The sequence below is a fragment of the Sitophilus oryzae genome, unplaced genomic scaffold (assembly GCF_002938485.1).
Source record: "Sitophilus oryzae breed Bouriz unplaced genomic scaffold, Soryzae_2.0 scaffold_738_pilon_pilon, whole genome shotgun sequence".
NCBI lineage: Eukaryota > Metazoa > Arthropoda > Insecta > Coleoptera > Curculionidae > Sitophilus > Sitophilus oryzae.
The window spans coordinates 834,459-945,485 of record NW_022147349.1 but is presented as its reverse complement, the minus strand read 5'-3'; the positions used below and the strand labels follow the sequence as shown (position 1 = coordinate 945,485).

At 32.3% G+C, this 111,027-nt stretch overlaps 5 protein-coding genes across 14 annotated transcripts; 3 read left to right on the top strand and 2 right to left on the bottom strand.

Annotated features, from left to right (window-relative positions):
* The first annotated feature begins 3,940 nt into the window (after positions 1-3,940).
* LOC115888410 (methionine aminopeptidase 1D, mitochondrial) lies at positions 3,941-33,368 on the top strand. The gene is made up of 5 exons (XM_030908147.1): positions 3,941-4,110; positions 4,171-4,390; positions 4,496-4,687; positions 15,529-15,790; positions 31,399-33,368. Exons 1-5 carry the CDS (start codon positions 4,055-4,057, stop codon positions 31,593-31,595), a joined length of 927 nt encoding a protein of 308 aa, XP_030764007.1. The 5' UTR covers positions 3,941-4,054; the 3' UTR covers positions 31,596-33,368.
* Positions 33,369-37,377: 4,009 nt separating this feature from the next.
* On the bottom strand, positions 37,378-60,877 carry LOC115888403 (paired amphipathic helix protein Sin3b). Of its 2 annotated transcripts, none has more exons than XM_030908128.1 (9): positions 60,645-60,877; positions 53,930-54,918; positions 50,853-51,341; positions 48,113-49,226; positions 45,010-45,185; positions 43,750-44,126; positions 42,296-42,533; positions 40,452-40,871; positions 37,378-38,492 (listed from the first exon to the last, which is right to left on the bottom strand). In XM_030908128.1, exons 2-9 carry the CDS (start codon positions 54,896-54,898, stop codon positions 38,256-38,258), a joined length of 4,020 nt encoding a protein of 1,339 aa, XP_030763988.1. In that variant the 5' UTR covers positions 54,899-54,918; positions 60,645-60,877; the 3' UTR covers positions 37,378-38,255. The 2 variants fall into 2 exon arrangements, with proteins under 2 accessions (XP_030763988.1, XP_030763989.1); XM_030908129.1 differs by lacking the exon at positions 60,645-60,877 and adding an exon at positions 58,820-59,007.
* LOC115888407 (protein seele) lies at positions 59,044-65,961 on the top strand. Of its 3 annotated transcripts, XM_030908138.1 has the most exons (4): positions 59,138-59,155; positions 62,130-62,286; positions 62,664-62,986; positions 65,767-65,945. In XM_030908138.1, the coding sequence occupies exons 2-4, from the start codon at positions 62,178-62,180 to the stop codon at positions 65,905-65,907; spliced, it is 573 nt and encodes a 190-aa protein (XP_030763998.1). In that variant the 5' UTR covers positions 59,138-59,155; positions 62,130-62,177; the 3' UTR covers positions 65,908-65,945. The 3 variants fall into 3 exon arrangements, with proteins under 3 accessions (XP_030764000.1, XP_030763998.1, XP_030763999.1); XM_030908140.1 differs by lacking the exon at positions 62,130-62,286 and having other exon boundaries at positions 59,044-59,155; XM_030908139.1 differs by lacking the exon at positions 59,138-59,155 and having other exon boundaries at positions 61,994-62,286; positions 65,767-65,961.
* LOC115888404 (peroxisomal multifunctional enzyme type 2) lies at positions 65,958-99,657 on the bottom strand. 5 transcript variants are annotated; one of them, XM_030908131.1, is made up of 14 exons: positions 99,546-99,657; positions 98,566-98,762; positions 98,360-98,512; positions 98,183-98,302; positions 97,932-98,128; positions 97,681-97,874; positions 94,758-94,912; positions 85,530-85,720; positions 85,377-85,470; positions 85,129-85,323; positions 80,666-80,820; positions 79,495-79,612; positions 70,675-70,857; positions 65,958-66,269 (listed from the first exon to the last, which is right to left on the bottom strand). In XM_030908131.1, the coding sequence occupies exons 2-14, from the start codon at positions 98,756-98,758 to the stop codon at positions 66,058-66,060; spliced, it is 2,160 nt and encodes a 719-aa protein (XP_030763991.1). In that variant the 5' UTR covers positions 98,759-98,762; positions 99,546-99,657; the 3' UTR covers positions 65,958-66,057. The 5 variants fall into 5 exon arrangements, with proteins under 5 accessions (XP_030763991.1, XP_030763990.1, XP_030763993.1 ...); XM_030908130.1 differs by having other exon boundaries at positions 99,391-99,649; XM_030908133.1 differs by having other exon boundaries at positions 98,566-98,768; positions 99,546-99,642.
* Positions 99,658-100,426: 769 nt separating this feature from the next.
* Positions 100,427-106,239, top strand: LOC115888405 (maternal protein exuperantia). Of its 3 annotated transcripts, none has more exons than XM_030908136.1 (4): positions 100,427-100,604; positions 100,952-101,749; positions 103,519-103,707; positions 105,612-106,239. In XM_030908136.1, exons 2-4 carry the CDS (start codon positions 100,973-100,975, stop codon positions 105,924-105,926), a joined length of 1,281 nt encoding a protein of 426 aa, XP_030763996.1. In that variant the 5' UTR covers positions 100,427-100,604; positions 100,952-100,972; the 3' UTR covers positions 105,927-106,239. The 3 variants fall into 3 exon arrangements, with proteins under 3 accessions (XP_030763996.1, XP_030763995.1, XP_030763997.1); XM_030908135.1 differs by lacking the exon at positions 100,427-100,604 and adding an exon at positions 100,648-100,753; XM_030908137.1 differs by lacking the exon at positions 100,427-100,604 and adding an exon at positions 100,793-100,811.
* The last annotated feature ends 4,788 nt before the right edge of the window (positions 106,240-111,027 follow it).

The following is a 111,027-nucleotide window of genomic DNA, read 5'->3' as shown; positions in this document are numbered from 1 at the left end:
GTGAACGCTTATTATGTATTTTCATAGTCAATAAAATTAAATAGAAATAAAACTCTATATTCCTATAATTAATCTAATTGCTCTATATTATTATGCTACGTTTAAAAAGGGCTTTATTAAAAATTCGGGAAATTAAAAGGGATGTGTCCAAGTTTTTTCTTTTTTTTTAATTTTTAAATGCTGTAGCTTCATGTCATGTTCATAATAGTTTTTTTAACATTCGATCAAAACTACGGAGGCCTTAAAAGGCCTTTTAGCCTCCGTAATTAAAATTGTGTAGAATCAGCTTCAGCAACATTAACAGTTACCTTGTTTAATCCTGCTTATACATATATTGCATTAATTTTTCTGCTACCTTAAGATTTCTCTATTCTTACACCTAATTTATGTGATTTTCTTAGCAAAATATGATTTATAAACCATATTTTTCCTAATGGAAGGATGGAATAGGATATGCAAAATTAAGATATTTAACATTTATTTTCCAGACAAAGCATAATATAGTATTAAGATTAAGATATAACAAATATTATAAGAAAGATCTTAATAAATCACAAACTAAGTCTTAATTTGGTCTTGTATAAACACAGGTATAAAACTAATAAGATAAAAACTCAACCTTCACCATATTGACAACATTTGGCATTATAGGAAACAAAAAATTACAGTAAATTAAGAAAAGAATATCAAACTACACGATATTAAATACTGTATTTCTACGACACAAACCATCTCCCTTATAAAGAGAAAAAGATAAAACATCAAGCTTATTTTAGTCTTATCACCACACTCTTCGATAAAATATATGTCTAAAATTGCTATTAATCCACTAACTTGATATTTTTAAGAAATTATGATACAAACATTATAATCAAAGTATATTATATTAGTAACATTATAGGTAAAATGTTACCTCTATCTCCCATTGTCGTGTATTGTTCTATAAGACTCGTCATGGGAGTACTTCAATACATCAATACATATAATCAGAACTATTGTTGCATGTAAATAACTAGAAATTAAATAACTTGAAAGAAATAAAATAATTCTAATAAGTTTAAAACCATTAAGAAAAAATTCGTAAATGATAATTTTTAATTCTAATGTAAATATATAAATAAATGTTATTAATATTACAATTTTATATATTCAATTTTATATATTATTCCTTAAGTTTTGGATATCAAGATAAATCTGAAATTATAAAATTAATTAGAGAATTTGTATTATTATTGATTAACACTCAAAAGAAAATTTTCAACTGCAAATAATTCGAAAATAAAGTGCATTTTGGCAATATCGACGATGTGCGCTTGCGTAGTATCGATGATCAAATGCAGCAAATATGGGCTTCAAGGTCAGCCACCGGATCCACACCTTTACCTAAAAATTTTAGATTATTCAAATGTCACTCCAATATTTTCCCAAATTGGAGTGAAATTAGGGTAACAATTTTTAACACGTAAGGAGCCATCTGGATTATGTGTTATCTGTCGTTAATACCCGTAAAAGCAGGGTTCGGAAAATTACATGTTACTTTTAAAAACTACATAAACTACATTACATGTAGTTAATGTAGTTTATGTAGAGGGTGTAGTTTATGTAATCTATGTATGTAACTTTCAAATGTCAAAGGTTTGAGGTGAGGTTATAATAAGATGAAGCTTTAAAAGCACATAATGTATTAAGAAATATGGCTTTAGATATAATATTTACATCATATTATCTCTATTACACCTCATACAAAGGAAAAATATTCATAATATCAATACATAGTTTATTAACGTAGTTTTCATGTAGTTAATGAACGGGAAAAGACGTTGTTTTTGAAGAAAAACTACACGTAGTTAATCAGGTAAATTACGTCTTAGTTAACTACTTCCGAACCCTGCAGTAAAGCCCTTTATTAAGTCCTCTAGGTAAAGGTGTGGGTAATTATCGAGTTGTGGATATGGTGTGGATCCATGTGTGGATCAGGTAGCTGATCATGAAACGATTATTTGCTGCATATAATCATATATGCTACGCATGCGTACATCGTCGATGTTGCCTGATTGCCGGTCGTTTTCGATTTATTTTCATCAGAAAACAATTAGTTTTTTCTAGTGCTGTCACAAACTAACCTTGGTACTATCATGGTACAAAGAATACAAGGTATGATATTGCTAATAATTTTAATAATTAATTTTTTTTTGATAATTAGTTTATTATATTTTTTTTATTATTACTGATTGAACATTCAAGAAAAATTGTTTTCTACTGCAAATAATTTGAAAATAACCGCAATTTGGCAACATCGACCATGTATAAGTGATCAAATCACATAGATCAAATGCAGTAAATACGAATTTCAAGGTCAGCTGCCGTATCCACACATTTAATAATACAAAGATAATATTTAAACAATGAAAATTGAATTAAAAGAAATTAAGAAAAGTAACAGTGACTTCTTGTGGCAAAATTAAATTATTAAACTTTCGCATTTTTACATTTGATATTTGATGACCAGTGGCGCCTCTAGTGTTTGTTCGCACGGTTTAATTTCTAACGAGGGTTCTTTATCCAAAAGTTTATCCACTCTTTATCTGTGGGTTAGTTCAAAGCATAGATCAATGTCTTCTATAAAAGATCAGCCTACGGGCGGACTTTTGTTTACTTCATCAGCTGTACATACTTAGATATTGGGTTAGATTCTGTATTCATATTTTGTTGGTTGATTTTTGGTATTATTTGTTATTGTAGTGCAAAAAACTAATTATTTTGGTGTTTAAGTGACATAAAGTACTACCAGATATATGGTCACTATGATGGTCACTCTGTTTCTCATTAAAAAACACGAAATATTACACGTTTTTTTAAGCGCTTTAACCTAAAAGTGCCCATAAATTTTTTATTTATCGTGATTTTTGTATGTGTTTTTTAAGACTGTTCAACAATTCATCAATAAAGCTTAAGTGGAGTGTGTTTTTGGTGCTATGCCTCATCTTTGTTGTGTTCCTGGTGGAAAGGATAGTTATGGGATAATTATACTAGGCAGCCTAAAGAATCCGGAAGAGCAAGAAAAGTGGGTACGAGTTATAAATCAAGACAATTCTATTGAAAATATCTTTAATAAATTTAAAAATAATATTCTCCCAGGATGGTATTAAAGAAAACTGGACAATTATGTTTATTTTATTCATATTGTGGAATCTCCACTCCAAGTGTTGTATATAGGTTCAGCTTCGATAGATTCAAACACGTAAGATAAACACGTAAGTAGGTATTATGATCTAGGGAAAAATAAAGAATATGTGTATTAAAGATCATGAAAAAGATTATTATTTTGAGTTCAAAATTAAAAAAGATTTTAGTAAAGACAAGAATGATAAAGTTTAAAAGAAGAATGTGTTTTTGTTAGATAATATAATGTATGTAAAGCATAACATATATTTGCTCAGTAATTTTTACTGAATAGTGTTGATTATTTCTAATACCAAATTAATATCAAATATTTAAGTGATGGCTGACTATTAGTAGATATTGAATATTGTTAAATTAGATCGATTTTCAAACCCCAAAATTTAAAATATATTTACATTTTACCCAATATCTTATGTACCTATACATTATTTGTATATTGTAAAACATTTGCTGCATTTGTATGGTTCATAGTTTATTTGCCAAAGTATTTATTACTATAAATAGGTATATATGTTGTAGTTATTAACTGTATATTATGTATACTATAAAGTATACTTCATGTAAACTATATCATTTTTAAAATACAAACCAAAAATCTGAGGAATAATTATGTTTTCCATGTATTTCTACAACATATTTATTAATCCGTAGTATCTAACTAGCGTGACGTCATAAATCTCGTTCAAGGCTGTTCTATTAGAGACGGCATTGGTTGGGTAATAACTTTTTATTTGTTTTTTGTTTGTCTATGGGTAATAACAATGACAAATGACACAGATAATAGGTTAGTTTTAGATTTTTAATTGTAAGCATATTGTAAGTAAATAACTGGTAAATAATTTGTTAATGAATATATTCTGTTAAAAATAGAATGGTCAAAATTAAGGGAAATGATATAGCAAGGTACCTTTTTACATTTAATAAAAGGTACGTAAATATTGGAACTGTACCATTACAAAACTTACTATAATTTTGCATTCACTTTAGAAATCCAGGTTTTGGAAAATATGCATTTGTTGAACCGGGCAAAGTTAGTGCACAAAAAACAGTTCCTGATAATATACCTAAGCCAAGTTATTATAAGTCGGGCGAACCTATAGAACGAATTAACAGTCCAGAAATAAAGAACTTGGACCAAATAGAAAAAATGAAAGACTCATGTAAATTGGCTGCTAAAATTTTGAGCAAAACGGAAAAGAGTATTAAAGTAGGGTATAATAATTAAACAAAACTAGTTTGGCTATATGATTATATCAAAATACATTAATTTGTATTGTATATTTTATAATTGTATACATTAACAGAACTTTAGGTGGGACAATCGACTGATGAAATTGATCATTTAGTTCATAATCTCAGCATAAAATATGGCGCATATCCGTCGCCTTTAAATTATAAGTTTTTTCCAAAATCAGTTTGTACGTCCGTTAATAATGTTGTGTGTCATGGTATCCCTGATGATAGAGCTTTAGAAGATGGAGATATCATTAATGTAGACATAACAGTAAGAGAACATTTCATATTATTATGGAAGTTGGCTTGGAAATGATGATCGATCACATTCCACATATAATTTTACATTTAAAATGACAGCGATCTTCATTCCATAGTCAACGCTGACACCGTTTTTATTCGATCATACGGTATTTCGATCATACAGTTATTTTAAATCGAAATTAATCACCTTGTTTATGAAACTAAAAATATTAATAAACAAAACAAAAAACTACACTGAGTATATTATACAGGGTGTCATTGAAATGGTGTAAAAAAAATCAGGGGGTGATAGTACTCCTAAAAATAGTAAAAAAAGTTCCTATAAGTATAGGGCGGAAAATACATATTAAGGGAGTTAGGGGCATTGAAAGGTGAAAGGGTGAATTTAAAAAACGGTTGTTTTTTAAATTCACCCTTAAATTGCAGGCTTAAAAAACGAGATAAAATTCCGAAAAAAAATCCTCTGCCATAAATTTTGACCCTAAATCAAATGGTGATACTGAAAAATTATTTGGAAAAGCGAAAAGTGTAGTTTTTGCAAGGGTAGGGGGTTATTTCCATATATGTATTACTTTTTACAAATATACTCAGCCTAATCTCCAAAAAGTGAAGCCCAAACAGTGAAAGAACAATATGGAATTCTGCATAAGTCTATTTCACCCGGATATTCATTTAACTGAGCATGCCTCACCTGAAGAAGTTTTCATTGGTCGATGTTTTTAAAGGGAAGTGGTTGACTGACATTTCCCTAACCTTCAATTTTATTTATATTTTTATTATTTATAACACATTATCATGGAGTTGAAAAATATCAAAAAATAGTTGGAAACAATAAACTAAACAAAATCACTCTTTTACGCGCACAAATAAAAAGTAATCCAAACAGAACTAAAACAACAATCAATCGGAGTTTGGCGCAATCGCAGTTCAATCCATATCCGGGTGAAATAGACTTATGCAGTTTTAATATGGAGCTGGGTTATCTTGTCTTTTTCTTACGGCACAGAAATTGCACACGGGGTTAAATAGGGAACCCTGAGTATATTTGTAAAAAGTAATACGTATATGGTTATTTCGTGAATAACTTTTTTGAGGTTATTTTTTTTGCGACGTGGGTTCATTTTTTGAAAACTACATACTTTTTCCTACAAAAAAGGTACTCTTGTTGTACTTCGCCTAGAGCGACGGTTTTCGAGAAAATTGAAGGCAAAGAGTTTGCTCTGATGGGTTGCTAACTGGTTAATCAACATAAACTTATGAAAGTTATGGCGGTTCAAAAGTAACCAAGTAGTTATTAAATAATCAATTGGAAAATCAAAATTTCATGATTTTTAAAACATCTTATTGCTTTAAAAACGAAATAAACCAATTACCAAAATTCCTTATTAAAATAATGCATTCCTTAATTCATTCATAGTAAATGTTTAAAGTGACCACCATTCATTTCAATGCAGACATCTGCTCCAAGATCTGCGTACCCTGTGGAATATCCTTGGTGTCCAAATTTGATCGAAACAGTCAATAATATAATGCGTTGCCGTAGTTGCTCTTCAGAATTAATCGGCACTGAGTAAACCAAAGCTTTCAAGTGGCCCCAGAAGTAGAAATCTAGTGGATTAAAGTAAATCTTTTAAAGCAATAAGATGTTTTAAAAATCATGAAATTTTGATTTTTCAATTAATTATTTGATAACTACTTGGTTACTTTTGAACCGCCATAACTTTCATAAGTTTATGTTGATTAACCAGTTAGCAACCCATCAGAGCAAACTCTTTGCCTTCAATTTTCTCGAAAACCATCGCTTTGGGCGATGTGCAACAAGAGTACCTTTTTTGTAGGAAAAAATATGTAGTTTTCAAAAAATGAACGTTGCAAAAAAAATAACCTCCAAAAAAGTTATTCACGAAACAACCCCCTACCCTTGCAAAAACTACCCTTCCCGCTTTTCCAAATAATTTTTCAGTATCACCATTTAATTTAGGGTCAAAATTTATGGCAGAGCATTTTTTTTCGAAATTTATTCTCGTTTTCTAAGCCTGCAATTTAAGGGTGAAATTAAAAAACAACCGTTTTTTAAATTCACCCTTTCAGTGCCCCTAACTCCCTTAATATGCATTTTCCGCCCTATACTTATAGGAACTTGTTTTATTATTTTTAGGAGTACTATCACCCTCTGATTTTTTTACACCATTTCAATGATCAACTATCTCAAATAGAATTTCTCACGGAGACAAAAATTTCCCGTTTTTTCTAAAAATTCCCACGAATTACTCAAAATCAATAATTACAGTGTCGTCAAGAGACAATATTCAGGGAGGGGGCTTTCCTTGCTGGTCATTTACGCTATTATCCGACGAACTAGACATATAACACTACCGTGTTAACAAAAAACCATTTATTTTTCCAAAAATAATGCAACATTATCAATTTTAACTAAGTAGTACATTAAAAGATTAATAAAATAAAAACACTACAAATACGTCCTTGTCTAACTCAATCTGCAAGTGCCCACTAACGGCGACTGATCCAACGAAACGAATGAATTGAATGAGCCAGGGAAGATTTCGACAGACGACATCCAAAAAATGACAGAAAATACAATTTACCTGTGAATTAAACTGACAGACACTACTGTCACTGTCGTGGATCTTCTCGTTGGACAGACTATACCCCCTAGGCGATCTAGGCGCTGCGTTGTGCGTCCTCTATGAGAACTGCGGTAGGCGATGCGCAAAATCTTATTTTTACTGAGTGAGAGATTAAATGTGTATTTACATTTAATTAAATGTATAAAGTTGCAATAAAGCTTTAAGATACCTTACTTTGAAACCCTCGTAAGTATATAAAACCTGTTTTTCCATGAAACTATGAAGTAGAAGTGGTGCAAAGATTGAACGAGAACGAGTCTATTTAAAAATGAATCGTGAGATTCGATTTACTGCTTAGAATGTAGAATGAATGAGAGGGGGGCCAATCACCGCGATCTCAAAGATCTATTGTTTCCCCTTTCCTTGAGTTATAACTCGTCATACGTGTTGTAGGGGGGATTTTAGGGGTATTTCCCATCCTCTTCTGACAACAGATGTTCTTCCTCATACACCCTTCCACGGTTGGAGTTTGGCCTTCCATGCCCTTCACATTCGAGGAGCTTGCGTTCGACTGACGTACCCATGAGGTGGAGACTGGAGGATCTGTCTCCATCTTTGAATAAGAAGGCTAAGGAAGGAGCATATCAAAAATCTTAGGTCCACCGCGATGGGCCTCAAATATGGCCGACTTAAATTCCGGTTTATCAGTGCCGTTCTAATTTTATTTAAAAAATGTAAAACTATGATGTAGGGTAGACGTGGGGTAGACTCAATAATATGTTGTTTTATTTGACGTTGTGAATAAATGTTGGTAGTTATTAAAATTGTTACAAAAATATATAATTCTAATAAAAATAGATAAGTTATAATAATTATTTATTAGAGAACGGTATACGGTCGAGTCGGCCTACAAACACGTAAACGTTTACGTACGCATGCGCATTTCTTATATTTTTTGTTTTTTATACACGTAAAAGATTCTTTACGTCTACGTGCCAGCAGCGGCCGACTCGACCGTATGCCGTTGTTCTCTATTAACACAAACATCCGATACGCTACTGAAGCAGGTAAATCTGGTAAATCAAATTGACGTATCTAAATTCTTTGACATCTAATCTTTGACAAGTAGTAAATAAAAGTAAAAATGCAAGAAAAATATATAATTAGTTAATTTAAGTGAATTTCATAAATGATCTGTTTACTACACGTATGTATATTATATAGTCACTTACTAGCGAAAAGTTGTTCCATTATTTCACTCGATTTTTGCCGAGATCTACCGCACGCTACACAACCAACTATTTTAGAGTCTTTTTCGATAAATCGCGATAGTGTAACTGTTAATTTAAGTTCTGCCACAATTTCCATCTAGATTTACTACCTTTATACAACTATCAGTAGTAGAATAAATAATAAATAACATAAAATAAGCTCCGTAAAGACTGACAAATCCATAAAATTTCAAATCAAATTCAAATGTGTCAAATGAATCGTCAAACAGAACTGTCAAGGATCCCCACCCTAGAGTGCTTTTTCCGCTCACCATGCATGCATACATGGATAGCATTATGCTCCTTCCTTAGTCTTCTTATTCAAAGGTCTCCATATAATATAACTTTTGCTAAAAATTGAACTTACGAGGTTTTCAAAGTAAAGTACCGTAATCATTATAATATGTGAAATTTACTCAGTTTACATGAATTTTAGAATTTCCCTTTTCCCCCTGGTACTCGAAATTTCCCACGAATCAGAAAATTTCCACGAGTTGGCATCACCGGTATCATGTGACATATTCTTCTTTAAATTTCTGCCAATAAACGGGGTATCCCAGGCTGAGCGTGCATTAGAGGTTTCTAGAGAACCGCAATATGTAGATCGGAGATTTTTGTACACAAAACAATTTATTTTAGGTCTAGAAACATGTACAGTCAAAAAGTAACGAATTGAAAAGCCTTTTCACTAGTGAAATAAAAAAGTGGGTTTCCATTTGATAAAAAATGATTTAATTCAATTCCATGACACTTACCGCCATTATTATGACATTTGAAAAATTTAATTTTTGAAATAGATAGCCACATGTCTTCTCTTTATGTCACAGTGGCTGTGGTAATCACTAAATTTGACTTATAAGCTATACAAATTTTTTTGACAGGTAGTTTTTTTGTCCAAAAATTTTAAATATTTTTTTTCTCAAAAACGGTTAATGTTAGGTATAGAGTGTTTAACATCCATATTCATAGAATTTACATTTTACAAGTATGTAATAAAAAATGGGGGCACCCATTTAAAATAAGAAAGTTGCTGTCAACTTCCGGTGTTTCCGAAAGTGCCACCATAGTGAAAATATTTTTAATCGACATATCTCGTTGTAAAACATTGATGTACAAAAAATCTCCGATCTAGATATTGTAGTTTTCTAGAAACTTCTAATGCACGCTCAGCTTGGGACACCCTGTATATCTGCCAACCTGTATCTATTTTTAACTTTAACTTAAAATTCTAATAACTAGTGATGTAAAATTACCCGTAATTCACAAGTTGGTAATGTTACCGGTAATATTACGGTAACATTGGTAATTTATAATTAAAAACAGCTCTTTAAATATAATTTTTTTAATTTCAAAACTGTAAAAACATTACAAAAAAGACAAGAACGTTTTTTAAACTTCTTAATGCTCGTTTCAAAGGAGTTGGTAGCACAGAGCACCTATAAATACACGGGAAACGGAGGTCGGGTGTTTTGGTGCACAAGAGCATCATGAACGTTCAACGTTAATGTTTTTGGGTTAACTTTCGTTTAGCTGAAATCAGTTATTCAAAAAAAAAAAAAAATTATCTTTAAAAAGCTACTGTGAACCACGGAAAACACAAATTTTCCTGCGGAAATGCGTAATTTCCAAATTTCGCACTTTAGAATAACTGAAATCTGCTATAAAAAAATACATTTTGCCTTTTATTTTTAATATTTTTCTGAACATATAAACACAAACATTTTTCTGCGGAAATAAACTGTTTTCATTTTCTAAGGAAATTTATTAGACTTTAGAATAGCTGAAATCAGTTATATAAAAAATAAATATATTTTTGTTTTAATAAAAATAAATATATTTTTTAGAAGCATTCACGAATTGAGGAAAATCAAAATTTTTCCTGCGGAAATAAACTGTATCCATTTTCTGAGGAAATTTAATAGACTTTAAAATATGCACTGATTAGAAAAAATGCTCTGACTTTAGAATAGCCGAAATCTGTTACATTTATATCAATGTTTGTATTAAATTTTAGACATTTTTCCGATTATAAAAACAAGAAAAAACTGTGCGGAAACTATTTATTTTCATTTTATATAAAAAATGTTCTGATTTTAGAATAGCCGAAATCAGTTACATTTACGCTAGTTGTTCTGTTGAATTTTAGACATATTTTCCACTATAAAAACACCAAAAGAAATGTGCGGAATAGCCGGGGAGGTTGGCACAGTTTCTAGTGCGTTAGTGCTGTAGACTGTTCACCTCCGCGATCTGAGTTCGACTCCCAGCGGAACTAATGTGGTCAAAAAGGTAATTCGGTCGAATTACTTGGTAATATAAAAAATGTTTTACTAGTATTCAGACCTTGTTATTATCACAAAAAAGTCTACGGAATTTTGCTTTTCATGTTTTAGAACGAATAGTGATCCTCTTTCCGACCTTTAATACAGATCAATGAATAATATCTATTCTTAATATCGCTATAACATGCACACCATTTTTTAAAAAGTAGACAGTTTATAAAACAATATATTCACCTTATTATACTCGTATTATCGGGTCTTGTAAAGTATAAGTACCCCCGAATTTATTTTTTTTTTGGCAGAAAGTCCTATTTTTATAGAACAGTTTAAAAGAAAAAAATCCTTGGATGAAGCACTTTTGAACCAAAAAAAAATCATTTAAAAGTGTCTATAAAGTGTAAAATATTTTTGCAAAATCACACTTAATTATTAAAATATAAAAACCACAGCTTAACACCCTCCACAAAGAAAATCTAGCCAAAGCAACCCAAATGCTAACCAATCTAATATTTTTGCAAAATCACAGTTTATTAATAAAATAAAATGAAAAAATGATTTTTTGTTTTGAATCAGCCCTATTTACGTAAAGCTTTAATAAAAAACAAGAATCAGTGCAACATTCCGAGGTACTTATAGGGTTTACAAGAACCTATATTATCTATTCTACAAGAATTGTTATTCCTCCGAAAGATGTTTTACCCCACCTAGCACCCCTATGCGCTCCCGGGTCCCGTAAGCTTCTAAACTGAAAAATGTATGAAAAACAAAGTGCACAAAATGACATTGACACATTTCCGCAGGAATTTTTGTGTATTTCTTTGCTCGTAAAGGCTCGTATAAAACAAATATAAGTTCATTTTTCATGTAACTGATTTCGGCTATTCTAAAGTCAAAGCATTTTTTTATGTAAAATAAAAATAAAAAAATTCCGCAGACACTTTTTTGTGTTTTTATGTTTAGAAAAATGTTTAAAACACACCCGAAGACTAGTTTTGATGTAACAGATTTCGGCTATACTAAAGTCCGAAAAATGAAAATGACGCATTTCCGCAGGAAAATTTTTGTATATTTATACTCCTAAAGTTACGATACGATGATGCGATATTAATTTTATTGTTGAATTTAAAGACTTCAGTCGGTTAGAAACGGTTAACCAATCGAAGCCTTTAAATACAACCAATGAAATTAATGGACGCGTTCAGGGATGGTCTGCGGCTGAGTGGCTGAGTAAGCGATTTCCCTAAACGGTCTATTCTGAGGAACAGCAACAGTCAGCCGCTGTGCAAAATTCTTAGCGGTAAAGATTTAGGAGACAAGTCAGCCTTGATCTATTTCCTTATCTGTTCAACTAATGTAAAATAACTAAAAACAACTTTAATTTTCTCAGTTTATTGTTTACTTTTTATGGTTTGTTGAAGTTTGTAGTCAATCGTAGTTAATCGAATCTTTAAAAATAGGAGATATTTGTTGCCAAAAAAGTTACAAAGCAGTAGGTTAATCTAAAACGTCCGAAAAAGACTTAGAAGTAAATAGAGATCGAAGAAGTTAAAGAAATAAAGAAAATTCAACTTGATTTTCATCTCATGTAGAATTTTCTAAATACATTGAAATTAAGAAAAAATGCTACTTTTTGAAAAAATCTAAATCAGCATAAATAACTTTTGATTGTAATTATAATACCGTCTAATCGAAAAAAATTGCGCCTAGTTGGCTTATAAATAACGATCGATAATATTCCCTATAATAAGTAACAGCAATCTTCACCTCCACATCACCCCTGACGTCGTTTTTTTATTGTAGGGTATTTACACCTTCAGTAATTTTATTTGTACCATACCATCGAAAAAAAAAATGCGTAAAACGTGACTTGGTCGAACTGCCATTTCCTGTTATTTTAAGTTTTGTTTTGTTTAGGTGTATTGGTAAAATTATTTTTATAAACTGTTATTTTTTAGAAATTTAATGTTTAATACTGTATTGTCAAATAATATATTTTTAATTATTAAATGATCAGTCAGTACTAATAAATCTTTTTTCAAAATAATTTTTATTCTAAAGACTAAAGATCGATTATAGACAGATTTGACGAAGACGATTTATTTATATTTCTCTCAAGTTTTTATAGTAGACAGAGAGCGCAAGAGACAGCTACTGTCTCTTGTTCTTTCAGCTGCTTTGTGCCGTTTAGGGAATATCGTAAGCTGCTGGTCAGCGAAATTCTACGCTGAATGTCAGCGGCTGTGTTCCCTGAACGCGCCCAATATCGTATCAACGTATCGTCGGACAACGGATGCATGAAAATCAAGCTTAACGCCTTCTAGAACGCATATATAAAGTAATTTTTTATATAACAGATTTCAGCTAAACGAAAGTTGAGCCATGTTTTTTCCCGCACGGAATATGCACTTTTGATAACTCGTTGAATAGAAATTGGAGAAAAACTTGAACTTGAAGCCATCTTAATTAGACGAATAGACGTTACTTGCTAGTTACTGAATACGAACTATTTCAGCTTTTATTCTATACAGGTATTACATATTTAAATACTAGTTTTTTATTTTAATGTCTATGAATACAGGTTACGGGGCAGGTAGTTCCGTCGCGCCTATGGCTATTTTATGGTCCACAACTCTCGATCTGTGCTATCAATTCCATTGGAACACAGTAGAGTCAGAGTCAGAGTGGCTTATATTATAATACGTAATAGAGTGGATAATGGTAAATCATCCTCAATATCGTCATCTGGTTCTTCTTTCTCTTTCGTTAATTGAGTCTAGTAAAGTTAGACAAATGAGAAAAGAGTAGAGCGGGAAAAAAAGCAATATTACCAATGTTACCGATCTTGCGTAATTATATTACGTAATATTGCCAAAATTACTGGTAATATTATATTTATTAATATATACAATAATATATATTACCGGGGTAATATTACCTCCCAAGTAGCATCTATCTGACTTCGAACTAAATTTGACCTGAAGCGACGTCAGACTTTGTGCAAATTTAGGTCGGGTGCTGGTGATACGACCTGTGACGTCGCTTTCCTATTAAAAGCGACGTCGTTGGATCCGAGTCGGTAAATCCAACGATCTGTCGACGTACAAAATAACAACGTACCATTTTTATTAATTTCCACGTTGGCTTGCACGACGTACATATACTTGAACTAGCCCGACGTCTATATACCCGTTGTCCGAATAGGATACGTCTCACTGATACTCCCTAAAGTAACGTCCAATTATATTTTGTTGTGTTTTATGTTCATATTTATAACCTAATTTACGTATCTTTATTTACGTCCGTAAATACAACCCATTAAGTAGCATTTGCGACCTAATGAACATCATGAACATAACCTAATAAAAAGTTTTTGTAAGCAAACTTAATTTTTTTATTATGCCTAAAAAGGCATTTAGACATTCATCTACATTTTACAGAAAGAGGTCGAGGCTTTTGCAAAATAATAATAGTAGTAGTGATGTCTTGCCTCCACCCGTAAATGCTTTTTATCCGGAAGAGATGCTGCATTACACAGGTGCATCTTAATTTAATTTTTTAGCTTAGGAAACCAGCAGACCCCATCCTCCTCCGACATGTGAGGTTAGGCTTAAAAAAGTGGCTGCCCATTTTTTTTAAGGAGAAAACAAAAACTAAAATATAGTTGCACAAATCCACAAATCACTGATACGCAAAGTGAGGTTACGTGGCGTATGCGTGGCGTAGGTTGGAATTATATACGTCATAATACGATTGCCGGTCGTCCGGCTTGATGACTTCGGTCGTGTGAGACGACTAATGTTGGAGACCCGGTCGGAATTGGTATATTGGTAGTTCATATTAAGTCGGACACAGAAATCCGCCATTCTTAACACGTATCAGTTTGTCAGCCATTTTAAAATCGTTTTTTGTTTTTAAAATTTATATTCACATTTCGATTTCTAGTAGAATAATATTGATAAGGTTGAGTTTGGGGGGAACCACAGTACAGTTTTATGATTAAACCAGCTAGAAAATTAAAAAAATATTTTGCGAGTTACTTTTTTATAGATATTTTTATTTCATAAATCTACCTAATTTTGAAGGCGCTCGTTGTTTTCCGGAGTATTTTAATCAGATAACGTCCAAGTGCTACTTGGGCCTTTTACATCACTACTAATAACATAACAACAAATATTTTCCACAATTAATTTTTTTAAGGAAACATTTAAAAAAAAATCTTTTATATTTTTAATTATGATGTCCATACTCATTTATATTTTTTAACAGCAAATTGATATTCGCCCTCACGAATGTTAGGAGCTGATATTCGCGTTCATATTCATGTTTACAAGTTAGAATAGCCAACACAGTAATAATACCGTATGATCGAGAAAAAACGGCGTCAGCGATGGCTATGGAATGAAGATCGCTGTCATTTTATATGTAAATTTATATGAGAAATGTCATCGATGTTCATTTCCCAGCTAACTGGACGCCGTTTTTTTTCGATCATACGGTATATTAACAATATAATATACCGTATGAAAAAAAAACGGCGTCAGCGATTTCTATGAAATAATGAAGATCGCTATCATTTTATATGTAAAATATGGGGACTGACATCGATGTTCATTTCCAAACCAACTGGACACCGTTCTTTTTTTCGATCATACAGTACGCCTAAATATGTTTGTATTGTTCTTACTTACTCTATGGTTCTTTCAACAGGTTTTTTATAATGGCTACCATGGGGATTGTTCAAAAACATTCTTAGTAGGTGACGTTGATGATGAAGGGAAAAAACTGGTAGAAGCCACTAGAGTTTGTTTATATGAAGGTATTGGGGTGTGTAAGCCTGAGGTTCATTTCCGCGATATTGGATATGCTATTGAAAAGAAGGCATCTGAATTAGGATACAATGTAATACCAGCATTTTTGGGTCATGGAATTGGGCATTACTTTCATGGACCGCCAGACATATATCATATTAGTAAGTATTTTTTAAGTGTAATCTCATTCAAAAATATATTAGATCCAAGATATTTATTTATAGGTATTCTTCTCAATTATACAAGCTGAGTTTCCTACGATGTTCTCTATGGGTATCTCGGAAACTACTGAAGATAGAGAGTTGGTTAAATGGGGAAAGAATTATTGCAGTTTTGTGTGGGTATAAATATGCGCCTTTCAGATTTTTTCAACTTACGATTACGATTACGACTTGGTTCAACTTTTCTTTGCCATACAATTTCGAGGATACGTTAACCGGTGAACGTTACTTACGTTGTTTAGAGAACGGTTTTCAAGACATGTTAAAAAAGTTAAATTTAGATACTCGCGCATTAATAGAGTGGTTCTAACATGACTTTCATTATAACACACCACCCCCACAATGTAAGAAATGTTAAAAATTATTTATATCATAATTATGTAGACTTAGGGATAGAAAGAGGTGGACCAATTGCAATAGCCTCCTCGATCACCTGATCTATCCATTTATATTTTTTATGCGGTATGGTTAACAACAAGGTTTACAAAACAACTTATGAATTAAGAGAGGCACTCGAAGAAACGGTACAGGAGAAGTATAATTAAGTCGACCGGTCGTTCTGTGAGAATAGCTAGAAATTCAGTTTTAAAAAGATGCATTTATGTACTCAAAACAACGACGGATTTTTTTAACATTTTCTAAAATAACTTAAAGTGTATGTAGTGATATTATTTTTTTTTAAGTTTTACCTTATGTAATGTAAATTGTAAGAGCCGAATTAGGGACAATTTTTAAAATAGCCAAAATTTGTTTTTTTCGAAATATCTAGTAAGCTATGAACGTTTTTAAAAATCTGAAAGGTGCATATTTATGACCACACAAAACTGCAATTCTTTTCCCATTTAACCGACTCTCTATCTCCAGTGTAGTTTCCTAGATACCCATAGAGAACATCGTAGGACACTCGCCCTGTATGTTATAGAATTCTTATTATTTAGAGAAATTCTTGTTGCCATTCTAATCGCGTCTATTTCTTTTGTTTCTAATTTTCTTTTATTTCTTTCTTATTTGTTTATTTCTTTAGTTATTTCTTTTTGTGAGTCACTGAGTTGCCATGTTGCACATCCATAGAGTAATATACTTTTAACTAGTTTCTCTTATATATCATATATCTTGTTTTTATCATAGAATTATGCATCTGATATTTCGTGCCTGTATTACTATTACTATTGTTGTTTATTTCCCTATCGTCCGCTCCATCTTTGTCTATGTTTCCATCTCCTGTGAATATCGAACCTAGGTAAATAATATCAGGGGTTAGGGGGGTATACTGCAACCCCGTCGGAGCTCTTTAGTGATTCCAATTTCCTGTGAGAGACCGCTGACCGTTTTTATTTGTGAGTTTCTTCAATGGTTAAGATTTTGTACAGATTTTACCAGCGCACAGAGGAGTATCTGCAGAGTATAACAAATCAACAAGTAGCGTCACTTCGGTTCCGAAATTTACAAGCGCATGCGCGAAATAGACAGGATCAACGTTAACATAGAATACCAATCAGCCGACCAAATTTAGTCAGGTAGAAAAGGCAATAAAACATGATATAAAAAGGTAATATCGCCTTTTTTGGTTTCATTTAAGTGCGAAACGTGTTAATTGTTGTTTGTTGTGTTTTTAATAATTATCTACATATATAAAATGCTAATGTTTATCTGTGTCGTCTCTACTGAAGTAATGACTTGCTCTAGAAAGTTGCTTTTTTTACTAAAATATAGCTAATTGGCTCTTCTAAAAACTGTCGTCGTTGGATTTTTTGTTTTTCATTTAATTAAACAAAAAATAAAAAGTTTTTTTTTCCTGATGTCGTGGGTCGTGGCGGATGAGCCAGGCCAGTCAGGAACGTGTTGTGCGTATCGCCCTTGTTTAACAAGACCAGTTGGTTGATCAGTAAGTACATTTAACCATGTGTTCTATGAGTCCACTTCAAGTTTCTTACATTGTATTCGACATAATTCACGTTTTCAGCAGTGTATTAGTCAGGATCACCTTCAAGGCCGCCGGCTAAAATTGGAACATCAAACATCAAAGGTTCCGACGCTTACTGTCGCTACTCGTTCGTTTGTTATACTTTGGTATCTGCGTGGAAAATCCGGTTAAAATTATTTTACGTATTTCTTTTAAAAAATAAATAATAATATAATATAATCAAATTTAATATGAACTTAAAATTATACTATTTTACATTAATACAACATAATTTAAAATTATATTATTTTACATATACAGGGTGTCCCTAATTCGAGGGTCAATCTGTGATCTTAGAGACCATAAGAAATACAAAGGAATTCAAATTATGTCAAAGTTGCGCAATTTTATGACTACTAAAATGTCGCTTAATTAAAAATTTTCGGCTTTTATATTGTATTGTATATTGTATTTAAGACTTTTGAGGATATTGACGAGAATTAATTGACAAAAAAAAATGTATTATAAAATCGTTTTTAATTTTTCATGGATTTATTTGAAGAGATATTTTAAAATAAATGCCACTTCATCATAGTCACTTTTTTTAAAATATGGTGGCATTAAATTTAAAATTTGACGTTTCGTTTCCGAGATATCAACTTTTATTTTCATCAACTTTTATTTTTTAAAACGGGACTTTTTAATTTCCCAAACTTTTTTGACAAAAAATGCAAAACTTTCCCATAATTTGACCTCATTCGTATTTATAAATTCTGAGATACCAATGGCTATCCTTTAATTTGGGACACCCTGTACACTACCAACAAAAATATTGCTATTGCATTCGGCAGAAATAGCATTTTTTAACTCGTCTAGATTTGGGTATTTTTTATCCTTGTATATCCTGTTTTTTAAATGGCCCCAGAGAAAGAAATCATTTGGCGAAATATCAGGAGACCTTGCTGGCCAATTTACTGTATGATTTAGGCCAATAACGTTTCCGTTAAAACTATTGTCTAAAATTCCCAGGGTACTTTATGTGCCGGGCAGCCGGTCCATTTGGTACCAACTTCCTGATTTTCCCTATGGCAGCCATCCATTGGTACCAAACTTCCTGTTTTCGCTAGCGGCATCATGTAAAGCAGGTAAAATATGATTTTCGAGTAGTTCCAAATAATATTCTGCATTTAAATTTCGCGTAAGAAATAATGGCCCGATAATATTGTGTCAGAATATCCCTGCCCAAACATTTACTTTCTGTGGATATTGCGTCCTTGTTTCGCCAAACCTGTGTTGGTTTTCTTTGTTTCAATATCGATAATTTTGAACATTGGGTTCATTATTTAAGGTAAACGTGCATTCGTCAGTGAAACATATGTTTTTAAAAAATCCCTATCCGTGTTTGCTTTCTTTTCCATCATATATTGTGTTGTGAGCCAGTTGTGGACTTGACCTAACCCTCACAATATATAAAGTGGTCCGGCCCCTTGGATGACCTTAACATCGCATAGACACCACAATGATTCATTCTGTTCGAGAAGAATCAAGACCCACTAGAATGGACTCGCTGAAGATACGAGAACATTCGAAACTTTTCTAGTGCGCCTAACGATCTTTGACTATTTAGATTTCTCTTTTACCTTGTCGGTATAGAAAGCCGAAGCGGCAGTGGCCTAGAGAGGGCAGTTATAAATATACAGTTGGACGCGCCAAATTCAAAATAGAATTCTTAGTTATAAAATCGTTTAGCCATGAAAATAGTCTCTATAAAGTCTTTTATCGTTATTATTTTGTTAATTTATCGTTATTATTTTGTTAATTAGTGTTAAATAAATAGTGTTTTAAATAAATTGTGACTTTTCTATCCACACGGAACCATTGAAAACAGTAACAATTGGTGTCAAAATTATGGCGTGTGTGATAGGATTAGAAGAATGTAAAGAGACTGACCATGGCTCTGAAAAATTGTTGAAAGAGACTTGAAAGTGTCCTCGAGCTTCAAGAAATGCATGTGAAAGAGAGAGAGTGCGAAACATATGGAAAGAGAAAGCATTTTGCAAAGCTAGGACTGAGAGACGTTTTGGTGGACAGGACCGGTGGAGGATCCTGACACTATTTTTGCTTTGAGTTGGAAGGTGACCTTGACTCGATAGCCTACACAAATTAGACGACAATCCTTGAACAATTTGAATAGTAAAAAAAAAATGACAGAGAATTCTAAAATTGGGCGACAACTTTTGAACAATTTGAATAGTAAAATAATTGACTTGGAAGTTAATTTAGAAGAGAAAATCAGTGATAAAATTAATAATGTTTTAGAAGATCGCAGAAAATTCTAAGAGCCCAGACAAGACCAGCTTTAATAATGGAAATGCTTAATTTAGAAGAAAAGATAACAGAAAATTCCAGGGAATTAGAAGAAAAAAGATTATAGAGAAATTCTACGGAGCTACTACAAGAGACAAAATAGTAAACACAAAATTGGGTGACGATGTAAAAATAAAAAATCAGGAAATTTTAAAACAAAAGAAATAGAAAAGCGCTGGTGTACCAAAATGTCAAAGAAATATCAGGTATGGCACCGAAACTAGTCGAAGAGAATAAGGTATATCTCCAAAGTCAGTTATTAAACCTCCACAGTTTGACTTGAAAAAACCACTTGGGCCAATTATTTTTACCAGTTTGAGGCCAGCATGCTAGAGCGAACGGATGGACACTGACCCTGAAAGAGGTGGCTACTGCCACTGTCGCACTGCGAGAGATGCGACTGATATCCACTCAGAACTATTGTCACCATCGGAACAGCAGGAATCATTAAACTTAGCAACTGGTACTGACATTTAGAAATGCGTGAGGTACAGCCAAAATCATTTTGAACTTATGTCTATCATTCCCAGCTAAAAACACGCATTCAAAAAGTCAAATGAGTTCTCTGCGGGAGTTTGAAGCCGACGACGTAGCCTTCCGCCCGTTCGCCTCGCGTACCCTGCTACGCCAGAGAATATTATGGAGCGGTTCGCAGTACAGGCATTCTCCTCAGACGGACTTACGTGACAACGTAGACAAGACAAAGCACTTCTCTAAGCCTCACCCCAACGCACTTGGTGGATGCTTTGGATGCTTTAGCTTACGATGCCCTCTAGAATTTGAAAGCCACTTGAAACAAAGTTCTTTATGGTCTCTAGTGAGAAGTACAGACGGTCAAACCAATGTTCCGACAGATCCGTGGAAGGCATTGTACGGAAAGTCATGGAGGAGGTACATGGGGCAAGAAAGGACCGACTTGTTGAATTTCGAAACAAGGCCAGAGCAGGGACACGTAGAGAAGTCACTGTAGAAAAAGACGTGGACATCCGGTTTCGCCAAATTAATCCCAGATCAAAGGACACATTATCGAGCAGTACCCAACAGGTTCCAACGAAACTGCTCAAGTCGCGAGAACGTAGCCACAACACAAGTTCAAATCAGTCATTTGTGGATACGGTTTTGGATGGAGAGTTACGGACCGCATGCTTTTGGATACAGAAGTTTTGACAGAAACGATCATCAGGCCGGATATCCCTTGAAACATCAAAAGGGATTAAAACAACACAATGGCGACTACGGCTAGCTACAGGAAGTCTGCTTTCATCCATGGAGAAGGATAGATCTTAGCATTTTGTTATCGGAAGCACCTTTGTTTTAATCATCGAGGTGTTAGTGGCAGACATCGAAGATGAACTTATTCTCGGAATGGACATCACTTGACCACTAGAGGTTTTTAGGCTAAACCCCTCAAACAAAGAGATTTTAAAATAAAATGAAGAAATCTTGGAAGTGGTTCTGCATCGAAAATGTGAGGAGACACTTCTCGTGGTGGTAGCAGAAGATGTTTCTTGATCCCCTGAGCGCTGTGAGATATTTTTGGATGGTTGCTCTAGAAGGTGGAAATGAATAATGTGGGAGTATTATTCTGTTGGATTAAGGAATACCATGACAGCGAAATGGGTAACGAGGAGATCATCGCTGTTGGAAGCCCCAAGCCTGAGCGAAGCAAGAAACTGTACCGGTGGGAGTAATGAACGAATTATTATTCACAGCATCCTTTGAAGAAGTGAACCCTCTTAGAGGGTACTGTTGTTCAGTCTCCTCAGTCATTCGAAGATGTGGAAGCTCCCAAGATTTAGACTTTGAAATTCAGGGAAGTGTGGGGTAATGTGAGTGAAGTGTATTCGCTGTTACACAAAGGGTTATCCCGAAAATATTAGAAAATTGAGAAACCTGATAGTCGTAACACCTGAGGAGAAACAGAAGGCCAAGCAGTTCCTGCTAAAGCAGTACCAAGATGTGTTTGATAAAGCGAAAACGTTAGGATTAGAGAGGTCGTACCAATTTAATTTACAACATATAAATTGATACAGGATACTGCGCACGACCAATCGCAAACAAAACGTCCGAGAAGACTTCCGCTCGCCAAACATTGAAGAAGCTGATAAAATCCTTTCGAGAAATGAAAGAAGAGGGGTGTCATCAACCATCTAGTCAAGCCCGTGGACATCTCCGGTAGTACTAGTTTTGAAGTGACGGTACGGGTACCACAGGTTCTGGTTGATTATCGGCAGCTCAATAATGTTACAAAGAAGGATAGCTATCCCCTGCCGAGGATAGACGATACTCTAGACACGCTGGCGGGGTCGACGATATTCTCTACTTTGGATCTGAAGATATTGGCAAGTCGACATGGCGCCAAGACAGAGAGGAAACAGCGTTCTCGGTGGGCTCCGGACTGTGGCAATTTACTGTCATGCCTTTTGGATTGTGCAACGCGCCAGCTACCTTTAAGAGACTAATGGAGTCTGTGTTAAAGGGACTATCCTGGACTACCTGTTTCGTGTACCTGGATGACATCATAGTGGTTGGGAAATCCTTTGACGATCATCTGAAGAATTTGGAAGAAGTTTTCAAGCGACTAGGGAGCTCTGGTTTGAAACTTAGCCCCAAGAAATGTCATCTGTGTCAAGAAAAGGTACACACTACTTGGGCCATGTAGTCTCCTCCCAGGGAGTTGCGGTAGATCCACAGAAGACCAAGACAGTGGAAGAGTGGCCGATACCCAAAGACAAACATGAACTACGAAGCTTTTTGGGACTATGCACATACTATCGCCGCTATGTACAAGGTTACGCCACCATCGCAAAACCATTGACCAGACTTACCGAAGACGAAAGGCGTTTCTCTTGGGACTCAGATTCTGACGAGGCATTCCGAAGATTGAAGGCCCTGACTAGTGCGCCCATACTTAGCTATCCTCTTGGCAACGGAAACTTTATATTGGATACCGACGCTAGCAATGTTGGGTTAGGCGCCGTTCTGTCTCAGATCCAGGATGGTCAAGAAAAAGTAATTGGTTATTTTAGTAAGACCTTGTCAAAACCGGAAAGGAACTACTGTTAACCAGACGAGAATTACTAGCAGTAGTTAAAGCAGTGGAACACTTCTACAAGTATCTCTATGGAAGAAAGTTCTTGTTAAGAACAGACCATGCTGCTTTGAAATGGCTGTTGCAGTTTAAGAATCCTGAAGGGCAGATAGCTAGATTGAACGATTACAAGAATTTGACTTCGACACAGAACATCGAGCTGGAGCAATCCATCGAAATGCCGACGCACTTTACAGAAGACCTTGCGCTAAGGACTGTAAGCATTGTTCCCGAGCAGAAGAGAAAGAAGTGAAACTCCTAAGAACAACTGTGGTTAATGATAGTTGGCAACCCGAAGATCTTGCAAATGACCAAACCAGTGACCCAGAATTAGGTTTAGTAATTAACTGGAAAACCCCAGGCCAAAGACCAACATGGGAAGAAGTTTGCAGATATTCGCCGAACGTAAAGACGTACTGGGCCCAGTGGAATTTCTTGGTAATAGATAACGGACTACTTCGCCGTGTGATCGAGAGACCGGAGGGACAAAAAGAGAGAAGGCAGATCGTCATTCCAAAGAAGAGGGTCCCAGAAGTCTTGGAGGAAGTTCACAATGGAACCAGCGGTGGACATCTTGGTGTTAGCAACACACTTGGCAAGCTGCGTGAACGGTTCTACTGGGTGAACTGCAAAGAAGATGTGAGGGCCTGGTGTAAGAAATGTGACATTTGCGCAGCCATTAATGGGCCACAAAAGCGTGGTAAAGCCCCTATGCGCCAGTACAATGTTGGTAGTCCCTTCGAACGAATAGCGATCGACGTGGCTGGTCCTTTCCCGGAGACGAACGATGGCAACAAATACATTGTGGTAGTAATGGATTACTTCAGCAAATGGGTCGAGGCCTACGCGTTGCCAAATCAAGAAGCGTCCACGATTGCTGATGCCCTTGTTAAAGAATGGATCTGCAGGTTTGGTGTTCCCATGGAGCTTCATTCAGATCAGGGAAGAAACTTTGAGTCCAATCTGTTCCAAGGCGTCTGTGAAGTCCTGAACATCCGCAAGACCAGGACGACTGCTCTACATCCACAATCCGATGGGATGGTTGAACGCATGAACAGAACTATCAACCGTTATCTGGCCAAAGTAGTCTCTGACCACCAAAGAGACTGGGACAAATTTCTTCACCTGTTCCTGTTGGCCTACCGTTCATCCGTCCAAGAATCTACAGGGCAAACTCCAGCCAGCATCGTTATGGGACGGGAAGTGCGCCTACCCTGTGATCTGAAATTTGGTTGCCGACCGGGAGAAGAAGTCGCCGGAGAAGATTATGTCCACACACTACGTCAAAGGATGGACGACATTCATCAGAGAGTCCGCCTAAATATTCAAAGTGCTAGTGACCGAATGAAGGAACACTACGACATTCAAGCTGAGCATGGAGGATACCAACCAGGGAAGTTGGTGTGGCTATATAACCCGCAGAGACGTCGTGGGTTATCTCCGAAGCTACAATCCTCGTGGGAAGGGCCATACGAAGTCATGGATAGAATTAATGACGTCGTATACCGTATCAGAAAATTGCCAAAAGGAAAACCGAGGGTAGTCCATTTCAACCGTTTGAGCCCCTACCAAGGCGAAATAGAAGATCGTGCTGGGACCGTGAGAACCTGCAGCTTTGATCCCCCTGATTCGGAGATGTCCTTTGACGATTTCATGGCCCGATACAACAGCAGTGAGAAGGCTCGCTATGGTGTAACCAAAGAAGATCAACGAGACCTCTTTTCCGTGCCTCCTGATTATTCGCTCGCTCATTGTGTGGCTCGAGATTTGCGGATGTCCAGAGGAATCGCTGCGACGTTCAATGAGAAGTTTGGGCGTGTCGGAGAACTACGCCGACAGGATCCAGAGGTTGGAAGCGTCTTGAGGCTAACCGACAATGCACATGGTCAAGCAAGGCACATCTTCTACCTGGTCACCAAGGAATGGTCCCCGAGTAAGCCGACTTATCTCAATCTATGGAAGACCCTGATTGAACTGAGAGAAGCCCTGCTAAACAACAACATTGCACGATTAGCCATTCCGAAGCTGGCGTGTGGACTCGATGGTTTGAGTTGGCGTACAATCCGGAACATGATTGAAGTCTTGTTCAGATTTACGGGAATCGAGATCCTCGTTTGCTGCTACAACCCAAAGCTGAGATCAGGAGAAAATAACCCAAAAGCTGAGATTTGGAGAGAAACCAGGCTGCTATTTCTACTCAGACTTCACGCAATGTACCAGGGGCCAGCTTGGTGGTAAATACCTTCTATTCACCACAGTAGTATGTACATCTCGGGACGAGTATGTAATTCTAAGAAGGGGGCGGTGGTACGTTGGTGGGACTCGACCTAACCTCGTACGCTTGCCTACGCCCTCGGATGCCGAATTATAGCATTAGCGGACGCACCGCAATGGATTCATTCGTTCTCGAGAATGAGATCTCAGTTACTCTCGAATGGACTAGTTTTAGCCACGAGAACATTCGAAAACCTTCTGGCGCGCACTGGCGATCTATGGACTATTCTAGATTTCTTTGTCGCTGTAGGTTATAAAGAAAGCCGGCGGCAATATGTCTAGAGAGGGCAGTTATAAAATATAACGGTGGATATTGACGCGCTAAAATTCAAAATAAATTCTTAGTTGTAAATCGTTTTGTGAAAATAGTTCTATAAGTCTTTTCATCGTTGTTAACATTAATTACTGCGTTAAATAAATTCGTGTTTAAAATAAATTGTGACTTTCTATCCACACGGAACCGACGAAAAAACGTAACAGTATCAGTAAAACAAACGCCTGCCGCGCCCCGTATTTCGTCCCCATCTCGTAGCTCTTGGTGCTTTTCATATTTGAAGGAATAGTATTTATGTCGTTTCAAAATTCGAAACGCTGTAGTGTGATCTATTCCTATTTCATCCTCAAGTTTCCTTGTGCTGATCTTTCCATCGTTCTCTTCCACGCACAATAAAACTTCCAAGTCGGTATCATTTCTTGCATCTTCTCTTTGTTCCTGCCTTGCTTCACATCTGCAGTTATTTATTAGGGTACCTTTGGTCTCAAATCTCTGGATATTCCTTGCGATTGTAGATTTTCCAGGTATCGGTCTATTCGGATACAGAGCAGCAAACATGTCCGACACCTTTTGATAACTATTTCCTTGATAATACCATTTAATCATCAATACTTTTTCTTCGGTAGTGTAATTCATGGCTAATATTTTCGATGTAGGTATGAGTTTTTAATAATAATAATAAAGCACTAAATAGATAAATTTCTGAAATGACAACTTCATTTGACAGTTATCTTTTACCTTGACTGGTGCTCATAAGTAAATACAGGGCCATAAGAAAGGAGAAATATTTAAAAAGAAATCGGCGATAACTCGTAAACGGACTAATAAAAAATATCTAAAGTTATTCTTTTGAATGTGGGTTTTAGTGCTCTTCAATAAACCTAAATAGAATTATTCTCTAAAATAATTAGGGAAGCCAATAATTGACCCCATTAAAATTTACATGGGATTTCCTGTCCCGCTCGACGATGCAACACCCGGTATGTATTCAGCATATGCATACCTTTAAAAACCCTATTTACGACTTAGCTGTAAAAATAATAGGGGAGCCAACATTTGGACAGTTCAAAATTTGTAATGGATTTCCTATGTTTCCAACGACGATACACCCAGTACAGTAGAACTGTTAAATTATTGTATAATATTTAAAACCGAAAAAGGTGATCGAAATTCGAAAAAGCAAATGTGTTTAAGATTTCCCAAAAAAAGATAAATGATAAGTTAAATCATGTCTGCAATGAATGGCGTTGCTATGGGTGTGTTTAGTTGCATTCATTTGTTTCAACGAAACGTCAAAGTTGCTACTTCTCACAGATAAGAGGAAAATGGCTAAATTTTATGTCTAAAAATTATAAATTGTTTTTTGTTCTTGTGCTCTTTTTACGCTTCTATATTATTGTTTTGATTGAAAAATGGCTCAGAAAGCTGAGGTATGTATTCTACAAAACGTATTATTAATTTTTGATTATTCTCCATACTAACGATTTTTTTTGCAACTAAAAGTTGGGCGTTCAGAAAAATTTGATTAAATTTGTGACATTTTATTATACTTAAAGATTTAGTTGCGCATTTCTCGAAAATTCTGTATATTGTGTCTATATACGTTTTTACTTGTTAAACATTGGGCTTTCATACAGTAAAAAATAAAATACTGCGACTTTTGCGACTTGCTGATAAAATGAGAAAACATTCTTGGTTTCCTCTTATTTTGCCGATTAGTGATATACTAATGCGAGGCATGGGTACAAAGAATACAAGGTATATGATATTTGCGCAGGTTGGTCGCTATTGCTCACGAGGTGATAACAGGCCGCTATTGGTCAGCGCTCCCGCGCGCGAGTTCAAATCGTTAAGATATTGTTATAAACCTGTTTTTGTTTTATATACCGTCACATTTGAATTGTCGCTAAAGCAGTTACTGTGGAGCAGTGCGTAGAGTCGGGCTAGAAGCTTGCGTGGATCGTCGTAGCATTGCATATTGCGATATTACTACTGGTATTAGTGGCATTGTCCGTGGAAACACTGGAACAGTGATTTTTCTTTCTTTTTTTAGAATCGACGAATTATCCTTTATTTTGTTCATATTATTTCCTCTTTAATTGAAATTAGCAATAATTTATATAAGGTCTACATAAAAAAAATTCGATCAACTATCTGTGTCAAATACCCCACTGTGCGACGGCGGGAAAGGATATATTGCCCGAAACGTTAAGCATATTTTTGTCCGTTAGGCAAATTTGTTCATTAGTAAATAGAATGTCACTGCTGTAAATCACTGCTGACAAGCTGATCTGTGTTGGATTAACGTAGCAGTGTTTACAAAAAACAATTTTATTTTGTAGATTTTTTTACGTTTCACTGACGATAGGATTTTTTTGAAGAGATTTCACAATTAATTACACCAACTCACAATTTTGACACAAATAAAGAATGCAAATGCCAAGAATAAACAAAATGTAGTTTAAACCATGTTTAAACAACCCCTAGGTTTCCATGGCCTCCGCGACAAATTTCGACAAGTTGGGCAACATAGGCCAATCCACAGAATATCTAGCTACGCAACAGAAGCCTCGTTACATGTATAAAATTGTAGCTGTCAAAAGGAGACAGGCTTTTAAAGCCTGTCTCCAAATCAGATATTTTGATGCGGTAGTTTGGCTATTACATAATAGAGGGCGATAAATTTAAAAGAAAATAGTTTTCTACAAACGAAATTTAAAAGAATTTTGTGCAGTGTTGCCATTGTGTAATTCATATTGTAATACTTCCTGATAAAGTCTACCTTCAAATTTGCTACATCATTTAAACATATTAAAATAGATTAGTGCTCTTTTTTGAAACGTTTAAGTCAAGTTTAAGTATTTAACTTGCCATGTTAGTTGGGGTTAAATCTTACGAGCTGAATTACAATCAGTTGCTGACGTTTGATTGTAATTGAATCCTGATTTTTTATTGTAATTCGGCGACAATAGTAAAATTTTTTGGATCAAAGCGCCCCTCAAATGATGCCATTAGGGAATTACGTTTAATAACCACAAGTTTAACCACAGCGCCTTCGCCTTTTCTGCTGTAAATATTTTTTATGTTTATGTTGATTTCAAAGGTTTAGTCTTCTTAAAAGTTACTTACTATTATTGGTATATCAAGGCCCAAAGTTTAATGGCGTTCATATTTTATACTGTATTTTCCAATACTATTTGAATAGCGATAATTATGAATACAAGAATCTTACAGTACATTATTACAATTATTTTATATTATTTAATAACATTATTAAGTACCATTTTACGGTTAACAAGCCGCCCTACCTATTTCGAACTATGATATTTAACCTATTTAGATAGATACCATTTTAAAAACATGCAATTTATGGGAGAAAAAGTCGTCACAGTGGTACAACCTAGAAACCTACATTATGATACGACTTCCTATGAGTTCGATTGGGCTCTTATATTTGATATATACTTCACTTATTTTTTGATGACATTGCCAATATTATTTTCTACCATGAAGCCACATAGAAGCATATCAAGTGGTACCAATACCATAATATAATTTTTATATAATAGAGGTCATGGTATCGATCTATAGGGTGTTAAACTTGGTATACTATATTATCTTCTGGTGACATTGTAATTTTGCTTTTTTTTTAAAGAAAATGCTTTTTTCTTGACTGGCCATCCTTTTTCAACAAAATTGATCTTTTGAGTTTTCTTGTTCATCAAAAGTGGTACCTTCTATAGTACTCGCACATACCAATTTATGTTCGATTGGCCTGTATTTGATATATATACTTGCTTATTTTTGATGACATTGCAATATTATGGTACCATGAAGCCATGAAGTTATTACTTAAGTGGTACCATACCATAATATAGCACCATATTAGATACATGGCGGTCGATATAGGGCTTAAACTTGGTATACTACGTATCTGGTGACATTGTAATTTTGTGGTACCATGGAGCATATAAAGTGGTACCTTATAGTACCATATTATGTTGCTTCACTCCTTGATGTTCGATTAAATCTATATTTGATATATACTTGCGTATTTTGATGATATTGGTAATATGGTACCATGGCTATCAAGTGGTACCATACTATAATATAGCACCATATTAGATACATGGCGGTTCATATAGGGCTTAAACTTGGTATACTACGTATCTCCGGTGACATTGTAATATAATGGTACTATGATGCATGTAAAGTGGTACCTTCTATATAGTACCATATTACGATACCACTTCTTGACGTTCGATTGAGCTCATATATTTGATATATAATTTCGTATTTTTGATGACATATTGCAATATTATGATACCATGAACCATATCAAGTGGTACCATAATATAGTACCATATTACGTACATGGCGTTCGATTGGGCTTAAACTTGGTGTACTACGTATCTTCGGTGACATTGTAATATGATAGAACTATGATGCATATAAAGTGGTACCTTCTATCGTACCATATTATGATACCAATTCCTGACGTTCGATTGAGCTCATATTTGACATATAATTTCGTATTTTTGATGACATTGCAATATTAGGATACCATGAACCATATCAAGTGGTACCATAATATAGTACCATATTACGTACATGGCGTTCGGTTAGGCTTAAACTTGGTATTCTACGTATCTTCGGTGACATTGTAATATTATGGTACCATGGAGCATATAAAGTGGTACCTTCTATAGTACTACATTATGATACCACTTCCTGAGGTTCGATTGGGCTCGTATTTGATATATACTTGCTTATTTTTGATGACATTGCAATATTATAGTACCATGAAGCCATGAAGCATATCAAGTGGTACCATACCATAATATAGTACCATATTAGATACATGGCGGTCGATATAGGGCTTAAACTTGGTATACTACGTATCTTCGGTGACATTGTAATTTTGTGGTACCATGGAGCATATAAAGTGGTACCTTCTATAGCATATCGAGTGGCGTACAATATTATGATATCATTTCCTGGATTTCGACTGGGGCCAAATTTGGTATACTTGCGTTTCTTTATAAAGATTTGTTGTGAGCTACTGCATTTTAATAAATTATTTCCATTATTATTAAACTTATATTTCATTACTAACGTTCCAGCATTAATAAATATCATTATCAATCGCCCTGTATATTTTTAAAGGTAATTAAATGTATTTTCTTAGTTAACAATATAAGGTAGTGTATATTAAAAATGTATATTTTGAGTATATGTTTTGTAATAATATACTTAAAACTATTTTAAAAGCCAAACGAATAATTAACATAAGTGTGTCTAACAAGAAAAGAAGAATAGAAAGAAACTATTATACACTAGAAAAAGAATGGGATGCCAATTAAAGGTCTTTTTGAATCTGGCAACTGTGCATATTTAGGCGAGTTCAAGGCCGTCGACGTGTCGTCGATCTAAAACCGAAAACCGTTCAAAATTTCCAATTATATTCTGATTATGATATTGTCGCGCCATCTAGTATTTTATTTGTGCAATTTTAGCTCAATCATTTCGAGTATTTTTCTGTTGCGTAGCTAGATATTCTGTGGCCAATCTGATTTGATTAGTTAATAAGCTTCAATAATATGGTTTAAGTATGTATATATTTGCTAAATTTGTTTTAGGAAATGCTTATCCTGGTAAAATGAAACCAGGCATGACATTTACCATTGAGCCAATTTTAACTCAAGGTGACGATTTAATTGATATTCTAGAAGATAATTGGACTGCGGTGACTGCAGATAACGCCCGTACTGCCCAATTTGAACACACTGTTTTAATTACAGAGTCAGGAGTAGAAATTTTAACACTAAACTCATAATAAAACTAATATATTTAATTTAATAGTATTTTATTTTTATATATAAATGGCATGTACTGTGTACAATATTTAAAATTTGTGTACATATTGCTCCCACTCTCTATACAATACTATTTATACAATTTTAAAAGTGGGCGGAGATGTGAAAATAACCAACCCGCTTCTCTTTGAATTCAGAGTGATGAATAATGAATTACACACAATGGAATGTCTTATATTACAAATAAATTATTATGAATATCGTTGATTATTTTCCCACTTTCCTCTTTGTAAGTATTATTTACAACTATAATGCAATTACTTGCTGACATATCTTTACAAATTCTAATAGAAAAATATATAAATATTACATCTAATTTTGAATTGCCAGTGGTGTTTTCATATATACATACTAGGGAAGCACATTCCATTTAAACCTACGGCATCCATACAATCAGTTAAAAATGTTTTAGAATTGTATACAGGGTGTGTTAAAAAGATCGCAACAAATGCGATTTTTCTTTGATTGTGATATAGGCTTGGAATTATTTCCGGATCAACCGACAATAATAAAATCATTTTAACATGTCATGTATTATGCGGCAACTGTCATGGCGGCCAATTACAAACATTTTCCATATACAAAAATTAGGGTTAAATAACACAATATCGAAATAAGTTAAAATCTACCAAATTTCCTAATTTTACAGGGGTTGTTATCTATAGACCACTGAAAAATTATTTTTATTAGATTCGGTTTGTTTCAATTCTCAGATTCCCATAGCCTGATGGCACATTGCGCGTTTTTGCGGTGCCGCTAAAACGCATTCGTTTTTATTGCCGCCGCACCAACATGGCACCAACCATATACACAAAAACGCATAGTGTGCCATGTCTCATATAAATGCATATGTTGTCACCATCTCTGCGTTTCTGCGGCAACCTCAAAAACGCACAGTGTGTCACAGGGCTTATGCAATTCATAAGAAAAAAATGTTTTCGAAAAATAATTGAAACTATCTTTTTATCCCCGCATTTTAAACTTGATACACAGACGTAAAATCGAATTAAACTCTTCTCTTTGACTTTTTTTTATAATTTATAGATAAGATTTATAGAGGATTATTGTAATTCGCCGCCATGACAGTTGTCCCATAACATGTCAAAATGTTTTTTCTGTCATTGGGTATGTTGAATAATTCCGTGATTCTTTGAATATAACTCAATAATAACAAAAATCCAATTTATGACTAACTTTTTGGCACACCTTGTATATCTAGAAAAAGCTAACTGATATTATATTCTACAACTCTAGTCTAGAAACGTTATACTTACAATAAAATAGGATTTAATAATTTATCAAAAGGATATGTCAACAGCAAGATAGTATAAAAAAATAAAAACTACAACCAAACAAAATAATTTAAGATGAGAAAGTTAAAGCAATACAAACAAATTGTATTTGTACTAATTAATAAGTTAAAAAAAACATACACATACTTAATAAGAAACAATGTATAAAAAGCTTTAATTACAATCCAAAAGTATCTGTTTTAGATTGTGATCAAAACAACACTTAATATTATATAGCAACTTAAATAAAATATATCTGTACAAAACAATGTCTTTGATCTTAAACAACTAACAAAAAAGTTATCACTCGAGAAGTTTATAATAAATATTTATAAAATAAAAACGTGTCCATCAAAATGCATGTGTGCGTTTGGCAATTATTTCTTTTCCACAGAGGTTCATTTATAATATATGATTCAATGCTAAACATTAAAACAGAAATTGCATTGCTTAGTTTTCTCACAGCTACTTATGATTCAATAATTATTGTTGGAGGCACCTATAGAACCCGCACGACTGCTGACAGCATCAATTAAAAAAAATACATAAATTATTCACAAAATAAATTTCATTCTGATAAAAATATAAACGCACAAAATTAATCTATTCAACAAGTAATATTTTCAGTAAATATATATAATTAACATTAAAAGAAAGCAATCTGACGCTACCGTATGATCGGGGAAAAAAACGGCGTTAGCGATGTAAATTTATATAGGAAATGTCATTGATCGTCATTTCCCAGCCAACTGGACGTCGTTTTTTTTCGATCATACGGTATACCGGGTGCGTCTCAAAAGTGTCTCACCCCTATAACTTTTTTATTTTTTCAGATAAAAAATCGAGATTTGATATACTAATATATGACATAAATTAGGATTGATTGACGTATTCAATTGTTTTCTGTCTCTTCCTGTTTCACCGGAAATGACTACAACTTTTGGTAGTTAAATGGTACCCTCGGTGTTTTGTTGCTTTATTTGATAGAAAATGACACTCTGAATAGAATGACATATCATATGTCAATTTTTGACATTTTTGATTATGGTTTGATCTGAAATTGCAACATGCGATTCATAACTACAATTTGACTGGAACTACCAAGTGTGTGATACCAAATTATTCGTAAAAAAATGCTTTTTCCAAATATGCTAATGATTCGCCCTTGTTCCATTTTAAAACATTGAGATATGATTAAAAATACGATTTGGGCATCTTTTAACCGGCCAGGAGAAGACACGAATAACATTAGATGGTGAAATCTATTTTTCCAAGGCTCCTTGATTAAAAATTAGTGTTTTTAACACAGCCATGGCATTCTAGATTGGAATTTAAAATTGAATTTTGTTTTAAGTAAAAATATCAAAAGTTGACATATGATATGTCATTTTATTCAGAATGTCATTTTCTATCCAATAAAGCAAAAAAATACCGAGGGTGCTATTTAAAAATCAAAAGTTGTAGTCATTTCCGGTGAAACAGGAAGTGGCCGAAAATAATTGAATATGCCAATCAATCCTAATTTATGTCATATACTAACATAACAAATCTCTTTTTTTTATCTGATAAAATAAAAAAGTTATAGGGGTGAGCCACTTTTGAGACGCACCCAGTATACCGTATGATCGAGTAAAAACGGCGTCAGCGATGGCTATGAAATGAAGAATCAATGACATTTCTCATATAATTTAATATATAAAATGACAGCGATATTCATTTCATAGCAATCGCTGACGCCGTTTTTATTCGATCATACGGTACTTCCAACAAGAAATAGGAAATACCGAATAATGAAAAAAACGGCGTCATAGAGGCATTTCAACAGCGAATTACTGTCGAAACAACTCATATATGACAGCTGATTTATTAGAAATTGACATAAAATTCTGATTAAAATTAATATTTAATTTACAAAAAAGCAAAAGTTTTTTTGACAATAATCAATTTTCACAAAACATTTATTACCCAATAGATTTTCAGATTTTTTTACTTTTGTTATTTATATATTACTTTTTGACAAATTCTTATGCCAATTTTTGGTGAACGATATAAAAGTTGGCCCAACAGAAATTTTCATTGATAGTAATTTTAAAACACTGACATTGAGGCGCTGTTTTTTCGATTGTTTAGTATTTTATGTGTAGTATTGCTGTCATATGAATTTAATTTTTTGTAGAGGTATTTAATGTACCAGTGACTCATCAATTTTTAACATCGCACTGCAGGTTGTAAACAATGTAACTGCACTACAACTACTTCAGAAATAATTATAAAAAAACGTACTAAATAAAAAAGGAAACAATACAAATAAAATTGATAACAATTTGCTTTCCTGTAAATAAAATATATTTACAAGAAATTAATACTCATCTTGCGAGAGAGAGAGAGTGAGATGCGAGAAAGGGAAACAATTAAAAAATTAAACCTCTTAAAGGAACGTTTTAGCACTGTTGAAATAAGATTACATATAGAAAAGGGGTAGGTCAAGTCATAGTGTTGCAATTAATTGATATACATATAAATAATTAATTAAAAAATGTTTAAATAATTGATAAGACATCTTAAACCCACTTGATCGTAAGGTTTTTTAATCAAAATATAGTATGATAAATATTATTTTAACTCTTCAAATAGTGTTCAACAAGAAATTAAATATAAACCTGCTTTGTGAAGATGGCTCAATAATTTTTGAAGTGAAACTTCTTTACGCGCGATGGGAGTAAAAATTAAAGACCGAGACATGCGAGAGGAAAAGTGATAACGATCGGAGGTTACGACGGAGCGTCGTAACTCGGGCCCTATGTGAGCTAGGGGGCTGAAACTGAGAATGTAGAGAAAAGCCTCGTCATTTCATGATATTTTGACGACGTTTCGTGCACTACGAAAAACCATCATCACTGAATCAAATCAAAATGTCGTCAGACTTCTATGCGAGCAACGGTGCACCCGGTCCCACCCTGCAAAGTTGGATACGACGTTTCGTTTAATCTTCATCAGGGTAGGTCTAACAATTTGATTTTGAAGAAAAATGTGGGTTCATTTCGGCATAATTGGGGACGGGCTACAGGATGACACCCTCGAGGTTTCGAGCCGATATCACTAAATGGACGAAATCATCAGGATTTTTCTCTTAATTGTGGATCGATTGGAGGAACTAGAGATGGGAATTCTAGTTCCTTAGTTCTAGTTCCTCCAGAGGAATAGTTCCGTGAACTATGTCTTTAGTTCATAATAGTTCCCGACTAACATTGACATCCCCCTTGCTTGCTAATGCGTTTTGTTGTCAGTCAGAACTATTCACAGTATGATCTGTATAATTTTTATAATGTACGGAGATATAACGAGACGTGTAATTGTGTATGTTAAAAACATATAGGTAAGTTTTATTGCAGATAAAAAAATTAAAAATGAAATTCAAATCATAGTTTAAAAAACTAATCACAAATCAATTGGAACAAATATTACAAAAATTTTACGAAAAATTGTATTTTTCCTCACCTCAAGCTTTTCGTTTTTGTCTAAAAATTCAGAATATCTACTTCGTTTTATAAGATATTTCTTAATTTTAGGAACCTAAAGTGAAACATTCCCATAAAATATTTAAATAACAAACTAAAGATCAAAAACAATATCCACGACTATTTTCTGTGGTAATTACACCGGCTGTGGCAATAGACAAGGCCGAATCCATCGTCGTCTTTTTGTATTATATCTCGGATCTGCCGACTGAATAGATTCCCGTGAACTAGTCTTTTAATTAGTTCCTCTATGTCCGGATCCGATAACATACGGCTAGCACTCACCACGCCTGCCTAGCATCAATCGCGCTGGCTGATCCATACGTAAACTAGTCTTCTATTTAGTTCCTCTAGTTCCTTTAGGTCAGGATCCGATAACATACAACTGGCACTCCCCACTCCTGCCTAGCATCGATCGCGCTGACCCGATCCGTACGTACGTAAACTAGTCTTTTGTAGTTCCTTTAGGTTCGGATCCAATAACCGATAACGTACGGCTGGCACTCCCCACTCCTGCCTACCATCGGACTACGCGCGCTGGCCGATCCGTCGCCGTCGCATATTATTATATATCGGTCACAGTCTCGATCCCGGAATAGGTCCTGAGAAAACCAGGAACTAGTTCCTTTCATTCCCGGGTCGGAATAGTTCATTGGAACTAGTTCGTTCACGAACTACACACCTCTTAATTGGAACCAAACTAGGCACGTGGATAAAGGTACTCTAATGGATAAACGGGCAGACAAACACACGGAAGTAAGAAGTTTCACTTCAAATAAGCGCATGTATAAGTGCCCAAACTATTTTTCTAAATTAATAATTCTTAATGACGTTTAGGATTTCAATAAACATTTAGTTTAAAATTCTTTTTTAATTAACAGTCCAATTTTAAAGATAATTAAAAATATTTTTAGATAAATAAAAAAAATTAACAAAAATAATCACATTTAATTAAAATCCAAATAAACAAATAGATGTTTTATTACAACACTTAAAACTTCACCACAGAATACCTTAGCTATACAGAAACGACAGTATACATTGTCTTCTTTGAAGCAATCGTCCCAAATTTTTTGACTTTCAAGTCACATGTATTTTGGCAATTATTATTATACACACTTTGTTACTGGAAGAATGTCTAGAATTTTATTAGCAGAAAATTCTTAATGCTCTGAGCAAAAAGATTTGTTTATACAGCTGTTATTAAACTGTGACGTTTTATTTCTGACTAAATTTGGTAAATACAAATAAAAAAAAACATTTAAAATAAAATTATAACTGTGATTACAAGGGATAAAAGGGGAAATATGTTTTTTTTACGTTTTGATGGAAAGTGCAGATAAAATATGTAAAAAAATAAAAGGAGGAAGAAATGGCATTTCATACCATTACTAAACCTATACTTTCAAATTTTTCAATTATATGTATAGACATAAATTTTGTGTTTAGGCAATATAAAAATGTAAAATATAAGGAAATAAACTAAATTTTTGCAATAGTCCTTAACAGAAAACAACATCCTTAAAGGAACTATACTTATTCAAAAAAGTAATTTTTTTGGTTTTGATAAAACATTTTCTACACATGATGTTCACAGGTTCATCCCTGATGTTAACCATCAACTAATCAAGTTTTGATAACAGGCGTGATTAAAGTTATAGCCTATAAATGTGACAAATTAACTCACTTAAAATTTGGTCCACGAAAAAATTGCACGTGTCGCTTCTGAGCGGTTAGGTAATTCTGTGCTTAAAACTTCGCCTGTCCCGCGTTGAATTACTCTAATTGACGGACGCACTTGTCATTTACTCTACGTTGAAGTATCATTTAGTCTGTCCACGCGATACCTATTGTACGGAACATACGGAGTCCTCTGGAGATCGTTGTCTGTTACAATTCGCGTCCGATTGGGAACTACACCATCGCACCGGCCCATCAACCAATCCGTACACAGTTTCGACTGAGCCTCGTTGACGTTGATGTTCGCCCATTTCTTCAACCAACCGCGGAACTTTGTGGCTTTATATTTTGTCACTTTCGGATGGGACTGAAATAGAAAATAAATAATTAAGTATATCGTTTGATATAATAAAGTATGAGTTCTTCCCCCATTCGATTTTCTGATCGAATTGCTGAGATTACTAATTTGTTATTTTTTTAAAGAATATCCTACTTTCAGATATATTAATATCATATTACGTAGGTAATCTATTTTAAATTATTATTTAAAAACCGCGTCCAGGCGACAGTTGGCATGACAATCGCTGATAAATTTTAGTATTTATTAAAAATTGACGTAAAAATTTAAGATTTGTGAAACGTTATTAATTAAGAAAAAAATTTCAAATACAATTTAATTTCAAAAAATATCTTTTACTAAATACATTTGCTTGTGAATGATTGCTGTGTTCGGAAATTTTTATTTTTATCCTTTTGACAAGATCTTTTATCAATTTTTAATAGTTTACATGTTGGGGTAGATCCAAATACGTTTAAATAAAATATACGACGGCCTCCCCATAAGAGCAATGAGAGGATTTACGTCCCAGTATTGAAGGACAGAAAATCGAGTCGAATGGTTTCAAGACATAGTTTCATCCTTAAACCTCCTACAACACAAGGATAGACTTAATTATGTAGGAAATGCATTGAAATTCTATAGCCATCCTTCAATATCGGGACAGGAATTTAAGCGGTAAACAGCGGGACAGGAAGTTATGAGTAAATTAAGTTTTGCCCAAACCAAACCAAACCAAATACTAACCTCGTGCAAGAAAAAAAAAATGCAATAGTTCATTGCCAATGCTACGCGGCAACTGAAATACGCATTAAAACTACCTAGTCCTTCAATAGCTTTTAGAGAATTGCCCCAAATTTACAAATGGTTTTTAAAAATTGCGCATTTAGTGGACTGATTTACCAATGGTATTCGCGATAAGTCTTTTCTCTAATGGAACATGAGCGCCTCCTAACGACGAATTTGGAACTTGATAAACCGCATCAAATTTGACACCAAAATCATAGTATTGCGATGGGACACTTAAAGCTCTCCATATTGGTGTCGTAGTTTTGCGACTGTGACGTTAACTATATAGAAAAATAAATAAAAGTTGGCGTGCACTTCATTAAAATATATAACGAATACACGTCGCAATATTGCCACGGCTACTTTTTTACTTTGACTTTTGAGTGTCAAATAAAATTCGTAATTTTCTCATCGGTTTTTAACTTCAATTTTAGACACAATTCATATACAAATATTTTTTATGTCTACAATATTACTTTGTCTATGATTATTACACAAACAAATTTTAATTATACTCTATTCATTTACTATTATAAACGAAGTTACTTTTTAACTTAGTTTTTGACATTGCTTTGTTTGCATATTGTGGATATTGTTGGCAATAAAGGATATTATTATTATTATAAGTTATTAGCAAGTTTTCTGAATGAAAGCCAAACAATGTATAGTTCTAATTGGTTAACATTTGTCTTCACTTTTGAGGGATATATATATATATATATATATATTTGTTATGGAGAATTAATTAAATTATGGAGAAATAAATTTTATAAATTATTAAAGATTAAAATATAAAAATTAAAGATTAAAAAATGTAAAAATGTAATGTATTTGTAAACAGTGTCCTACCAGAGGTTCCATAACAGTTATTGTCATTTTAATTTACAGATAATTTTCTGTCATTATTTCGATGACGCCGTTGAAATCTTTCCTGACGCTTTGGACATACTTTACAAACTGAAAGTACCATAAATCGAAAAAAAAAAACGACGTCCAGTTGGCTTGGAAATGACGCTCGATGACGTTTCCCATATAATTTTTATTTCCACATCGTCTTTAACGCCGTTTTTTTTTCGATCGTATGGTACTTCCTATTGAATAAACATACTAAAAACATGAGTAATAAAAATAAGATATATTATTTTGTAGTTTAAAGTGTGCCCAATTATAAAATCTAGAATTATTAGAAACTCAACTTACCTGTATCGCTTTGAAAAAGGCACTATTTTTGTACAGATAACAATCCTTCGCCAAGGTAAAGGTAATTTTAGGATCGTGGAAATTAAATTTACATTGCTGATCATCGTTCACTTCGTAGCCAGGGTGATCACTTTGATTTCTTTCAGGCGTTCTTTCGTTCAACTTCCGTTCCAGCTCTTCAAAGATATTCAGACTATTTTCATTCTCCAATCTCGAAGAGCTACTTTGGCTAGTGTCATTCTGATCCTGCATTTTCTTGTTTTGATTTTCTTCAACCGATGCACAGGCGTTTCTTGTTTTCTTATTAGCCAATCGGTTTTTGTACGCCCTCAAGTTCCTACTTAGGTAAATCGGCGATCTTGGTTTTGTGTCTTCTGAGTGAGTGATATCAGAAAAACATTCCTTATAACTATTCCATTTCTATAAATTAAATATAAGTAAAATACAAATTTGGTATACAGTGTCATTCTCTAACTTGAAATAAATTCAGTAAAAGTATGTTTTTCTTTTCAGAAATATGCTGAGACTAGTATTTTAACTTAAGCGATATTTTTTAGAGATGCGACGAATAATCGGCTACTATTCGGTATTCCGCCACTTTTTTTCATATTTGGTATTCGGCCGAATAGTGCACAGTATTCGGCCAAATACCGATTACTAAATTATGAAAAAAACTCTAGATCATAATAATAATATGTAGAATTTATTAGTGCTAAGTTGTAATATTGATTTGCGTTTTTACGACCGAAATTTCAAATTTTTATTCCTTGTCATATTTAAAAGATATTGAACCACACATTATCATTATCTAAATTCAAAAATAAATTAAAATATATAATCTCTCTTCGTGGCCGGCCGTAGCTCCAGCGTTAAGGTGTACGCGCACTGAATCGGTACCAGTCCGGCGAAGGCGGTGACTCGACTATCGTAGATAGATAGAGGTAGGAATCTGGTCTCTACAGGCCGAAATGTTTTAGTGGACGCCGTCTATATGTGCCGTCTATATGTACGATGGTCGCAGTCGCTTTTGCTGGTCGGTCCGATCCGATGCAGTGCGCGCCCTCCTTTAGTGTGTCGATCTGCGGAGCGGAAGGTACTGGGTTCGATCCCAGCCAGTACGGTCGCTTTATTTATTTAAATAAAAATATTTATTTAACTAAATAGAGCGACCAACGAGCCGCCACCTCAAGGAAGGCAATGGTAAACCACCTTGAGTATATTGCCTTGTACAGCGTCTCAAATAGTGCCGTTCGGATTCGGTAATAAACTGTAGGTCCCGTGTACTTGTGAAACACTGATGACACACATCACAAGTACATGCGAGTGGTAGCCGACGCTCTATATAGAGTATGGCACTGTAAGAAGAAGTCTCTCTTCAATAGATGCTTAATATGTTTTCCATTTACTACTGACAATGCTCTAAATGGAACTGAAACCTGTTTTGTACATTTCTAATTACTTTGGCGGAAATTAGCCTATACCTATGTTTCAGCTCCTTTCTATTTGTTTTAATTCCTAGGAATAAAAATCTGACATTCGGCAAGCTGATTATTAGCGTGATGTATCCTTAAGAATAGCCTTTTTAATAGAAAATAGGATTGTCATATCTAAAATTTTGGAACACGAGCTATAAAATTTTGCCACCAAAAAAAAAGGTCATAATTTAAAATACTGGTCGGCTCATATTTCGTATTAAACGTAATTTACATATCAGACGTATTACACATTTTATGTATGATTTATTTTAAAAAATGTAGGGTGTTGGAGTATTAGATATGGTTGTAGCATTGAATACGAGACAAAAAAATAAGCAAGAATGGAAACTATTAAATTAAAGCACTTACATTTGCATCTTCTACTTTTTTGGAGTCTTCAGGCTCTGTATCGAGTAGCTCAATACTCATTTTACAGTCGCACTTGTAAATATATATCTTAAAACAGTTTTCCTCTTGTACGACCTTTTCTGCTGTTCTTTGATAAGACATTTCTGTATGGACCCGTTTATGAGCAGTGGAACAGGGACCACCTGCAGCACCTTTCTTTGACTCTTTTAAGTACAATTCCGTACAACCCAATGCGGTTCTGTAAATAAAATTTTAAAAATGATTATTTCGATTTGGGAAAAATATTCATCAAATCGCGGTGAAGTTTATGGTTCCAAAATCTGCAGTGCTTGATTAAAAAGAAGAATAAAATAAGGAGTTTCATGTCAAAATAACTTCAAGGGCCAGGTAGGAATATCATTATGGATGACATTGTTAAGAAGAGCAGAATAGCTTGAACTTGAACCAGCATTCTACAATTGGTTTAAACAACGAAATAATCAAGTACCTATTCCTTCAGAAATTTCACGAACGAAAATGGAATTTTTAGCAAGTTATTGAACTGAAGTTAAGGCACGAAGTATTTTTTTATTTGTTTTAATCCAACAAACATAATCCAATAACAGGGTACACTAAAGACTTCATTATAACAATAATATAGGTAAATTAATTAAATTAACAAAATATTTTGTTGATTATATGTGGCCAGAAATATTAGTGCTCTCTATAGTGCTGTTACCCCCTGACTCCGTTTCAGGAAAAGTTTATATCTGTTGTTTCAGAGATGATATTAAGTAAAAAACAAGTATACAATGGAGATCAGTTCATGAAGATGAAAAATCAGCTCTAACTGAAAGATCGAAAAAATGAACGTTAATACCGTGCTGCAAAGAATCAAGTTTTTATGGGAAAAATGGTTTTTATCTGTAATTTTGATTAATAAACATCACATTTGACAAATTTTTGAGTTCTTTTTATCTAATTTTCTAAATATACTTTTAAGTGACTCCAGTAATCCAGGCCCTTCGATTAATCTCTGCCCGGACTTCTGAAGTTATACTGTACTGCAATTTATTTAAATTAAATTATTTTTTTGAAGTAAACATATACACTTTGCTAAGAATTGTATATTTACAATTAGTTCTGATTAAGATTATTAAACCTAATGTAAAAAAATATCTACCTAAATATAGCATCCAAAATATCTGGATTAAAAAAAATGCTGATGCTGGTAACTGTAATGTAATAAATATAACCCTAAAAATAAATAAACATGTTTCTATTTTTTTAACATGAATATAAAAAATCCAAATCCTTGAAAAAATAGATTATTTCCTAAAATTTTCAATTAAACTTATCTACTGCTGAATATTACAAAAGTCGGCGTTTTTTGACGTAGAAAATAAATTTTGGAGTTGGGAGAACTTTAGTAACTTTTGTATTAATAACATCATTTATTTTAAAATAATTCTTACCTCTCGGTTACACAATGTTGCAATTGCCTCACTGCATAAGAAACTACTTTGTCTAGCGTAAAAGCAATATAAGCATGGATACCAAACATTTCTCTTAGAGTATCCTCGTAAGTGTTAGCCTCCATATTACCATCTAGGAGATTCTTTACCATATCCAGGAAAGCCGGATAGTAGTCCTCTAATTCTATTTGAGGTTTCGGTTTCAGTCTGAGAGCAATTGCTGTACTCTCTTTTCTATTAGTACCGTTTGTTTTCTCTTCCTTCGCTATTCGAACAGCTCGTTCATAAATTCTTAGTAATCGTTCACACAAGATCGCGTGTAGCCTTAGGAAAATGTACCAATTGTTGTTTGCCATAAAAAGTGTATAAGCTTCATCCTAAAGAATAGTTAGTCATACAATAAGAATATTTAACTCATATTAAGAATACTAAAAGATGCAGCATGCTACTATAACAGAATACAATAAAAAGAAAGTATTTCTTGAAATATTTTTTATAGGTAAAAAACGAGTTCTTTACATTACGGCTTTTTATACATTCATTCTCGATATTAACCATCAACTAATAAAAATTTGCCAACCGATTCATTGAAATTATATCTAAAAAATAAACTGAGTTCAGGGGAGATTTCGACAGAAGACATCCAAAAAATAAAAGAAAATAAAATTTACCAGATAATTAAAATGACAGAGAACAAATAAGGGTCCAGGGGAAAAACTTGATAAGCGCCAATTTCTTAATTTTAGGATTTTACAATATTATAGTAGCTCTAACTGGTCTCTACAAAATGTATAAACTCTGTATGGAAATTGTTAAATCCTATGATATAAGTTTAGTAAAAATATAGAATACACGGAAAGAACCTGTTAACCACCACGCTCTCCTGTAAAATTAGATCATGTTTTCCCCTGGACCCTTCAAATGTCACTGTCACGCATCCTCTCGATGGACCAGCTATAGCTCGGTTATGAAACTACTACAATAGCTTTGATAGTTTTTTTGCCAGCGCAATAAATACAGCTTTCCCGACAATAAATCGTTGACAGCGTCGTCGATAAACATCGATTCGTCGCGCGTCGCTCAGATGAGAATCGATATTCGCGCAGAGCTGTGACCAACTGGATAGATTAATACTCCGAGAAACAATGTGTGAACGTATATGTATATCTTGAGAATGTTTTAAACCAGGTATGCTGTATCTTTTTCTATATTTATTCTAAGATAATTACACATAACAATTTTACGTTATAATTAACTTACAGGATTTGACGTTTGAGCATGAAGTGGCACTTTTATTTCCTCTTCCTTGACATCTGCTTCACTTTTTACTTCCCCATTGTCTCCATCTGGACTCGCCGATCCACTTTCTGATTTTGTTTTCGATTCTTTATCACTTTTTAGTGATTCCTCTGCGCCATCTTTATCCGCGGTCTCTTCTGAAAAATTATTTTAATTGATAAAAAATTTGTAGAACTTAAGCTTCGTTCAGAACCTCGCAATTAGTGGAATAAATTAGTGGTTTCGATTAGCGTAGAAGTTTGTTTGTTTAATTTCAATGTAACTGTAAACTAAAAAGTATAAAGTGTAATTGAAACCACTAATTTATGCCACTAATTGCGAGGTTCTGAATGAAGCTGTATATTATCATTATTGGCATTTTCCATAAAAACTCATGTGTTAGAGGGAGACACAATACGTTTTTACCAAATTATTACCTCACCTCGTTCGTCAATCTGACCAGAAAATCATTAATATGAATTTTTCGAGTAAAGCTTGATTTTTATGCGTCTGTTATCCGTTGATACGATGGTCCGACGGCGCTCTGATTGATCATAGGGTTTTCGCGCCACTTTTCATCCATGATTTTTTTACTCCAGCCCGTCAACGGACGTTTTGACACTTTTTTGACAAATTTAATCTAGCCATAATAAAAACATAATAGCATAAGAGCTAGTGACATCGGGAAAACGAGAATTTTAAGAAAGCTGGTTCTTTAATATATCTTTTGCTATGCTCTCTTGGCCAAAGTGCGAGTCGTCTGGCTGCCGGTAGAAAACTGCGGTTCAGTACTCTACTGCACATCTGTACAGGGTATCCCATTTTCGTGTGTTTTATGGGATTTCTCGCGATATAATGCGATTTTCACATTACTTTACTACTTTTTTATGAAACTAAATATGCTACACATACATATGTGTATATGCAAATTTATGATGCGCAGTAGTGAACACAACGTCTACCGGCAGCCAGACGGTCCTCACTCTATTCAAGAGAGCATAGCAAAATATATATGAAAGAACAAGCTTTCTTAAAATTCTGAAACGTTGCTAGCTCCCAAACTATAAGCGAGACTATGAGTAAAACAGCGAAATCGTTATGGAAATGAAAATACAAAATGACACCAATCACAAGCAAATCATATATCCGATGAACAGAGGCATGAAAATGCAATAAATTTAAAAACTGCGTAAATTTCTAACCAATTTTCTGCAATCTTTAAATTCAACCAATAAAATTAATATCGTATCATCGTATCGTCGGATAAATGATGCATAAAAATCAAGCTTAAGTGCGAAACATCACTGGTTTTGGGACCTTATAAGCTATTAAAATCCGTAATAAAAAATCCAGAGTCGTATTTAAAAAAGAAAGTTGATGATGGCAGCTTAAAGACGAAACGTCGCGTCGGTTAAAATCTGATATCATCGAATAGATCAAAAAAAGTAAGTATGAAAATGTGTAAATTATTTTGCTCGTCTATTCAAATCGTCATACAAAATAAAAATAAAATCGGGAATATTTGTTAGTATTTCAAAAATTTTCAGTAGTTATTCGCAAATTTTAAACTTATTTTTATCAGAATCAAATTGCGCGACTTTGCCTCCGTTTAACCGACCTCGTATTTCCACTAGTTTCCGAGCCCTAATGATGAGGCTCGAATTTTGGACACCATGTATATACATTAGTTTATATTTTCACACAATAAGAACATAATCGAATGCCACTCATAAACCGGAATTAAGGCTGTTATATTAAAACCCCTAATCAGCCTTGCTAATTTTGTTGACATACTCCTTCCTTAGTATTTTATCCAATAATAGACTGATTAAAATACTTTATTCATTTAGAAACCCTTTGTATTACAAACAGAAAATTGCCAAACTACACCAAAACATTTTTTATCACTGATCAGTATGCTTCGCTATCCATAAGCATTATCAGCAAATAATTAATACAGATTTAATAGGGGGCCCCTAGAACTGCCGGTAAATCATTAAAAAACAGTCTCAACTATCTATTTAATAATTTACTGATAACGTAATTACAGTATAAAGAGATACTTTGATTAATATATGTGCGAAAAATGTTTTTTCGTAAAAAGGATGTTAAATTTCGACAAAATAATTTATAAGTTTTGCACTTCCAATAGGTCCGACACAGCAGGTAGAAACATAAGTAAATACGCTTATCCCTTTTAATTCAACCTTACTGTTCAATAGTAGCAGTACAACCTGCTAAAGGCATAAAACTAAATAACGATTTGAAATCTACCTGAATAAACCTTAAAGATGACCAGCCGTATCAAAACTAAATATTTTATGAGGTATCATAACCTGCTGATTAGGCCTCCGTCCCTCCTAGAATGACGTAAAAGCAATTAGTATTTAGTTTGGTGTAATGTATTAAGAGTTTTTTCTAATTAATATAACGTTTAGAGACGTATTTTTATGTATTCGATATCCGACGATACGATATTAATTTTATTGGTTGAATTTAAAGACCTTGATAATTGATAGTTTAGAAAATTCCGTAGTTTTTAATTTTGTTGCATTTTCATGCCTCCGTTTTTCGGATAATACGAATATCTTGCGATTGGTCAAATATATTTGACAATGAAAATTCACAATATAATTCATATCAGATTCATCAGAATAATCATTTCCCGATAGCAAATGTCCCAAATTTGTCAATAAAAAAGTAAGGTTACATTACAGTTGTCAAAACATTTATTATCGTACGAAAAGTTAAATTTATTGTAGCTTTCTCCGCTGACGGACGGGGGTTAAACATTTTTGGAAGAAAAGTGGCGCGAAAACACTACGACCACTCAGAACCCCGTCGGAAGTTCGTATATACGGATAACGGGTGCATAAAATCTGCTTTTTATAATAACTATAACTACAAGAGCCCCTTGAATGCAACATTTTTTTTTCGAAAAATCGATGAAGGAACAGCTATCAAGGGACAAGCTTACTTTAGCAACTTTAAAATTTTACTTGTTAAGAAGTAAAAAAATGTTAGATGCGTTTTGAATTCTTAAAGTCTTTAAGCACATGGCTGTAATTCAATAATATAAACTTACCTTCATCTTCACGTTCATCATCAGTAACCGGTTGCCTAGCATGGAAGAATAAATCTGGTAAAAATTGCTGGAGAAGCTGTTTGATTTTCCGTTTCTCGCCCTTTTGAATGCCGGTCTGACGTTTAACATGATGAATTAACAAATTCGCAGCATCATCTAAAATACCTTTGTCTCTGTATGGTAAGACAATGTGAGGACCTACAACTGATTCTGAGCCCTCCTCATTTTGCTCGTGCCTTTCATCAAAAATCGTTTCAATCTCGTTGAATAAACTTTTAGTCCTTATAGCTTTTATATCAGTCTGTTTAAAATTAATGCCCTGATGATCGAGACTTTTCAAGTAATACTTTTCGTTTTGCTCCCTCCATATTTTGTTAAAACCTTTTTGGGCTTCTCGCCACTCGTCCTCCTTGGCTTTAAGGCGTTTGAGAACGATCGCGACTGCAACGGCCGGATTTTTCTTTAATCCTTCTATTATTTCCGGAGCTTTGTCGCCGTAAATTCGCTTTAAAGCTCGCTGATGCAAGGTGGGCGACTGACCACCTAAACAATCGTCTAATTTAAACTTGGCCGCTTCCTCCTGTCCCATTCTACTAAGTTTCTTGTTAACACCTTCTAATACACGGATTGTCGAAGCGTTCGTTTCAATTACGACGTCCAATTCAAACCTTTCGTCTTCGCATCGATACATATACTCTTCGTACTGTGTTTTTCGAGAGCTAACAAAGGTACTGTCTTCAGACCAGGTTGGAAACGAAACCCACTGATCGTTGAGCACTTCCTTGCAAAGTGGAGTTCTTCCAGAACATTTTTGTCCCTCTTGCGTTTTCGGAATGATGCAATAGCTGGCGCCCAATCGTTTCGCTGTGGCTAGGTCAATTTCCAGGGCGTGATCGCCCTGTGGTCGTTCAGCTCGCACTACGTTAAAGGGTATAGGTTCAGTCTCGTTTTGTCCCATAAACTCTCTAAACCACTTTAGAAGCTCGGGAAATTTTCCTAAAAATGGAGTAACGATTTGCAAGAGCTCACTCTTTGAGATGATTTCTTGGTTAAATAATATTAAGCAGCGCAGAAAGTTGTTGTAGACTTCTTGAGATTTTAAAGCCTTACGTACCTGAAAAGAAAGAAATCAAATATAAAAAAAATCGATATCTCTATCGGCCAAGCTTTATATGCGATCATACTAATAAAACTTCTCAAAAAATAGTATTTAAATAGTGCAAACTAAAAAGTCTCCCGACACTTTAATCATTCGCAGAAAAATAGTTATACAGGGTGGCCCAAACTGTATTCCGGAAACTTCGGCAGCATATTCTGCAGATAAAAAAAAAGTTCGTATAAATGAATGTGCCAAAAATGCTTAGTTTCGGAGATATAGGGTGTTAGAAGTTTCATTTTTATTTAAATTTTTTCCAAATAATGTCTGAAGAAACGTCAATATTTGGATGAAAATTGGTGTCTGGGAGTTTTTAAACAAGAGAAATTTGATTTTGATGTCAATATGACTCCTGTTTGTAGGGGGCACCACATACATGTGTATTAACTAAGAGTAATAACTTTTCGTCCGTACCCGTATAAAACTACTGAGTGAAAAAATATACATTTTCGTGAATTTCTACGTAAAAAATGTCTCTTGGTAAAAATCGCTACGAGTAACCGTTCTCAAGATATTTAGAACGGAAATAGTCAATACATGTCATTATTGACAAAAAATAAACGCGGTGGGTAGATAGTTATTTGACTAAAATAATAAATCTCGAAACTTTGTATTTTTTTAAATTAATCATAAACATTTCTTCGAAAAAAATGATTTATTACTGTTCAAACCAGTTAAAAAATATGTAGGTGGCGCCCTCGACAAGTAGGAGTCATAGTGACATCAAAATCCCCAAATTTCTCATGTCAAAAAACGCTCAGACACCAATTTTCATCCAAATATTGACGTTACTTCAGAAATTATTTGGAAAAAATCGAAATAAAAATGAAACTTTTACACCCTGTATCTCCGAAACAATGCACTTTAGGACATATATACTAACTTTTTTACCTGTTCTTATCTGCAGAACACGCTGCTGAAGTTTCCAGAATACAGTTCGGACCACCCTGTATATATTGAAAAAAAAAATGACCGAATATTACATTTGACAATTAATTGACAAAAACTTTGGTCGAAACTTCACGAATATGCCCCTCATATACTTTTTTTAGCGCAAACAGAGATTTATGACATACACTACATGCCAAACTAAGAAAAGTATGTCGCGAAAAATTGCTTAAATATTTTAACAATTAAGGAATTCTTCATATCCATGATATAGCCTAAATTTTTCTTTGAATTTACTGTATTGAAGTCTTTTTAAAAAAACAATTGCGGATATGTGCAGCTTAGTAGTTAAATAAAAATAGAAATATTTTTAAAATATAAAAACTAAAAAATTGCATATTTTTTACATACTTATCTTTTTCAAATCTACACAACAAACTATTATTCGATTACTATATTTAGTCCTATGCAACATCTTTTAACTCACAATTCTACATTTTTCAGCAACAGTTCAGACTACTAAGTTTGAATTTATTGAAGTGGAAACCTCAAGGTTAATTTAAAAAATAATAAACACCGTAAACGTTATTATAAAATAATGTTCACAATAACTAAATATTATTATTTATTATTGAAAAATAAACGGATTATTATAAAGATATATCAAATTTAAACAATACAAGAGATAATACTGACCTTATCAAAAAAGGCATAATCGTTGAGAGTACCATATTTGCCAGCTTCAGTTAAACTGACGTCCCTATATGAAGCGGACATTTTTGGCTTTTTGAGCGGAGGTATATCTCTATGATAGCTAGAGTAAGGTGGGGACCGTTTCACTGGTCCAGACTGGTGGCTTGATTTGTGATGCGAAATATGACGATCCGGCAGATGGTCTCTGTGATAGGGCTTGCTCAACGATTTTTTATTGACAGAGTTCGAATGTTCGGAAACTGGAGCTTGATTAATATGACTTGTTGCGTCCGGAAGGAATTGACCAAATTCGGCAAGTAGATCGCTTTGATTTTCGAATAGTTTGGCCACTTGACTGTATACTTCTTGTTCAGTTAAGTGTTTCACGTTTGATCCAACGTTTGATTCTTTCATTGTGCGTTGCTCCTTTTGATAAGTATGCAGTATTTCTAAAAACCTTTTGTACTTCTCGGGTTGTCCTTGAAATCGGTTCTAAAGAAAAAAGAACACATTAAATTATTATATTTCTGTAAAGGTTAAATTGTTTATAATTGAATAAATCTTTATTTACTCTAAAAATCAACATTAAACATAAAAAACAGTTATATTATATATATTATACAAAAATATTATCGTTTTCACGCTGATAATGAAATAATAGTGAACTGAATAGTCATCGATATACTTTGTATACCTCATAATTATAGTTTGAACAGATAAAACTCTAGTTCTACATAATACAAATTTAAAAATAATTTCTAACTGAATATACAATATTACAATGTGTAGTTTAACTGAATTTAGATTTAAAGAGAAAATATGTACGTATATACTACAACACTAAATCAGTCTAGAATTTTTTAATAAAATAAGAAACAATATGGTTAAATTTCCTCTTTCCTTTTGAGACTTACTTGTATGTTTTCTTTACGATATTCGAAATAAATATAGCTGACAATATTCTGACTTTAAGATATTGCTATGGAATTACAGCTACCTGTGTTTAACAATGGCATACGTTTTACATCACATTTTTTAATTATGTTTTACTTAAATTTAAATATTATTATCTTTAACTTTATATAACTTTTTTCGATAACCATTTTTAGATAGAAACTGAAATTAATTCACCATGATGAAGTGGACATTGGTCCCTTTATTGCGGAAACCTATTAGAAATATCAAAAAGCGGAAATTATAGAATATTGCTTATTTCAGTGATTTAGTTGGAATTAAAATAAAAATTTTCCAGGAAGAGGTGAACAATACATAGCCTGAGCGACGGGTCAAGAAAAATTTCGACAGAGGACATCCAAAAAATTACGGAAAATATGATTTAAGCCATGCTTCCGATTTCGGAAGAATTCTGCGATAAATTTACGTCATTTAATGTTTTCGTACGTAATAATAATTTTTACGAATTTCTTGGTTAATTTTATGAAGTTATCGCTCAAATTGTAACATTCAAAATTCGGATAATGGTTAAAAACATTTTTCATTTTTTACGAATTTCGTGTCGCCATATTGTTTTTTGAAGAAAACGCCCGAAATTCGTATGCATGAACACTAGGTATTGCCTGTGAATTAACATGGCTGACACAACCGTCACTCACGTATCCTCTGGTTGCACAGATTATAGTCGGTTTGCTACACCAACTCTTTTGATTTTTTGAGGAATGTGTAGCAAATCAACGTTATACAGGGTGGCCCATTAGTGCGAGGAAGTCCAATATCGTCGTTGTCAAAGATATGAAAAAAAAAATTATGCAGATGTTGGATGGATAGAGGGGCATATCCTAAAAATATTTTGTTGTATACAGGGTGTCCCAAAAAAGGTATGATAAAGTTTTAGATTATTTTTAAACGAATTCTGCATTTTTCTGTACAGATTCGGCATAAAATTCTGCATACAGTACGTTATTTTTATTTCCAGCTCTATACGGTGTTGCCATTATATTTCATATTTACTGAAACATTGGTTAAAACACTATATCCTAAAAGTGGTTAAAAACTAGAGTGAATTCAACTTTATTTATACTTAGCTACATTTTCTTAAACATCAAGTATAACAGAATAAACCAGCGAAGGAAAATTTACATTTATATCTTATTAATGGGTATCTGGTAATTTTTATGGCGTCGCCAATATCGCAATATATAAAATACTATATCTTTTTTTTGTATCAAACACCTTGTATATTATTTTCCTTTTAGATGGAGAATTAAAAAACGAACATTTTTTGTATATAAAGTATTTTAAAATTTTAGTGGTTTTGCAGATATTCGCGGTATTATATTTCGATTCTGTATCAAAGGTAGCAGACCTACAATACAATATTACATACGGCTCTTCCAACAGTACATTTTTATCAAAGCCACCTAATGATCATTGTCTAGTATTTTAACGTTGAAAATCCGATATCTATGTAATATAATACAGCAAATATCTTCAAAACCGTTAAAAATTTAAGAACACAAAAAATGTTCGTCTTTAAAATCTTGATCTAAAAGAAAAATAATATACAGGATGTAGCATTTAAAAAAAATTGAGATATAATATTTTAAATATTGCGATATTATCGACGGCGACGGCATAAAAGATACTCTGTGTAGAATAATGTAAATTTTCCTTCGTGGATTTATTCTGTTATACGTGGTGTTGGTGTAGTATAGCTAGATATTGATGAAGTTATATTTACTCCAGTTTTTAACCACTTCTCGAATATAAAGTTTTTAACTAAAGTTTTAGTAAATTAGAAATAGAATGGCAACGCCGCATACAGCTTCAAACAAAAATAGTGTACTATATGCAGAATTTTATGTTGAATCCAATAATGTACAGAAAAGTAGAGGTGCAATTTAAAAAAAAATTAAAACTTTATAACTTTTTTGGGGACACCCTGTATACAGTAAAATATTTTTAGTATATGCACAATAAGAAATCATTCAACATCTATATAATTTTTTTTCGTATCTTTGTCAACAACGACGACACTGGACTTCTTCGCACTAATGGGCCACTCTATATCTCATAACTTATGATCAATTTGAAAGTTTATAAACAATGAATGAATAACTTACCTTTATTTTATTTACATAATTGATGGCGTGATTAAACTCCACAGGCTGATTCTGCGGGGTATCTGTGTGCCCTTGTAGGGCATGATTGACAGCTGCCTGGGCGGCCGATAAGGACAGCCCATAGTTAGTAGACGTGGTCATCCCATAATTGGACGAAGAATGGTGAAGTACTGATGGAGGGGGAGCGGGTGCTTGAGGCGGAGCCGAAGGTATATGCTGAGTCAAAGGGAGGGGTTGAGGAGGGGGAGGTTGAGGAGCGGGCTGGCTCGGAAGACCTGACATGTTGATCCTTCCCGATCCGCTCAGAATCATGGCGGACTTTTGTTGATCGGAGATGGTGCCGGTCGGACTAGGCATGCTAACCGAAACGGAAAACGCGTAGCCACCCTGATCGCTTCGTTGAACTTCTATTTTATAACCTGGCGGGAGAAAGGTGTTAAAGCCCCCGATTAGATCCGGAAAGCCTTTGAACAAGCTCGAGACCCGCTGGATAACACCGGGAGTATCGATGCTTTGGCTCTTGAACTCTTTCATAATGTCCAAAAAATCATTATACACTTGAGGTTTCGAGCCGAACTTGTATTTTACAAGATCCAAATAGGATAATGCGTCTTCAACTTTGAGACGTTGAAAGTTGCTCGGGGATTGTTGCTGCTGAGGGGGCTCCTGAATTGAGGGGGCACTCGGGGGCGAAGAACCGCTGGTGCGTAGAGCGTTGTGGCTTGTGGCCGAAATTGGCATTGATTGTGGTTTTCCAGAATGGGGAGCTGCTGCAACAGGCATGGCACCGTAACTTACAGTGGGGGCAGGAGAATACAGTCCTGACTGCATGCCTTCGCTCAACACTTTTACCGCGCTGGGAAAGGCTAAAGCAGGTGTGGCATTCGTTACAGACTGACGATACAAAGTTCCCGACAATGGCGGCCCACTTCCATCTTTTGAGGGCTCATCCACTCGAAGACGTTTCATCTCAAATCACATTCAGTTGGCTGAAATAAACGAAGATTAATTAAAATAATTATAAATGTAAACATTTATTTTGAGTCAGTTTGAAACAGAATGAGGATATACCGGGTGCGTCTCAAAAGTGGCTGACCCCAATAACTTTTTTATTTTGTCAGATAAAAAACATTTGGTATGTTAATAGATGACATAAATTATGATTGATTGGCATATTCAATTCTTATTGGCAATTTCCAGTTTCACCGGAAATAACTACAACTTTTGATTTTTAAATGGCACCCTCTGTATTTTTTACTTTATTTGATAGAAAATGCCACTCTGAATGGAATGACATAATATCATATGTCAACTTTTGACATTTTCGCTTATGGTTCATAACGATAATTTGACTCGAAATACTAAGTGTGTGGTACCAAATTATTTATAAAAAAATGCCTTTTCCAAATTTGCTAATGAGCCACACTCGTTCCATTTGAAAAAATTGAGTTGTGATTAAAAATATGATTTGGGCATCTTTAAACCAGCCAGAACAAAACACGAAAAACATTAGACGAAGGCTCCTTGATTAAAAATTAGTGTTTTTGGCTGTGTTAAAAATAAAAACACTAATTTTTAATCATGGCACTCTAGATTGAAATTTAAATTGATGATTTTTCTTAAGCGAAAATGTCAAAAGTTGACATGTTGATATGTTGATATCAACAAAGTTGATATGTCATACTATTCAGAGTGTCATTTTCTATTGAATAAAGTCTCAAAAATATACCAAGACTACCATTTAAAATATAAAGTTGTAGTCATTTCCGATGAATCAAGAAGTGACCGAAAACAATTGAATACGTCAATCAGTCCTAATTTATGTCATATAATAACATACCAAATCTCTTTCTTTTTATCTGAAAAAAAAAACAAAATAGTTATAGGGGTGAGCCACTTTTGAGACGCACCCGGTATATATTCTGTGATATATCAAGATATATATCATGATATTTAACATATTTATAATTAATTTGTTTTAACTAAAAGAAATAGAACCTAAAGACCCAACAACCATATTTATAGGTTCATATAAATCCGATAATTTCTATATATTAAATTAAATATTTTCCCGAGGAACCAGCCACATCTGAAAGTGTTTACTGTCACTGATAGTAATAACATTACTGATATTAATAACTCATCAGATGACAATATTATGGCAGTATCAATGTTAATAAACTAACGTAATAATCTCTGTGTACCTATTTGCCTAAAAAAATTAACGCATTTACTAATGAATTTCATATTATTCAATAATATTTTAATGTTATAAAATTACCTACAATAGAGAAGACAATTTTCTGTAATAACTGAATATTAATATTATTAATATTTGAATTGTGATTTCATTGACAGTTGGCAGATTTGGATGCACTGGGTGCCGATCTTTTTATTATAACATATCAGAAAAAAAAGATTTTTCCGTCAATCAAAAATAATGTATTTTATGTTCAAGAGATACAGCATTGTAAATTGTAATCATATTATACCGTATGATAAAAAAACGGCGCCCAGTTGGCTGGGAAATGACGATCGATTAAAATTCCCATATAAATTTACATATAAAATGACAGCGATCTTCATCTCACAGCCATCGCTGACGCCGTTTTTTTTTCGATCATACGTATTGTACGACTTCTGTTATAACCTTGTGTATATCAATTCTCTCATTTAAGGTGATGAGTCAATCCTAGTTGCCTAATTGTCTAACAAAACACGTTGATTATTTGCAAATATACGCACAAAAATAAACAGAATGCTTTTTTTGAATTAATATTTTTTGTACTGCGGTGTATTGACCCATTATGACAGTATAGGCACACAGGTACGTGCCTTTTTAGTTCATTCATTTGGAAGTCACAGAATATGAGGTTCGTCAAAAATAGTTATCCTTTGTCCTAAGTGTATCATCACCATGATCAAGTTAGAAATGTGATTTGTTATTGGATGATGATCCAAGATTTCATAACATTATATTATACGTGAAAGGCATTTCGGTACCCCTAGAACAGTCACCATTAATTTGAGGTTGTTAGGTTATTTCTATTAGTCAAACTTGACAGCTATGCAAATTTAATAAGATCCTCCTTCAATATTATACATTTGAAAGTAAATAATTTTATAGTAATTTCCTACTGTAATTCTTACTACTGAAAGTACTGAGTTTTATTTTCATTTGCGCCCTTTTTTGAAACTGCTTCATGAAGCTACAGAAACTTCTTAGTGGCTATTTACATTGCATAACGTATATGCATAAATTTGCATATCCAAGAAAATCTATTTATCATTCCAAAGATCCCTCCAAAATCAGTTTAAAAATCCACTCAAAGTTGAATGTAACAAAAGATGAATAGAATAAACCAAAGATGATTTTTTTTCGGTAAGTAATTAAGAATTTCGTTTCAAAAATAATTAAACAAGAAACCAATCGGTACAAGTACCTATCGGTAGAGAGTAAATAATGTGAACAATACAGAATTTTAAAAATCGCCGTTTGTTGGTAATGCTAAAGATCAACATATTAATAGTCCACTTTCCAACATTCCAACTACTTAATTTTATTTATTATTTATATTAACATTACTTTCATTCGCCTAGAGTTAGTTTTCCTCAAGTTAATTTTCAACTGTATTGAGCTAACTTCTTTATCAGAAACCCATTGGTTTCAACGCCATATTTTAATTAAATTAATAAAATTATTATTTGCTGTTGATTAATTACAGGATGTTCCTTAATGACATGTCAATATTTAAAGGGGCGATTTGTGAACCCATTCTAAGAAAAAAAACTTCATATTAATGTCTGTCTAAACGCCTTAACTTTCGAGATACAGGGTGGTAAATTTTTCAAAAAAAAAAACTTTTTTTCATAATAACTCCGATGTTATTATAAACATCTTTATGAAACCTGCTACACGTTTTCTTTCTGTATATCAAAATGCCTATTTTGATGTACAAACAATTTTATTAATTTCAACCAGACACGTCCACACGGGTTTTGACTTCTCTTAGAATAAAAATTATTTTCAAAATTTTCATTCATTTTTAAACGATATTCATCTGATTTTTTCGTCGGACGCATAGTTTTTGCTTAAAAAATAAAAATAATTTTCGGGGTCAAATCGCTAAAAATCTGATGCGGTGACTGTTAGGTTAACTGTGGAAATCGTTTCTGCATCGGCTGGATGGAAATTAAGAGATACAACAAAAAAATTTTGTACGCCAAAGTTACCTATCATGCATAGAAGGCGTGTATGAAATTTCATAAAGATAATTATAATAACCTCAGAGTTATTAAGGAAAAAAAACAATTTTTAGAAAATTTTATTTGCCATCCTGTATCTCAAAAGTTTGAATGTTGAAGTTTTTTTTAAATAGGTCCAAGAATCACCTCCTTAAATATTAGCATGTCATTAAGGACCACACTGTATATTAATATACTATTCTAAGTTTTTAAAAAATTATCAGTATAATAGGTAAAATACCTATTTGTTTTATATACTTAAAATCGTGTTATGATGCTTATTAAGTATTAGAAATTTAATGAATACAAATCGGCATTCCAACTAAAAATATAAAGAAGAAATTACATTCTTTTTGTTGTAGTAGTAAGTTACGTGACTTATTTAACCCTTGTAGTCTCGTATAACATTACTAAAATCCTTATAAACAAGGCTAAAATGTAATTAGATATTTATATGTATTTTTATAGAAAATATCAATAAAAATACACCAACACTAAATACCTATAACCACAACCATATGACATTTTACAATCAAGTTAAGACATTATTAGTTGAGATTTCGCGTTGCATAATGTTTATGTTTAATAAAATGATGCAAAAGGGTAAACAAATCATTATGATCACTTTTTAAAAAGTACACTCACTTTGAGTTTCTTCATCATGAATCAAGTCGTCTGTTGCCGATTGGGCCTGTTTTGTCACCAATACTTCTTTTTGTGGTAATGCGTCATGACAGTCAGCTAATTGTACCTTTTAAAATTGTCGACAGAAAAGCAAAACGCTTTTGGAACGCCATGTTCGAGCTAGATATCTGAATTCAGCTGATCGGGAACGACACGCCCACTTATTTATTTTCTAGCATAAACAAAACCGGTAGCTGTAAAAACGAATGAAACATGGTCTGTGCTTATGTCGTTCGTTATGTTTTTATATAAAGCATAATGTTCGAACATCTATTTCATTGTTGGATGAAAGAACCGGTGAGTTTTATAAATTTCTATGCTATTTACGTTTTAAACGTTATACAACAGAAACTCGACATAAAAGTCGAAAACAAAATTTATTTATAAACTATCTAGCTGTATTGCGTGCGCACCTTGAACATTATTGGCAATAAGAGTAAAAATATTTTCGATTGCGCAACATAAAAATGCAGCAATTTCAAAGCCAAATAAATACAATGCTCTATGCTCATAATATGACAGTAGCATCGCTACAATAATTATCAAAAAATATATTACTTTGTACCTACTATAACAGAATGTCGATTCTCATGATTAACAAAAAAAAGTACATTTAGAAATTAAATATAATTAGCTACATCAACCACATAAGTATACATAAAAATCTATTTACCCTTTTAATAAAGAAGTTAAGATAACCAGATAAAAAAATCACGCTCTTATTATCTTTGGGAGTAGGTAGGTACAAACGTTTTTAAATGAAGCAATTTGCAAAATATAGGTATTTTACGATAAATATCATTTTCTTCACACAAAACCATCACAATATTCGAAACACATTTGCTATGTGCCCGTTAAGTGATATATACATCTCGAAGGTTTTCCAATAAGAAGAAAGTTTTTTAGAAATACGCAACACGAACGTGAATTCATTTCACTTGGTGACTAAAATTTAAGGTCGGCTAAATGGAGATTCGGGATTTAACTCTTTGAACAAGTATGTGTAGAACTGGCAACATGACTGTTCTCCAATTCATTCAACAACGTTGTCAGATATTTTAAAGTGAAACAGAACATATATTCACGGCCAGTTCGTTTTGTGAAAGAAGTGTGAAAGCGACAAATACGGCAACGCCGAAAAGAAAAATTCGCTCCCGCGAGCTAACAACGAGCTCACTATTGGTGGGTTCTGAGATCGATATAAAAGTGGAAGGGCAGGGAAGTGGACGTAACGTCCGATGTTGCCATATGCTTGCTTCTACATGGAGTCGTTACAGGCGATATTCGCTTGTCAGACAGCTTTGTCATCAGTAAACAAATACAAAATGTTACATTAAATTATTATAACCCCGAGACAAATTTTATCAAACTAAGAAAATTCTACATTTAAAAGATATTCGATGAAACAGAAAATCAAAATTGAATTAGAAATAAATTTATGAAAATGCTTTTGTTATCTTTAGGAACACGCTTTACGCGGTTGCCAGGTCAAGTGCCGCAACATCAGCAATAACAAAACAGGAATACAACAAATTTGGTTTTAATAATAAGTTTACTCTATATATATAATAATATTTTCATTTAAATGTGGCCCTCGCCTCCCACTTTGGGAAAAGTAGTGCTAATTTTGGATCAAGCAACACCACAAGGTGGAGGAAGCTCTTTAATCGAAATGAATTATTACGATAAATATTCGGTAGAAGCACTTTAACGTATGATATTACCAAATTAGAACTACGAAAAAAGTGATAAATGTGGGAAAGAATAAAAAAAATATGTCACTCACCTTAAAGAAGCCTCTTTTATGATCGAAATATTGGAAAACAGTTTGTGCACAAACACTTCTAAACGCTTTAAACAGAATTTTAAGTTATTTACTGGAAATAGTGATACTACACTCGATTTCATCAAAGAAAAATTCTGACACATTCTGTCGACAACCTCCTACGACGATGACCGATTGGCGACTGGCTGCTTGAAAATCTTGGAAGCTTGTTTGGACGAGTCCATTATACTGGAACGATCCGTCTAGGTAGAAATTGATTCAAATTTCACATATCCTATCCGCATAAATATTATGTTTCTAAATAACTGAGAATTAGAAAATAACACTTTATTCATATTTGAGTAATAGACCATTTGAAAGTTATTTTACTTTAAATAAAATTCTGACATTGAACGGAGACTACCCTCACAAATGAACTCGTCCGTAAATTACGACTGTTCTATACATTTCTCTTGTTGCCGCAGAAGGCGCTTGTGTCAATCAATATGAATTTTAATGGCGTCGAATATTTTCGAATTTGTTCTAGAACAAATCTGAAGTTGTCTCTGAAACTGAAATCTGTCAATTCTAAACTGTGAAGTTAGACAATAGTTAGACAAAAACAATGCTGTCCTTGTCTAGGCGGCCATACTTGTCGTGAGGAGAATGACAGGAATGACACTAATAACTGTTTCCAATTTTCCTATTTCACTGTCACCCCCCTGATCATGTCCTTATCATGTCAACCTGTCAATTGGAAAATTAGTTCTCCAGACGACAACGAAGGCTTTCGGTGGCGTATCGTGTTTCCACGATTTAACACAGAGTTGACACTTCTTTCTAGTTAATTATTTTATGAACTAAACTATAAATGGTTTATAGTTATGCCTTTTGGAAGTACTGTAATTGGTACCTATACGTATATCTAGGCATTTGCTTTTTTAATGGTTGAATCAACGAGAAATATTCACTAGCTAAATTCATCTGTATATTTAGACCTTTGTTTAGACAACGTATATTTTTTGTTGAATATAGAGACGACTTATTATTACTAAAATAATAGTAAATTATATGTGCATTTTTTAAATTCTTATCACATCCAATACACTTAATTGTAAATAAAAAATGAATTTTGATTTAGGTGTCTATTTTACAGAGGTTTAAAAAGCCAAGGAGTTGTTAGCTGTACAGCAGAGCTGTACAGTTATTAAAATGTCTCCTCTCTCATTAGATTAACACTAACAAAATGTTTTTTAATTTTTTAAAAATACCTAATTTAAATTGGGTATGTAAAGAATATACCCATACAAGATACAATTTAATCCTTATTCCAGCCTATCCTATCCTATCATCCTATCTTGATCCTAGCATGCGTCCTATCTGTCCTATCCTAACCTTATTGACAACTTAATTGAAAAATTGGCCAATGAAAACAATACTACGTGTCAATAAGAAAAATGACGTTTTATAGTAAAAACCAATTTTATTTAAAAACTTTTATTAAAGCGAATCTTCGACTTTGTCAATGTACTTGTGTTCCGTAAAAACTAGAAGATGATTGTAAAACTTGGACTTATTTCTGCTGCTTTAATATATGTTTATGTAAATTGTCAAACAGTCGTACAAGATGCAAACCTAGACAATAAGGAAGTTCGTTGTTTAGGTAAGTAGATTTTTTATTCTTTTCTATTCTTATTTTTGTTGGACAATTTTGAAAATTCATATATCAGTCCCACTGATAATAAAGAATTGGTAATTCGTTTTTTTTTTGTTTAATTATTACTCTTGTTACTCATATATTTTAGATAATAATTGTAGATGCTTGCTGCTTCTAAACAATACTTCCAGCTGTTTCTAAAAATACGTTTAGTATTTCATAGAAAATATGCTTAAATAAATATTTCATTGTGGAATTTATCTATAGGTGATTTTAGCTTTGTCCTATATTTTTTATTCATAAAACTAAAATATTGCAAAAACACGAAATAGAACTAGAAAATATACCTAACACCATATTAAAATGTTGTATGTATCTTTTAGTATGTAGTGCCAGCATAAAAGAACTTACTTTAGCTGTGAAATCGACTGATAAATCACAAACGGTAAAGATAGGGGGACATCGATTAGATCCTCAAGGAAATTACAACGCTCCTAAAACTATACCTCTGTCTCAATCTGAAATATATTTATCAGAATTAATAGATTCGATTTGCAATAAAATGGAAGACTATGCAAGGGGTATATGGAAGTCAAATGGAACATTGACAATATTGAAAATGGTGGTGGATGGAAAGATGAATCCGCATATGGATGATATAGATTTTGTTCAAGATGAAGATCTAAATAAAAGCTTGAAGTATTATGTAAGTGGCTTTATACAAGTTACAATTATTCATTGATTATTTTATAGGTGGTTATAGTTATACAGTATATATAGAGTAAGTCACCGATGTTCATTTCCAAACCAACTGGAAGCGATTCTATTTTATCATATGGTATTTGTTAGAAATGTATTTCATAATACCGTATGAGGGAAAAAAACCACGTCCAGTTGGCTTGGAAATGGATATCGATGACATTTCCTATATAATTTTATATATATAACGACAGCGATATTCATTTCATAGCCATTGCTAATGCTGCTTTTTTTTTTCAATCCTATTGTACAATATAAGTTTCATGCCTACACAATATCATAAAGACATGTAAATGTGGTATATGTAAATTTAAACTTGTAAATTTAAAAAAAAATACCGTGCCTCTTAAAATATACAGTATGTCCCCGGATTGGTTATACAAGAGAAATTTTTTTTTATTATTGACATTTTGAGAAAAATGCATTCTCCATAAAAAAATTTGCATGTTCTAAAATGTTCATAAATTACAGTTGGGGATTGGAACGTTGGAACCTTTGGTGTTGGAACCACACAGCAAAATAAAACACTAAATCACCACAATACACCAAAACACTTTTACTTTTACACTGTAGTTACTTTATTCTATTTACACTGTAGTTACTGTGTCAGTGTAAAAGTAAATGTGTTTTGGTGTATCCTGGTGATTTCGTGTTTTATTTTGCTGTTTATACTTTTCCAAGTGTCCATTCTTTTTCAGAGAAAATTAAAAAAAAACATAGAACTGAATTCCTAAAAATCAAAGAGCGTTTCTATGGTAATATAATTTCCATATCATTCTTTGATATATGATTATTATTAATTTTGATTACTTCCCATATGTTTCAAGAGAAAGGTATTCAATCAATGTGTACTCCCCATCAATGTTGGGGCTATCTCGAGAGACAAAGTACCGAATATCGAAGTACAGGAGACAGAACAAAAGTCATGGATGCCATAGAGAAAATAACTACTTTGAAATGGAATTGGGCAGGGCACGTTGCAAGGCTAAATGATGACTGATGGACGAAGGCATATCCACAGTAACTGGATGCAAATAGCTCAAGATAGGGAGTTTTGGAAGCAAACAAGGGAGGCCTACATCCAGCAGTGGACTTTAGTGGCTGGTTGATAATGATGATTAATTATTTTGATTAACGTCATATTTTTTGCTGTTGTAAAAGTATCACATTTTCTGATAACTATTATCACCCTTTCAGTAGTATTGAACTAAATAAATTTTGTGTTTCTTTGACATTTTAGAACAGCAAAAAATATGACGTTAATTAAAATTCTATCCATAACAATCTCTCAAAGAATGAAATCGAAATTATATTACCGTAGAAACGCGTTTTGATTTTTAGGAAAAAACAACTATTTTCATGCTTTTATTAATTTTTTCTAAAACGGTATGGAAATTATAAATGGGATTAACAATTTTATAACAAGCAAATTTTTTTATGAAGAATGCATTTTTCTCAAAATGTCAATAATAAAAAAGTTTTTTCTCTTGTAAAGACAATCCGAGGACATACTGTATATTTATAGAAAATAATGGTCTCAGTTTTCTTTCAAAGTATAAAAATTAAAATTAATTTTTAAATTTAGCTGTCAGAGGATGGGTAACAAAATTCAGATACCTATTTACTAAACCTTTATTTCTGAAAATTTGCACGCTCGAAAAAACGTTAGTAAAAAGTCGCAGATTTAATCATTGACTTGTAGTACATAATATATACCAGGTGCGTCTCAAAAATGGCCCACCCCCTATAACTTTTTTATTTTTTCAGATAATAAAACGAGATTTGGTATTTTAATATATGACATAAATTAGGATTGATTGACATATTCAATTGTTTTCGGTCACTTCCGGTTTCACTGGAAATGAATACATCTTTTGATTTTTTAAATGGCACCATTGCATTTTTTTACTTTATTCTATAGAAAATGACTCTTGATTGACGTATTCAATTGTTTTTGGTTACTTCCTGTTTCACCGGAAATGACTACAACTTGATTTTTAAATGAAACCCTCGGTATTTTTTTACTTTATTCGATAGAAAAGGACACTTTGAATAGCATGAGATGTCATATGTCAACTTTTGACATTTTCGTATATGGTTTATTTGAAATTGTAACATGCGGTTCATACCAACAATTTAACTCTAAATACCATGCTTTTTCCAAATATGCTAATGAGCCACCCTTCTTCCATTTGAAAAAATGAGATATGATTAAAAATACGATTTGGGCATCTTTTAACCGGCCAGGACAAGACACGAAAAACATTAGATAATCAAATCTATTTTTTCAAGTCTCCTTGATTAAAAATTAGTATTTTTAACGCAGCCATGACACTCTAGATTGAAATTTAAAATACAATTTGTTTTTAAGCGAAAATGTCAAAAGTTGACATATGACATGTTATTCTATTTAGAGTGTCATTTTCTATCGAATAAAGTAAAAATATACCGAGGGTATCCCTACCAAAAATCCAAAAGTTGTAGTTATTTCCAGTAAAACAGGAAGTGACCAAAAACAATTGAGTAGGTCAATCAATCTTAATTTATGCCATATTCCAACTTACCAAATCTCGTTTTGGTATCTAAAAAAATAAAAGTTATAGGGGTGAGCCACTTTTGAGATGCACCGGTATACAGAGTAAAATTAAATAGGTATCTATTTATTAATTCGGATGTGTGGTAATTTAAATTTGCTAAATATAAAATTTATCATATACTTATTTTCAGTGTGAATCTGTTATGGAAGAATATGAAGAAGATATTATAAAACATTATCAAAATGGAGAGAATTTAGATGAAAAATATTGTACTGAGAATTCAAATATATGCCTACCACATAAACCAGATATACTTAAAAATGAACTGTGATACTCTAATATTTATAACTATTTTTTAAGGCTTAAATTAAAACACTTAAGGATATTTTTGTTTTTTTTTATTTAAAATATATATCTATTAAATCCACCTTAAAATATAACAAAATAAAAACCAGTCACCGTGGCTATAGATTAACAATAATTAAAGTTTCGCAGTAGTCCTTAAAAGAGGAGCTAGTTTCTGGGCCAACATAATATTTCCAGTGATTTTCAATTTACCCTTCATAAATGCCTGTTGGGGTTGTAATTTGCCTTCGGCCAACAACAAGAAGTCTTCGTCTGAAACTGTCAATGTAGTGCTGGGTTTTCCTTCAGGTGCCCCTTCGTAAACTTTGGCGTTTTTAAGATCCATTGCTAAACAAATTTTATTATTAGATAATGTGTTTTTTTTAACTGGATTGGGATCGAAAGAAATCAACAGAAGTCCTTGTCCGTGTTTTAAATTTGTCGACGTTTCGATCTTCAGGACACTACAAAGTTAAGTATAAGTTAACAAACAACTTAAAACACATATCAGTGGAATTCCACACATATACAATTGTATTTTGCTCTCTTAACTTTGTAGTGTCCTGAAAATGCAAATAAATTTTGCGAAACGTCGACAAATTTAAAATAAAGGACTTCTGTTGATTTCTTTGGATCCTAATCCAATTAAAAAAAAAACACATTATATATTATTGGATCGACAACAATAAAAATTAGATTTATGTATATTATTAGAGTTACAATTATGTGACACATACAAGGTTTTTCAGACAACTCCTCCATTCAAAGGATTTTAGAATTTAATTTAGATAAAACTTCGAATACTTCAAGATAAGTTCCAGGTGTACTTTGTATTTATTTTTCACTTTTTGGCCCTTCTGATTTAACCGCAAGTGGCTACCAATTTGTTTATTTCAAATAGAACTCCTTAAGGTTGATTTTCATGCATCCGTTGTCCGACGATACGATATTAATTTTATAGGTTGAATTTAAAGACTTCGATTGGTTAACCGTTTCTAACCAATCGAAATCTTTAAATTCAACCAATAAAATTAATATCGTATGGTCGGACAACGGACGCATGAAAATCAAGCTTTATGCATTTTTGCACAACTCACACAACTGTCACTGTCAAGGATCCTCTAATTAGACAGACAGATTATATATACCTCCGTTTAGCCTTTTTTTTATATAATTTCAATTTTATGTAAAAAATTATTGCAAAGCCAAAAATAAAATATTTTTCAGCATTGATGCATATTTTCCATAAATTTATGCTGCTGTTCTTTTAGAAAAAATAGTTTACTCAATTAAATTTCTACAATAATTTTTTAAATGTAACACAGGGTGTCCATAAAAAAATCCGTTTAGAACACTAAAAAATCAACTTTTTGAATGGATACACCCATTTTTCTGAGTAGTTTATTTATTTACCGTAGAAAATAAATGGCACCTTGTATACCGGGTGCGTCTCAAAAGTGGCTCACCCTTATAACTTTTATTTTTTCAGATAAAAAAACGAGATTTGGTATGTTAGTAAATGATATAAATTATTATATTGTTTTCGGTCACTTCCTGTTTCACCGGAAATGACTACAAACTACAACTTTTGATTTTTAAATGGCACCTTCCGTATTTTTTTACTTTATTCAATAGAAAATGACTTTCTGAATCGAATGACTTATCATATGTCAACTTTTGACATATTCACTCAAAAACATAAAAAATTATAATTTTTAATCAAGGAGCCATGGAAAAGTAAATTTGATTGTCTAATGTTTTTAGTGTCTTGTCCTGGCCGGTTAAAAGATGCCCATATCGTATTTTTAATCATATCTCAATTTTTTCAAATGGAACGAGGGTGGCTCATTAGCATATTTGGAAAAAGCATTTTTTATGAATAATTTGATACCACACACTTGGTATTTCAAGTCAAATTGTCTTTATGAACCGCATGTTATAATTTCAAATAAACCATATGCAAAAATTTCAAAAGTTGACATATGATATGTCGTTATATTCAGAGTCATTTTCTATAGAATAAAGTAAAAAAATATCAATGGTGCCATTTAAAAAATCAAAAGATGTATTCATTTCCAGTGAAACCGGAAGTGACCGAAAACAATTGAATATGTCAATCAATCCAAATTTATGTCATATACTAACATACCAAATCTCGTTTTTTTATCTGAAAAAATAAAAAAGTTATAGGGGTGAGCCAATTTCGAGACGCACCCGGTAGTCCAAGAAAATAGGCCTTCAAATACGAAGTTTTGGTAAAAACTTGAATTTTTGATATAAGTTACTTTAAAAGATCTAAAAACGAATTGTGAAAGATTTTTTTAAAAATTCACCCCCGAGAAGGGATGAAATAAATAAATAAAGTTTTTTTTTGAAATTTCGGTCACACGGTAAGGATTAGAAAAAAAAGATCAAATAAATAATTGTAGAGCGTCAGATTTCACATAAAAAATGGTCTCTATACTTTTTTGCTCAAATCAAAATTGTCTGAGATAGGGTGACTAGAAGCTAGGGCACAGCTTTTATTGAAATATTTGTTCAAAGCCCTTACCGTTTCTCTGAAATTTGTAAAAATTCACTTTATTTATATTTTTCGCCCCCCTCTCGGGGTGAATTTAAAATAATGTGAGTTAGAATTTATAATTTACCGAGCAAATTGAAAACAAAATTTAAATATATGAATTTTTTAGCAACTTGTGATTTTTTTCTATGATCCCCTAGCTTCTAGCCATCCTATCTCGTTAATTTTGATTTGAGTAAAAAGTATAGAGATCATTTTTATGTATTTGACGCTCTACAACTTTTATTTGAACTATTTTTACTAATCTTTACCGTTTCTCCGAAATTTTGAAAAAATAACTTTATTTATTTCAACCCTTCTCGGGGGTGAATTTTAATAAATCTTTCACAGTTCGTTTTTCGATCTTTCAAAGTAACTTATATCAAAAATACAAGTTTTTACCGAAACTTCGTATTTGAAGTCCTATTTTCTTCGACTATATTATAGTTCTTTATGCCTAAATAAAATGTTTTTTTTTTAATTTTATTTCAATAAAAAAATATATTAGATTGGTCAAAGAAAAGTTAATTACAAAAATATAAAATGCTTTTCGACTTAACATTTTTCTATTATACTAAAATGCTAGTTTCCCTATGGCTTCCCTATTAAATTATAACTGCAGCCATGACAACTGGTGTTAAAAATGTTATAACTGGAGGTAGTTGCTTATTTTAATCAGGGGGGTGACAGTGAAATAGGAAAATTGGAAACAGTCATTCCTGTCATTCTCCTCACGACAAGTATGGCCGCCTAGACAAGGACAGCATTGTTTTTGTCTAACTATTGTCTAACTTCACAGTTTAGAATTGACAGATTTTAGTTTCAGAGACAACTTCAGATTTGTTCTAGAACAAATTCGAAAATATTCGACGCCATTTTAATTCATTCCGTTTAGTTTCGTTTTGGAAGTTCAATTTAATATTTCGGCTGAAATTTATAATTATAAAGGTAATAAAGTATATAAAATATATATTACATGAAGAATCCTGGAGAAAATGACGTTTCTGCAGTAGTAGGTATGTCCCATGTATATGAAAAATGGGTAGTAAATAAACACTGTTTTTACATTTTTTAGATGCAAGAAAATGGTGTTATAATCTCTTTGATCGGCGATTTTTTTGAAAATGGAAACAATTTACAGCAAGGTAAGATCATTTTTAACTATAGCCAACATTAGTTATCTCCAATATGTGCGATTTATTGTCAATAATGCAATAAATCGGACTGATAATCTGATTATATTATCCGACTAAAAGTCTCTTTTTGCTTCTTTTTGATTTATAAGCCGGTCTCTTTGGGAATAATGGACGTTTTTTTTAAACAGTATATTTATATTTTACACCTATATATTTATATTGATATTTTTACATTGTTAATTTTAGTATAAAAAAAATGTTTTTCTGTTTTCAGGTTTTTCTATAAGGCTCCCGTTTTCATGTCCCTGTGTCCGTTTTCTGTCCTTGAAGTCTGCGAATACGTGTGTTTATTTACAAATTACTGTAAGTCATGCTTATACCTTAACTAATTTACGTTAAAAGTACATATAATTAACTAATTGGTATTGAAACAATACAATCCTCTATATTTTTATATTTATTTAGTCACGTTGTTCCATATTTCAAATAAATATATGTGAATAAATTATTTTTTGGTTTTATTTATGAAAAGAAAAAATACAAAATACATTTGAATTGAAAGAGGGCCCGCCATTGAATAACCGGAAACGGAAGTGAAAATTAAGCCATCATGTCCTTATCATGTCAACCTGTCAATTGGGAAATTAGTTCTCCAGTCGACAACGAAGGCTTTCGGTGGCGTATCGTGTTTCCACGATTTAACACAGAGTTGACACTTCTTTCTAGTTAATTATTTTATGATTTTAATAGCTACTTCTCGTTTAATAAATCTAAATATTTTTAGCAGCATTTTATTACTAAGAAATTGTTAAATTTTTCGGTAACTACTGTATTTAGGCATTAACAACTTTATTCAAAGTTATCTAATTTTTGAAGGAAAATAAACTAAAAAGAAAACCGAGTGTTTCCAAAACAATATCAAAATACGAAATAATATAATAGTTAATTACCCCTAAAAATACATTAATTCTCAACTTTCTGTATTTCTTTTTTAAGCAGATCGTATTTTAGTGGAATAAAAATATACCTATTATCTCAAAAAACTTTAGATACTTACTCCACTGTTTTGCTTCTTTCCCATCTTTTGTAATTTTATACAAAAATACGCCACCTATGGATTTCGCTTTGTTGGGATCTTCTTTGACTTTTTCAATAATAAATTCGAATATAGCATCGCTTTTCAGTTCTGAAGAAGACATCTTAACCAGAGCCTTAACTGATTTTAAGTCTACGTAAGCGCCTAAAAAATATAAATAAAATAATATTTTGTCCTTCTAATTTTAATAATAATTAATATAAAACTTGTTTATCTGGCAGATGATTATATTAAAATTATATGAGTTATTTACGTAAAACATCTATCTATAAAAAATATTTTGATTGTATCGATGTTTCAAAGGTTAAGGGTTATTAAAATAAAGGTATATTACATACCTTTAATTTAGTATCTAAAATATCGATTACTTTTAATTTTTTTGAAATAATACAATTTTATTAGATTTAATATTAGCTATGAAACACATAAAAACATTATTGGACTTCCAACAAAATTAAGTGAATGATACTAATCTGTATAAACAATTCTCAAAAAAAAATATTTCTAAATAAAATTTCTGTGACCAGATTCTTTAAAGTGAGAATGAAAGGTGTTTCAATAATTCTAAAATTTCAAATTAAATTTAAAAAAAAATAGAAAACATCTATTTATTAGCTACCTTCGATATTTCTTTGATGAAACAAGCCAACGCCTAAATTTTGTGTAAAAAAACTATTCCACGCGGTTATAGCCTTTCAGCTAAATTAATACAATAATTGAGATGAAACAGAAACTACTTCTACTTTTTACAAGATTTTATTTCAAGTAATTAATACAAAGGTTATCTTCTACCGAAAAAAAAACGTAAGCAGCGAACAGAGGAACACTGAATTTATTACAATTCATTAAATTATTCAATGCGATGTTGACGAATTTCGTTTTCGATAACATTATACGACATGCTTTCTATTAAATATTTTATCTAATAACTTGGAGAAACCTTGAAATTATTATGGCATAGAAAGATTAACAAAAAAATCATAAATCAATCTAAACAACGTTAAAAACCGACCGACGAAAGTGCAACGTATGGCAACACCGCGAAGAACTTTCCAAGGCGTCGATAATTTCTAAAATACGGGTGACGTCTGAAAAGTTTTAAGAAATACAAATTACAATATGATCGAATAAAACGGCGCCAGCGATGGCTATGAAATGACGAACGCTGTTATTTTATACCGGGTGCGTCTCAAAAGTGGCTCACCCTTATAACTTTTTTATTTTTTTCTGATAAAAAAACGAGATATGGTATGTGAGTACATGATGTAAATTAGGATTCATTGACGTGTTCAATTATTGTTTTTGGTCACTTCCTGTTTCACCGAAAAGGACTATAACTTTTGATTTTTAAATGACATCCTCGGTATTTTTTTTACTTCATTCAATGGAAAATGACAGTCTGAATAGAATGACATATCATATGTCAACTTTTGGCATTTTCGCATATGGTTTATTTGAAATTGTAACATGCGCTTCATAACGACAATTTGACTCGTGTGTGGTATCAAATTATTCGTAAAACACTCGACCTATACAATAATTTGATACCACAAACTCGACCTACAAGCGTGTGGTATCAAATTATTCGTAAAAATTTTTTTTTCCAAATATGCTAATGAGCTACCCTCGTTCCATTTGAAAAAATTGAGATATGATTAAAAATACGATTTGGCATATTTTAACTGGCCAGGACAAGACACTAAAACATTAAATCGACGATTAAATCTATTTTTCCAAGGCTCCTTGATTAAAAATTAGTGTTTTTAACATATCCATGGCACTCTAGATTGAAATTTAAAATACGATTTTTTAAGCAAGAATGTCAAAATTTGACACATGATACGTCATTCTATTTAGAGCGTCATTTTTTATTGAAAAAAGTAAAAAAACACCGAGGGTGCCATTTAAAAATCAAAACTTATAGTCATTTCCGGTGAAACAGGAAGTGATTAAAAACAATTGAATACGTCAATCAATTCTAATTTATGACATATAACCTAACCTAACATACCAAATACTAGTTTTTTTTATCTGAAAAAAATAAAAAAGTTATAGGGGGTGAGCCACTTTTGAGACGCACCCTATGTAAAATTATATGGGGAATGGCATCGATCATCATTTCCAAGCCAACTGAACGCCGTATTTTCTCGATCATGCGGTATTTTCTACGCGTTTAGAAAACGGCTAGGAATATTATAATCATAGATTTAGTAAGAACAGATATCACATGAGACATTTTAACCCGATCAAACAATCGGAGGTTGACTACGTACTGTAAAAACCAACTGAGATAGAGAAGGCGACATTGCCACATCTCAAATTTGCGCCTATCTACTCAGTTTGATTTACAGAAAAGGTGACTTTAAAACCTTTACCGGATATCAATAAATCTCAATTTCTTAATTAAATTAATAGTTTATTTTTAAAGAGGCATGCGTAATAATATGTTATTAACCAGAGGATATATGCGTTACTATTAAAGGACATGTTTACTGTTTAATGTGCTGAAACGTCTAGAACTATTGGCAACGTCGCTGCTAGTCTTCCAGAATGAAATGAGCCGTCCGTCCCACCACCCCTCGCGACGGCCCTTGGTCCGTTATAGCGTACTACGTTTAGCTTGCGGTGTGTTTGAAGTCGGAATCAAGACGAAAGTGAACTTTTCAGTGTTTTTCGGTGGTTTTTGTTTTTGTTTAACGTACTGTTGAATCTGCGAATTCAGTATGGTACGACAGTGTCAAGTGTGTGGAAAAATAAGCTCAAATTACCCGAATTTGTCTTTTCACAGGTGGGTATTGTTTTCACATTTTTATATTTCCGTCGTCATTGTACATAGGCGTCCCACAAGGGAGCCTCTCACAATCAAAATAATTTCTAGTTATATTTGTAATTAATATATTAAAACAAGAACGTAGTAGCCGGTAATTGAATTATAATTCATCTCAATTAGTACCTAACTGTGGTAGATCATAACAAATATGAATATAAACGTTGCATTTGAAATTTAATTATAAGCCAGAAAGTGACATTTTTTTTCTTAAAATTGTGTCATTTTTGGTCATTATATACGATATTCTAAAGGAATTTTGCTCAACAAATAAACAAAGGTGTTACCCGACCTTTTTTACATTTTATCTGCCCCTTCGGTCTTGTTTAGACAATTTTTTACCACTGTACAAATACCTCTTCCTAGAGTTATTTGTACGGTGTGTTTACCTTTTTTTTAGAATGGGACGAACTGTAAATAATTCTTAGGCTACTAGTTTTATACATACCTATATACAGTGACCCAGGCTTCCAAAAAGCTATTTACCTATTACTACTAGCTTCTCTCGCCATCTAGCACTCGCCATAGTAGTACGTTTTGTACTCAAATGCTATTTTCTGCTTTTCGTTTGTCGGATTGAGGATTACAGCAAAGTCGGCCTGCCGATGGAGATAAATCTCCGAAACCAGCCGTCGAATGGCTGTTCCCTTCAGTCTGATGAACTTAATGCCGAGAATAAGCATATATGTAGGGGTTAGGCCTAAATATTTTTTTGCTTCTTGTATTTTGTTTATTTATACAAACCCTACCAAACTTTGAGCTCCATCTACGGTAACGTAGATGAAGCAAACGTAATATTCATTATTATGCGACAGAAATCCCATACTGTAGCACACAGATTTGATACTTTTAATGATAAATGCCTTCTACTGAGAGACTAAAAGGTAATTGCCTCGTATCAGAGCCATCATAATACAAGAAGAAGAGCGAAAGTCAAATCTTGTCTTATATTTTCAAAAAAACAATTTTCTCGTTAAATATTGATTTTAGGTATAAGAAAAGTTATTAATAATACAAGATTAAACAACTATTACACAGTACTTCACAGGAAGCTATCGATTGCGAACTAACTAAATCGTTACTAATTACTAATTTTGAAGTTCTTTTTAAGATCAAAAAAGGTAAAACTAAAACCTAAACTATCATTTCAGATTAAACGGGAAGTTCTAAATAATGTTGCCTATTCTAAACAAGAAAAATTTATTTATAAGTTTTATAATATCTCTAATTAAATTTGGACTAAAAGAATATTTCTGTTTGCTGTAGGTAATTTTCTCAGGAAAATACGAAAATAAAAATGACTTTTAAGTAAAAAAGTCAAAAGGACAAGTTATTCCAAAAGGACTGTCCTTTCAAAAAAGGACAGGTGGCAACCCTAGGTATTTCTGGAATGGAAATTTAATGGCAAATCTACAACTTTTGAACTAGTTTGAAAATATGTTCCGGCCACCTATGTTTACAAAAATGTCTAAAATGTGCTTTACCATTGCCTCCATATTCTGAAAAAAAAATGAAAGAAAAGTCACCAACCACAAACCTAATATAGAACTGTTCCGGAAGCCTGAGTCACCCTGTAAATATTCAAAAGTAACTGAAAGTTTATATAGAAGTAACTGAAAGTTTAAATTGAAAATCGACGTTGGATCGATTTTCGAAAACCACCTACTAACGTTTCAACATAGGTATATGTGGCATGTTAATTATATTATTATATTAGACCTTATAACAAAACTCATCTGACGAAAAAGTGTTAATGTAGTATATTAATATGGAGTATAAATTTTACTAATTAATTTACTTTTACTTTACTAGTTAAATTCGTTCCAAAAAACGATACGCCACTGGCCAATAGAACAGTCCAAATGCGCCTAGTTGCCGGGGACGGAAATTTTAGACTTCTCTGTCTCTTCTGTCCTTGTTTGACACATTGGAATGTTTGATACACTACCAACGAGTATTTATGAATGATATGTTCGGTCTATCTTTATAATGTCTTTGATTATAATACAGTTGGGTATAATTTAATTTCCCGGAGAAACATTATTAACGTAAAAAAGTAACTAGACAGATCTGTGCTTTAAGATTAGGTATACTATATGTATAAAGATAAAAATCTTATCCCAAATTCGTGGTACGAAAATTATTTTTTATGACGATGTGCAAACGAGTAAAATTTCCTGTGCGCAAAAATAAATTCGCATAAAATAACAATAAACAGCGTAATAGAGAGATATCGCTAAACCGAATAGCGTGCATGGACGTTAATAAGGCCAGATGTTATTTCCCTTACGTGAGGTGGTATTAACTCAACTCTCTTCATTTATAGTTATCGGATCGGAAAGAATTCTGTTCGCGTCGCGTCCGCTATTTAAACTTAACCTAACTTTGAATTTAAAACTTTGAAATTGTTTTGTTTACTAGGTATTTTAAAACTAAAGGGTTAAAGTGCTTATTTCCAGTGCTTTATTGTTTAACGTTTGCCAGTGGGTTTAGGGCAACAAGCAACAAATTCTCTTAGGAGGGCTAAGTCGTCATCTGCTGTAAACCTAGGCCTCTTTATAGGTTCTTTAATATTGGAAGAGGTGGAATCCATATTTTGAGCCATATTTATTTAATTAAAACTAATCCCAGCTACTTAAATATCAAATTACGTAATAAAACTAAAGTAATAATTCAAAACAATGGGCTCTTTCACAAAAAATAAAATACCCAATTTAAGGACAAAATCTGAAATAGAAGACTATTTTCAGTATATTTATCCAAAAAAAAATAGTTCCATGACATTGAATAATTTTTTTATAGGCCCTCAAAATTGCTTTAATTTGAAATAATTTTAAACTGCCAATTGATGACGTATGAAAAATACGCCCAATCACATTGCAGAACCGTGCTCGTGCGCCAGCCAACAACTGGCAACATTGCGATTTGATTTGACCACCACCACCTCAACTCAAGGCTAATCAACATGATATGGGCAAGGTAAATATGGCGGCGAAGGCAGCGCATTATTAAACTGTTTACCTTTAACCTGAAAAGCCGGTAGTGGTTTCTCGTTCCGATTGCATACCAGAAATAATTAATTATCTCTAGTTTGTTGTGCTTCTGCAACACGTTTGTTTAATTCTTAGTGTTCAGTGCATGGTGTGATCAGAAAATTGTGATAAAAAAACAGTGTAATAAAAATTCAAACCAGACATTCCACATAGGGAACTTCAAACTTTTGTGCTTGTCGTACTCCTCTATTATTAATTATTTTAAGGTAAGAACTGGAAGTATTTATCAAGATATTACACCTAAATGAGTAAAAAGCTTTCGCCGCCAGTCTGCATAGTACTTTATAAGGTCTGTTCTCAGAAGAATCCCTGACTAGTCAGCGCGTTTCTTATTGGTTGAAATGTGTAGAAACCAGACTAACAATCAGGTTTCTACGCATTTTAACCAATGAAAAACGTGCTGGCTAGTCAGGGATTCTTCTGAGAACAGACCTATAATGGTTGCTTACAATAATCAAAAGATAGGTATTAAAGGGTAGCTATTAATATTTTATTGTAGCATGCCTTTTACATGCTCTGTTCCAAATTGTCACGGGAATAGAGAGGGTCCCAAGGTTTCTGCTTTTATATTCCCCAAAAATGACGAGCTTTGTAAAAAATGGTTGACAGCTATTAAAAGAGATAAGTTCACTCCTACTAGTAGTTCTCGGGTAAGAAGTGCATTAAATATGCCTCAAAAATTACTCCTCACTGTTACCCTAGTGAGGATGTAGTTATGGCTACAGCTTACACTTACCTCACTATAAGTAAAATATTGGAAGAAAAATCAAGCTTTTTACATCAAAAAGATCACAGAAAGATATTGACAACATTGACATTTGAAAATATAAATGGCCTGGATGTAAGTCTTTTTTTAGGTCACAATTGCCCCTCACATACGTCAGAATTTATTATTAAATCCATCTTCAGAATATCGAATATTTTATTGAAGAACTATGCAAAAAAAAGGTATGACGTCTTTACCACAAAGACTATGCCCTATGTAAAGAGAAAGAGTAAAGAAAACTAAGCTAAGCGTAAGTTTTACTTACGAACCCCCAAAAAGGTATTTAGTTTTTTTTCTATATAAAATCTTGAAACACATATTATATTTTTTATTTATCCACATCTATTATAGTTTAAATTTATTCCAATTTGTGTAATGCTGCAAAACATAGAAAAAATATTCCATATTTTTTGACCCAAGCCAGTGTAGTTTAAGTGTTTGCAACAGTTGTTGGTAGGTAAGTGTTTGCAATTGAATATTTAGTTTATATTTCTATTTTCTGTCATATATTTCTGGTTATTCCTTTTTCCGATGATTTTGAACACCCCATATATGCTACCTCAAGTTTGAATATTTTAACACTACCTATTTTCTGAGAAAGCAGACCTTTTTATAAAAAGTAACTAACTGATGTTTTCATAAAAGTAATAATACAAAAAATTCCATACTTATGCGGAGAACTTTAGACTCCCTGTATATTAAAAAATTAGTGCAATATTACGTAATCTAACCCGACATTTGTGTGAAAAATGTCTATTTGGAAATAAAACAGGTTTTAAATACGCGGCAAATAAAGCACTTCTATCTCCGCCATATTGGAATAGGTTGAATGGCCTTGCGTGGATGTGGTGGTGGGTCAGCATGGTGGCCCCATGGTGGCCCGGCCGCGGCCATGTTGCCGCTTTTCAACATGCCAGGTGTGACGTATTAAAAATAAAGTGCGGATTTTTATTCTGGGCTTTTTCGTTTTTATTTATTTTCTTAACTTCAAATTTTTCGAAAGTGAGATAGCAGAAAATTCTAGAATTGATTGCTTTATTCAATTATGCTAATTCCAAAATATAGTGGAAGAGCCCATTCAAACATAACCTAAAATAAAAGATCTCGCCAGCCGGGGGTGCAACTTTGTTCATGTTTCAAAGCGATAGCAAAGTAATTTTGTAGCTTGAGGCACTATGTTCAGTAGCAACATCGATTCGTAGCGATATTCTGGTTTCTCGTTTTGTGGCGAGGCGACTGCCTAGACCGTGTCGCACATGTGTGCAAGAGTGTGATAGTGATGATACCTGGATGATAGCATATTTCGCAGTATTTGCCGAGAATACCCGATATGATAAAGCGACAATAGTTTTGCAATGACCATAGTACCGATCATGCTTCGACATCGTTTCTAAACGATCGGTTGCTAACTTGAACAAAGTTACACCCCGGCCCCGGTTGTCAAATACCCGCACATGCCCACTTAAGCAATCAATTACTTAAAAACTTAAAATGTGCACTACAAATATAAGTAAACTTAAAATCTGTAACACTGTACAATGGTTAATTTATTATATTAAAATAGGCCCATTTCCTGTTCCAAAAGACCAAACATTTCTGAAATATCTCAAATAACTACTAATAACTAGCCAAGGTCAGAGAGCCAGGTATTAAAACAGATGTTTGTCGCAAGTGTTTGTCGATTTGAATTTATTAGTACGTTTGGCATCAAGTTTTGTATGTACGTAAAGGCACGCAAAGTTACGTATAACATATTCGTAAACGTAAGTGAATTTCTCAATGCGCGAGCGTACATGTCAAACGATACGTTTACGTCTACGTATCTGCCCGTGCTTTAACTGTCTACTATTTTTGAAACCAGTAACACTTTACACTGATTCCAGTTAAATAGTTGAATAAAAATATAGCTAATAAATATATTAACTAAAATAGCTCCCAATAAGACTCATTCTTCGTGATTTTATAAAAATACATAACAAATTTTATAATAAAAATAACTATAAAATATCGACTAGGTATACTTCGGCCTGTACCTATTTGATTATCTAGCCTCAATGTAAATTTCTTAAAAGTGAATCCACACAGTGAAAAAAACACCACACATTAAAAAAAGAAATTAAATAAGTATTACATACCTGTTATCACCACATTTCCTGTTTCAACAACTGCAGTTTCAAAATGAATTCTATTGCCTTCTCTCCACATATCAACTTTGAGTGTTTGTCCAGGGATGACAGGTTTGGTAAATCTGGCCTAAGAAACAATTTGATAAAGCCTGTCCAGCGGGAGAAAGGAAAATTTCGAAATTTTGAGAGACGACATCCAATCAACTTTTTATTAAAATTATACACAACAATTGTTACTGTCATATAATCTCCCCTTGGAAAGACTATAGTTTTAGAAAGATTACAGTTTTAGATTACTGTTAATAACATCACAATATTATAGGCTTGGTGCATTATCCGCCGGTGCTGCCACCATCGGAGAATATCGTGTAGTCTAGTTTAGAGTAAGTGTTACGAAATATAATTTGTGAAAATTCTAAACAAAAAAATAAAGAAGTAAATATTTTCATAACCTCAGTCAGAAGGTCTAACTTGTATTATAATTTATTTTATTTATTTGGGCTGTAACGAAATTTTTTAAATGTACATAATTATAATTTTAGAAGATGTTCATAAAAAATTTAAGCACTAGTTGATTAAATAAAGTATACCATTAATATTGCAAATTATATTTTATCCTCTCATAGTATATGTCTATTTAATTTTTTGATTCTGTAATGGGCAGTTTGTTTACTCACTTTATTCGTCAAACTGTCTGAATCCATTTCTGCTTTTGATCAAATCGGTGTGATATAGCTGGGCAGCTGTAAAATGTTGTTCCTGGAGAGTTATATTAACTGTTATCGCACCCAATAACCGCGCAATAATGCCCTACTGTTCGTGTTGCTATTTTTGCGGCAATTTCTTTATCGTTCGACATTGTTACAACACAATACGTCGCTCAGTTCGTGTTTTTTTTTCACTTAATTTTCACTAATCGAAACAGCGTTACATCACAAAACTTTCATACATGAGAATGTTATAGTTTCAATAACTGCACAGTATAAACCAACATGCTTAAATAGTATGACAAAACCGCGAATTCAATATTGTTTTAATGGGATCAACATGGAGTGAAATACAGACCCGAAAACTTCTGATTTCTGCCGTATCAAGCGCTGCGGTCGGAACTTTTAAAGTCAACTGAAATGCACCAAGCCTATAAATTATATTATTCCAATACAAGATTAGTTACAATTACCTTGCAGGCTTTGAATAATGTTGAATCATGATCAGCATAAGTTTGTAGTACAACACGAACTGAAAAGCCTAATGAGCACAAACCATGTAAAATTGGTTTCTCAAAACCAGCTAATGGAGCAATATTTGGATCAATATGGAGTGGATTTCTGTCACCTAATGAAATATCAAAATATAAATAAGAATAAGAAACAAAGAAAGAAATAAATGCATATTTGTAGGAACAAAAAAAAAAGTATTGTACCTATGTAGTATAAGCGCAGGGTACAGTACAGGGTGAGTCAACGATAGAGTAAGTCCATTATCTCATTTGTTTCGAGGTTTACAAAAAAATGTTAAATACAAAAGTTATAGGGAAGGTTAAGATACATATTTTAAAATTATTATAGAGTATACAGGGTCCTTCAAAAATGTGTGGCGAATATAACATATGTTTTTTTAAATGCAACACGCTATTTTTTATTTTATTTTTAGATTCTGCGTAAAATTCTATAACTTTTTTATATATAATGTTATATACCTAAAATTAATAGTTTTTGTAATATTTAAATTTGTTTATACAAATGTTAAATATCAGTGTGGTAAAAAATTGTCAGTTGTACCATTGTTTCTGAAGTTGAAATATCAAAATTTGGTATGAGAGTTCTGTAGAGATTAAAAAGAAGATATATGTTAAGATATTTTAGTTAAATGCTACAGGGTGTTCAAAATATATTTATGAATTTCAACTACTTAAAATTAAAAAATCTCAAATTTTTTAAATGGTACACCCTATATATTTACATTTTTTCTGATAGATTTTGCAAAGCCCTTCAACTTTTATTAAGTATGTCATATACCTATTTTTAATAGTTTGCGATTTATTCCAATTTTTTCTATTTTTACCCTAATTTTTAATACAATTACGCTATAAAACATCATAGTTGCCGTGACAAAACAAACATATTTATTACTTATTTTTAACAAGTAGTTTAATAATTAGTTACAATTGTTATTATTAGTCAAGATTAACTAACTTTACTCAAATAAACTTAAATCGTAGTCGTGAATTTCTTGGTGTATTTCTATATTATGAAAGATGACATTTGGATTTTCCGTCGGGCCGAATAGCCACAGATTAGGGTAATACTAACTAGATTACCTAATTATTGTTGACGACTACTGATATTGAAATTTTCTCCGACATACAGTAAAGTTTTTTTTCTCGTAGAAATTCTGGTTTATAATTCATTTCGTAAAGCCAATATTACTACTGCCAGAAAACCGTCCCATTACACACTGAAAATATTATAATATAATATAATATGAAAATATTTTCTAGATAATCTACATCTATTCTTATAGTACTTAGCAAAGTACTATATAATATATAGTACTGAACCAAAGAATATGTTTATTTTGGCTTGTTCGTGTATATCAGTCACACTGACTAATCCATTTTCAGGAAAATCTGAAACTATTACCTCTACCTCTACCATTTATACTTATTACAACAAATTAAACTAAAATTCATCTTTTGTTCTTAACTTGCTTAACAGACATATGAAATTTTGATAATAATTATTATTTTTTGTCATGGTAACTATGATGTTATAGCGTAATTGTATTAAAGATATGAGTAAAAATAGAAAAAATTGGAATAAATCGCAAATTATAAAAATAGGTATATGACATACTTAATAAAAGTTGAAGAGCTTTGCAAAATCTATCAGAAAAAATCAAAATATATAGGGTGTACCATTTAAAAATTTTTAGATTTTTTAATTTTAACTAGTTGAAATTTATAAATATATTTTGAACACCCTGTAGCATTTAACTAAAATATCTTAACATATATCTTCTTTTTAATCTCTATAGAATTCTCATACCAAATTTTGGTATTCCAACTTCAGAAACAATGGTACCACTGACAGTTTTTTACCACACTGCAATTTAACATTTGTATAAACAAATTTAAATATTACAAAAACTATTAATTTTAGGTATATAACGTTATATATAAAAAAGTTATAGAATTTTACGCAGAATCTAAGAATAAAATAAAAAATAGGGTTGCCTTTAAAAAAACATATGTTATATCCGCCACACTTTTTTGAAGCACTCTGTATACTCTATAATAATTTTAAAATGTGTATCTTAATGTTCCCTATCACTTTTGTATTTAACATTTTTTTGTAAACCTCGAAACAAATGAGATAATGGACTTTACTCTATCGTTGACTCACCCTGTACATACGTATCGAGAAAGAAACGGTTGATATCCGATAGTTGCCGGTTAGGTTAGACTTTGAAGACTATAAGGGGAGAATTTTGAAAACATATGGGAGTACGGAGAAAAATTCTATAACTATTTTTTCTAGTGATGGGTTGTTATTTAACTATCTGATATTTTATAACAATTATTTAGAAATAACATAACGCAACCGTTACTACTTCTAAAAAATAACAGATATAAAATAACGACATGTAGAGATCGACGCCTCGTGAAACGAAGTCGGCGCTCTGCACCGCCACTAAATTCTATGCGGCTCGAAGCAATTCCAAAAAACAACTAGTATGGAAAACATGTTATTTCGACAACCATCGGTACACTACTAGGCGGCGCCGAGATAAAACGGAGTGGGGAATGCGCTACGGCGAACGTAGCTGCATCGGTCGATGGTCGTGTTGGGCTTGCAACAGCTTAAAAATAATAGGATATAAAAAAAAGCAGCTTTTTTGAAACAGTTGCGGGCATAACGCCTGGCGGTCGAGATAACAGGAGTGGGAAAGTAACGCTGCTGCATCGGTCGATCGTCGATGGAGGCTCGCAACGGGTTGGAGAATAACGTATAGAAAATAAGCAGTCATTTTAGATACGTTGTTTTTTAACCTGTGATGAGCAAAACAAGCGGCGGTCGAGATAATCGGAATGGGAAAGTAACGCTGGTGCATCGGTCGATTGTCGATTGAGGTTCGAAACAGGTTGGAGAATAACGCATCAGTTATACATTGTTTTTCAAACCTGTTACGAGCATAACGGGCAGAGGTCGAGATATGGCGCTGTATGTTTCAGTACATAGTTATTAAGTTTCAGTTACTTAGTTATTTTTATTAATATCTTTAAATATATACTTTCATTGTTCTTGCTACATTTTAAAACTCTTCAAAGACAATTTTACTAAGATTTAATTTAAGAAATTGTGAATGGTGCTTAGAAATTTAGTGATTCATTTATTTATAATAATAACGAGAAGTACCTAATAAAAAATGGAAATAACAATTTAATTAATTATTTAGTAATATGTATATTTTTCTAAAGAAATGCTTTAGAAAAAAAAAGTTTTGAGTTTTTCTAAATTTTCCCAGTCTTAAATTATTACAATAGTAGCGAAGTAATAGTTTTTTTTGCATAATCATACAAAATATATTACCATCGGTATTTTTCACCACTGTCTAACGCTATTACTGTTATAGATGGTGATAAGAATAAAAACACTATGTTAAGAAAAGACCGTTTAAAAGGTAGCAAACACATTGAGGATAATATTAATTTTAAATAATGTATATTCGTTGCTTTTGCTGCGATTTAAACCTCTTCAAAAAAAATACTATTCAGAGATAATGATACAACAAACATTAGATACTAAAAATACACTAAATAAAGATATTACTTTTCAACTTCTAAAACAAGTAAAGGCTAAATTATAGACTTTGTCTTTATAAGAAGAAAAACTTTTTTATTATTGTCGTTTTTAGAAAAATGTATTCTCTTATAAAAATGTTTGCTTGTTCTATGGTTACTCGTAATCCCGTTTATACTTTTCCAAATATGTGGTTGATATAAGTTCTAAAAATAAAAAGGCGTTTCTATGGTAACATAATTTCGATTTCGAAGAAGAAGCAAATTTTTTTATGAAGAACGCGTTTTTCTCAAAATATCAACAATAAAAAAGTTTTTCCTTTTATAAAGACAATCCGGGGACATACTGTATATATTATACAATTTTATATTCAAGGATATTACTTATTACTTTCAGATATTTAGCAATAAAATAAAGAAACCTGTTATTAAAGCTGTTATTTTAAGCTGTTTTTTTATAAATAACTATAACAGTTTCAACTGTTATCTAAAAATAACCGTTTTTCCCACCACTAATTTTTTCATGTGTAACGAGTGGCCAATTAAGAATGGATGTCGGCTGTATCTCAGAAATTTCTTCTCATATAACTTGACGAAAAAGTTCTAATGAATAAGGCTAGGCGCTGATAGGCAATTTCCAGTCAGTCGACTATTTAGTTGCAGATCTGTAACAAATGTATTCTTATGGAGCCGCGCTCACATGCAGCCAAATAGTCGGCCGATCCGCTCCATAAGAAAATGTGTATTGATTTCACTTTTACAAGTAAATAGTCGCCCCACTAAAAATTGATCAAAAGAAATTGCTGGAAATTAAGAATTTTGCATAAACTGGCTAATGTCACCTGTTAATCGATACAGTGCAGCCTGATCTAAGCTAGTTTTCTGTGAAATGGATGCGTCTGGCGATCTCTTTGGTTTTGGCCGACAAGGAATAATTTTTGTTCCTGTTCTTGGACCACCAAATCCTCCAGCTCCTACGGCGAAAGTCACAATTTGATTTTTAATGACTACATTCCCATTTTTGTCAAAGGAGTTAACTAAAAAAACAAATTTTGAGTTTTGAAGCTACAAAATCAGAAAAAAAAATTACTATCTGAAACTATTGCCGCTCCTGATCCCTTGTCCAATACTTCAGATACATTAGCTTTTGATGTTAATGGTCCTCCAGTAGGCAAATCAAATACCTGCAGCAAATTACATAAAACACCAATTTATTATTTAACATTGATAACATGAGTTTTACCTCAATATATTGTTCCCCGTGTAAGACATTACTCAAATCTATATCTTTTCCCGGCACAGCATTTGTCGTAGAGCTAGAAGACATTACGCACTGAAGAGCAGGTAACACATAGAAAGTTGGTAGTATCGAAAACTGATCGTGTCCTTCATATAAAAATTTGAGTTCAGAAGACTGTGTTAGAGAAGCGCCAACTGAAAACAATGACAATATTATTTATTAATGCTAAGAATTAATTATAAATAGGTTATCTTATCAGGATATACATAAAGTCTGGTTAATACAATTTGATGAATATCTAAAATTTTCAGGTGATTCTTGTAAAATATATAGGATTTCATTTGTTTTATCCCCCCCCCCCATCCAGTGTTTTACTCTATAATCACACCTGACGATTTTATTGTAAAGTTCAATTCACATAATCAAAATTCAAGGAATTAACATTAACTTACATATTATTATTATATTATTTATTAATAGTTAAAGAGGCGCCTAAAAATTCTAATGGCATTTCTCAGCATTTAACAGAATAAGCAACAGATGGAGTCACTGCAGTCACTGAAGGATAATATCGTTGATTGAAAAAATAAGATGCGCAACCAGAGATGTAACGGGCGTTACTGTCAGGATGTCCGAGATTTAGTTTAGCGCAGCGCCGCTGCGCGCTGGTAGTCGTTTACAGCGCAGCGGATAAAGAATACTGTACCGTAGTAATCATATTATAAACAGCAGTTTCTGGATAAAAACAGTGTTCTATAGTATTTACATACTGCAATACTAAAACTCCTCTTTATATAAGAATTGTTCTACACGCAAACAAGTCTAATAGGTTAAAGTTGAGCTCACAAGTCAAACTATATACCGGGTGCGTCTCAAAAGTGGCTCACCCCTATAACTTTTTTATTTTTTCAGACAAAAAAACGAGATTGGGTATGTTAGTATATGACATAAATTAGGATTGACTGACGTATTCAATTGTTTTTGGTCACTTCCTGTTTCACCGGAAATGACTACAACTTTTGATTTGTAAATGGCGCCCACGGTATTTTTTTACTTTATTCGAAAAAAAATAACATTCTGAATAGAATGACATACCATATGTCAACTTTTGACATTTTCGCATATGGTTTATTTGAAATTATAACTTGCGGTTCGTATAAAAATTTAATTCGAAATACCAAGTGTGTGGTATCAAATTATTCGTAAAAAAATGCTTTTTCCAAATATGCTAATGAGCCACCCTCGTTCCGTTTGAAAAAATTGAGATATAATTAAAAATACGTTTTGGACATTTTCGAACTGGCCAGGACAAGACACTAAAAATATTAGACGATCAAATCTATTTTTCCAAGGCTCCTTGATTAAGAACTAGTGTTTTTAACATAGCCATGGCACTCTAGATTGAAATTTAAAATACAATTTTTTATTAACCGAGAATGTCAAAAGTTGACATATGGTATGTCATTCTATTCAGAATGTCATTTTCTATCGTAAAAAGTAAAAAAATACCGTGGGTGCCATTTAAAAATCAAAAGTTGTAGTCATTTCCGGTGAGACAGGAAATGACCAAAAACAATTGAATACGTCAATCAATCCTAATTTATGTCATATACTAACACACCAAATCTCGATTTTTATCTGAAAAAAATAAAAAAGTTATAGGTGTGAGCCACTTTTGAGACGCACCCGGTATATTATGTAATGTTTTATCTAGTATACTATATAGTATTGTTGATTGAAGAAATAAGAAGATGCGCAACCTTTTTTCGTGGCACAAAACCTGTCCGAGATATAGCTGGCGTTACGGTCAGCCTGTTCGAGAATTCCGAGACTTAGTTTAGCTCTGCGCCGTTGCGCGATGATAGTCGTTTACAGCGCAGCGAATAAAGAATACTGTACCGTAGTTCTAATTTCAGCCGACAGAGTGGGGGGTTGCCGAAGACAGTATTGCCAGAAATGCAGATTTTGGGTACAGTACGCTAATAATACGGATTTTCTATCATTAGACAATTTAATATAATATTAGATGATTAAACAAAGAACGGCTTCAGAGTTGGCTTGGAAATGAAGATCGCTGTTATTTCACATGTAAAATATTATGGTAAATGTCAATAATCGTCATTTCCAAGCCAACTAAACGACTTTTTTCGATCATACGAAATATTCAGTACCAATAAAAGAATTTTTATTTTTGTGTTTATTCTATGTTTAACACGAATAAATTTTCAACACATTTTTCATCCAAAGATATTTTCGTCAAACGTATTACAGTGACATGTCATTTTTATTTTCAGTTCTACACCGTCTTCGATATGCCTTCGCTGGCCGACGAATTAGCCCATTAGGTTGTATCTTCCTAATTCTTTCAATCAACCATAATATTCTAACTTCACGTCAGTAAAAATCACGTTGATTTTTTCTTATTTTTAATATATTCGTTAAAATATTGCGATTTATTATGTTGTATAACTGTAGGATATTTGAACGTAACTCTCTTGTTAAAAACCTTAACTTCTTAATATCTATGACATTATTTTTCCACAGAAAATGTCCGAAATTCGGATGCATAAAAATTAGGCTTTATATTCTTTCTGTAATAGACTTTGTTTTAAGTTTTAACAAATGAAGACTTGAAGTAAATAATGTTCGAGGTGCCAAAAAATCGGATTTTCCTTTTTTATTTGTAAAATGTCCTAAATTCCATAACCAACAAAATATACAGATTGTTAACTGAAGGGTTACCTATTGGGGAACAGAATGGCAACACTGCCTACATTCCAAATGAGTACTAAGCAGTGATGGGATAACTCAAGCGAAAATTCGCTCGAGTACTCGATTATTGGAATAACCGACATCGCTCGATTATGAACGAGCGATGCAAGTGACGAGTTACTAGCGACAAACGCAAGCGATCCTAGAATGAAATAAATTGAAATCCGATTTTAATGTGACATACTCGATAAAAAGCCGAGCGAATTTTCTACATGCATTGCAGGTATGGAGGCTAGAAGGAGGAGGCGAATCGACAATGGGCATATTTGAAATTTCTGTCCCTACTTTAAAGCAAGTTTCTCGGTTTGACACCAGAGGCACTGTAAGCGGGTTAGATTGATCATTTGCATTGTTAGAATACGATTTAACTGTGTTTTTACTAGTTTTCTTTAAAATTTATAGTTATTTTATTGAACTATTAGCAATGTAACAATGAGTGTGATTAAAAAAACCCTATATAATAGATCTTGCTTCGTACCTGGCTGTATAAGTGGGACTTTCAGTGGAAAAAAGGCAATTAAAGAACGGGGTGAAAGAAACCCAAGTCTTTTCAAAGGTCCTAATGTAAGTGGTATAACTATTTATTTAAAAAAATATGGATAGATGTTAAGAAAAACATTCAAATTATATACTATCAGTGTACAGATTAATTTTAAATTCAAATTAATAGAGAATATAGCCTAAAATCAACATCTGCGTAACATAACCTAGGAGACCTTGTTATAAAATAAAAATAATTTACCTACTAGCTGGTGGCTAAAATTACTTGTTGATATGTATTAACCACCATTTGAACAGTGCTATTGAAAGTGAATTTACGCCAAAGCAATATAGTATTCTAATATAAAATAATTTACTTACCCGAGATGCTTCATTTAAATTGAAAAATAATGTACAGTGGTTGAAGGACTTTTGATTGTGTATATAACCATTTAGAATAGTTTTTTATGAATAAGCTCTTTAAATTAATATGTAGGTATATTGTAGCCAGGTATTTATTTAGAATGCATTTTTTTAAATTATAATTCTTTGTGTTCTTGATATAACATGTTCCTGTTATATTTTTTTGGTATAGGTGCTAAATTGTATATTAAATTTATATACTGTATATTTTAATTATTAAATTTAGTGGAATTAGTCAGTTAATAAAAACAAAAGTTGTAATGTATTAATATTGCTAAATAAATAAATATATTATTATGATGAAATAAGTCAGTGTCAGTATACATATTTACAACTCTTTTAAAATAAATTGAGTTCATTATTTATTCATTAATATTTTATTTACAAAAATTTACCTTTACAATTATTAGGTGACGTTGAATATAATAGGTACATCTTGAATTTAATTGTCTACGAAACAGTGACAATTTGCAAAACTTTGCTAATGACATTAAAACTTAAATTCGGAAAATCTAAAGAAAAAACACTATTGGACACAGGAAACATTTCAGCTTAATGTACCTATTTTCTGGCTTCAGCTATAAAAAGTTATGGGATAGATAACACTGACCAAAGGGTGCAACAGTAGTGTTCATCTTCACTTTCCATTGAAGTTATTCCTGATAAAATACTTTTAATAATTTTCGTGATTCAGTTTCTGTCAATTGCGGTAAAACCACAACTAGTTTGTTACGAAAGTTTTTAATGTTTATTAAAATGATATCACACTGAACTGCTTGTAAACATATCAATTTCAAATGTTTTTATGAAAAACTATTAATAAATCACTAACACAATCACACCATAAACTATTTAATTCGCATTTGTCATCAAGAAACAATTAGATAATCAAATCAAAGATTGAACTGGTGATATTTGTTGCTGAAAATTCTATCTTTTTTGTACAACAGTTATAGGGAAGATTTATTTTAGCAGCTTATATTTTTCTTCGGTCGTGTATGCACTAAAAAGAACCATATAATGAAACAATTTTATAATAACTTAGAAAAAGAATATCTAAAACCGGCATCTGATATAACCTAACTTCTAACTTACTTTTCGAACTCAAATTTCAGGTTTTGTATTCACAATTTTAGCCACGCACATTGTTCAATTAGAAAAAACACGTTTCTAGAAGCTAAATCTGGTAAAAATATGCCCAAATATTAACTGAACTCTATAATTTATAACAAAATAGTAATTCTTGCCATAAGAAGCTGTGTATTTCTCAATCTGTCGGATCACATGCGCCCCTAACGGCGATTTTTGAACTTCATTTAGATCTCAAAAACTGGGCCCATAATTTTTGCGTTCGATTCGCCTCCTCCTTCTAGCCCATAGACAAATTAACAAAAGCAAGACTTTTCAAAGGATTGAGGAAATCGAATTATTGTTTTTGCGCTGGCCAGTTGAGTCAGAATTCATCGCGCAGTCGCACTCGTAAAACCTAACCTAAATAAAACGAAAAACGTTTTTGCCTTGAACGAACTGTTGAATTCCTGCAAAAAAAACTGGGACAATCTAGGAATCTAAAGGCACCCTAATTTTTGACAGTACTTAAAATGCATTCAATTTGTCAAAATTAATGCTATTAGTTCCCTAGATTATCCCAGTTTTTTTTTGCCTGCGACCGTACCTATTAAAGAGCAGTACGTTTTCGTTTATTTGATTTTTTTGTTTTTATATCTGTTATGTCCAGAAATTATTGTTTATTTTACCGATGGAAATAAATGTATTTGATTTTAATAAACGCTTATTAATTAAACATCCTTTTTACAAAATACACAATCCATAAGTAAACTGTCCTCGTCTAAAAGGCCAGTTGACGCAAGCGCGGTAATAAACTCTTATCAAACTTGTTACCGTTTTGCAGTACAGCGTTGACGCGTCTTGCTTTTGTTAGTTTGTCTATGTTCTAGCCTCCATAATTGCAGGTAAAGTCTGTCCAACGAGAAGATCCTTGACAGTGATAGATGTGTCTGTCATTTTAATTTCAAAGTAGTTTATTTTATTTTACAAAGAAATAAGTTGGTACAACTGGAACGCATGGCAGGAAATTAATATATTTAAAATTTGACTGACAAGGACAAGTGATTACTTCAAAATATTGTGAAAAAAACTGTATAAAACTGAAAAAATGTAATCGAGTTATTTTATTTAATAAAGAACGGTATGTGTTAATACAAAACAAACAAGAACAAGACGCCACACACAAAAAAAATATAAAAAAGAACTATTTCTTACTTTCAAGCTTTATGAAACTTCCCGCATTTATGATTATATTTATCAATATAACTTATGTACAAATACAAATTTGTAATATTCCCCAGGAATAAATAAAACACATAAATAAAACAAACTATTTTATTAATAATAACATTTACCAAATTTTATACCTTAAAGGTTAATTAATTAACTTTAATCTTAATTTTTTTAAACCAGTAGGTACCTTTTGACATTATTTTTCTGCAGTACTAAAATCCATTATTTACCTATCGTGTGATGTCGATATTTTATAGCTACTCCAGTTTTTAGTATGTTTTAGTATGGTCCTTCTACCATATTCGAGATGCACTTATCTACGACGAGATGGTATATGAACTTTATTGATGGTAACTTTATTGGTGTATAAGACTTTCTGCCTGGGCAGCGAATATTAACCATAAACTGTGCTCTGGGTCTACAGTTAATTTTCACTCGATTTTTCCTCCACTTGATTTCAAAAGACACAAAACACACGTAACAACACGAATCAAAATGCATCATCTTCCAAAACGCAGTACTTGACTAAAAGTTGACACAAAATTCTAACCTATAATTTGGTAAGACTTTGACAAACGTCAAAAATCTAAAGGCGAGTTCATACGCATCGGCGTCCGTTTGTCGTTTATCGTTCCGTCAAACCAATAAAATTGAAATACGATCTGTCATTTATGAAATAAACCAATAAAACTGGTTAAAAACAACAAGACACGACGCATGACGGATTTATAATTAAACTCATCCATAGTTAACTTAAAAATTATTAGAAACTTTTTTTAGTTAAATAAATAGATTGGTATGGGACGTCATCTGCTTTTCTTCTGTCATCGTCTGTCGAAATCTTACCTGAGAAAAAAAACAGAGTATAGCAAATTTATACGACGTTATCCGTTGCGTATCTGAGGGACAAAATTTTACGACTTACATCGACCATGCTTTGAAATAAAATAAATCAAGCGATCAAGCGAATCTCTTGCTACTTGCCATTCATCACCGAAAGAATATGTGCTCTGCGCACGCAACTTACTGCTTGGCGCTTGGCGTTAACGAGTACTTACAACAAGCGACGCACATACGACAATTATGGCTATTTAGCGTGCCAAAAGTAAAAAAATCTGATATTTTTAAAACATATTTTGTCCACGCACAATTGTTCTGAATACGCTGGAGCTCTTATCTGTCGACATGCCATCAAAAAAAATAAATCAAGTAGTAATAGGCACGGAAATAGTGCGCTTTAATTCTGAAGTTTTGATAACGTTCGCGATAACATGCAAACACTAGTTTTTAAAATTGGTGCTGTTGTTTATTGTTGTTACCCAATAATTTCTTTAAGATGGACTGTGAAGCTTCAGGTTAGTACTTGTTATTTATGTAATTGTAATGTATTTTTCTTTTTTATTTGTAAGGAAGGCTTGTCGTGAAATAAATTTTATTCATTTTTTTGTGTAAATTACTAGTTTGTGTGAGGGCTATAAAAAAAGTTCCACCTAGTACCACTCTCGTTTCTTCTCTTACAGTTAGATTAGACCTTTATCTTTATAAGCATTAAAAGATTTGCGTCCCCGATTGTCCTCCGTCTCATACAAGAGGTTTTCTTTATAGGTAGTCGGGAGAACATCGATCCGCTTTCCCCCATAGTAAATGCGTTTTGGATATGTTGCACAATTTATTTTTTTATCATTTTTTGCTCTAATGAGTTAATTGTTGCACTAGTGCAAAAAGTTAAACTTTTAACGTACCTAGTACCTAGATAGTGAAAAAGGTAGGAACTTTATTTAGGAAAAATATTTTTTTATCCAAAATGTGAAAGGATCCTGTTAATAAAAAAAACTCTGTATATTTATGGTCTATTTGACCAGGCAAATTCAAGCATAAAAAATCACTTGAATATATACAACTATTTTTGGCACGCTAAACTGGCATATTTGCCGTATGTGCGACGGTCGAAAAACTGTATTTTTAAATACGAGCGATATTTCGCTCGATTATTGCAATCGCTTGAAACTCGAGTACTCGATTATTGAAATTAATCGGTTTTTCCCATCACTAGTACTAAGCTAAGCTGCCGACCCGTCCCGTCGCGTCGTCTCTCGACGAGCGGGCCGAGGTTACCATATTTAAACCATAAAGCTCTTGCCGCGAGTAATAAACAAATTACCAACCTGTATATACTAAGGGTACATTTATTACTATATATACTACTAAGCTATTTTTGGTCTTGGGTGCCGATTTTCGTGTGGACGAAGAGCACGGTCAACACGCTTAGTCAAATAAGATGTACTGAATAAAGACAGAAGGCAAGTATTTTTCCAAACGCATGGAATCTAGCGTCAAATTAAGTGATTATGTAATAAATACTTCGTATTTTTGCTCTCTCCAACTTACTAGATTGCCATAGCGATTCACTCCTATACATGGTAATGCCGACCCAAGGTTTCACTTGCCAGCAGGGTATAGCGCTAAGTGACACGACTATTAAAATGTATTAAAAAAATTCTCAACGGAGACACCGCCCGTTCTTATACATTGGTTATATAACAAAAATATTGTTTTTCTGGAAATATTAAATTTGGCACTTAGAACATTATTTACTTCAAGTCTTCAAATGTTCTCCATCTTCTGTTTCTTCTAATAGGACAAGAGTTAGAAGATCGACGTCGTCCATTTTTCTTGTTGTTACTTTTATGCTTATAACTTTTGAACTGATAATAAACTAGTTATTTTTATAATTACAATTACTATTTAGTAAACGAAATAGTCAGTGAATATTTAAATAGATAGGTACTCAATGGTAACTGCATTTTCACAAATTTAAATTATAGTCTGTACGTCTGTACAACGTTGGGTCTGCATTTCAATTCACATGCTAACGATGTTTTTGTCATTTTTTGGAAGCCACCTCTCGCAATCTTCCTTGACTCAGTTACCAGAAAATATATAAAAAAAGCTAAGATTTAAGTGGTTTTTTTTAATCGCAAAAAGTTAAAAGGTAAAGGTTAAATAACATACTGGGCATTTATTACACTCTGTTTACCGTTACTATAAATAAAATTAGAAAATAATTTAATTTTTTCTATTTATTTTGAACAGCCTGTACCTTAGGAAAATTTTTGTTATTTTATTTTTTTTTAATTTGGGCTCTCATAGTCTTTCAACCACACCAAAACTTACAAATTTTAAAAAGCTAATCATTTAGCCACAATAAAGCAATTTTATTGTCAAAGTATATTTTTAAATATATTCTACACCTACCTGCTAGTGCGTAGAGTATAACATCTCTTTCATTAAATTCAAAGACATCATTTTCTTCAGAATTTTGTCCAGTAGTTTCTTGACTACTTGTTCCTTGGGTGTTACCTAAATTTTCTAGAGACTGAATTAAGGCACCTGTGGCTTCTTGGATAGATCTAAAAACTTCTCAAAATCACTACTAAGTACCAGAATCAAAATTTTGTTATTTGATATAGATAGATTATGTTTTATATATAATATATGCTGTTATATTACCAAATTAATGTATATTAAAGTATTTTATTATTATTATATACATATATATCTCTTCAAAAAAGTTCAATGGATATTTCGCCACTTTAAGAAAATCCACAAAATAAAATAGTTATTTTTTGTAAACACTGCTGGCGTAAGCTTGATTTTCATGCATCCGTTATACGTTGATACCTTTGTTGATACGATGGTCCGACGCTGCTCTGATTGGTCATAGCGTTTTCGCGCCACTTTTCATCCGTAAATATTTTACTTCAGCCCGACAACGGACCCGTTTGGACCCGTTCATACGATAATGGACGTTTTGACACTTTTTTGACAAATTTAATCTCACCTTAATAAAAATATAAGTAAAATAGCAAAATCCTTATGGAAACGAAAATATAAAATAACACCAACGTATATCCGATAAACGGAGGCATGAAAATGCAATAAATTTAAAAACTGCGTTATTTTCTAACCAATCAGTCTTTAAATTCTACCAATAAAATTAATATCGTATCAACGTATCCTCGAATAACGGATGCATGAAAATCAAGATTCACGGAGACTAGCTTGTCAGCAGTGATTTACTAATAAATAAATTTGCCTAACGGATAAAAAATTCTTAACGTTTCCGGAAGTATATGAAGGGTACAGGGGAAAAACATGATAAGCGCCAATTTCTTAATTTTAGGGTTTTATAATATTATAGTAGGTCTAACTGGTCCCTACAAAATGCATAAACTCTGCAGGACAATAAGCTGTTAAATCCGATGATATATGCTTAATAAAAATATACATACCGGGAAGGAACCTGATAACCACCAGCCGTCCAGGGAAATAACTTGATAAGTCCATTTGTGTTATACCTGTGTGTTACTATACATATATGAAAGTTGCTGAAAGCACCCTTGAAAATCTCCACTGCCTCATATCTGAGTGTATTTTGAAAACAGTTTTTTATGTTGTTAGGTGATTATATTTCATTAATTTTTTTCTGATTTAGTAATTATTTAATTTCCTGTTACTGTAATTAGTAAACCTACAAAACATAATTATTACAGGTATAGTAGTTGTCACATTAAGTTCTAAAGCGTTTTCTGGCTCTCCTGTAAAGTTAGTAAAATGGCACTTATCATGTTTTTTCCCTGGACCATATCATATTCATATCTATTCCCGTCGTCGGAAGCAAAAAAAAACACAAAGAACAAAGAAAAGGACTATTTAAAATATCTAAATACAACTACTCAAGTACAGTTTAGTTTTTTTCTATACATCTATAAAAACCGTTGACGTTCTCTTGATTTTTGTCCGTTCGGCAAATTTGTTAATTAGCAAACAGAGCTGCAACAAGTCAGTTTTAAAAAGACTTAAATCTTAAGTCTTAAGTCATTTCTAAAATCCAAATGATTTGAGTCTTAAGTCAAATTTAACATAAAGTTCAAATAACTTAAGTCTTTGACTTAAATCATTTTTTTTCAAGTCATAGTTTTATTCATTTTATTTCAAGTCATTTTTGTAAAAACTTAAATCAATATAACGTTATTTAAGTCGTTTTTTTGACTTAAGTCTATATTTTTGGCTTAAATCATGATGATTTGCAAGTTAAGTCAGTAAAATGACTTAAATCAATATAATTACCCTCTAATCAAGACAACCAGAATTCAATATAAGTACCTTTTAAATGTTAATATTAATTTTCTTGTATTAGCAATTAACGATCTTCTTATTGTAGATACAGATGAGACTAAAACCACATAAAATAAAACGGTTAATTTTCAGAACAACTACAAACACAAAAATCTGTTTTTATATAAAATTTAACTAATTTTGTAGTACTTTATATGTATCCATTACAGATAGATGTCATCAAATGTCTATTAAAAAGTGGTGATGTGTTTTGATCACTATGTAATATTGAAGATGGCATAAGCTAAGGATAAAGATGGCATAAGCTGGAGGATTTTAAGGTACTCTTCAATATATTTGGTATAAATTTCTTTCGTTCGTCTTTCGAGCTACATAACGGAGTCGGGGATTCACTTGAAAGATAACAGACTCACTAATCACGCGTAACACGACAAATAATCAAACCGATTCTGAAAATCTAAAACTTTATTTACTAGTGGTATTGAGCATTACTTTTTTATTCAGCTGCTTGTTTGCCATCTAACAGTTTAAAAAGAATTGCTGCTGTTACAAATGTATCATAAAAATATATAAAAATCTGACTTCAGCCTTTTATAAAGACTTATATCTTTTTAATGACTTAAGCCTGTTCTAAAAAGACTTAAATCTTTTTCTATTTCGGAATAAAAAATTTAAATCACAAATCATTTACAAAAAGACTTAAATTTTAAGCCTTAACTTTCGAAAAATGACTTAATTGACTTAAGCCATTAAAATGATTTAAATCAAAAAATACTTAAGTTTTCTGTGAGCTAGTAGCTCTGTTAGTAAATCACTGCTGACAAGCTGGTCTCTGTTGGATTAACTCAGCAGTGTTTACAAAAAATACCTATTTTATTTTGTAGATTTTCTTACAGTACAAGTGGCGAAATACCCATTGGACTTTTTTGAAGAGATGAATCCACCACAGAGATATAGACATTTTTCAATATATATCATCTATTATATTAGTAAATTATTTTGTAAATATGTAAATAAATAAATTTGATTTAATTCATACCCTAAACTGCTAGAACTAGTAAGATCAGTGATTTTTAACCAATTTTCATGGACTTTCTCAACAGTTACATTATCTGTAGCTGATGATCTCAAAAGGCTACCATTTGCTCGAAATATTGTACATTTACCAGCCCATCCTGCAGCTGCTTCAATAATTGAACCATTTTCATTGCATAAATCATGACATAAATAGGCCTAGAATTGGTGAATAATATATAATAATGCTCTAAAATCTTATTTAGTGGTACATACAACAACTGGAGCTATATATTCTGGTTTTAAAGCTTCAAAAATATCAGGAGGTAAAATGTCTTCTGTAAGTCTACTAGCAGCAGTAGGTACAATAATATTACAAAAAACATTATTTTTGAACCCTTCAATTGCAACAGTCTTAGCTAGTCCTATTAGTCCCATTTTTGCAGCAGAATAATTAGCTTGACCAAAATTTCCTAAATAAATTCAGACAATAAATATAGCTTTTTAATATTATAAGGAGAAATTACCATATAATCCAGAATTTGATGCAGTCATTATAATACGACCAAATCCCTGTTTCTTCATTACAGGAAATGCAGCTTGGGTAGTCTTGAAACTTCCTTTTAAATGAACAGCATGGACTAAGTCTACAATTTACAATTAATAATATTACGTTTAGAATTTTTAAAAAATAATAAATATACCCCAATCCTGATCAGAAATTCTTGCAAAGCTTTTATCTCTTAAAATTCCAGCATTGTTAATTAATATATCTATTCTTCCAAAATTATCCAAAGCTGTTTGAACAATTTTATCTCCATCGACAACAGAATTATAATCTGCTACAGCAGTACCTCCTAAAATTAGTAATATTGAATTCTAGAGTGATAAAAAACGTGGTTTAAAATACCATTAGCTTTAATTTCTTCAACAACAGTATCAGCAGCTTTAGCTGAGCTACCATCTCCATGTCGGCCGCCACCCAAATCATTAACCACTACTTTTGCTCCTCGTGATGCTAGTAGGTGGGCATATGCTCTGCCAAGTCCTGCTCCTGCTCCAGTAACAATAGCAACTTTTCCATCAAAACTCAAGTCAGACATTGTACTGTAAGTTAAGTTATAAAGTTTAGAAAATGGCGACCATTATTTTAGTTTCTAATATTAGCTTTAAATGCTATCATTTTAGTTTATAAGCATTAAATGTTAAAATCCTAAAATATCTTATCGTTACATTAACTAGTTTGTAATTTTAATCAGGGGCGCATATAGAGGAGGAGTAATGAGGATAATTAGTAATTACCGAAAAAGATTTTTATAAATAAATAAGTTAAAATGTGGTATAAAATTTCCTCAAAAGAAATAATGGTATACTGAAATAACACACCTATCAAAATAGACAATCAAGATCAATCCAAGATTATTTTTTTCGCAGTTACAATACCTTTCAGCGCAAATTTTAAACCTAGTACTGCTAGTACTTTACTAAAATATTGGCATAATCCCTCCTAGACTCATCTCTAGATGCGCCACTGGTTTTAATCAAGAACATTTATATATTGTAGGTATTTGACCTTTGATAAACAAAAACAAAGTTCAATTTAAGTACTTGTAATTGTTTATAATAATACAATAAAAATTAATTTAAAAATATACTTTGTTAATGAATGTTACATTCTAATTTAACGAAGAATTGTTCTGACGAGGAGGAAGTAATATTTTCTTGTTATACTTGCCTGTCTACAGTTTTTATTTGACTTTCTATTCTGTTAGGTATTATTAAAACTTTACCGAAGTTTTGCTGGCAAATTTAAATAAGATATTAAGCCTTATTGTCCTTATACACTTATTTAGCTATTTGTAATAGAACTGTAATTAACTCTATAATTACCAAGTTATAACTAATTAGCAAATTTAAGAATTCCAATCTTTTTCACTTATTTTCACTGTTGTTGGTTGTTGTAGTTGTTGTCAAACGTGTCAAACCTTATGTCAAACACTAGTAGTAGTAGTAGTAGTTTGTTTGTACTCGATTTTTGTATAGTTCATATCGATCACCTTCTCCGCCATAGAGCCCCTAGAGCTGTACCAAAGGATGTCCAAGGGCTGTGTTTAGTTTGAAACAGGGATGGGGGTTCTAAAAGTTTAAAACGGGAGGTGCGTAAAAATCTAATGTAACAAACTTTTTGTAATGTAAAAAATGTTTAGGTTTAAAAATCTGTTTTAAATAATAGTGGATAATTTTTTGTTGAAAATATTACCTATATTGTTCGCGAAGCAATCTAAATGTAGGCAGTACCAATAAATCTGGGCAATAAATTATTTTATTAGTTTGTTGGGTTTAGACGAGAAAGAGTATTTATTAGTTGGTATACCTATTAGGGTAATACCCCTATTAGTTTTTCTCCGTAGTTTTTCTATCTTTTTTGAGTAAATTACGGACACTTTATGGAGTGTCTATAATTCTTTTCATAAATTACTCGAATGCGTAAAAAGATACATCCTTGGCTCTTACCAGTGTAAATGTCTGTGATCTGAAATGTTTGTGTGATCTAAGGTTAAATTTTGTTAGGGAATTTGGAAATGGCGGGAATTTTAAAACGATAAATTTTATTACTTTTTTCAAAGAAAAATTTGTAATATATTTGTATTACGTTATAATTAATTTAACTTTATTCGCTTAATTTATATTTTTAGCTTTCAGCTTTTCATAAATATATCATCAATATCATACACGGTAGAGCGCTAGTGACATTTCAGATTTCAGTTTCAATTTCTCTGGTTTCAATCGCCGTCAAATATGATAAACTCACTCGACTTTCATTGAATGAAAATCTATAATCAAGTAACATACGGTTTTGTTTATTACTTAGTATATGTGCTCTTTTGTTTCGTAATAATTAACAATTTTGTTGATTTAAGATAAATATTTCACTAATATTTGAAAGAGGTAAGGAATAATTTATTAATACGTTTAAAATACCCGCAATACCTTTTTTATGCACTTCCGTTTTTTTTGTAAATCCCCTCCTATTTGACACATGTGAATGCATTTCTATTTTAAGTCCATTTCACGATTTCATCTTCTCCGTGCTTAACGTAAGTAAATAAAAATATAGTTGTAATTCTGTTAGATATTAGTGTACCTATAATAATTGTAAGTTTCTTAAAACTGATAAGCTTTAATTTCACTGTCAGCTGCGTTTTGAAATGTAAAAACCACAAAACCTAGGCGGGGTTTTAGATTGTATTTGTCGCGGCCACGTGTGTTATGTTTAAAGTACTATATTTTTATAGATTCTATTCAGGATAGACACCATGGTGCAGCATGATACATCAAGTTCAAGTGATGAAAATACTGGACCAAATATACCTGATATTCCAGCTAAAGGTATTTCCACGGGAAAATTTCGTCTGGTAGGCTGGGCTGTAGATACTACAGGCCGAAGACTGATAGATGAAATTGTCCAAATAGCTGGCTATACCCCAAACGATACTTTTTCTCAATATATAATGCCCTTCTCTGATCTAAGTCCCTTTTATAGCCGTAAACACAACATTAGGGTTTTCAACACGATTAGGTACAGAAGATTGAAGGACATGAGGACTGGCCAGTTCCTTAAAACAAAAAGTGAGATTTCAGCTCTTACTGATTTTGTGCAGTGGTTAGAAAAAGTAAAGGGCGATGCCGAAGGGGTAATTCTAATATTTTACGAACTAAAAAAGTCAGTCCCGGGTATGCTTTTAGAAGCACTTAGAAGAAATAATTTACTGGAGAGATTTGAGAAGATATGTAAAGGTTTTGCCAATGGATATAGCATAGCCAAAACCAAGTGCCAAAGTAGTACAAAAACACATAATTTGAAAGTTATGGTGCAAATATTACTGGGAAGAGAGAATATAGATTCAGCCAATGCTAACGATAGGGCATCTGCTGTATATGACATTGCTGTACATCTTGCTCAAGGAGAGAGAGAAGAGATAGAAGGCAGTACTAATAAGATAACCACAGGAACTGAGCCAGATCTTATCGAAATGGTGTGTCCTTATACTAATCCAATTTCTGCAGAGGAAGAGGAAATTGAAGGATTTAAGGTACTTACATTAATTATTATTCTTCATTATATTACTTTTTATTACATTTATATTTTAATATTATATTTAATGGTATAAGAACATGGTAATTATTGCAAAAGTTGGAAAGAATAACAATTTTTATACATATTTTGATTGAAAGGTAGATCATATTTGATTTTTTGAATACACAAAAAACAGTTGTAAAAATTAGTTGATATTGGGGATCTAAGTTATGTCTGTGGTATAATTTGTTCCTTATATTTACATGGTCTTTAAAAACATTGCTAGAGAACATTCATAAAGATTACTTTTTTCTAAGTTACCAATACTTAGTACCTTGACTAAGTAGGTATAGTAGAAACTGTGATTTTTTAATATTTATATTTATAATTTTGGAGGGTCATATTTATTTTCATTTATGGTATTTTGTAGATAATGGGAAAGAACATTTCATTTTATTGTGATAACATATATTACATTTTCGTAGAATGATATTTAAATAATACATAAATATATTTGTGTTATCATTGCACGATACACTCAGGAATTTGGAGAAAACATAGAAACTAAGAACTAAGACTGGCTTATTTATATTTTTTATACAATTTATTATAATATTAATAATATAATATATAATAATTTATTTACCTTATAACCACAACAATTTTTGTTGGGCAGTAAAATCAAAATTTTTATGGTCCTTCCAGTCTTCTGCCTTATGATTAATTTTGCCCTCTACATTTCTATACTATGCATAAATAATATTTTTATAACTTAATGATCCAGTCATTTCTCTAGATATTCTTTGGTCTTAATTCAGTTAAAAAAGTAAAACCGCCGGTTTTTTAGTTTGCAATATTTTACTTGTTATATTGATTGAACAGTAGGGTGCACCAAAAAAAAATTTTCATTTTAGTTATGTGAAAATGTCGTTCAGGATGGTGAAAAACAATTCTGGTATGATCTCTTAATATTAATACTGTTTGATCGAAAAAAACGACGCGACGTCCAGTTGGCCGGGAAATGACGAGCGGACATTTCCCATATAAATTTACATATAAAATGACAGTGATCTTGTTTCATAGTCCTGGTTGACGTCTTTTTTTTTCGATCATACGGTATTAAGAGGTGTCTCATAGTGATTTTCTATTACCCATTTAAATAACAAGAAAACATTTGATTGATTGATTGATTTTTTTTTAAACTACTGACACTTGTGTCTAGTCCTAGCAGGTAACTGTTAAGCCCGACCAATCACGTTAGAGTTTTTGACAAACACGAATGACACATTTATATTTTTCATCAAAATCCATTCAATAATCATCAAAATTCATCCAATACAATATAATTCATCCATTACAATAATACCCTGTGATCGAAAAAAAATGGCGTCAGCGATGGCTATGAAATGAAGATCGCTGTCATTTTATATGTAAATTTATATGGGAAATGTCATCGATGTTCATTTCATAGCCTCGTTGACGCCGTTTTTATTCGATCATACGGTACAATATATAAATCAAACCCTATTCTGACATCCATATTGTTTATCTGAAAGTATATTGACAACAATTAATTTGTGATGTCATTCTAACAATTTTAATATATTATAATTTTAAACATTTGTTGTTAATGTTTTTTATACCAACAAAAGTTTGAAATTATCTTCTTATCTTGGTTTGTATTGGCTATATAGAGACAGATGACTGGAGCGCAAATTTACTTTAATTTTCTGATATTTATTATATTCATCATATATCTTATTCTTTTTATATTATTTAATATAGGTTCTCCTTCAAAGACAAAATACATTTCGACCAGTGTTTCGTGATTTTCTAAGAGCCAGTGCCTCTGAACGGCAACACGCTAGTCGTTTGAGAAGATTGCTTGCTATGAATAATATTAACTATGATAAACTTAAGGAAGCCTATGAGCAAGGCGCTAAAGATGGATTGGATAAAATCCTAAAAGAAGAGGTAAGAAGTTTTTAATTATTTTTAGTTTTTAATTATTTTAATAAAAAGAGCAATTATTATTGGAACAAATTTATCATAATTCTGAATTTTGCTGTATTTAAATTTTTAATTTGTATGTTAGCAAAGAATAAATCAAATATGTTTTTTTAAATTTTTGAACAATCGTTTGAAATCTAATAAGCAGAGCTGCAATAAGTCAAAAAGTCTTAAATCTTAAAAAGTTTCAAAAAGACTTAAATCTTTAGTCAATATGAACATAAACGTCAAATGATTTAAATCTTAAGTCATTGACTTAATAATTTTCTTCCACGTCGTTTAAGTTATTTTCGACTTAAATCAGTATAGTGTAATTTAAGTCGTTTTTGGTTTGGTTTGGTTATGGCTTTATATTTTTGATTTAAATCATGATCTGCGATTAAGTCAGAAAAATGACTTAAAATAATTAACTGTTAAGTCAAGATAGCTAAGATTCAATTTACATACCTATTTTTTAAAAGTTTATATGTATAAATTTTCTTATATGTATTATATGTCGATTTCGGTATTATCTATATTATTCATTTATTGTAGGTACAGAGGAGACTAAAACTACTTAAAATAATACAGTCTATTTTCAGAATAACTACAAACAAAAATAAAATATGAGCAGTAAGAACATAACAACTTTTATGACATTTAAACGATTTTGTAGTACTTTTTACCACCTATCCATTACAGTTTGGATGTAATTGAATACAGATCTATTAAAATGTGGTGATATGTTTTGATCACTATGCAATATGTCCATCAGCCCCGGATCTACAATTTTTTTGAACCGGGGCAAAAAATCGATAGTAGTGCTCCCTCTCTCCAGCGTTTGCAATAAATTAATTTAAAAAACTTACAAATATCTAGATATAGGTAGGCATTTTTCGTAAACGGGACAGAATGAGCTCTTAAGATTCATTCAGAGCCTCCGAATTAGTGGAATAAATTAATGGTTTCAATTAGCGTAGAAGTTTGTTCCTTTAATTTCATTGTAAGCATTCAGTACGTCTAAATTAGTGGTAGTCATTTTCAATTAGTAGAAAAAGTAAACAAACTTTTTACTTTCCCACTAATTATACTTCAAATTTTGCGGAAAATGTCATTTTGTCCATTGATTAGCATCCGTCAAGAGAAATCGTGGTTAGAAATCTAAAGTTTATTGTTTTATAAGCTAAATATTTGGCTTTCTTTATGGATACAACTGACTACCGCAAGCTGTTGCTAGGATATTTTATTAATTTTATTTGTGTTTTTTAAACATTGTGAATGATTGTAAACTAAAAAGTGTAATTAATTGAAACCGCTAATTTATTCCACTAAGTTCTGAATGAAACTTTAGAATGTGTTCAAAAACTAACTGGGCGTTTTAAAATAAAATGAATACTTGATAGAAGAACGTAAGGTGCATACTAGGGGCTTTGTGGAGCAATTTTTTTGATTTTCAACCATATTATATTATGATTTTGGCGCCCCCTGACACTGGCGCCCGGGGCAGGTGCCCCGGTTTGCCCCCCCTTAGATCCGGGGCTGATGTCCATAGCATAATTTAAGCTAAATACTTGAGCGCCAGTGTTGGTGTTTTTGATCTATCTGGTTCCTGGATCTGCCGGCCTAACAGATGAAAAGGAAATGCTACTGTTAAAGATTTATCATAAAAATATATGAAAAACATGAGTTAAATCTTATAAAAATACTTAAATATTTTAAAAGATTTAAGTCTTTTTCAAGGACTTAAATTTTTTCTATTGCTGAATAAAGATTTAAATCACATATCATTTGTAAATTACTTAAATCTCAAGTCAGCTTCGAAAAATTACTTAAAGTCTAATGACTTCAGTCATTACAACTCTGTTACATAGGTGTTTTATATTTTACAGATTGCTAACGCAAAAGAGGAAGATCTTAACGAACTTCTAGATATCCTGGATCGTTACTTTGATCCTGACAAACAACCTGTCAAACCTAAAACCCCTTGGCGCAATAACAAATATAATAGGGGACCTAGACCTAGATCTTTCGGAAATCGTAGATCAAACTCCAGATCTAAAGGGAATTCAGATTCGAAAGGTGAAGAATGTGTTACAGACAACAACACCAGTACTGAAATTAACACCAGTACAGATAACACGGCCAGTACCGAAACCAGCCCTCGAAGTGAGGAAAAAGTTAAAGTGGAAGTGCCTACTGACTAGCTGAACTAGTTCTACTAGTGCCTTTGATTCTTAAACGTTTAGAGAACCATTATTTAACTGACTAACGTTTTTGTTTTTTTTTGTCTTATTCTATTTTTCACTGTTCATTTTTTGTTAACAGATGCCTTTTTATTGCAAGGATTAATGCATTTTTTTAATAGAGGATCTAATATATTTTATGTTGAGAATTATAAGTTTATTTTTATTTAAAGGATATATTTTTGTGATAATAATGGGTTACTTATATGTAGATGCAAATTATTTGTTACCTGTTATTTTAAATGACTAAAATAAAGATTATTAACTTATGTTTTTGTAGTCTATGTAAGTTATTTTGTCAATATATTTTTTTAATATTCCAGGGGCAAATTTTAGCAGCATTATCAAGAGTGACAATATTACCTTGGAATATTAGATTTTGATGGATAAAATTAAAAAAAAAATATTGCATAAGTATAGGTGGATTTGTTATTTGATTAAATTTATAGTTTTATAATTAAGTCATTAAATAATATCACAATTTAATTTATATCATTTATTTTATATCACAATAAAACTCGTATGCGGTAATATCTTTGGGTAATATAATTTCGTTTCTTTGATAGATTGTTATTGATAGAATCTTAATAAGATTTTAATTAACGTCATATTTTTTGCTGTTTTACAGCGTTTTCAGATGGAGCGGAGCGTCCGCGACTTCGAGCAAGTACCATGAGTTTATATGAACGATTTCACATGGGTCGCGTATGCTCCGTCCGGATGAGCTATATTGAAAAAACATCAGCGCGTACGGTCCGCTCCATCTGAAAGCGCTGTTAAAATGCTAAAGAAGCATAAAATTAATTTAGTTCAATGCTATGGAAAGGGTGATAATATTTAGTTACAGAAAATGTGATACTTTAACAACAGCAAAACATATGATGTTAATCAAAATTAATAAAAAATAATAACTTTCTATCCATAGACTAATGTCATGTACATCTAGCAAAGAATGAAATCGAAATTATATTAGCATAGAAAACTCCTTTGAATTTTTAGGAAAAATATAAAAAATATATTCATGTTTTTTTAATTTTCTCTTAAACGGTATGGAAATTTGGAAAAATATAAACGGGAATAATCATTTTAGAACAAGCAAACATTTTTATAAAGAATGCAATTTTGTCAAAATGTTAATAATAAAAAAGTATTTCCTCTTGTAAAGACTATCCGGGGACATACATGTAGATAAAAATGAAATTAACTGAATATTATTTTGACAAATTTCGTTCTTTACTCAGCCCCTATCTTTAATTCTTCGGGAACTATTAAATTAAAAAAAAAACGGGATTTTAAAATAAATGTTGATTGAAAAAATATTTTGTGACAAAATGGTGAAGTCGATTTGGCTAAGCAAATTATTTCGTCTCTAAGTTTTTAGTTATGTTTTTTAATAGACGTTTAATTTTTACTGCTAATATGTTAAGTGTTTTTTCTTTTTTGTAATAAATTCTAATTGATGCCAATGTTTCGATGCTCAACATTGGCATCTCAGAAGAGACTCATACGAGAGATATGAGTGAATTCGGATAAACGAGACAAAAGTTGGCCTTACTAGAAGTTTGACAAACGTCTGTAAAGAAAACCCCGGTATCTTGATTAGTTTACGATTTTTGTAAAAAAATGAAAATAATCCGTTTTTTTAAATGACAATATCTATTGCGACGTAAGTTGGTTGTTTAATATTTTTGACCTCGGCCAGTCGGGCCAGTTAAACGCCCTTTTCGGAAAATTTCTAAGCCTCCTAGCACAGAATATCTAGCTACGCTTCTAGATTTCGCACAACAGTCAAGTTCTTGTTTTCTTATAGCCGCCATATTGAATTTTTATAATATTAAATAGAACAAAAAATATCTACATCATATAATATGTTTATGTCACCATCCAATATCATTAGCGTAACTAGCAATTCATCCTGGGGTGGGGGCCTGGGGTTCGCCCAGGAGGGGCCTAATGCTTTTGTTTTTTTTAAATGAAGAATAATTTAAAAAAATACATTTTTTGAATAAAACGCTTACATGAATTTCTCTATCAATAAATTTATTGACTTGTTTATCAAACCTTGTTCCCGTAGATTACTTAAATACCTACCTATAGATTTTCTAAAAAAATAAAAATTAACACATTTTTTGAACACAACAAAATAATATTAACTAAACAAAACTAGAAAACGTCATTTTTACTACATCACAAGCAAATAAAAATTAATACCTAGTCAAGAGTCATAATTCAAGATTTCTCTGGGGAGTGCCCAGCAGTAGCTGTGGGGGGGGGGGGCGGCACCACCAGGCACCACTGTAGTTACACCAATGTTCAATATATTGGACTATTAATAGGTACGTACACAGCATGAGTTTCCTACCATGTTCTCTATGGGTGTCTCGGAAGCTACTAGAGATAGAGAGTCGGTTAAATATGGGGAAAGAATTGCAGTTTTGTGGGGTCATAAATATGCGCCTTTCAGATTTTTGAAAAAGTTCATGGCTTACTAGATATTTCGAAAAAAACAAAAATTTCGGCTATTTTAAAAATAATTGTCCCTAATTCCATTATAAATAAGCTATTTTAGACAAAAAGTTTTCAGATAAAAGTTGTAGATAATCACATCCTTAATGATATTCTGTCGTCCGTTTTTTTCTAAAACCTGTCATTTTTGACATATGACACTAACATATGTTTTTTTTTAAATAGAAACCATAGTTGGCCATGACTTCATAGAAAGCGCCATTTTTTAAGCTTTTCAGCGATATAAGCTATAATATGTTTTCTTCGAAAAATTACTGACTTAGAGAGTTATAGCCAATTCTTATAATTTTTAAACAATTTCACTTAGTTAGCCGTGGAAACAAGTTCAATCGCCGCCGCCGCGCCGCGCCGTTGCTCTCAGAAATGTGAAGTTGTCACATCCAAACTTTGTAAATTAAAATAAACAAAAATTGTAAATATGATTTTTTCAAATGAAGAAAAGCATGTAGTGTAAATTTAGTTATAGCCAATTCTTGTCTTTCTTGACTAATTTCACTTAGATTACATGGGATTTTTATTCTCTTGATTTATAACTTAAAAAGTCAGAATAATATATTATTATACGGTTCTTTACACAAACTAAAACTTAAAAAACTAATATCACTACCTACATACATTTTAAATTATTTTAGAAAATGTTCAAAAAATCCGCCATTGTTTTGAGTTACATCTTTTTAAAACTGAATTACTACCTATTCTCACAGAAGGACCGGTCGACTTAATTAAATTTCTCTCGTACCGCCACTTCGAGTGCCTCTCTTAATTCATAATTTTTTTTTGTAAACCTTATTGTTAAGCATACCGCATAAAAAATTTAAAATGGATAGGTCAGGTGATCGAGGAGGCCCATGCGATTGGTCCACCTTTTCCTATCCCGGAGTTTGCATAATTATGATATAAATAATTTTTAACATTTCTTTCATTATTGTGGGGAGGTGGAGGGTGTTATAATGAATGTTTGAACCACTCTGTTGATGCGCGAGTATCTACACGGTTTTCTTCATTTGAAAAATTCGTATTTACAATTTTTGTTTATTTTAATTTACAAAGTTTGGATGTGAGAGCTTCACATTTCTGAGAGCAACGGCGATTGAATTTGTTTCCATGGCTAACTAAGTGAAATTGTTTAAAAATGATAAGAATTAGCTATAACACAGTAATTTTTCGAAAAAAACATATTGTATAACTTAATATCGCTAAAAAGCTTAAAAAATGGCGCTTTTTATGAATTCATGGTCAACTATATAGGGTTTCCATTTAAAAAAAAAAAAACATATGTTTGTATCATATGTCAAATATGACAGGTTTTAGAAAAAAGCGGAGGACAGAATATCATTAAGTATGTGATTATCTACAACTTTTATCTGAAAACTTCTAAAATAGCTTATGATGGAATTAGGGACAATTTTTAAAATAGCCGAAATTTGTTTTTTTCGAAATATCTAGTAAGCCATGAACTTTTTCAAAAATCTGAAAGGCGCATATTTATCACCCCACAAAACTGAAATTCTTTCCCCATTTAACCGACTCTCTCTCTCTCCAGTAGTTTCCGAGATACCCATAGAGAACAACGTAGGAAAGTCAACCTGTATAAAATCTCTACAAAATTAAGATTATTTTAAAATATACTCAATATCAGGTCTGCATTGGAGAAGAAAAGATTAATATTTTTATTCAAATGTACCGTATGATTGAAAATAAACGGCGTCAGCGATAGCTATGAAATTAAGATCGCTGTCATTTTATATTAAAAAATGTAAAATTATATGGGGAATGTCAACGATCCTCATTTCCAAAATAATTGGACGCCGATTTTTTTCGATCATATGGTATTTTTATAAATATATTTTTTTAAATTTTACCTGTGTTTTAGAGGAAAAATAACGCTTTAAGGTATGTCCCCGGATCGTTTGTCAACATTGTTTTTACAAGAGGAAAAACTTTTTTATTATTGACATTTTGAGAAAAATTCATTCTTCATAAAATTTTTTGCTTGTTCTAAAATGGTTAATCTCGTTTATACTTTTCCAAATATCCATACCGTTTTAGAGAAATTAAAAAAAACATGAAGATGTAGTTGAATTTTTTCCACATTGGTTCTAAAAATTAAAAGGCGTTTCTATGGTAATATAATTTCGATCTCATTCTTTGATAGATCGCTATAATTTAATTTTGATTAACGTCATATTTTTTGATCAGAGCTGCAACAAGTCAATTTTAAAAAGACTTAAGTTTTAAGTCTTAAGTCATTTCTGAAATCAAAATTATTTTAAGTCTTACCTCAAATTCAACATAAAGCTCAAATGATTTAGGTCTTAAATCTTTGACTTAAATAATTTTATTTCAAGTCAAGTCATTTTTGTAAAGACTTAAAACAATATAACGTTATTTAAGTAGTTTATATGACTTAAGTCTATATTTTTGACTTAAATCATGACGATCTGCAAGTTAAGTCAGTAAAAAATGACTGCAACCTAACCCTCAAGTCAAGACAACCAGATTTCATTTTAAGTACCTGTCTTTAGCCGACCATACC

Excerpts from the sequence above, each read along its gene's own strand:
- LOC115888410 (XM_030908147.1), top strand. The coding sequence starts at position 4,055 with ATGGTCAAAATTAAGGGAAATGATATAGCAAGGTACCTTTTTACATTT. Across the intron at positions 4,391-4,495 it reads AAACGGAAAAGAGTATTAAA|GTGGGACAATCGACTGATGA; the intron begins GTAGGGTATAAT and ends ACAGAACTTTAG. Across the intron at positions 4,688-15,528 it reads TCATTAATGTAGACATAACA|GTTTTTTATAATGGCTACCA; the intron begins GTAAGAGAACAT and ends TTCTTTCAACAG.
- LOC115888403 (XM_030908128.1), bottom strand. The coding sequence starts at position 54,898 with ATGAAACGTCTTCGAGTGGATGAGCCCTCAAAAGATGGAAGTGGGCCG. Across the intron at positions 49,227-50,852 it reads ATTATGCCTTTTTTGATAAG|GTACGTAAGGCTTTAAAATC; the intron begins GTCAGTATTATC and ends CTTTCTTTTCAG. Across the intron at positions 44,127-45,009 it reads ATGCTCAAACGTCAAATCCT|GATGAAGCTTATACACTTTT; the intron begins GTAAGTTAATTA and ends ACTATTCTTTAG.
- LOC115888407 (XM_030908139.1), top strand. The coding sequence starts at position 62,178 with ATGATTGTAAAACTTGGACTTATTTCTGCTGCTTTAATATATGTTTAT. Across the intron at positions 62,287-62,663 it reads TAAGGAAGTTCGTTGTTTAG|TATGTAGTGCCAGCATAAAA; the intron begins GTAAGTAGATTT and ends TGTATCTTTTAG. Across the intron at positions 62,987-65,766 it reads ATAAAAGCTTGAAGTATTAT|TGTGAATCTGTTATGGAAGA; the intron begins GTAAGTGGCTTT and ends ACTTATTTTCAG.
- LOC115888404 (XM_030908131.1), bottom strand. The coding sequence starts at position 98,758 with ATGTCTGACTTGAGTTTTGATGGAAAAGTTGCTATTGTTACTGGAGCA. Across the intron at positions 70,858-79,494 it reads AGGAAATGTGGTGATAACAG|GCGCTTACGTAGACTTAAAA; the intron begins GTATGTAATACT and ends TATATTTTTTAG. Across the intron at positions 66,270-70,674 it reads GAAAGAAGCAAAACAGTGGA|CAATGGATCTTAAAAACGCC; the intron begins GTAAGTATCTAA and ends AAATTTGTTTAG.
- LOC115888405 (XM_030908136.1), top strand. The coding sequence starts at position 100,973 with ATGGTGCAGCATGATACATCAAGTTCAAGTGATGAAAATACTGGACCA. Across the intron at positions 101,750-103,518 it reads AGGAAATTGAAGGATTTAAG|GTTCTCCTTCAAAGACAAAA; the intron begins GTACTTACATTA and ends TATTTAATATAG. Across the intron at positions 103,708-105,611 it reads ATAAAATCCTAAAAGAAGAG|ATTGCTAACGCAAAAGAGGA; the intron begins GTAAGAAGTTTT and ends TATATTTTACAG.